General features: G+C 44.6%; 1 protein-coding gene across 1 annotated transcript; it reads left to right on the top strand.

Moving 5' to 3' along the window:
- Positions 1 to 27,377: 27,377 nt before the first annotated feature.
- On the top strand, positions 27,378 to 105,963 carry SLC12A4 (solute carrier family 12 member 4). Its single transcript, XM_044270166.1, has 24 exons — positions 27,378 to 27,619; positions 41,211 to 41,305; positions 44,669 to 44,800; positions 47,984 to 48,130; positions 53,972 to 54,026; positions 54,881 to 55,011; positions 55,694 to 55,935; positions 66,991 to 67,205; positions 70,667 to 70,831; positions 72,057 to 72,155; positions 72,877 to 72,934; positions 74,210 to 74,384; positions 78,310 to 78,428; positions 80,838 to 80,936; positions 82,016 to 82,135; positions 84,658 to 84,762; positions 89,190 to 89,358; positions 90,455 to 90,650; positions 91,068 to 91,237; positions 92,971 to 93,102; positions 93,960 to 94,067; positions 100,714 to 100,898; positions 101,733 to 101,866; positions 104,603 to 105,963. The coding sequence occupies exons 1-24, from the start codon at positions 27,484 to 27,486 to the stop codon at positions 104,692 to 104,694; spliced, it is 3,279 nt and encodes a 1,092-aa protein (XP_044126101.1). The 5' UTR covers positions 27,378 to 27,483; the 3' UTR covers positions 104,695 to 105,963.
- Positions 105,964 to 117,171: the final 11,208 nt, after the last annotated feature.

Raw genomic sequence — 117,171 nt, 5'->3', positions numbered from 1 at the left:
CCCGGGTATACGGAGTCGACGTGGCTCTTGACACCCTCGTGACAGATATATTTATATTATTATTATTTAACAGATTACTGCACTTCTTTCGGAATTGCGACAAAAATACACTCAACATTCAAACATGGAATGCTTCCCTCACAATCCAGCTAGAAGAGGAAACGAACATAGAGTTTGATGAAGAGCCGGAGGATACCCGAGTTGGAAACACCAATTGGTGTACATGTTCAAGATGTCATATAATGCCAACTTTTGTTGAGTCCATCTGTTGCCAAGAAATCCAAAATGCTGAACCCTTCATTTTGGACTGTTGATGTATAACACTTCATGAGTATTTTAATTTATACTGCCAACGAGAAGACCTTTTGAATATCAATTTACGTGCCCTTGGACAAGTTCGGACACCAACTGCGGATAGAGATCTCAACCGGTAATTTGTTCATCGAATAGAATTATTCTAGTTGTAAATAGTTTGCATATTGTATCTGTCGGACGCCAGTGCCATGGCCATAAAAATTCCGGGCCACAGGGCATGGGCACATAGAGTTTGGAAGCCGCAAGGGAATCTAAGCCCCATTCTGTGATCCCTCCATACCGCCCGAAAAAAAAAAAAAAGAGTGTTTTTTCGTTGAGCAAGTTTGGAACTGAACCTCTGAAAGCAATCTGTAGTGCTTCTCAATTTTTCCTTCCATCCATCCGTTCTGCATATATGAATTTAGGTAGACATTGAAATGAATCGGTTTGCATATGAGATGCAGAAGGAGTACTGACCCATGCCCTTTATATTGGGGATCCTCAAATGCAGTCCACAATATGGCCAGGGGAACCTTACACCCATGTGAAGCCGCCCTAAGGGGAATAATAAAATGAGCAGAGGATATCCCTTTGTCACAGTCACATTCTTGGTTATAAATAGATGATGGGATAGATCTCTGTACTGAACCCTGATATATTTATAAATAAAAATTAGATCTCCCCTCAGTCGTCTTTTTTCTTCATTTTTTCAACCTTAAATTTGATAATCTTTCAAGCAGGGCCGGTGCAAGGATCTTTTACGCACTAGGCAAAATAATAGTTTGCCCCCCCCTCCCCCATGTGACATAACAATGCACCACCCATATGATCTGCCATATTAAAGGGCTCCTGCAGCTTATTTAAACTGATGATCTATCCTCTGGATAGATCATCAGCATCTGATCGGCGGGGGTCTGACTCCCGGGACCCCCGCAGATCAGCTGTTTGAGAAGGCAGCGGCGCTGGCAGTAGCACCACAGCCTTCTCTCTGTTTACCGCAGGCCCAGTGATGTCATGACTTGTATCACTGGCCTGTGTGGAGCAAAACTTGTGGAGCTTTAGTTTCCTGTACCCGGGCAGACTGACAGGAAGTGCACACTGTGTGCACACTTGATGTCGGTCCGGCCGGGTACAGGAGACAGATCCACTCATGGACGCGCCAGACGGGGCAGTGCTGCAGCCGCCTGAGGCTCTATATAGAGCGCTTGGGCGGCTGCAGCATGAGGGGTGGCCAAAGCTCCTAGCGGCGCCCCTTCCCAAGGGGCGCTCTATGCGGCTGCCTAGTCAGCCTATAGGACGCACTGTCCCTGCTTTCAGGGCACTGCAGATTCACCATTCCCATTATTAATTTAGTTGCCCTCCTCTGAACCCTCTCCAGCTCTGCTATGTCTGCCTTGTTCACAGGAGCCCAGAACTGTACACAGTACTCCATGTGTGGTCTGAATAGCGATTTGTAAAGTTGTAAGATTATGTTCACATCAAGGTCTGCTATTAAATATTAATAATAATAATGTTTTGCTAATTTTTTAATGGGATACGGCGTAAGACAGCATACCGTTTTTTCAAAACTTGGGTACATGGATACCTTGGTGTTGGAAACCGCAAACCTATACCCTCTTGTGTAGTCTATCTTATCCGAAATACCTTTCCAGATCCAGAGGACCAGTACTTGGGTTTCAAAGAAAGTTCAGATTACCCTGCAGAGTTTTTAGCTTTGGAATAAATACATTTTTAAAGATAAAAATGTGAATGTTCAAAGTCTATTGTGACGGCTTTTATACTTTTTCTGTTTAGAAACAGTAAACGTTACTCATAGAATGTTTTATTAGAATGTTATTTTGTTTTGGCTGTGGCATGCATGACAAATAAAAAAATATATAGTTGTTATTGGTGTTACAGACAATGGGGGTATATTGCTAGAATATGCCCCCATTGTCTGTTATGTTATGGTCCCACCAGTGGTACGCGCACCTATATCGAGAACATGGCCACTTTAAGTGAATGAGACCGCACTCCGCATGTGCGACCCAGGCTCCAATTCACCTATATGTAGCCAATGGCAATAGGCGAGTAAACGCGCTCGGCTATTGTCGGCTGTCTCCTAGGAAAGTGAAGGAGGGTGGCCGTGCATGCGCAGTACGCCCTCCTTCACTTACGGGCCACTTTCTCGATATAGGTGTGCGTACCAGCGGTGGTACCTGAAACTAACAGACAATGGGGGCATATCCTAGCAATATGACCCCATTGTCTGAAATGGGAATAACCATTTAATATTTACATTTTATACACATTTCGTATTCAAATTCTTGGATTTTTTAAATCTTGAATTCAATATTATTAAACAGATGTGTGAACAAACAACAGAGAATATTTGTCAAAAGAAACTTGTATTTAATTTACATATTTTGAAAAATAAAAATTATTTAACAATGTAGTTTTTTTTGTAAACAAAATTTAAGACAATAGCAAGACAATAGCGATAACTTAACAAATATTCACTAAACACATTTTATTATGAATAATTTATATAGAATAGTAAAAGTAATAATAAATAATCAAATTAAAGTATATAAAAAAATTCCTCTGCTTGAAATACACAGAGATATCTATCAGGAAATTGGAAGATGATGGTATTCTTTTATAAATTTTTGTACTTGATTCTAATTTCTTAAGATAATTTTTTATAGTTTCAAAAAACATATATAACAGTTGAACTAAACAGTGGTACAAATGAAAATTATTTTTGTTTTCTTCTTCTTGTAGTCATATTTATTATTACTTTAATAATATAGGATCTTTTGAAATTAGGATTTAAAAATTCCTCTTGTCCAAATGAGTCTTAGTTTTTTTTATATCCTCCTTGTTGGGTCTCTCCATGTTACTAATATTAGGAGGAAGTGAAGGAGCTCTTGAAGTCCAGTCTGAATCCAATTTTCCATTAGCAATTTTGAGAACATCATTGCACAATTTCTCCAGATACTTTACGGACATTTTCTCATGCTATCCAACGGGTATTGCCTTTTGGTAACACAATGTTGGTTCTGCGTGTGCCTAAAGGCTCCGTTTTTTTCTTCTCAACAGTTACAACTGCCTGTGTTCTACCGACGTTGTTATTATGTGTTAAGACGGCCAATTTAGTCCGCGCTTCCATACCGTCAATGGAGAAGTGTATCCTCTTTGTGCGATACTTTAATGCAAGGTTATGGAAATTCTCTAAAGCCCCTGTATGGCAGTTGTGTACCAGATGTTGAAGATCATTCGCTAGTTGCCGGCTATTTACAATCTTTTGAATCTGGAGATAAGGTGGTTTATCTTTTTGTAGCCAAAAAATTTTGTCATCATTTTCAACAACAATTTCGCCATGTGAACATTCGGAATACAACTCTCCATCCCACTGGTGTTGATCAATTAGATGGTGTAATAGCGATAGCCATTTTTCTTTCAAAAGTTCAGTGTTGTCATCGCAAGTTTGTATGCTCCACCAAAAATGCCTGATTATTTTTGGAATCCAAGGTGTTATCTCCTTACATAACTTTAATCTGCTTGCAGAAGTAAGCTTCTTTTTGAGTGACTTGGCATAATGCCATACATCAAACTGGTGTTTGATATTGGTAAATTCCTGTCTCATTTTATTTCTGATTCCCACATGCCGATCAGATGCAAATATTTTTATATTAGAATTTTTCATTTAGTAGTCGATCGAGAACAATCCCGAAGCCATGCTTCTCCATAGCAACAGATGAAGAACATTGAGTTCTTTGCACGACTTCAAAGTCTACTATTTTCAGAGTGACGGTGTCCATCATTGTGTACGCACAATATTTTGCATTATGTCCAGGGCTATCACACTGCCCGTCGCCTGCAATGCACAAATCTTTATGCAGAATTTCTTCTTTAATAGATTTTTTCTCAAGTTGCCAGGCCAAATCAATTGCAGGGAAAGGAAACTTACTTTGGTAACGGTAAAAACTTTTTTCGGAAATACTCAACAGGCCAAATATATTAAAAAGTTCTTTTACCTTATGAAAGTTCAGTCCACTAAACAAGATTGCAGCAGCGAGAAGTAAATTGCCCGCACCGTAATTAAAAATTTTTGGTTGGTTTTCAAAAACTTAAAATTTGTGACCGTTACCACAAGTTGCATTCACTGACATATAGGTTCCTTCAATATTCTTTTTAAAACTTTTAATAAGAAATGGACAGTCAACATCAAATTGACATTTTACCTTATACAAGAGATTGTCCAGGCATCATTCAAAAACTACAAGTTTATTTTCCAACACCAATTCTTTTTCTTCTGTAAAGTTGACCCATGGTGTTTGTTGTTTTTGAATATTTGAAAATGTATTGAATGAATTTAAGGTTTCGTTATCGTTAGATGTCAAGCTTTGATCATGTGGAATGTAAGTTTCATCCTTTTTCAAATTGTCTAACTCTTCTTCGGTAACACTAATGGATAAATTCATTAAATCATCTTCTATTGTTTTTTGTTGTGTATCTTGGAGAAGTATTTCAAAGTCTTCAGTCACTGGATCGATCTCATTAGGAAAAAATTATTTTTCCAAATTTAGCCTTTTCCTTAAAGGAAATGCAACTTCTTCTGTATGGTATTTTCTGGATAAATTTTTTATGGATTGTGGAGTAGAAGAAGTTATGGGTAACCTGAAAACCCTATTAGTCAAGTTTGGATTGGAGACAGTAGTGCATTCATACTCCTCCTTGAATGTGATGATACAATTACTGAAAGTGTAGTTGGTCTGTGTACTAGCATCTTTAAATTTACTCGACACTTGTGTGTCTTCATTAATTAAATCTTCCACTACTGTACTCGATTCAGAAGGTTCATTCAAAGCTAACACTTTTTTGCAGTCTCTCCTTCTTTTATACTGTTTTTTTTTTTTAAAGGATTCTGATATTATGCTTCCACCATCTTCAATTATTGGAAAAATTGTTGGTAAAGCATCTTTTTTAAGATATTTTTGGTGGTTAATCACTTCGTAGCAATCGGGTGTAAAATGACAAGAGCAGATTCCAATTTGTCCTTTTTCCTACCCTCAAGTATTTTGGTAACCATGCTGTTAATATCGTTGAATTTTTGTCTAGTCTGCTCTAGCCATGTTTGAATTCTTTGAAAATCAGGAGGAAAACGATGAAGAATAATGTTTTCACTTTGTCCTTTGCGACCTGTTTTGCTGAAACATTCATTTACAATGCAGGACGGCATTTTCTTGACTATACAAATCACACTATCCTAGGATAAAACAAAATTTTTTAAAAAAATATTATTTTAGTTTATAGGCTATTGTATAATAAATAAACATAAGTGACATCAATTAGAAGGCATCATTTTTCTCATACCTGTTAGTCAATGCGCCTCCAATGTTGACCAGGTTTACTATGTTGATTTTCATGCAATGCAAGATCACAGATGTTCTATGAAATCTGCAGATTGACGTACTTTATTGAGGTTGGATATAAGTTTATCTGATATTGATGACCTATACAGAATAAAATGGATATATAATTGGTATAACTCCTTCATCAGACACTAACATTCACTTCTCTCAATAAACTTACCTTTTACTGTTTTATTTTCATCCCCGAATAAAAATGGACTACTAAAGTACTAGTAGTTGTTTCCTAAAAACATTATAATGATAAAAAAAATTAGTTCTATTTGGTACATACATAATGTCAGAAATATAAGAATTTAATATAATGTACTTTGCTGTAATTCAAAAATTAAATTTGCAATCAGGAAATTGTATAATTGCTATATAGGTGCACATCTATAAATAATTTATATTGTTGCCTAACATCTGTGACTGACAGCAGTGGTGGTGAAACATCTGACTGACAGCAGTGTTGGCGTAATATATCTGGGTATGACAGCAGTGGTGGCGTAACATCTGACTGACAGCAGTGGTGGCGTAACATCTGTGACTGACAGCAGTGGTGGTGAAACATCTGACTGACAGCAGTGGTGGCGTAATATCTGTGACTGACAGCAGTGGTGGTGAAACATCTGACTGACAGCAGTGGTGGTGCAACATCTGCGACTGACAGCAGTGGTGGTGAAACATCTGACTGACAGCAGTGGTGGCGTAACATCTGACTGACAGCAGTGGTGGCGTAACATCTGGGTATGACAGCAGTGGTGGCGTAATATCTGGGTATGACAGCAGTGGTGGCGTAAGATTTGTGACTGACAGCAGTGGTGGTGAAACATCTGACTGACAGCAGTGGTGGTGACACATAAGGGAGGGGGTGCCTGCATTTGGGGGTGGGGGGGTGGAGAGGCCAAATGAGGTATGCTGCGTTTGAAAGGGGACACATATGTTGGTTCCAGCATTTGGGGGGGGGGCAATTGTGTGTGTGTTCCTGCCATGGAGGGGGTCACATATTGGGGGAGGAGGTCCTGACTATGATGGGTGTCCAGGCTTTGAGGAGGGCATAGATGGTGGAGGGGCATACATACAGATGGACTGAGTGTGGCAGACCGAGCTGCTCACATAACATTCTTTTCTTATTTTTATAAACTACTTTTTGCTCAATGGAAATGTATAAATCCAATAAAGCTTTACTTAATATAATAATACCTCATCTGCCCCAACAAATACTGATTTGTTTCCAGGAGGGAGGGTGGGGAAAGAAATCGCTGGCCGGCCTCACTGTGGCCGGCAGGCAGGCTGGAGAAAGCGTAGGGTGCAGCAGCGATCGGCTATCCTCTGCGCTTCCTCCCAGGCTGACTGAGGGAAGAGCGAGCATCGGACGACACTGGGCTCGGCGCATGCCCAGTGACGAGGATGAAGCTCCTGCCCTCAGTCTCCTGCTGATCGCACAGGCGCAGCCCTCAGTGGGTACTGCGCCTGTGCGAGAGTTCGTTCGGCGCGAGGGAGGGGGAGGAGAGGGAGGAGAGGCTGTGGCAGGCTGGGGGCGGTTAGACAGTGCAAGGAAGGCGGGCTGGGCACTGTAAGAGGGGCGTTACTGGGCTCACTAAGGGGAACAAACGCCCCTCTGGGCACCTTCAGGGCTAATTTGCATAACCATAAAAGTCGATTTTCTCATAAACTACTGGACGGATTACAAGATAGAAGAGCAAAGCCTATTCAAGGTAAGCTGTGCTGCATGACTGCTTTAAAATCCCTTTAACCTTTTATTCCCATACGGTATGTACCTCTCACAATGAGATTTTAGGATGTTTTTAAAGATATCCCATTTTGTGGCTGTATTTTTATTTGTGAGGACTTTGTCCCAGTTAGTTAGGCCTATGGCCTCTTAGTTGGCTAAATTTAGTTTTTTTGAAGTTTGGTACTTTTGTTCCTCCCTGAAGAAACACTGTTTTGAATGATAATTGGAAGGTTATTACTTTGTGGTCACCATTTCCCAGGTGTCCCCCAACCTGCACATCTGTTGCTCTGTCAGGCCTATTGGTTAATACTAAGTCCAGTATGGCCGTCCCTCTAGTCGGGTCCTGAACCAGTTGGGAAAGGTAAATATCTTTGGTTATTGCCAAGAACCTGTTTCCTTTATGAGATGTACAGCTTTCAGTTTCCCAGTCTATATCTGGTTAGTTGAAGTCCCCCATAATAACCACCTCATTATGATCTGCCGCCTCATCTATCTCATTTATTAGTAGATTTTCTGTGGACTCTGGTATATTAGGTGGTTTATAATAAACTCCTATTAGTAATTTATTATTGTTTTTGCCTCCATGTATTTCTACCCACAGTGACTCCACGTGTTCGTGTCCCTCACTTATATCTTCTCGGGCTGTGGGCTTTAGACCGGACTTTACATAAAGGCAGCCCCCTCTCCGGTTTTGGCGATCCTTTATAAACAGACTGTAACCCTGTACATTATCTGCCCAGTCATAGCTATCATCCAGCCATGTCTCATTTATTCCCACTATGTCATAGTCCTCCTCACTAGAGTTGAGCGAACACCTGGATGTTCGGGTTCGAGAAGTTCGGCCGAACATCCCGGAAATGTTCGGGTTCGGGATCCGAACCCGATCCGAACTTCGTCCCGAACCCGAACCCCATTGAAGTCAATGGGGACCCGAACTTTTCGGCACTAAAAAGGCTGTAAAACAGCCCAGGAAAGAGCTAGAGGGCTGCAAAAGGCAGCAACATGTAGGTAAATCCCCTGCAAACAAATGTGGATAGGGAAATGAATTAAAATAAAAATTAAATAAATAAAAATTAACCAAAATCAATTGGAGAGAGGTTCCATAGCAGAGAATCTGGCTTCCCGTCACCCACCACTGGAACAGTCCATTCTCAGATATTTAGGCCCCGGCACCCAGGCAGAGGAGAGAGGTCCCGTAACAGAGAATCTGTCTTCATGTCAGCAGAGAATTAGTCTGCATGTCATAGCAGAGAATCAGGCTTCACGTCAGCCACCACTGCAACAGTCCATTGGCATATATTTAGGCCCAGCACCCAGGCAGAGGAGGGAGGTCCCGTAACAGAGAATCTGTCTTCATGTCAGCAGAGAATTAGTCTGCATGTCATAGCAGAGAATGAGGCTTCACGTCAGCCACCACTGCAACAGTCCATTGGCATATATTTAGGCCCAGCACCCAGGCAGAGGAGAGAGGTCCCGTAACAGAGAATCTGTCTTCATGTCAGCAGAGAATCAGTCTGCATGTCATAGCAGAGAATGAGGCTTCACGTCAGCCACCACTGCAACAGTCCATTGGCATATATTTAGGCCCAGCACCCAGGCAGAGGAGGGAGGTCCCGTAACAGAGAATCTGTCTTCATGTCAGCAGAGAATTAGTCTGCATGTCATAGCAGAGAATGAGGCTTCACGTCAGCCACCACTGCAACAGTCCATTGGCATATATTTAGGCCCAGCACCCAGGCAGAGGAGGGAGGTCCCGTAACAGAGAATCTGTCTTCATGTCAGCAGAGAATTAGTCTGCATGTCATAGCAGAGAATGAGGCTTCACGTCAGCCACCACTGCAACAGTCCATTGGCATATATTTAGGCCCAGCACACACACAGGCAGAGGAGAGAGGTCCCGTAACAGAGAATCTGGCTTCATGTCAGCAGAGAATCAGTCTGCATGTCATAGCAGAGAATGAGGCTTCACGTCAGCCACCACTGCAACAGTCCATTGGCATATATTTAGGCCCAGCACACACACAGGCAGAGGAGAGAGGTCCCGTAACAGAGAATCTGTCTTCATGTCAGCAGAGAATCAGTCTGCATGTCATAGCAGAGAATGAGGCTTCACGTCAGCCACCACTGCAACAGTCCATTGGCATATATTTAGGCCCAGCACCCAGGCAGAGGAGGGAGGTCCCGTAACAGAGAATCTGTCTTCATGTCAGCAGAGAATTAGTCTGCATGTCATAGCAGAGAATGAGGCTTCACGTCAGCCACCACTGCAACAGTCCATTGGCATATATTTAGGCCCAGCACACACACAGGCAGAGGAGAGAGGTCCCGTAACAGAGAATCTGGCTTCATGTCAGCAGAGAATCAGTCTGCATGTCATAGCAGAGAATGAGGCTTCACGTCACCCACCACTGCAACAGTCCATTGGCATATATTTAGGCCCAGCACACACACAGGCAGAGGAGAGAGGTCCCGTAACAGAGAATCTGGCTTCATGTCAGCAGAGAATCAGTCTGCATGTCATAGCAGAGAATGAGGCTTCACGTCAGCCACCACTGCAACAGTCCATTGGCATATATTTAGGCCCAGCACACACACAGGCAGAGGAGAGAGGTCCCGTAACAGAGAATCTGTCTTCATGTCAGCAGAGAATCAGTCTGCATGTCATAGCAGAGAATGAGGCTTCACGTCAGCCACCACTGCAACAGTCCATTGGCATATATTTAGGCCCAGCACCCAGGCAGAGGAGGGAGGTCCCGTAACAGAGAATCTGTCTTCATGTCAGCAGAGAATTAGTCTGCATGTCATAGCAGAGAATGAGGCTTCACGTCAGCCACCACTGCAACAGTCCATTGGCATATATTTAGGCCCAGCACACACACAGGCAAAGGAGAGAGGTCCCGTAACAGAGAATCTGGCTTCATGTCAGCAGAGAATCAGTCTGCATGTCATAGCAGAGAATGAGGCTTCACGTCAGCCACCACTGCAACAGTCCATTGGCATATATTTAGGCCCAGCACACACACAGGCAGAGGAGAGAGGTCCCGTAACAGAGAATCTGTCTTCATGTCAGCAGAGAATCAGTCTGCATGTCATAGCAGAGAATCAGGCTTCACGTCAGCCACCACTGCAACAGTCCATTGTCATAAATTTAGGCCCAGCACCCAGGCAGAGGAGAGAGGTCCCGTAACAGACAATCTGGCTTCATGTCAGCAGAGAATTAGTCTGCATGTCATAGCAGAGAATGAGGCTTCACGTCAGCCACCACTGCAACAGTCCATTGGCATATATTTAGGCCTAGCACACAGGCAGAGGAGAGAGGTCCCGTAACAGACAATCTGGCTTCATGTCAGCAGAGAATCAGTCTGCATGTCATAGCAGAGAATGAGGCTTCACGTCACCCACCACTGCAACAGTCCATTGGCATATATTTAGGCCTAGCACACAGGCAGAGCAGAGAGGTCCCGTAACAGACGATCTGGCTTCATGTCAGCAGAGAATCAGTCTGCATGTCATAGCAGAGAATGAGGCTTCACGTCACCCACCACTGCAACAGTCCATTGGCATATATTTAGGCCTAGCACACAGGCAGAGCAGAGAGGTCCCGTAACAGACGATCTGGCTTCATGTCAGCAGAGAATCAGTCTGCATGTCATAGCAGAGAATGAGGCTTCACGTCACCCACCACTGCAACAGTCCATTGGCATATATTTAGGCCTAGCACACAGGCAGAGCAGAGAGGTCCCGTAACAGACGATCTGGCTTCATGTCAGCAGAGAATCAGTCTGCATGTCATAGCAGAGAATGAGGCTTCACGTCACCCACCACTGCAACAGTCCATTGGCATATATTTAGGCCTAGCACACAGGCAGAGCAGAGAGGTCCCGTAACAGACAATCTGGCTTCATGTCAGCAGAGAATCAGTCTGCATGTCATAGCAGAGAATCAGGCTTCACGTCAGCCACCACTGCAACAGTCCATTGTCATAAATTTAGGCCCAGCACCCAGGCAGAGGAGAGAGGTCCCGTAACAGACAATCTGGCTTCATGTCAGCAGAGAATTAGTCTGCATGTCATAGCAGAGAATCAGGCTTCATGTCAGCCACCACTGCAACAGTCCATTGGCATATATTTAGGCCTAGCACACAGGCAGAGGAGAGGTTCATTCAACTTTGGGTAGCCTCGCAATATAATGGTAAAATGAAAATAAAAATAGGATTGAATGAGGAAGTGCCCTGGAGTCCAATAATATATGGTTATGGGGAGGTAGTTAATGTCTAATCTGGACAAGGGACGGACAGGTCCTGTGGGATCCATGCCTGGTTCATTTTTATGAACGTCAGCTTGTCCACATTGGCTGTAGACAGGCGGCTGCGTTTGTCTGTAATGACGCCCCCTGCCGTGCTGAATACACGTTCAGACAAAACGCTGGCTGCCGGGCAGGCCAGCACCTCCAAGGCATAAAAGGCTAGCTCTGGCCACGTGGACAATTTAGAGACCCAGAAGTTGAATGGGGCCGAACCATCAGTCAGTACGTGGAGGGGTGTGCACACGTACTGTTCCACCATGTTAGTGAAATGTTGCCTCCTGCTAACACGTTGCGTATCAGGTGGTGGTGCAGTTAGCTGTGGCGTGTTGACAAAAGTTTTCCACATCTCTGCCATGCTAACCCTGCCCTCAGAGGAGCTGGCCGTGACACAGCTGCCTTGGCGACCTCTTGCTCCTCCTCTGCCTTGGCCTTGGGCTTCCACTTGTTCCCCTGTGACATTTGGGAATGCTCTCAGTAGCGCGTCTACCAACGTGCGCTTGTACTCGCGCATCTTCCTATCACGCTCCAGTGCAGGAAGTAAGGTGGGCACATTGTCTTTGTAGCGTGGATCCAGCAGGGTGGCAACCCAGTAGTCCGCACAGGTTAAAATGTGGGCAACTCTGCTGTCGTTGCGCAGGCACTGCAGCATGTAGTCGCTCATGTGTGCCAGGCTGCCCAGGGGTAAGGACAAGCTGTCCTCTGTGGGAGGCGTATCGTCATCGTCCTGCCTTTCCCCCCAGCCACGCACCAGTGATGGACCCGAGCTGCGTTGGGTGCCACCCCGCTGTGACCATGCTTCATCCTCATCCTCCTCCACCTCCTCCTCATCCTCGTCCTCCTCGTCCTCCAGTAGTGGGCCCTGGCTGGCCACATTTGTACCTGGCCTCTGCTGTTGCCAAAAACCTCCCTCTGAGTCACTTCGAAGAGACTGGCCTGAAAGTGCTAAAAATGACCCCTCTTCCTCCTCCTCCTCCTCCTCCTCCTGGGCCACCTCCTCTTCCATCATCGCCCTAAGTGTTTTCTCAAGGAGACATAGAAGTGGTATTGTAACGCTGATAACGGTGTCATCGCCACTGGCCATGTTGGTGGAGTACTCGAAACAGCGCAACAGGGCACACAGGTCTCGCATGGAGGCCCAGTCATTGGTGGTGAAGTGGTGCTGTTCTGTAGTGCGACTGACCCGTGCGTGCTGCAGCTGAAACTCCACTATGGCCTGCTGCTGCTCGCACAGTCTGTCCAGCATGTGCAAGGTGGAGTTCCACCTGGTGGGCACGTCGCATATGAGGCGGTGAGCGGGAAGGCCGAAGTTACGCTGTAGCGCAGACAGGCGAGCAGCAGCAGGATGTGAACGCCGGAAGCGCGAACAGACGGCCCGCACTTTATGCAGCAGCTCTGACATGTCGGGGTAGTTGTGAATGAACTTCTGCACCACCAAATTCAGCACATGCGCCAAGCAAGGGATGTGCGTCAAATTGGCTAGTCCCAGAGCTGCAACGAGATTTCGCCCATTATCACACACCACCAGGCCGGGCTTGAGGCTCACCGGCAGCAACCACTCGTCGGTCTGTTGTTCAATACCCCGCCACAACTCCTGTGCGGTGTGGGGCCTGTCCCCCAAACATATGAGTTTCAGAATGGCCTGCTGACGTTTACCCCGGGCTGTGCTGAAGTTGGTGGTGAAGGTGTGTGGCTGACTGGATGAGCAGGTGGAAGAAGAGGAGGAGGAAGCCGAGAAGGAGGAGGTGGCAACAGGAGGCAAAGAATGTTGCCCTGCGATCCTTGGCGGCGGAAGGACGTGCGCCAAACAGCTCTCCGCCTGGGGCCCAGCTGCCACTACATTTACCCAGTGTGCAGTTAGGGAGATATAGCGTCCCTGGCCGTGCTTACTGGTCCACGTATCTGTGGTTAGGTGGACCTTGCTACAGATGGCGTTGCGCAGTGCACACTTGATTTTATCGGATACTTGGTTGTGCAGGGAAGGCACGGCTCTCTTGGAGAAGTAGTGCCGGCTGGGAACAACATACTGTGGGACAGCAAGCGACATGAGCTGTTTGAAGCTGTCTGTGTCCACCAGCCTAAATGACAGCATTTCATAGGCCAGTAGTTTAGAAATGCTGGCATTCAGGGCCAGGGATCGAGGGTGGCTAGGTGGGAATTTACGCTTTCTATCAAATGTTTGTGAGATGGAGAGCTGAACGCTGGCGTGTGACATGGTTGAGACGCTTGGTGACGGAGGTGGTGGTGGTGGTGTTGGTGGTACATCCCCTGTTTGCTGGGCGGCAGGTGCCAACGTTCCTCCAGAGGCGGAGGAAGAGGCCGAGGCGGCAGCAGCAGAATAGGCCGAGGCGGCAGCAGCAGAAGAGGTAGCAGGGGGAGCCTGAGTGACTTCCTTGGTTTTAAGGTGTTTACTCCACTGCAGTTCATGCTTTGCATGCAGGTGCCTGGTCATGCAGGTTGTGCTCAGGTTCAGAACGTTAATGCCTCGCTTCAGGCTCTGATGGCACAGCGTGCAAACCACTCGGGTCTTGTCGTCAGCACATTGTTTGAAGAAGTGCCATGCCAGGGAACTCCTTGAAGCTGCCTTTGGGGTGCTCGGTCCCAGATGGCGGCGGTCAGTAGCAGGCGGAGTCTCTTGGCGGCGGGTGTTCTGCTTTTGCCCACTGCTCCCTCTTTTGCTACGCTGTTGGCTCGGTCTCACCACTGCCTCTTCCTCCGAACTGTGAAAGTCAGTGGCACGACCTTCATTCCATGTGGGGTCTAGGACCTCATCGTCCCCTGCATCGTCTTCCACCCAGTCTTGATCCCTGACCTCCTGTTCAGTCTGCACACTGCAGAAAGACGCAGCAGTTGGCACCTGTGTTTCGTCATCATCAGAGACATGCTGAGGTGGTATTCCCATGTCCTCATCATCAGGAAACATAAGTGGTTGTGCGTCAGTGCATTCTATGTCTTTCACCGCTGGGGAAGGGCTAGGTGGATGCCCTTGGGAAACCCTGCCAGCGGAGTCTTCAAACAGCATAAGAGACTGCTGCATAACTTGAGGCTGAGACAGTTTCCCTGGTATGCATGGGGGTGATGTGACAGACTGATGGGGTTGGTTTTCAGGCGCCATCTGTGCGCTTTCTGCAGAAGACTGGGTGGGAGATAATGTGAACGTGCTGGATCCACTGTCGGCCACCCAATTGACTAATGCCTGTACCTGCTCAGGCCTTACCATCCTTAGAACGGCATTGGGCCCCACCATATATCGCTGTAAATTCTGGCGGCTACTGGGACCTGAGGTAGTTGGTACACTAGGACGTGTGGCTGTGGCAGAACGGCCACGTCCTCTCCCAGCACCAGAGGGTCCACTAACACCACCACGACCATGTCCACGTCCGCGTCCCTTACTAGATGTTTTTCTCATTGTTATGGTTCACCACAACAACAAATATATTATTTGGCACAATGTATTGTATTCAAATTCAGCGGGATATAAATTTGAGGCCTAGTATTTAGGCGCTGGGTGACCGGTATGGATTTAGTGACAGAATTAGACTTGGAAATGCACAGAAGCGTGTGTGTGTGAAGTTATTCTGAATGACCCAATGTGCACCTTGAATATTATATACCCTTTTAGGGATAGATTTCAAATAGCTCTGATATAGCAGAAACCACTAAATTATGAAATTGCTAAATTGGGAATTGTATTTCAACCCAGAACAAAAAATGTGCTTTGACGGACACTAAATAACTTTCCCAGCCACAACAGGACAGCGTTAACGAGAGATTTAGCAGGATATAAATTTGAGGCCTAGTATTTAGGCGCTGGGTGACAGGTATGGGTTTAGTGACAGAATTAGACTTGGAAATACACAGTAGCGGGTGTGTGTGAAGTTATTCTGAATGACCCAATGTGCACCTTGAATATTATATACCCTTTTAGGGATAGATTTCAAATAACTCTGATATAGCAGAAACCACTAAATTATGAAATTGTTAAATTGGGAATTGTATTTAAACCCAGAACAAGAAATGTGCTTGAACGGACACTAAATAACTCGCCCAGCTACAGCACTAACGACAGATTTAGCTGGATATGAATTTGAGGCCTAGTATTTAGGCGCTGGGTGACAGGTATGGGTTTAGTGACAGAATTAGACTTGGAAATGCACAGTAGCGGGTGTGTGAAGTTATTCTGAATGTCCCTATGTGCACCTTCAATATGATCTACCCTTTTAGGGATAGATTTCAAATAGCTCTGATATAGCAGAAACCACTAAATTATGAAATTGCTAAATTGGGAATTGTATTTCAACCCAGAACAAGAAATGTGCTTGAACGGACACTAAATAACTCGCCCAGCTACAGCACTAACGACAGATTTAGCTGGATATGAATTTGAGGCCTAGTATTTAGGCGCTGGGTGACAGGTATGGGTTTAGTGACAGAATTAGACTTGGAAATGCACAGTAGCGGGTGTGTGAAGTTATTCTGAATGTCCCTATGTGCACCTTCAATATGATCTACCCTTTTAGGGATAGATTTCAAATAGCTCTGATATAGCAGAAACCACTAAATTATGAAATTGTTAAATTGGGAATTGTATTTAAACCCAGAACAAGAAATGTGCTTGAACGGACACTAAATAACTCGCCCAGCTACAGCACTAACGACAGATTTAGCTGGATATGAATTTGAGGCCTAGTATTTAGGCGCTGGGTGACAGGTATGGGTTTAGTGACAGAATTAGACTTGGAAATGCACAGTAGCGGGTGTGTGAAGTTATTCTGAATGTCCCTATGTGCACCTTCAATATGATCTACCCTTTTAGGGATAGATTTCAAATAGCTCTGATATAGCAGAAACCACTAAATTATGAAATTGCTAAATTGGGAATTGTATTTCAACCCAGAACAAGAAATGTGCTTGAACGGACACTAAATAACTCGCCCAGCTACAGCACTAACGACAGATTTAGCTGGATATGAATTTGAGGCCTAGTATTTAGGCGCTGGGTGACAGGTATGGGTTTAGTGACAGAATTAGACTTGGAAATGCACAGTAGCGGGTGTGTGAAGTTATTCTGAATGTCCCTATGTGCACCTTAAATATGATCTACCCTTTTAGGGATAGATTTCAAATAGCTCTGATATAGCAGAAACCACTAAATTATGAAATTGCTAAATTGGGAATTGTATTTCAACCCAGAACAAGAAATGTGCTTGAACGGACACTAAATAACTCGCCCAGCTACAGCACTAAGGACAGATTTAGCTGGATATAAATTTGAGGCCTAGTATTTAGGCGCTGGGTGACAGGTATGGGTTTAGTGACAGAATTAGACTTGGAAATACACAGTAGCGGGTGTGTGTGAAGTTATTCTGAATGACCCAATGTGCACCTTGAATATTATATACCCTTTTAGGGATAGATTTCAAATAGCTCTGATATAGCAGAAACCACTAAATTATGAAATTGCTAAATTGGGAATTGTATTTCAACCCAGAACAAAAAATGTGCTTTGACGGACACTAAATAACTTTCCCAGCCACAACAGGACAGCGTTAACGAGAGATTTAGCGGGATATAAATTTGAGGCCTAGTATTTAGGCGCTGCGTGACAGGTATGGGTTTAGTGACAGAATTAGACTTGGAAATACACAGTAGCGGGTGTGTGTGAAGTTATTCTGAATGACCCAATGTGCACCTTGAATATTATATACCCTTTTAGGGATAGATTTCAAATAGCTCTGATATAGCAGAAACCACTAAATTATGAAATTGCTAAATTGGGAATTGTATTTCAACCCAGAACAAAAAATGTGCTTTGACGGACACTAAATAACTTTCCCAGCCACAACAGGACAGCGTTAACGAGAGATTTAGCGGGATATAAATTTGAGGCCTAGTATTTAGGCGCTGCGTGACAGGTATGGGTTTAGTGACAGAATTAGACTTGGAAATACACAGTAGCGGGTGTGTGTGAAGTTATTCTGAATGACCCAATGTGCACCTTGAATATTATATACCCTTTTAGGGATAGATTTCAAATAGCTCTGATATAGCAGAAACCACTAAATTATGAAATTGCTAAATTGGGAATTGTATTTCAACCCAGAACAAGAAATGTGCTTGAACGGACACTAAATAACTCGCCCAGCTACAGCACTAACGACAGATTTAGCTGGATATGAATTTGAGGCCTAGTATTTAGGCGCTGGGTGACAGGTATGGGTTTAGTGACAGAATTAGACTTGGAAATGCACAGTAGCGGGTGTGTGAAGTTATTCTGAATGTCCCTATGTGCACCTTCAATATGATCTACCCTTTTAGGGATAGATTTCAAATAGCTCTGATATAGCAGAAACCACTAAATTATGAAATTGCTAAATTGGGAATTGTATTTCAACCCAGAACAAGAAATGTGCTTGAACGGACACTAAATAACTCGCCCAGCTACAGCACTAACGACAGATTTAGCTGGATATGAATTTGAGGCCTAGTATTTAGGCGCTGGGTGACAGGTATGGGTTTAGTGACAGAATTAGACTTGGAAATGCACAGTAGCGGGTGTGTGTGAAGTTATTCTGAATGACCCTATGTGCACCTTGAATATTATATACCCTTTTAGGGATAGATTTCAAATAGCTCTGATACAGCAGAAACCACTAAATTTTTAAATTGCTAAATTGGGAATTGTATTTCAACCCAGAACAAAAAATGTGCTTTGACGGACACTAAATAACTTTCCCAGCCACAACAGGACAGCGGTAACGAGAGATTTAGCGGGATATAAATTTGAGGCCTAGTATTTAGGCGCTGGGTGACCGGTATGGATTTACTGACAGAATTAGACTGGGATATGGCCAAAAAATAACCACACTATTGCTGGTTAAATGCACTTGGTGATGGGCGCAGCTTGCCCCTGATGTAGTATATGGCCAAAAAATGAACAGACTATTGCTGGTTAAATGCACTTGGTGTCACAGCTTGACCAACCACACTACTGAGGGTTAAATGCACTTGGTGACGGGCGCAGCTTGCCCCTGATGTAGTATATGGCCAAAAAATGAACAGACTATTGCTGGTTAAATGCACTTGGTGACGGGCGCAGCTTGCCCCTGATTTAGTATATGGCCAAAAAATGAACAGACTATTGCTGGTTAAATGCACTTGGTGTGATAGCTTGACCAACCACACTACTGAGGGTTAAATGCACTTGGTGACGGGCGCAGCTTGCCCCTGATGTAGTATATGGCCAAAAATAAACAGACTATTGCTGGTTAAATGCACTTGGTGTGACAGCTTCACCCTGATGTAGGCTTTAGCCAAAAAACAAACGCACCATTGAGGGTTAAATGCACTTGGTGACAGGTGCAGCTTGCCCCTGATGTAGTATATGGCCAAAAAATAAACAGACTATTGCTGGTTAAATGCACTTGGTGTGACAGCTTCACCCAGATGTAGGCTTTAGCCAAAAAACAACCACACCATTGAGGGTTAAATGCACTTGGTCGCAGCTTGTGCTGGCGCACCACAAGACACAAAATGGCCGCCGATCACCCCAGAAAAATGTGACTGACAAACGGTCTGGGCAGCCTAAAAACAGTGAGCAATTGAGGATCAGCAGCTCAATGATCCACAGCTGCAGATCGATCAGTTAATCAAGTCCTTTGGAGGAGTTAATCTGCCTAATCTCGCCCTACTGTCGCAGCCGCAACCTCTCCCTACGCTAATCAGAGCAGAGTGACGGGCGGCGCTATGTGACTCCAGCTTAAATAGAGGCTGGGTCACATGGTGCTCTGGCCAATCACAGCCATGCCAATAGTAGGCATGGCTGTGATGGCCTCTTGGGGCAAGTAGTATGACGCTTGTTGATTGGCTGCTTTGCAGCCTTTCAAAAAGCGCCAAGAAAGCGTCACAAAAGCGCGAAGAAAGCGACGAACACCGAACCCGAACCCGGACTTTTACGAAAATGTCCGGGTTCGGGTCCGTGTCACGGACACCCCAAAATTCGGTACGAACCCGAACTATACAGTTCGAGTTCGCTCATCCCTACTCCTCACACATCACTAATTCCAGTTCCCCAGTTTTATTAGTCAGGCTTCTGGCATTAGTATACAGGTCCTTCTAAAAAAAATTGTATATTGTGATAAAGTTCATTATTTTCTGTAATGTACTGATAAACATTAGACTTTCATATATTTTAGATTCATTACACACAACTGAAGTAGTTCAAGCCTTTTTATTGTTTTAATATTGATGATTTTGGCATACAGCTCATGAAAACCCAAAATTCCTATCTAAAAAAATTAGCATATCATGAAAAGGTTCTCTAAACGAGCTATTAACCTAATCATCTGAATCAACTAATTAACTCTAAACACCTGCAAAAGATTCCTGAGGCTTTTAAAAACTCCCAGCCTGGTTCATTACTCAAAACAGCAATCATGGGTAAGACTGCCGACCTGACTGCTGTCCAGAAGGCCATCATTGACACCCTCAAGCAAGAGGGTAAGACACAGAGAGAAATTTCTGAACGAATAGGCTGTTCCCAGAGTGCTGTATCAAGGCACCTCAGTGGGAAGTCTGTGGGAAGGAAGAAGTGTGGCAGAAAACGCTGCACAACGAGAAGAGGTGACCGGACCCTGAGGAAGATTGTGGAGAAGGACCGATTCCAGACCTTGGGGGACCTGCGGAAGCAGTGGACTGAGTCTGGAGTAGAAACATCCAGAGCCACCGTGTGCAGGAAATGGGCTACAGGTGCCGCATTCCCCAGGTCAAGCCACTTTTGAACCAGAAACAGCGGCAGAAGCGCCTGACCTGGGCTACAGAGAAGCAGCACTGGACTGTTGCATGTCATTCGGAAATCAAGGTGCCAGAGTCTGGAGGAAGACTGGGGAGAGGGAAATGCCAAAATGCCTGAAGTCCAGTGTCAAGTACCCACAGTCAGTGATGGTCTGGGGTGCCATGTCAGCTGCTGGTGTTGGTCCACTGTGTTTTATCAAGGGCAGGGTCAATGCAGCTAGCTATCAGGAGATTTTGGAGCACTTCATGCTTCCATCTGCTGAAAAGCTTTATGGAGATGAAGATATTATTTTCCAGCACGACCTGGCACCTGCTCACAGTGCCAAAACCACTGGTAAATGGTTTACTGACCATGGTATTACTGTGCTCAATTGGCCTGCCAACTCTCCTGACCTGAACCCCATAGAGAATCTGTGGGATATTGGGAAGAGAAAGTTGAGAGACGCAAGACCCAACACTCTGGATGAGCTTAAGGCCGCTATCGAAGCATCCTGGGCCTCCATAACACCTCAGCAGTGCCACAGGCTGATTGCCTCCATGCCACGCCGCATTGAAGCAGTCATTTCTGCAAAAGGATTCCCGACCAAGTATTGAGTGCAGAACTGAACATAATTATTTGAAGGTTGACTTTTTTTTGTATTAAAAACACTTTTCTTTTATTGGTCGGATGAAATATGCAAATTTTTTTAGATAGGAAATTTGGGTTTTCATGAGCTGTATGCCAAAATCATCAATATTAAAACAATAAAAGGCTTGAACTACTTCAGTTGTGTGTAATGAACCTAAAATATATGAAAGTCTAATGTTTATCAGTACATTACAGAAAATAATGAACTTTATCACAATATGCAAATTTTTTTAGAAGGACCTGTACAGACATTTGAGAGTTTTTTTGTTTTTTTTTGCCTTCCTCTGGATCAACTTGCAGGTTGGACAAATGTCTTTTTTCGGCCTTATGTACTATGTTACTATTAGGGATCGACCAATATAGATTTTTTAGAGCCGATACCGATAATCTGTGAACTTTCAGGCCGATAGCCGATAATTTATACCGATATTCTGTGAATTTTCATTTTTGAAAAAAAAAAATCCTACACAAATCTGCAGAAAATCTGCTGAAATCTTTGTTTTTCATTTATACTTAATATTTTGGTCCATGTGTGTTTTGCGGACCCACGGATCCGCAAAACACGGACATCGGCAATGTGCGTTCCGCATTTTGCAGACCGCACATCGCCGGCACTTAATAGAAAATGCCTAATCTTGTCCGGACAAGAATAGGACAAGAATAGGAAATGTTCTATTTTTTTCAGGAACGGAATTGCGGACCCATATAAATGAATGAGTCCGAAATTCCGTTCCGCAAAATGCGGAACAAAATTGCGGATGTGTGAATGGACCCTTAGGGACTAGAACCCTTGCCCTATTCACCCCGATAGAGCTCTATCAGGGTGAATAGGACCTCACACTCTCCTGTGCATAGTGCACACAGCAGCAGGGAGCCGACTATGGCAGTCAGGGCTTCAGTAGCATCCTGGCTGCCATGGTAACCGATCGGAGCCCCAGACTTACACTGCTTGGGCTCCGATGGGAACTGCCACTGAGGAGGAGGGGAGGGGACCCTGTGGCCACTGCCACCAATGATTAATACTGACCATAGACTGCCCAGCTCCTGAAGACGTACTCGGCGAAACATGTCGGGGGGCAGATTCTAAGTTATAGTATTAGCTCAGGTAGTGAGCATAATGGAATAAATACAGCTAACAGAGCAAATCAATAGAAGCATCCGTGGGAGCGCGCAGCCAGAGATGCTATTCAAGAGTGTATAGAATCTCAGCGAGACCGCCGCTCACCCTGAAAGTTCTAACATTAGGTTCTCATTGATATAGTAGATTTACGTATTAATGATAAACATTAAAGGTGAAGTTTTAACAATTAGTGTGGGGGAGGAAAATGCGGAATTCAGCTGTTGAAATACAGCTTAAGCCACACTTGGAATCTCCAAACGCTGCTCCTCCACAATAGGGTTCTTGTGAATATACCACCCTATAAGATTCATTATACTCTAAGTTTGGGACCAGAAGCAGAGATCATAGAATAGCAAAAAGGAAGCATTTCTCTATATTGCAGTAGCTGCTGATAGACAGTAGGTGGTGCAAAGTTAGACGGCTAACCTCTGGCACTCCAGCTGTGGTGAAACTACGACTCCCAGCATGCTCCATTAATTTCTATGGAGTTCTGAGAACAGCCAAGCAAGTGTGCATCTTGGGAGTCCTAGTTTTACCACAGCTGGAGTGCTGGTGGTTAGCTATCACAGGACTAGACAGTCTATAGATGCACCAGACGTATCCTCCAGCATCAGCCACTGTGAGAAATCTGCTGCCGTTTATGTCTCACTCAGTAAATGCGTGTTTCTCTTTACACCATCAGGCAATGTAAAATAGGTGAAGTATTACCGATTCAGTATATGGCCGTATCCATGAATCCTTAGAGCATGGTCACACAGTCAGGTTTCCTGATGCAGTTTTGGAATCCAAAATCAGTAGTGAAGTAAAAAAAGAGGAGAGGTTGTATCTGTCCTTTATACTTTCTCTTCTTTTATGATCTAGTCCTGATTTTGGCTTCATTAACGGGGCAACTAGCAAAAGTCTAAATCACTTCATCTAAAAAAAATCTGCCTGCATCCACCTGAAAAAAAGCTTTCAAATCATGAACACTAGGGGTCTCACTTTCAAAGTCCACTGCCTGGTGTCGGGAAAGATCCGTCCCTGGAAGAGTGGAAGACAGCTAAGAGAAAGTGGGAGCGTGTCAGGCTCAGGATCTCAGCTGGCTCTGTTAAAACAACTGCTCCTATACTGCTATGAGCTCAGAAGCTAAAAACTAACATAGTGGGAAGTAAGGGAAAGGACATCACAGCAATACAGTGGGGGCAGATTCCACAGAAGAGAGATGCCCCTGCTTGTGAGAGAAATGCATCTAGCTGTGTAGCTGAAGAGGGGAATAATTAGGATAAAAAAAACATTAGGAAAGCCCCAAAAGACCAGTTCCTTCACAGTTATGATTGTACAAAAAAGCACAGCCACTATGCAAACTTTTTTTTTTTAACTCAGGTATGCTTTAAAGAGGACTAGTAACCTCTCCTGACATGTCTGTTTTAGTATCTTGGAATCCTCTTGTAGTAACAATTCTTATGACTCTATGTTGTGTCATCCCATTATTACCCCTTGGGGTACAGCCACACAGTCAGGTTTCTGCATGTAGTTTTGGAAGCCAAAATCAGTAGTAGATGATAAAAGCAAAGTATAAAGGACAGATACGACTTCTCTTTTTTTAATTCACTCCTGATTTTGGCTTCTGCATCAGGAAACCTGACAGTGTGGTCGAACTCTTAGAGAAATTATGAATTAAAGGGGTTATTCACCCCCCCCCCCCCAAAGCCTCATATAGATTATACGTACCCCGTTCCCCAGCACCTGCGTTACTCCTGATCCCCGCGCGTCCGCCACTGATCCTGATCATCTGGTGACGGGGTAGCAGTTAATAGCAGGCCACGCCGGGGATGAGCCTCCCAGCGGGTATAAGTATAACCCCTTTAATCACTAGTCTAGGGCAGGGATAGCCAACCTGCGGCTCTCCAGCTGTTTTAAAACTACGATTCCCCCCATGCCCTGCTGTAGGTTGATAGCTGTAGGCAGTCTTTGCATGCTGGGAGTTGTAGTTTTGCAATAGCTGGAGAGCAGCAGATTGGCCATCCCTGGTCTAGGTGGATGTCACATGTTAGGAGTCTGTCCCTGCACAGTCTGACACCATCCAATCAGTGCTGCCAGTGTCAGACTGTGCAGGGACACCCCCTCAACTGGTAACACCCAGCTGGTTCTTCATTGCAAACTGCTAGTAATTCATTCATTATTTCTAGCAGGAATAATACAGGAATGCCTCAATATAGTCATAAGGATAGATGCTTCAGAATTGTTATTACAGGGAAGTTGCAAGTAGTTACTAAAATAAACATGTCAGGAGAGGTAACAGCTCCTTTTTAAAGGGATTTTCCAGTCTCTCAATATTGGCAACCTAGATCAACATCAGGCACTGCCACTGATCAGCTGTTTTCGGGAGCTACATGGAAATCAAAGAGTGGAGAGAGCTGGGAGCAGAAGGCTCCATACACAGTGTAGTGGCTGTGCCGGGGTACTGCAGCTTAGCTCCCATTCACAACTTCACATTTATGGTATATGCACGGTCTCTATGATTCACCGTCCCCATAATATTTAATAATAAATGAGAGGAGGCCACATGCTTTAGGGTAGGTTCACACACAGGTTTTTGTGGTCGTTTTTGAGCCAAAGCAAGAAGTGAATGGGTTGGAAGGAAAGACTTAGGCCTTTTTCACATGAGCCATGCGGAATGTATCGGAGTCTGTTCAATGCAAAACTGATGGTTTTGCATACAAGTTGAATCAGTTTTGTCTGTGACCGTGTTCAGTGTGTCTGTTAGGATTCAATCCATTTAAGGGCCCTTTCACACCTGCGTTATAGTCTTCCGGCATAGAGTTCCGTCGTCGGGGCTCTATGCCGGAAGAATACTGATCAGGATTATCCTAATGCATTCTGAATGGACAGTCCGTCCTTCAGGATGCATCAGGATGTCTTCCGTTCCGGAACGGAAAGTTTTTTGGCCGCAGCAAATAGCGCAGCATGCTGCGCTTTTTGCTCCGGCCAAAAATCCGGAACACTTGCCGCAAGGCCGGATCCGGAATGAATGCCCATTGAAAGGCATTGATCCGGATCCGGCCTTAAGCTAAACGTCGTTTCGGCGCATTGCCGGATGCGACGTTTAGCTTTTTCTCAATGCTTACCATGGCTGCCGGGACGCTAAAGTCCTGGCAGCCATGGTAAACTGTAGTGGGGAGCGGGGAGCAGCATACTTACCATCCGTGCGGTTCCCGGGGCGCTCCAGAGTGACGTCAGGGTGCCCCAGGCGCATGGATGACGTGATCGCATGGATCACATGATCCATGCGCATGGGGCGCTCTGACGTCATTCTGGAGCGCCCCGGGAGCCGCACGGATGGTAAGTATGCTGCTCCCCCGCTCCTACTATGGCAACCAGGACTTTAATAGCGTCCTGGCTGCCATAGTAACACTGAACGCATTTTGAAGACGGATCCGTCTTCAAATGCTTTCAGTTCACTTGCGTTTTTCCGGATCCGGCGTGTAATTCCGGCAAGTGGAGTACACGCCGGATCCGGACAACGCAAGTGTGAAAGAGGCCTTATACACACATGGCCCCTTGCAGACGAGCATGTCCGGATTAGGTCCGGATGCGTCCTGGTGCATTGCGGCAAACCCGCGCGAGTAGGTATCCAATTGCAGTCAGTTTTGACTGAGATTGCGTTCCGTTGTTCAGTTTTTATGGTACCCATAAAAATGTATCCAGTGATGCAGCATTTTCCGGAACACTTGGTACCGGATCCGGCATTAATACATCTCTATGGAAATCAATGCCGGATACGGCAATTGTTCCGGGATTTTGTCTGCAAAAAATACCGCACAATGCTGCAGTATTTTGTCCGGTCAAATACTGTACGAGGGACGGAACGGAAGCCATCCTGATGCATGCTGAACGGATTGCTTTCCATTCAGAATGCATTAGGACAAAACGGAAGCATTTTTTTTCCGGTACTGAGACCCTTTACCGGATTTCAATACCGGAAAAGAATAACGCTAGTGTGAAAGTACCCTGATGCACACGACCGCGTGCTGGCCGGGTCCGTGCTGCGGACCACAAATTGCGGTCTGCAATGCATGGGCACCGACCGTGGGGCAGCCGCATGCGGATCGTGGGACCCATTCACTTGAATGCACTACTTTTTTGCGGTGCGGAGGCACGGCCAGAAACACAGGTTCTGATCTGTGCTTTCGCACCGCATCTTCGGATTTGCGGACCCATTCAAGTGAATGGGTCTGCGTCCGTGAGATGGGGTACACACGGCCGGTAGCCCGTGTTTTGCGGACCCGGCGTATGCAGCCACGGCGGGGCAATGGTTGTGTGCATGAGCCCTTAGGCCCCCTGCAGACGAGCGTGTCTGGATTACGTCTGGATGCGTTCAGTGAAAACTGCGCGATTTTGCAAGCAAAGCCATTCAGTTTTGTTTGTAATAGCGTTCAAATTTTATCACGCAGGTGCAATGTAATTTACTGCGTTTTGCACACACGTGATAAAAAAACGGAATGTTTACAAACATCTCTTAGCAACCATCCGTGAAAATGGGGCTGCATGAAAATCGCATCCGCAAGCAAGTGCGGATGTGATTTTCATGCACCCCTATTCACTTCTATGGGGCCAGCGTTGTGTGAAAATCGCAGAATATAGAACATGATGCGGTTTTCACGCAATGCAAAAGTGATGCGTGAAAACCAACGCACAAGTACACAGCCCCATTTAAATGAATGGGTCTGGATTCCGTGCGGGCGTCATGCGTTCACCTCACGCATTGCACCCACGCGGAATTCTCGCTTGTGTGAAAGGGGCCTAACAGTTCAAAATAGTCAAAGAGGCTCCAAAACAGGTGCAATTCCAGTGGTAAATGTGACCAGAAAATGACTGTCCAAAACGGCATTTTTACACCTAAAACAGAGGTAGACACTATAATAAAGGGGAGTTTTCCTCTGAACTGTTCTGTCCCAACCATATAGGGAAATGCTGACATTAACTCTTTATTTTTTGATTGAACACACTCAACTCCAGGCAGTAAAACTCCTGACTGATCACTCCGGCAGATGCTGGGGGTTGTGGTAGCCACATTCCTGACAAGAAGTCGTTCACACACGGCGGCGGCGGGGAGGGGTCTGGGGAATATGGAGCTCTCTGGGAGGAAGTGAGGCGATGGGTTAGGAATTCATGTGGAGTTCAGCTCGGACGGCTCCGCTCAAGGCTGGAAAGTTTATGTGAGCCGCGGCGGAAAATGCCGCACTTCACCGTGGTGCCGGTCACCGAGCGGCCGCAGGACGACTACTGCTCCGTGGAGGGGTTCAACTACGTGGATTACACCGAGTCCCGGCGCCCGGCTCCCGACCTGTACGACACCGTTAGCTCCGATGGTGAGTACATGGCGGGGCGGATGTGTGTGGCAGTGAGCGCGGTGTGGCGGGGTGACAGCGGCTGCCGCTCCTTCATATATACTGGATGGCAGCCAGCTACAGACTGGGTGACGCACACACACACTATATATACAGTATACTCATGCACACATACACACTATATATACACGCATACATACACACTATATATACGCATACATGCACACAGTTTACATTGCATACACACGCAAGCATGCATACATACACACACTATATATACAGTATACTCACATGCATACATACACACTATATATATGCATACATACACACTATATATACACTGCATACATACACACACACTATATATTACTCATATGCATACATACACTATATATATATATATATATATTTTCCAGAAAAGTAGGCGGCACTCCAAGAAAGATGACAAGTGAACTTTATTCACCCAGGTGGTGCAACGTTTCGGTTCCTCACTAGAACCTTTTTCAAGCCTTGAAAAAGGTTCTAGTGAGGAACCGAAACGTTGCACCACCTGGGTGAATAAAGTTCACTTGTCATCTTTCTTGGAGTGCCGCCTACTTTTCTGGATTACACATTGGAGTAAGAAGCCTATTCCCCTGGAGACGTGCACCCTCTTTTTCTTTGATTTGTGTTCCAGTGCCGCCATTTTTCCTATGTATGTATGTATATATATATATATATATATATATATATATATATATATATATATATATATATATATATATATATATACATATATACATACACACACACACACTAGGGATCGACCGATATTGATTTTTTTTTGGGGCCGATACCGATAATTTGTGAACTTTCAGGCCGATAGCCGATAATTTATACCGATATTCTGGGAATTTTCATTTTTGAAAAAAAAATAAAAAATTCCCACATCTGCTGAAAATTAATGTTTATTGTTAGTGTATTTTTTTTGTTGTAAATTTTTCTTTTTCATTTATATTTAATATTTTGGTGTTTTTATTTTTATAACTTTTTTTTTTTTTTTTTTTAACTAACTTTTAGCCCCCTTAGGGACTAGAACCCTTGTCCTATTCACCCTGATAGAGATCTATCAGGGTGAATAGGAGCTCACACTGTCCCTGCTGCTCTGTGCTCTGTGCACACAGCAGCATGGAGCTTACCATGGCAGCCAGGGCTTCAATAGCGTCCTGGCTGCCATGGTAACCGATCGGAGCCCCAGCATTACACTGCTGGGGCTCCGATCGGAGGAGCAGGGGAGAGGGGATCCTGTGGGGGGGGGGGGGGGGGGGCTCAATGCGACTGGGGTGTGTATGTATGTATGTATATATGTGTGTGTGTATATATATATATATATATATATATATATATATATATATATATATATATATATATATATATACGCATACATGCACACAGTTTATATTGCATACACACGCATGCATACATACGCGCACGCATACATACGCACATGCACAGTATATATATATATATATATATATATTACACTCACTAGGGTTGTCACCATAACAACATTTTTATTCAATTTCAATACCATAATAAAGTATTGCGATACTCGATACCACGCGAAAAAAATAAAGCACCAAAAAAGCCGCATGCATTCCGCATTTTATGGAATGTCCAGCCCATAATCAAACAGTCCTATCCTATTTTTTTGGGGGGGGACAAGGTGACAATCGTTGATGGCATTACTTATTTATTATACTGCAATTTATTGTCCATGTACATTGTATTTCATGCACTTTGCACTTTAAATGTATGTACTGAATTTGGCTCCAATATCTTGTCCATGGTTGGCGAGGTCATCTATACATGTCCCCCACTGGGGTATTTTTTTTATTATCTAGCACCTCTTTGGCCTTATCCAATGTTTTTTCAATGCTGTACTCTGTCCAATTGTGATCCTTCCACCCTGTGTGTCATCCACCATTGTTTTGTATTGTCTGTCATTGTATTTTATTGGATTTTCCCTTTTCGGGAACCATAAGTTTATATATATTGTTAGTCGTGCTGTGCCTGTTCTCTCCTTTTGGTGTCGATACTTGGTATATAGGCCTAGTACGCATACTCACTTAGTGAGTTATTTACGATTGGTGTTTATCATACAGATTGTGTAGACATTAAATATGAGACATGTAGGCTCTACAGAAGGTGAGATCCTTGTAAAGTGGGGACACGGGGTGTTTTGGCTTTGTGCGAAGCCCATGATGTACCAAACTCAATTATGGAAATTTGTAAGGATACTTTCACACTTGCGTTTTTTCTTTTCCGGCATAGAGTTCCGTCACAGGGGCTCTATACCGGAAAAGAACTGATCAGTTTTATCCCCATGCATTCTGAATGGAGAGTTAGGGCTCTTTCACACCTGCGTTCTTGTCTTCCGGCAGAGAGTTCCGTCGTCGGGGCTCTATGCCGGAAGAATCCTGATCAGTTTTATCCTAATGCATTCTGAATGGAGTGAAATCCGTTCAGGATGCATCAGGATGTCTTCAGTTCCGGAACGGAACGTTTTTTGGCCGGAGAAAATACCGCAGCATGCTGCGCTTTTTGCTCCGGCCAAAAATCCTGAAGACTTGCCGCAAGGCCGGATCCGGAATTAATACCCATTGAAAGGCATTGATCCGGATCCGGCCTTAAGCTAAACGTCGTTTCGGCGCATTGCAGGATCCGACGTTTAGCTTTTTCTCAATGGTTACTATGGCTGCCGGGACGCTAAAGTCCTGGCAGCCATGGTAAAGTGTAGCGGGGAGCGGGGGAGCAGCATACTTACCATCCGTGCGGCTCCCGGGGCGCTCCAGAGTGACGTCAGGGCGCCCCAGGCGCATGGATGACGTGATCGCATGGCACGTCATCCATGCGCATGGGGCGCTCTGACGTCATTCTGGAGCGCCCCGGGAGCCGCACGGACTGTAAGTATACCGCTCCCCGCTCCTACTATGGCAACCAGGACTTTAATAGCGTCCTGGCTGCCATAGTAACACTGAAAGCATTTTGAAGTCGGATCCGTCTTCAAATGCTTTCAGTACACTTGCGTTTTTCCGGATCCAGCGTGTAATTCCGGCAAGTGGAGTACACGCCGTATCCGGACAATGCAAGTGTGAAAGAGCCCTAATCCGTTCAGGATGTCTTCAGTTCAGTCGTTTTGACTGATCAGGCAAAAGAGAAAACCGCAGCATGCTACGTTCTTCTCTCCGGCGAAAAGAACTGAAGACTTGCCTGAATGCCGGCATTTTTTCCCATAGGAATGTATTAGCGCCAGATCCGGCATTCAGAATACCAGAATGCCGGATCCGTCGTTCCGGCCTGCGCATGCGCAGACCGGTAAAAATGTGAAAAAATGTACAAGACGGATCCGTCGGTCCGCATGACAAGCAGAGAGACGGATCCGTCCTTGCAATGCATTTGTGGGATGGATCGGCATCCGGATCCGTCTCACAAATGTTTTCAGTCAGGGGCGGATCCGGCGGGCAGTTCCAACGACGGAACTGCCCGCCGGATCACACTGCCGCAAGTGTAAAAGTAGCCTAACATGTAAGTCTTAACAAGAATGATTTAGGCTGGGTTCAGACCTGAGCGTTCTGAAACGAGCGCTCTGTATGCGCGATTGTACGGGCGTTTACAATCGCGCATACAGAGACAGGCGTGCACACATTGTCGCGCGTTCCCGAATATCTATGTGCGGGAACGCGCGACAAACGCCCAAAAAAAAGCTCAAGCACTTGTTTGAGCGTCAGGCGTTTTACAGCGCGATCGTACGCGCTGTAAAACGCCCAGGTGAGAACTATTCCCATAGGGAATCATTGGTTCTTGCCTGTTGTGCGTTTTACAGCGCGTAGGAACGCGCTGTAAAACGCTCAGGTGTGAACCCAGCCTTAGAGCCTATGATACATTCACTTGAACTCCTATGTAGAGCCAGGCATGCCTCTAGGCCTCCTGCTGTGAGTGGAGCCTCAATGTCAGGCCCTGCATGAATTTCCATGGGATCGAGTCTCTTGTGTATGTGAGGAACTGGGCATACCTAGCTGAACAGTTAAAGCGGTGTTGGCATCTGAAAGGCAGATCGTCGGGCAGATCATCACTAACAAGCGTTCGTAGGAGTGCTCGTTAGCGTTGATCTGCCTGTGTACTAGTGCCGCTGATTGCCCAATGAATGAGCGTTTGCTATTGCAATTTTTAGTGGGCTTAAAAATCATCTAATTGTGGTCTACTGCTTGAAACAATAATTTTGTACAGGGACGAGCAATGACATTAGGGATTGTTCTTCTGCATACTGTGGAGGAGATTGCTGCATGTAATAGCAGCGGTCTCCTCCACGGACGAGCAGGCGATGGTCGGGAAGAAACACTCATTTGCTGGTCTAATACCAGCCTTACGAAGACCTTGTGGAGCTGAAGGGGCCTCTGTTACTATCTACAGTTCCAAGAAAAAGTTTGTGAACCCTTTGAAATGATATGGATTTCTGCACATTGGTCATAAAATGTGATCTGATCTTCATCTAAGTCACAACAATAGACAATCACAGTCTGCTTAACCTAATAACACACAAAGAATTAAATGTTAGCATGTTTTTATTGAACACACCATGTAAACATTCACAGTGCAGGTGGCAAAAGTATGTGAACCCCTAGACTAATGACATCTCCAAGAGCTAATTGGAGTGAGGTGTCAGCCAACTGGAGTGCAATCAATGAGATGAGATTGGAGGTGTTGGTTACAGCTGTCCTGCCCTAGAAAAAACACACACCAGTTCTGGGTTTGCTTTTCACAAGAAACATTGCCTGATGTGAATGATGCCTAACACAAAAGAGCTCTCAGAAGACCTACGATTAAGAATTGTTGACTTGCATAAAGGAAAGGGTTATAAAAGTATCTCCAAAAGCCTTGCTGTTCATCAGTCCACGGTAAGACAAATTGTCTATAAATGGAGAAAGTTCAGCACTGCTGCTACTCTCCCTAGGAGTGGCCGTCCTGTAAAGATGACTGCAAGAGCACAGCGCAGACTGCTCAATGAGGTGAAGAAGAATCCTAGAGTGTCATCTAAAGACTTACAAAAGTCTCTGGCATATGCTAACATCCCTGTTAGTAAATCTACAATACGTAAAACACTAAACAAGAATGGATTTCATGGGAGGACACCACAGAGGAAGCCACTGTTGTCCCAAAAAAAATTGCTGCACGTTTACAGTTTTCACAAGAGCACCTGGATGTTCCACAGCAGTACTGGCAAAGTATTCTGTGGACAGATGAAACCAAAGTTGAGTTGTTTGGAAGAAACACACAGCACTATGTGTGGAGAAAACGAGGCACAGCACACCAACTTCAAAACCTCATCCCAACTGTGAGGTATGGTGGTGGGGGCATCATGGGTTGGGGCTGCTTTGCTGCGTCAGGGCCTGGACGGATTGCTATCATCGAAGGAAAGATGAATTCCCAAGTTTATCAAGACATTTTGCAGGAGAACTTAAAGCCATCTGTCCACCAGCTGAAGCTCAACAGAAGATGGGTGTTGCAACAGGACAACGACACAAAGCATAGAAGTAAATCGACAACAGAATGGCTTAAACAGAAGTAAAAACGCCTTCTGGAGTGGCCCAGTCAGAGTCCTGACCTCAACCCGATTGAGATGCTGTGACAGGACCTCAAGAATATTGCTGAACTGAAACAGTTCTGTAAAGAGGAATGGTCAAGAATGGTTGTGCACGTCTGACCTGCAACTACAGGAAACGTTTGGTTGAAGTTATTGCTGCCATAAGAGGTTCAACAAGTTATTAAATCCAAGGGTTCACATACTTTTTCCACCTGCACTGTGAATGTTTACATGGTGTGTTCAATAAAAACATGGTAACATTTAATTCTTTGTATGTTATTAGTTTAAGCAGACTGTGATTGTCTATTGTTGTGACTTAGGCCTCATGCACACGACCGTTGTGTGCACCCGTGGCCGTTGTTCCATTTTTTTCTGTGATTTTCTGCGGGCCCATTGACTTTCAATGGGTCCGTTGAAAACTCGGAAAATGCACTGTTTGTCATCCGCCTCCGTGATCCGTGTATCCTGTCCTATTTTTTTTTTTTGACGGACAACGGTTCACGGACCCGTTCAAGTCAATGGGTCCGTGAAAAAACACGGATGCACACAAGATTGGCATCCGTGTCCGTAGGCTACTTTCATACAAACGGATCCGAAGATCCGTCTGCATAAAAGCTTTTTCAGAGCTTAGTTTTCACTTCGTGAAAACTCATATCCGACAGTATATTCTAACACAGAGGCGTTCCCATAGTGATGGGGACGCTTCAAGTTAGAATATACTACGAACTGTGTACATGACTGCCCCCTGCTGCCTGGCAGCACCCGATCTCTTACAGGGGGCTGTGATCCGCACAATTAACCCCTCAGGTGCCGCACCCCCTCCCTCCCCAGTTTTAATTTCATTGGTGGCCAGTGCGGCCCCCCTCCCTCCCTTTATTGTATTATCATTGGTGGCCAGTTTGCGGCCCCCCCCCCCCCCCGATCATTGGTGGCAGCGGAGAGTTCCGATCGGAGTCCCAGTTTAATCGCTGGGGCTCCGATCGGTAACCATGGCAACCAGGATGCTACTGCAGTCCTGGTTGCCATGGTCACAGCAATTTTAGAAGCATCATAATTACCTGCTGCACTGTCTGTGACCGGCCGGGCGCTCCTCCTACTGGTAAGTGACAGATAATTAAGCAATGCACCGCACAGACCTGTCACTTACCAGCACAGTCACAGACAGTGCAGCAGGTAATTATGATGCTTCCAATATTGCTAAGTAACCATGGCAACCAGGACTGCAGTAGCGTCCTGGTTGCCATGGTTACCGATCGGAGCCCCAGCGATTAAACTGGGACTCCGAACGGAACTCTCCACTGCCACCAATGATCGGGGGGGGGGGGGGGAGGCTGCACACTGGCCACCAATGATATTAATACAATAGAGGGAGGGAGGGGGGGCCGGGGGGGGCCGCACACTGGCCACCAATGATAATGCAATAAAGGGAGGGAGGGGAGCCGCACTGGCCACCAATGATATTAATACACTAGAGGGAGGGGGGTCCCTCACACTGGCCACCAATGATATTCAAACTGGGGAGGGAGGGGGGGGTCTGCCCCCTGCTGCCTGGCAGCCCCTAATCTCTTACAGGGGGCTATGATACGCACAATTAACCCCTCAGGTGCGGTACCTGAGGGGTTAATTGTGCAGATCACCGCCCCCTGTAAGAGATCGGGTGCTGCCAGGCAGCAGGGGGCAGTCATGTACACAGTTCGTAGTATATTCTAACTTGAAGCGTCCCCATCACTATGGGAACGCCTCTGTGTTAGAATATACTGTCGGATATGAGTTTTCACGATGTAACTCAAATCCCATGGTATATTCTAACATAGAGGCGTTCCCATGGTGATGGGGACCCTTCAAGTTTAAATAGAACATCGGATTGGAGAAAAATCCGATCCGATGGTATAATCGGGACTCCTGACTTTACATTGAAAATCAATGGGGACGGATCCGTTTGCAATTGCACCATATTGTGTCAACGTCAAACGGATCCGTCCCCATTGACTTGCATTGTCGGATCCGTTTGGCTCCGCACGGCCAGGCGGACACCAAAACGACTTTTTCCTTCATGTCCGTGTATCCTCCAAAAATCAAGGAAGACCCACGGAAGGAAAAACGGACACAGATCACGGAACTACGGAACCCGTTTTTGCGGATCACATTTTATGACCAATTTGTGCAGAAATCCATATCATTCCAAAGGGTTCACATACTTTTTTTCTTGCAACTGTACATATACAAGACTCTGTACAATAAGGGATATGACATCACTCATAAAATCACATGACCGAATGTATGCTACAAAACAGGACTTATATTTATCACACCCGTAAAAATTGTTGGGTTTAGCTGACCCAAATTTTTTTATTTATTTTTTTGAAACCCTGCTGGTCTGAGCTCCAACTACATAAGCAGTTAAACAGTTATCTGTATGGCCACAAACAGAAGTATTGTTTTACCCAATCTATTACTCATTGTTGTTTTATGTAGACGCGACAGCAGAGATTTGCCCCAGGCGCATTCATTTCCACTCAGCTCTTACACAGGGTGCGTTCTTGTGTATCTCACCAGAGATCCTCTTCACGCTGCTTTACACCCTTCTTTAAGGGATAGCACACGTGATGCATAATTTCGCCTAATAGTAAGGCCTCATTCACTTCTTAGTGCCTGTTTTGACGTCTTTGTTTTAATCCGTCAAAATGTCCGTAGAGGATCCATGTTTGGTCCCTGTTAGTGTTGAGGGAAGCGAGCTTCGGATGCTTCAACTGAAATCGCTTCGTTCGAAACTTCGGAATAATACTGTACGGAGATTCGTCTCTGAAGTTAGGTATTCGCCGAAGTTAGGTATTTACGAAGTCGGTCGTGACTTTGTTGAATAACTTTGGTAATTGATTTTTAAAGTGGAAAACTGCTTTAAAACTTGAAATCGAACTCTGCTTCAGTACCAACTGTTACCTCGGAACCAAAGCAGAGTTCGGTTTAAAGTTTTAAAGCAGTTTTCCACTTTAAAAATCAATTACCAAAGTAATTCAACAGTCACGATTGACTTTGTAAATACCTAACTTCGGCTCTTCAGAGCCCATACATTCTAATACTGTAAGGAAACTAATCTCTGTACAGTATTGTTTTGAACAAAGTGACTTCGGATTAAAGGGTTTCTGCAGTTCTTTTAAACTGATGATCTATCCTCTGGATACATCATTGGCATCTAATCGACGGGGGTCCGACAGCCGGGACACCCGCCAATCAGCTGTTTGAGAAGGCAGCGGCGCTGGCAGTAGCTCTGCTGCCTTCTTGCTGTTTACCGCAGGCCCAGTGACGTCACGACTAGTATCACTGGCCTGGGCGTGGCTAAGCTCTATTCAAATGAACGGGGCTTACTTAGCCCAGGCCAGTAATACTAGTCGTGACGTCACTGGGCCTGCGGTAAACGGCGAGAAGGCCACTGCGCTACTGCCAGCGCCACTGCCTTCTCAAACAGCTGATCGGCAGGGGTCTCGGGTGTCTGACCCCTGCCGATCAGATGCTGATGATTTATATAGAGGAATAGGAACTGTGGAACCCCTTTAAGCATCCGAAGCTCGCTTTGCTCAACTCTAGTCCCTGTGTCCATTTTTTGGTCATCCGTATTCCACGGACACTGCTAGGCTGCAGATGAATTTCCAGAGCATCTCCTACCAGTGCTCAGTGAAAAACAGACCAAACATGAACACCACCTGTGTCGTTGATAGGTAATCAATAGTAAAAAGCGAACAACTCCTTTAAACCTGTATTATTCTGGCAGAAAGATCACGATTTGCCGGCGGCAAACCACTTTACAGCATGGGGTCCAGCAATGGTATAACGACTGCTCCTCTCCATGCTGTGGAGGAGATCACTGTATGTAATAGCAGCAGTCTCCTCCGCTGACTTTTAGGCGATTGCCGGGAAGGAACGCTTCCCTCCGCCTGCAGAATGGGCTGATGTAATACAGCCTTTAATCCACATCCAGATTTCCATTAAAAATGGTCAGGAAAGAAAACCTTCCCCAAAAACACATGGGGAAAAAAACCTAATGTGGATTTCGCATCAGGTCTTTTTTCGGCTCACAAATACTCTGTGTGAGCCTACCCTAAAGCTTACTTTAGCTACTCCTTTAATTTAAAAGTACCTTTTAGGTTTTGTATATTCCTCAATATGTTGATGAAATAACCATTTATTATCCCGCGTCCAGCGTGTGCATTTATAATTTGGATTATTTGCTACTTGAACCTGATGACTATTATTACCTGTGCCTGAATTAGATTGATGTTGCCCACAAAATAGTGTGACAGTCCTTTGACCCCCCCCCCCCCACCAGCCCTACTTAAAGACAACCTTGGCTTTAGTACAGAAAGCCTTTTGCTAATTCCAGATTAATTCACTTGGCTGTTGCTCCAACGTAAGAGCATCCGGAGAGGCGTCGCACTGAAGAGGTCAAACGTTATTCCTTGCTATTGCTGGTAAAGAATTGCGCTGCCCTACCCCGAGGATGGGAGACTCCTGCCTTAGTGGGCAGAAGGGTAAGGTCCGTGGAGTTATCCGTATGGGGGGGGGGGGGGACTGATAATTTTTGACTCTTTTTTTCTTTAGCCTAGCATAACTCTTTTACTCCACTGTTTTCTAGTTTGTCTACTTAACCCATGTGTTTCCACAAATGTAATTTGCAATGTGGAACCCACGACCAACGAAAAAGTTCTGGGTTACAAGCTTATTACTGAGTAGGGATAAATTATTAGCATTCTGTTGTGTATAGTTGAATAAGATTTTACCCAACTAGGTATCCATACATGATTAACTATATTTTATACTATATTACATCCTCAGATTACTTGTGGCACTGCTTGAATAAAATACATTACCAAATGTATATGTAGATGCAGACTAAGTGGAATTAGACCTGATACCCCCCTTTAAAGAGGTTTTTCAGGAATATATCATTTCTAACAGGTGCTGACAGCCTGCCTCCCACACTGAAAGGATCATATTTACTCCCCTCCGCTCCAGTCCTCCGGCATGGTGATGGCCACCTGATTCGCTTCAGTGATAATGTGTCCAAAGGAGACGCGTAACTGCTGAAGCCAGTGGTTGATGTGTCTCTTGTGACCATGTCCATGGCGGGGAGGAAGAAAACAAACCCCCGGACTGGATGAAGGAATAGCGGGAGCCAGCACAGAGGACCAGAACAGGTAAGGGCTAATTTAAACGACCGTATGAATGGGTCCGCATCTGTTCCACAATTTTGCGTAACGGGTGCAGACCTATTCATTTCGGTGGGGCCGCAAAAGATGCAGACAGACAGTGTGCTGTCTGCATCTGTAGTTCCGCAAGAAAGATAGAGCATGTCTTATTCTTATCCGCAATCTTGGAAAAGAATAGTAATTTCTATCATAGTGTCAGCCATATGCATCCCGCAAAACACTACGGCCTTCTGAATGAGCCCTAAGTATGGCCCTTTCAATAGGGGAGGCAGGCTGCCAACACCTGTTAGAAATTGTGTATTCCTGGAGAACCCCTTGATGGTTTTATTTTTAATCACCGCATTTCAAAAACTGTAGTTTATTTTTTATTTTTCTGTCAATATAACCATCTGAGGGCTTGGAATTTTTATTAACATTTTGGGGTACATCAGGGGAATTGTATAACTTTGAAAATTGTTGAAATTGTGAGGTTCTCTGAAAAGCTGTTTGTTTGTTTTTTCTTTAAATTTTCTGACGACAAGCTTTGTGAGGGCTCATTTTTGTGGGGTGAGCTGTAGTTTTTCTTGTTACCATTTTGGGGTACACAGAACCTTTTTGACCATTTTTATTAGTTTTTTGGGAGGCATGGTAATACAAATTTACACAGTACAGACCAAAAGTTTGGACACCTTCTCATTCAAAGAGTTTTCTTTATTTTCATGACTATGAAAATTGTAGATAAACACAGAAGGCATCAAAACTATGAATTAACACGTGGAATTATATACATAACAAAAAAGTGTGAAACAACTGAAAATATGTCATAGTCTAGGTTCTTCAAAGTAGCCACCTTTTTGCTTTGAGAACTGCTTTGCACACTCTTGGCATTCTCTTGATGAGCTTCAAGAGGTAGTCACCTGAAATGGTTTTCACTTCACAGCTGTGCCCTGTCAGGTTTAATAAGTGGGATTTCTTGCCTTATAAATGGGGTTGGGACCATCAGTTGCGTTGTGGAGAAGTCAGGTGGATACACAGCTGATAGTCCTACTGAATAGACTGTTAGAATTTGTATTATGGCAAGAAAAAATTGGGAAAACTTTGAAAGTGTCCCCAAGTGCAGTCACAAAAACCATCAAGCGCTACAAAGAAACTGGCTCACATGCGGACTGCCCCAGGAAAGGAAGACCAAGAGTCACCTCTGCTGCGGAGGATAAGTTCATCCGAGTCACCAGCCTCAGAAATCGCAGGTTAACAGCAGCTCAGATTAGAGACCAGGTCAATGCCACACAGAGTTCTAGCAGCAGACACATCTCTAGAACAACTGTTAAGAGGAGACTGTGTGAATCAGGCCTTCATGGTAGAATATCTGCTAGGAAACCACTGCTAAGGACAGGCAACAAGCAGAAGAGACTTGTTTGGGCTAAAGAACACAAGGCATGGACATTAGACCAGTGGAAATCTGTGCTTTGGTCTGATGAGTCCAAATTTGAGATCTTTGGTTCCAACCACTGTGTCTTTGTGCGACGCAGAAAAGATGAACGGATGGACTCTACATGCCTGGTTCCCACCGTGAAGCATGGAGGAGGAGGTGTGATGGTGTGGGGGTGCTTTGCTGGTGACACTGTTGGGGATTTATTCAAAATTGAAGGCATACTGAACCAGCATGGCAACCACCGGACCTGAACCCAATCGAGATGGTTTGGGGTGAGCTGGACCACAGAGTGAAGGCAAAAGGGCCAACAAGTGCTAAGCATCTCTGGGAACTCCTTCAAGACTGTTGGAAGACCATTTCAGGTGACTACCTCTTGAAGCTCATCAAGAGAATGCCAAGAGTGTGCAAAGCAGTAATCATATTTTCAGTTGTTTCCACATGTGTTCATAGTTTTGATGCCTTCAGTGTGAATCTACAATTTTCATAGTCATGAAAATAAAGAAAACTCTTTGAATGAGAAGGTGTGTCCAAACTTTTGGTCTGTACTGTGTGTGTGTGTGTGTGTGTATATATATACACAGCATTCACTTTTTGATAAAGTAGGAGCTGTGAGGGGGTTGTGTAGCTCTGATGCATCTTACTGTATTCCTATATAGTGGGTTATGTTGCAGACTCCTATCAGAGGTGTACGATAGGAGTCCTCCTTACCTACATCTCCGACAAAAGGCCTGACCGCCGTATGAACAAGAACTGTGAGAAACAAGACACTGTAAGACCTCATTCACACAAGCGAGTTTTCCGTTCTGATGCAATGCATCCGGACTGAATCCTGACCCATTCATTTCAACGGGTCTGTGCACATGAACGTTATTTTTTACACATCATCTGTGCATTTAGAAAAAATGGCAGTATGTTGTATGTTTTTCACGCAGCCCTGGCTCCATAGAAGTGAATGGGACTTGTATGAAAAACGGAAGGCATCCAGATGCAATGCGTTTTTCACTGATGGTTGCTGGAATATTTGTTTTTCACACGCATGAAGAACACATAAAAAACGTATTGTATCTGAAACACTGAACACAGTCACAGACAAAACTAATTGAACTTGTGTGCAAAACCATCACTTTTTCCCTGAACAGATCCCGACACAATCCGTATAACTCATGTTAAAGATCCCTGAAGGTGCCAGCACACCTTCAATAGCTTGTACAACCAATACCCAGTTCCACAATGTACATGCATACCTGGCCAAGCATGCATGTCGTCTTAATATGGAGGGGGAGGTAAGCCACTGCCAAACACCCCTTGCAGTAGGCATATATTATGTTAGAAGATATATTCCATTAGAACATTTTGTCTTTTTGTTTTTTTTAGGTCATGGGAGCGTCAAAGAGAGTAGTCCATTTCTCAAAAGCTCTGAGTCGCAGAAAGGAATTGAATTCTACGACAGGAACTTGGCTTTATTTGAGGTAAGACTACATGGGCACACAGGTTTATGTTTTGCAACTCTGTTTTAAGGGGTTGACCCATCTGGGACATTGGTGGCATATGGCTAGGATGATATGCTATCAATGTCAGGTAGGTGCTGGTCCTACAGAATGTGGCCCCTGAAGTGATGGAGAGCACATTATACATGTACATTGTGCTCTCCATCCACTTCTGTGGGACTGACAGACGATACACTGGCACAGCTATTTCCGTTTTTGGAACTTCCATAGCGGTGAATGGAGGGAGATCGTGCTTGAGCAGTGTACTCTTTTTCACTTCGGGGGGCCAGTTCTGGAGATAGGAGCAGGTCACAGGGGGAAGACCCGCACCTGTCTGACATTGATCTTCAATCTTTAAGATGGGAATAGCTCTTTACAGGCAATGGACACCTTAGGGGCAATTTTTTATTATTTACATTTTACTCATACTCATTTTTTATTTTTATTTTTTCTCAATTTTTTTTTATTGATTTTTATTAAAAAATTTCTGCAGTTTGAGATATAGGGGTTTAAAATCCATCTGTTTACAGAGTATCTCTCCTCAGTCCTGTCAGTTGACAGCTCATGTAAAGCCTTATCTCTGATCTCCCTCATATTCTTATCAGTTTGATAAGAGTTTAGCTATGAGTGTTTATGAGGTCAGGAGATCAGAGATAAGGCTTCACATAAGTCATCAGCTTACAGGACTGAGAACTAAAACTCTCCAGTATCTCAAAAACAGCTGACCTTTTTTAACAAAGACCAATTGAAAAAAAGATTTGTAGCCCAAAATAAGTAAAATGCTATCCTAAAAGCATGCCCCAAAGGTGTCCATAGCCTTTAAGTGTAGGAGCAAAAGCAGGCTAAGTCCAGGAGAATGCATTTTCTAGTAACTGAATGCTGTGATGCGCAGCATTGAGATTGGATATAGATCGCATGATCAGACCTTCCCCTGGATGGTTATGCATTATTGGCTGTTAGGGACGACGGGCAAGCCTGTTCTTAGAGGCTGGTCTGAAATCATGGTTTGACTGACCAATAAGACAGGGTTGATAAAGCCCATGTAAGAGCTGCATTCCCATGCTATAACCCCGAGACCCTTGTTCTTTTTGCTGCAGCAGAGGTGAGTGTTGGGCCCATTGTAATTGAGTTTTTAATTACCAAGCGGCCATGTCTCTCAAAACCTTAGTGTGAATGTGAGCCAAAACTGTATTTCTACCTAACTGATTAGCAAACAAAAGACATTGAAGTACAGGAACGTTCTGCTCGCATTCTTGCCATTAGAGGATATAGCCACTGTCTATTTTGTTGCTCTTTTCTACTCTATTATTTAGTGTTCATGGAGGAAATGGTCTTGTGTGATACTGTCATTTCCACCATTGGGGTATTTGAACCTTATTAGGGACCACGTGACAAGTCTATTTGTGTAGTGATATAATAAAAGTACACGGTCGAGTCACATTATTCTGACCACTTCCTGCTTTCTACGTCGGCAGCGCGTAGCTCATGAAGGAAGTCCCCTGTGGTGAGCTGGCTTGGTGGGTATATAAGGGGTGAGATAGGCTGTCTGCTCACATATCCCTTGGTGGTGCCATGGGGAAAAACTGGCGATTTATCAGAGTTGCAAAAAGGGATGATTATTGGCTTTCGGGGCAAAGGGTGGCGGTATATCTAAACCTGCGCCGTTTGTGAACTGTTCACGTGTTGCTGTGGTGAAAGTGTATGGTGAGTGGACAAATAGCACCATTGTGAATAAGTGACATGGAAACTGCGGAGCACCACGTGCCATTGATGTGAAAGGTGACCGTTGGCAATGAAGGTGCTCAAGGGTGGACCAGTGCCCTACAGTGGAGCAACTTACTGCCAAAAAGTACCGGGGGCTACCAGACTTGTCTAAAATGACAGTTCAGTGAACCTTACTGTGTATGGGGCTCTGAAGCAGATGGATGGTCACTGCACCTCTGCTAATGAAGTTGCATCAGCACAAAAGGCTTAAATTTTCACGGCAGTATCGGAATTGGACCTCCGCTGATTAGCAGAGGGTTGTCTTCTCCTATGAGTCACGTTTTCCACTTTATCGAATGGATGGACGTTGGCGTGTCAGGCGAGAAACATCAGAGAATAAACACTCTGCAACCACTGCTAGAAGAACACAAGCTGGTGGTGGCTGCGTTATAGTCTGGGAAATGCTTTCCTGACATTCTCTGGGCCACTCATCCATGTGGAAAGTGCTGTCAACCGATCTGGGTATGAATCCATCCTTGCAGTTCAGACACCAATACATGCTGATTTGTCTTCCCTGGGGCGGATGGGATCTTCCAATAAGACAATGCGTCATGTCACACGACTAGAAATGTCTGATGTTGGTTGGAAGAGCATGACCAAGGCTTCCAAGTACTACCCTGGCCCCCTTATTCCCCAGACTTGAACCCAGCTGAGCATCGGTGGAACCATCTCGATTGTTGCATTAACTCTATGGATCCTCCCCACGCTCCCTCCAGCAGCTGTGGGATGCACTGCAGTCAGCATGGCTCCACATACCTGTGACCACCTACCAAGACCTTACTGAGTCAGTCCCAGCCCATCTAGCCACAGTCCATGCTGCACATGGCGGTTACTCTGGATATTAGCTGCTGGTCAGAATATTGGGACTCGACTGTGTATATTGTCTGTTACATGGAGGTAGTCATTTTTTGCATACATGCTGTCTCAGAGCTGAACCCAGACATACCCATATTTTCACCCAGGCAGCCCCCCTGATGTTAGCATTGGAGCATTTTATGCTCCGATGCTCTCCATTGCCTTGTGCTGGATCGCGCAGGGCAAGGGCTCTTTAATTTACAATAACACACTGCCGGGCGAAGGCTTCTTCCCAGCAGTGGGTTCTGTGACTTTACCAGCTCTGATGGTCTGTCTTTAGCACTGCCCTAGCCATTTTACTGGCTAGGGCAGCGCTAAAGCCCGCCCATCAGTGCCGGTGACGTCACCGGGCTCACTGCTGGGCGGAAGCCTCCACCTGGCAGCCCTCTGGAGAGCCCGGTTCGTCACCGAAACTCCAGAAAATGCCTTTGGCCTGCGCAATTTAGTGCAGGGCAAAGGAGAGCATCTGAGCCTGAACTGCTCCGATGCTCAAGTCAGGGGGGCTGCCTGGGTGAAAATGAGGATATGTCCTGGTTCAGCCTTCCAGGTATTATAAATGGTGCTTGTTGCACGCCACAGCTATTGAAGTTTGAAGACTTTTGTCTGTGCACCTTCTTTTTTATAAGTTAAAATATGTTCTTTAATATTTGTAAGATGCCCAACATTAAAGTGTAACTAATTAAGACATACAAAATTTTAATTAAATTTTTAATATTTTTTTTGTAGGAAGAACTGGACATTCGACCTAAAGTTTCTTCCCTTCTTAGCCGCCTTGTTAACTACACAAACCTCCCGCAGGGAGCAAAGGAGCATGAAGAGGCTGAAAGTGGAGAAGGGGTTCGTAAGAAAGTCTTCAAGGTAAAGGCTTTGATGCTCGATTGATTCATAACCTGAAGCCTAACAAACTAATTTGTGCTGTATGTAAAGATACGAAAAAGTCCTATAAGGCAGGAGGGTGCAGAATATTAAAGGGGTTGTCTCACTTCAGTAAATGGCATTTATCATGTAGATAAAGTTAAAAGGGTTTTCGGAGATAATTTACGGATGACCTATCCTCTGCATATGAGTGTGCTGGGGTAGCCTGCGGCTCATGAATTTGCCAGTCTTGCAGTGTGCTGCTACTAAATAAAAGTTCAGCCAAACTACACAATGGGCGAGATTTATCACAACTACTGCAAAGGGAAACTGGCTTAGTTGCCCATATCAACCAATTCGGATTCCAACCACTCCAATCAAAAATGAAAGGATCAATCTGATTCTGGTTGCACCAGTTTTGATAGATCTCCCCAATGTTTTCACATAAATGACACGCACCATACTTCCCTGCTTCCTTCTTGGTGCTCCAGTCCCTGCTTGTCAACATCATCTGGCGTGGAGGTGTCACGTGTGGCACTGCAACCAATGACTGGTCGCAGTGTCCCCCAAGTGGTATGTGACATGGACATGTCATCGCTGCAGCAGCACATGTGACCTCCATCCATTCCATAAGTTGACAAGCAGGAACGGGAGCACCGTGAATGGAAGGAGCCAAGCAGATATGTTTCCTAATATATTAAGGGATTGTCATATCGGACATCATATAGTATATGACAATCTCTATCTAACAAAGCTAGAACCAGCCCTGCACCTCACATGGGTCCAGAGATCTCCCCATTCATTGCTCTCCTAGATTTATATCAAGCTGAAAGCTCAAGGGGAGTGTCTTTTCTGCTGCAGCTTAGGGGGGGTGTCCATGCTCTCCCTATCGCAGCTTAGGGGGGTTTCCATGCTCTCCCTATCGCAGCTTAGGGGGGGTGTCCATGCTCTCCCTATCGCAGCTTAGGGGGGGTGTCCATGCTCTCCCTATCGCAGCTTAGGGGGGGTGTCCATGCTCTCCCTATCGCAGCTTAGGGGGGGGTGTCCATGCTCTCCCTATCGCAGCTTAGGGGGGGGTGTCCATGCTCTCCCTATCGCAGCTTAGGGGGGGTGTCCATGCTCTCCCTATCGCAGCTTAGGGGGGGTGTCCATGCTCTCCCTATCGCAGCTTAGGGGGGGTGTCCATGCTCTCCCTATCGCAGCTTAGGGGGGGTGTCCATGCTCTCCCTATCGCAGCTTAGGGGGGGTGTCCATGCTCTCCCTATCGCAGCTTAGGGGGGGTGTCCATGCTCTCCCTATCGCAGCTTAGGGGGGGGTGTCCATGCTCTCCCTATCGCAGCTTAGGGGGGGGGGTGTCCATGCTCTCCCTATCGCAGCTTAGGGGGGTGTCTCCATGCTCTCCCTATCGCAGCTTAGGGGGGGGGTGTCTCCATGCTCTCCCTATCGCAGCTTAGGGGGGGGGTGTCCATGCTCTCCCTATCGCAGCTTAGGTGGGGGGTGTCCATGCTCTCCCTATCGCAGCTTAGGGGGGGGGGTGTCCATGCTCTCCCTATCGCAGCTTAGGGGGGGGGGGGTCCATGCTCTGCCTATCGCAGCTCATGAGGCAGATGAAGGATAAAACTGAGCATGTGCGGCCATCTCAGTGAGCAGGACAAAGAAATAAACAACAAACAGCAGGTGGCGCTATAAATATACATTTTATTAAATATCTCAGTGACTATGCAATTTTTTTTATTACATGCAATTACAAAAGTATTCAGATCCAGGTGCTGGTTTGAAAACTGTAGAATATTTTTGGTATTCTGTAGTATGCAGTATGTAGTAGTAGTAGTATGCAGCAGCAGTATGTAGTAGTAGTATTCCCCTGATGTTTTTGTATGTTTAGCTAAAAGGGGATGAGTTAAAGCATATCATAATTACAACTTATCTAGCCAGCGGGAGGATGCACCCCACTCCCCAGTGTGTATCTGGCCACAGTATAGCATTCAGGAGCTGCTGCCAGAGAGCCACAGTTTAAATATAACCCTGTTTTAACTCTATTTGTGCATCTTTAAATCCTGGACAGCTGGCATTTCCTGAGGATTAGTCAGAGCGTCTAATCTTGTATATTTTATAATTGGCCATCTCAAAGCAGCACAAGATCATGTACGGCAGCCATGATTCCATTATTGTAATTTTAATCTTAATCTTTGAACGGGAAAAAAAAGTGCTTTTGAAAAATTGTTTGGGTCCTTGTATCTGGTATGTATGCCTATAATGTGTATAGAAGAATTCATGGTATTTAACCCCTTAGTGACCACTCACATTTTTTCAAAATTGCATTTCAAAAGCTATAACTAACTTTTTTTTGTTCATCAATGTACCTTTTATAAAGCTTTATTTTTTGCAGGACAAGTTACAGTTTTTAATGCACCATTTTGGGTACATATAATCATTGATTAACACCAGCTATCTGTCTTAAACCCCCTTAGTTTACTACAGTAAAAAGGCGTATTGGTGGTCACTAAGGGGTTTTTAAAGGGATTCTCTCTCCTCTAACGCTGGTGGCTTATTGTAGGGACCCCCAAAGTGAATGGATGCCAGCTGCGCATGCATAGTTCACTGTCAACAGTTGGAGCCGTGGGGTTAGGCGGCTGCAGTTGGAGCCGTGGGGTTAGGCGGCTGCAGTTGGAGCCGTGGGGTTAGGCGGCTGCAGTTGGAGCCGTGGGGTTAGGCGGCTGCAGTTGGAGCCGTGGGGTTAGGCGGCTGCAGTTGGAGCCGTGGGGTTAGGCGGCTGCAGTTGGAGCCGTGGGGTTAGGCGGCTGCAGTTGGAGCCGTGGGGTTAGGCGGCTGCAGTTGGTTATGTCTCTTGGTAGGAAAAGGGGGCTATAAGTTAGCGGCTTTCCAGAGACCACTTGTTTATAACTTCCAGCTTACATGACGAGAGAATGAAGAGACTGTAAGGTACTGTATACACTGTGCTATTGTATGGGAGCATTGATAGGGTAATGTGTGGCACTATATGGTTACTGTGTGGCTGCATTACTTGCAGTGATGGATAACACCATATGCTGAAACACTTTTTAAACAGAGAAATGGGGTTTGCCCTTTTCGTCTGAGCAAATTTCCCTATGTAGGTCAGTTATGTTATCTTTCTTTCTCTATCTCCATTTATCCTGTGTTTTATACCTCTGTTTTTTCTTGCAGTCTCCCAGTATGGGCACGCTGATGGGGGTCTACCTTCCATGCATGCAAAATATCTTAGGCGTGATCCTGTTTCTCCGACTGACATGGATAGTGGGCACTGCTGGAGTTTTCCAAACCCTTCTCATTGTACTGATCTGCTGTTGCTGTGTGAGTGGATTCTAGCTATATACATATCTTTTCTGTTAAAAGAATAAGAAAATGAAACCTTTAGTGTTATAATGAGCAAATCTTATGTTTGGCTGAAAATGAGCATTGAAGTGTTGCACTCATGAGGCAGCGACACTTCACAGGCACCTTGTAGGTGAATGCATCTGAGGGAAAGTTTGCTGTAGCTCTTAGACAATCCAACATTCCTTCTGAAGAGAACATCTGGATGGTCCTTCAGGAGTAGCACTAGCTTGGCCTGACGCTCCTCAGGTGAGTATTTACCAAGCACTGTTGCAGTACATCATATTCAGGACTGTAGGGATAGCTAAGAGCACCTTGCTTAAGCTGTGCACATGGTACCATGTACTCCTTATTTTTGAAGGGGTTGTCCAAGTAATTTTTATTGATTACCTATCCTCAGGATAGGTAATCAATATCAGTTCGGCGGCGGTCCGACACCGGGCACCCACACTGATTTGCTGTTTGAAGAGACGATGCGCACGCTGTGCTATCGCTGGCTTCCCTGCATTGTTTACCTGCTCGCTGTCGCATCCGCAGCGGTCAGCAGGTGTAATTACACCTGAGCCTTCCCATTCATTTCAATGGGGCAGCTGATTTCTATACACTTATATTCCTGTACACTTGTGATTTAAATAAATAGCATTTCCAAATTTTTATGTAAAATCAAGGGCACTTAAAGGGCTTCTGTCAGCAGATTTGTACATATGACACTGGCTGACCTGTTACATGTGCGCTTGGCAGCTGAAGGCATCTGTGTTGGTCCCGTGTTCATATGTGTCCGCATTGCGGAGAAAAATTATGTTTTATTATATGCAAATGAGCCTCTAGGAGCAATGGGGGCATTGCCGTTACTCCTATAGGCTCAGCTCTCTCTGCAACTGACATACCCCCTGCACCTTGATTGACAGGACCAGGTAGTGAAAACGTCATCACGCTTGGTCCTGTCAATCAAAAGTGGAGAGGGCGCGGCAGTGAAAGGAGCAGCCCTAGGTCCGGGCACATATGAACATGCAAACTTTGCTGATGGAGAGTTTTGTGACCAGACTTGTTTATCAAACTCCTTACACCAGGCATCCTCAAACTGCGGCCCTCCAGCTGTTGCAAAACTACAACTCCCAGCATGCCCGAACAGCCTACAGGTATCGGCCTACAGCAGGGCATTGTGGGAGATGTAGTCTTACAACAGCTGGAGGGCCGCAGTTTGAGGATGCCTGCCTTACACTGTACTTCTGCTGCTCCCCCATGCGCAGCGTTTTACAATGATGGGTGCTGATGGGTCTGGTCCCATGAGCTCTATTTCTAGACAAGAGCTCTGTGCAGTCCATGGGATGTCTTGCAACAAACTAAGAGATTGGCGTAGAACTTTTAATATGCATATATTTGTAATATGCATAGCATCTCATATGTTTATACGTTTGTTAAAATAAATTAAAGGGAACCTGTCATGTTAAACATGGTGTCTGAGCTGAAGGTAACATGGTATAGAGCAGGAGGAGCTGAGCAGATTGGTCTATGGATTAGTGGGGAAAGAGTCTGTATAATTAGCATTTCATACATTTAAAGGGGATGTCCAGCCATATATACTGATGACCTATCCTCCGGAGCTCATCATGGGATAATTTACTTTATTTTATGCACTTATATAGCTCTACTATATTCCGCAGCGCTTTACAGACATTAGCATCAAGCTGTCCCCAATGGGGCTCACAATCTAATTTATGGTAGTATAATGTGACAGATGCCAAAATGGTGTACATCCAAGTAACGTTGGCGTGATATCCGTGCAGAGGCCCATGGTGTGATAGCAGGGCAATGGACAGCAAAGGTGCATGCAGCAGGGTAGGGCATTCCAGAGAACTGGTGCAGCTCGGGAGAAGTCTTGGAAATGAGAGTGATGGGTTCATATTATGGTGAATGTCATTGCTGAACGGAGAGCATGGGTAGGATGGTAGACAGAGATAAGCGAAGAGGCGGGGAGAGGGGGGGGGGGGTGCAGCACTGTGTACAGATTTTTAATAAGTATAATAGCATAGTGACACCCTGGCTATCTATGAGACGGGTGAAGACTGTGATACAGGATCTTTGATACATGTGCCCTGTGTCATGCTGAGATATAGAGTATGCACTCCCAAATATATAAGATGAATTGACACCCACATAACATACAGTATGAACTGTCCCCTGTACAAGTGAGACAGGTCTTTTACCCAAACTATCTTCATCTCTGGTACATGAAACGCTGCATCGCCGGGCACTGTCTACACCCAGCTAAGTGCACCATGGAGGCTTTCCTCATACCTCTCCAGTGGTTTTAATGCTGGGAAATGACGCTGTGTTTGGTCAGTTTAGGCAGAGTTACAGGTTCTCAGCATAAATTTCTAATCGATGAAGTCTTCTGGAGTATGAGATTTTCTCCAAAGACCTGTGTCGCACCTAGAGCACTGAAGACTGGGAGTTTTGATACACTTAACAGGGTTTCTGCCACCTGTGCCAGGAGGTTTTAATCTTTGTACAGTCGTGGCCAAAAGTTTTGAGAATTACATAAATATTGGAAATTGGAAAAGTTGCTGCTTAAGTCTTTATAATAGCAATTTGCATTTACTCCAGAATGTTATGAAGAGTGATCAGATGAATTGCATAGTCCTTCTTTGCCATGAAAATTAACTTAATCCCCAAAAAATATTTCCACTGCATTTCATTGCTGTCATTAAAGGACCTGCTGAGATCATTTCAGTAATCGTCTTGTTAACTCAGGTGAGAATGTTGACGAGCACAAGGCTGGAGATCATTATGTCAGGCTGATTGGGTTAAAATGGCAGACTTGACCTGTTAAAAGGAGGGAGACGCTTGAAATCATTGTTCTTCCATTGTTAACTATGGTGACCTGCAAAGAAACGCGTGCAGACATCATTGCGTTGCATAAAAATGGCTTCACAGGCAAGGATATTGTGGCTCAATCAACAATTTATAGGATCATCAAGAATTTCAAGGAAAGAGGTTCAATTCTGTTAAGAAGGCTTCAGGGCGTCCAAGAAAGTCCAGCAAGCGCCAGGATCGTCTTCTAAAGAGGATTCAGCTGCGGGATCGGAGTGCCACCAGTGCAGAGCTTGCTCAGGAATGGCAGCAGGCAGGTGTGAGTGCATCTGCACGCACAGTGAGGCGAAGACTTTTGGAAGATGGCCTGGTGTCAAGAAGGGCAGCAAAAAAGCCACTTCTCTCTAAAAAAAAAAAAAAACATCAGGGACAGATTGATCTTCTGCAGAAAATATGGTGAATGGACTGCTGAGGACTGGGGCAAAGTCATATTATCCGATGAAGCCTCTTTCCGATTGTTTGGGGCATCAGGAAAAAGGCTTGTCCGGAGAAGAAAAGGTGAGTGCTACCATCAGTCCTGTGTCATGCCAACAGTAAAGCATCCTGAGACCATTCATGTGTGAGGTTGCTTCTCCTCCAAGTGAGTGGGCTCACTCACAATTTTGCCCAAAAACACAGCCATGAGTAAAGAATGGTACCAAAACACCCTCCAACAGCAACTTCTTCCAACAATCCAACAACAGTTTGTTGAAGAACAATGCATTTTCCAGCACGATGGCGCACCGTGCCACAAGGCAAAAGTGATAACTAAGTGGCTCGGGGACCAAAACGTTGACATTTTGGGTCCATGGCCTGGAAACTCCACAGATCATAATCCCATTGAGAACTTGTGGTCAATCCTCAAGAGGCGGGTGGTCAAACAAAAACCCACTAATTCTGACAAACTCCAAGAAGTGATTTATGAAAGAATGGGTTGCTATCAGTCAGGAATTGGCCCAGAAGTTGATTGAGAGCATGCCCAGTCGAATTGCAGAGGTCCTGAAAAAGAAGGGCCAACACTGCAAATACTGACTCTTTGCATAAATGTCATGTAATTGTCGATAAAAGCCTTTGAAACGTATAAAGTGCATGTAATTATATTTCACTACATCACAGAAACAACTGAAACAAAGATCTAAAAGCAGTTTAGCAGCAAACTTTGTGAAAACTAATATTTGTGTCATTCTCAAAACTTTTGGTCACGGCTGTACTATTTGGGAGGCGAGTTGGCAGAGTCAAAAACCGAGCACACCCGGAAGAAGACCAGGTCAAGTGTATGTCTTTATGTGTAGCAGACAGTGATGGCAAGTTCGCAGTGTTTGCCAGCGAACACATGTGGGCTGCCATCTTGACTCACAAGGTCTGGCGATTCACAGGTAAGCCCTTACCTGTACCTGTGCCGCCAGCCGGTCTGAAACAAATGTGGTCACCGGGAGCAGGCGGTTCCAAGAAAAGGCCGATTAAGGCCCCTGGCGTCTGTTCTCGGAACTGCCTGCTCCCGGTGACCGCATTTGATTTCAGACTGGCTGGCGGCACAGGTAAGGACTTACCTGTGCATCGCCGGACTTGTGAGTCAAGATGGCAGCCCGCATGTGTTCGTTGGCGAACACTGTGAACTGGCCATCACTGGTAGCAGAATCAGAAAGTCCTGTAGAGGAAGAGATTGGGAGATGGGGTTTGCTTTGGGGATGTTAGCCCCTTAAAGATAAGAACTGAGCTATAATGAGTGTTTATAATGTCAGAGATAAGGAGCCTGTCAGCTCCTGGTCTGATGGAAAATCCAAAGGGTGCTACTAGAACATGTCAGCTCTGTAAAGAATAAAGGACGCCATATTTTTACTAAAGACAAATAAAAAAATATATATTTTTAGCTCAAAATGAGTACAATGCAATAATTTAAAAAAATATCCCCAAAGGTGTACATAGCCTTTAAGTTGCAGCTTTTCATTTGTTTTGTTTTTTTGTTCTCATTTTTTCTTGCTGCCTTTAATTTAAGCCACAGGCTTAACTATAGTTAATGGAAGGATTCTCTCGGACTAAAAATCTGAATAGTATTCTTCACATGCATACTGTACGGTATCTATAGATACATCTCTTTATCAATCATTTGGCTCATCGCTGTTAATGACGCAGGGTAAGCTTTTGCAACCACTTTAGTTAGCAATATACCATCACTTGCTATGTCTGGACTGCCCTTTGTGATTATTTTTTGGTCGGCCAATTGGCGATTGCGATATGGCGATTTATTGCGATTGCTTTGGTGATATATTGTGCAGGCCTAGCCTTCAGTAAGGGTACAGAGGGGGGGGGGGGGGGGGTAACCAGTTGGGGGTGTGTACTTGTTACCAGCCCCTTTGTACCCTTACTGCAGACTGCTAGCAATTCATTCATAACTTGCATAAAAATAATAAAGGAACGGTAGATTATAGAGCCATAAGAATAGATAGTATGCCATCAGGTATTCAATAGAAAGCAATGTTTCACATGCATAGGCTTAAAAAAAAAAAAAAAACATTGTCCAACATTTACTAATGTGTGTACACCTAGATTTTGCTGTAAATTGCACCCAAAATTGAGCATGTTGGCTCTTATAGGTATAGACAGTGGCATGACTTACCAGACATAGGGGTGTGGTCCAAGATGCCCAGTTTAGCTTGAAAATTGCTCTAAAATTCTATCGCAGAGTAAGGTGAGGGGAAGATTTATCAAAACTGGTGCAACGTAGAACTGGCTTAGTTGCCCATAGCAACCAATCAGATTCCACCTTTCATTTTTGACAGCTCCTTTGGAAAATGAAAGGTGAAATCTGATTGGTTGCTATGGGCAACTAAGCTAGTTTTCCTTCACACCAGTTTTGATAAATCTCCCCCAGTGTATGTATTGGCAAAAATTGTGTTCTTTTTAATGTTTTTTATTTGCATCCCTGGTAAACGTCCCACTTTAATTTTATTTTAATTTTTCATGCAGACTTTACTCACAGCTATATCAATGAGTGCCATCGCTACCAATGGTGTTGTACCAGGTAAATACAGGTTTATGTATCAATAAAAATGTTCACCTTTTGCAGGTCTAGACTCCATTTTAGGGCTCATGTACACAACTGTATTGTCCATTTTTACACTGACACACTCCATTTCTATGAGTGTGCAAAAAAAAACTAAAATGTCGAGCACAGGGATGTCCTATTCTTGTCCGCATTGTCGCCAAGAAGAGTAGTTTCCGTTGATGGGGAAAATAACGGCCTTTTTTGGACCTTCAGGAATGAACTTCTATAACTTTTTGCTCTGTGCAAAACGCGTTGGCCATGGGGGCACCTGGTGGTGGGCACCCAGCTGTTTATTCATATTGCGTCCAGGGTGTGAGCCTGTATCTTTTCACTTGTGTGTCCACTGTAGGTCGGTAGCTTGTTCTTGACTGCCTTTTATATATTCTATGTATGTATTGTATTTGCTTGGTTCTTTCTGCTTCAATTTCTAAATGGTATTGGCTGTCCTGACAATTTTTTGCCACCAGGTGTCCCATTTTTGGGTTGTGTGGATTGGTTTTAGACCCTATTCTGCCAACCCGGAATTGTAACGGTGCATTCACAGTTGCATTTGCGTCACTAATTGGCACAAGATTGTCAGGGCCCTGGGGGAGTTCTCCGGCCCTACTAGTCAAGTAGGGGGAGTGACAGCTCCTCATAGGTGAAGAACTCTCGTTGATGATATTAATCAATTGGCTCATCGCTGTAATGACGCAGGGTAAGCTTTTGCAACCACTTTAGTTAGCAATATACCATCACTTGCTATGTCTGAACTGCCCTTTGTGAACATGTTTGTATGCTGTAAATTTTTTTAATTTTATTTTTTGAATGTATCTTTTTTTTATTTGCAGCTGGTGGTTCATATTTTATGATATCGAGATCCCTTGGCCCAGAGTTTGGTGGAGCGGTTGGCCTCTGTTTTTATTTAGGTACCACTTTTGCGGGGGCAATGTACATTCTTGGTGCAATTGAGATTCTTCTGGTAAGAAAAAATTATAATTTTATTTTATATAGAGATACATTCTTATGGAGTAGCATGACATTCCATATTATGGGGATTTTTGAGAAAAATAAGGTACAGTAAACGTTGGCACTTAGCGCCGCTGATGTTAACCTGGAAACAGTTGTTCAGTTAGAGGTGCAGATTTTGACCCAGAACCATAGGTGGATCCAGCATAAGTATAAGGCGTCATGCACACGACCGTTACCCGGCTGAGCTTGTATTGCGGCCTGCAAATAGTGAATGGGTCCTCAATCTGGAGTGCTTCCGTGTGGTTTCTCTCCGTGCCTCCGCACTGCAAAAAAAATAGAGCATGTTCAATTTTTTTTGCGGTGCGGACGGATCCATTGCGGCAGCCACACTGGTATTGCCTGTGCATTGGGGACCGCAAATTGTGGTCCACAATGCACGGAACAGCCATGTGCATGAGGCCTAAGGGTAATGTCACGCATAGTGGCAGCAGCACACGTCTGGTTTTGGGTCAGAAACTTGCTTCAAAATATGCCACAAAAAGCTGCACCAAAACTCTCACAAAAACTACATGTGAGTTTCCCGCTTAAAGGGGTTGTCCGCCTTTTTCTTACTGATGCTTAGTAGGTGTGTGAGTTTGAGTTTTGTCTGCAAGGATGATGAGACTTTTCAGGTAATATTTCTCTCTTTTTAGGTGTACATTGTTCCTTCAGCTGCCATATTTCATTCCAGTAACTCCCATGAAGATTCAAGTTCCAACTTGAACAATATGCGGGTCTACGGGACGATCTTCCTTACACTGATGGCAGTTGTTGTATTTGTCGGAGTGAAATATGTCAACAAATTTGCCTCTCTGTTTCTGGCCTGTGTGCTCCTCTCCATTTTATCCATCTACGCAGGAAGCATCAAGTCTATTTTTGAACCACCTTTGTTTCCGTAAGTAAATAAGTATTCACTTCTACAGTTTACATGGCTGACATTGCATACTCACTTAGATTTGTCTTAGAGGTGTGAGGACCCATTCACACGACCGTATATTTAATTAAAAATACATTTCACAATTTTGCGGAACAGATGCGGACCCATTCATTTCAATTGAGCCGCAAAAGATGCGGACAGCACACCATGTGCTGTCCGCATCTGTAATTGCGTTCCACCGCCCTACAAAAAAGATAAATGCTTATTCTTGTGGACAAGAATAGGCATTTCTATCATAGGGCTGACCAATCTGTCTTGCAAAATGCGGAACGCACATGGCCGGTATCTGTGTTTTTCAGACCGCAATAACAGATACGGTCATCTGAATGAGCCCTAAGGCTTTGGAGAGACCAGAGTAAAGGGACTCCTACTGAATTTTTTATGGGCAAGTTCACATCACCTTTCAGCTTTCCGTTCTGATCAGAAAAAAGGAAAAGCCCCCCAAAAAACTGATCCGTTATTTTGAACATCACATCCTGCGTGCAGGTATTTTTCTCCCTTCAAAAATAACCGGTCTCAGAAAAAGTAGCACAAGTGCATTAGTAAGTTGCAGAGCCTAGCAGGGGTAGCACAGAGAAAGGGAGTTCTCCCACTTAAAAATCATGGAGGGGTCTGAAATTCACATTGTAGGTGCATTCCCACTCAGAGACAAAATAAAAAATAAATTCAGGAAATCACATTGTATGAATTATTTTTTTTTTTATAATTTGTCTTGCACTGCTGAACATAAGTATTTGAACACCTGAGAAAATCAGTGTTAATATTTGGTACAAAATCTTTTGTTTTCAATTACAGAGGTCAAACGTTTTAAAGCACCTTTCAGACGAGCGAGTTTCACGCATCAGTCTGGCAGCGTGAGTATGTGGCAGCTCCCGTCCGTACCTCCCAGCACTAACAGGGTCGCAGAGCATGATATTGATGTATGATGCTATGTAACCCTTACAGTTCTGGAATGTATTGTATAACATTGACCACATTATGTCAGTGTTATACAATACATTCCAGAACTTTAAGGGTTACATAGCATCATAAATCAATATCGTGCTGTGCGACTTGGTGAGTGCTGGGATGTCAGGACGGGAGCTGCTGCATACTCGCGCTTCAAGTCTGATGCGTGGAACTCGCTCGTCTAAAATGGGCCTAAGGCCTCTGTCAATGTTTTGGTGAGTGATTTGTATCAGTGATTGTAAGCCAGAACCAGATGCGGGTCAGAAAAACACGAGCAAATCTTTCCCGTATACCTTATCTCTGTGTAAGCTCCATTCCTGCTATTGGCTCACAATCACTGATGGGAATCCCTGAGCAAACACTAAAAGTGACCATACACATTACACTAAAGTTGATTTTCAACCAAAATGATAATTTCTCATCCTGATCATTGGGGTACACGGGCTTGACCATGGGTATAGCTGCTGCCACTAGGAGGCGTACACTAAGCACAAAAGTGTGAGCTCCTCCCTTCAGCTAAAACCTTCCTACAGGGACTAAGCTAAAGCAGTTTTTAGTTTAGTGTCCGTAGGAGGCAGACATCCCTGCTTTTGCTGGTCTGCTGTTTTTTTCTTTTTCTTTTTTTCCTTTTTTCTTATTAGCTGGGCTACAGGAAGCCTTCTGCTACCTGTGTTCCCACCCAGGAGACGGGAGATCAGAGGGTCTCCAAACCCGCTGCTCCTTCCCAGGCTCCAGAAGACGAGGAGGACCAGAGGTTCCCAAATCCTCTGTATCCCACCAGCCTTCGGGTCACCATGCGGTAAGCCCACTACCCCCTCTTTCACATGTAGCGGTCCTCCCAAAGGGGCAGCACACCGACGATGGTGAGCCAGCTGGAGCTGGGGAGGGGCAGAAATCACCAGACGCCCCCCCCCCCCCCCCAGCTGCAACCGCCGCCACTTGGTTTGTTACGGACTGACCCCCCCCATAATTGCCAGACCCCTCTCACCTGCATCGCTTACCTGTCTGGGATCGCGGGGAGGGATTTTCTGCTTTGGGCCTGGAGACCCTTCTCCTCCTAGCGGCACCAGCCATTCCCCACCGGGCCCCTGCTTAATCAAGGCGCCGGCCTCCCTGTGGCCTACCCTTCAGCTGGATCCCCAAGCCACCATAACGAACGTCTAGGTGGAGCAGAGTACCTCGCAGAGGAGGACTTTCTTACCTGGTCGTGCACCCCTTCATCCAGGGGAACTGTTGGGCTGGACAACGCCATTTTCTTTGTAGCTCCCTGGAGGCTGCAATTCAATGGTGGGGGCGGGGCATGAACTCTTTCCTTGCTCCTCTGTCCCTCCCCTATCGTGACGCGAATTCTTTACGCTTCTTTCTTCTTCCACGCCTACCTTCTGCTTCAGGGGGATACCTTCGGCCGTGCTGCATTGAGGGACACAGGCCAGGTAAGCTACTTCCCCCCGCTTCCTACAGGGTCTGGCCTACTCCCCTCATCCTCCTATCTGTCACTGCACAGTATTCACCATGTCCGAGCCCTGAACCCAGGCCCCAAAACAGGCAGCGACTTTTGTGTGCCATTTTGCCTGCTCTTCTTGTCGCTCCAAATTCCAGCGTGGTCAGTTAGATCCCCTCTGCTCTTCGTGCTCTACTCCACTGCCAAGTGGCTTTGACTCTGACCTCTTCGCCCCTCCTGCCCAGCCCATAGCTGCTCCCTGGCGCAGATGGTACAGGAAGTTTCTCATTCCAACAAAGCCATTGTGGAAATACTGGGGCGTTTGGCCACACGGCCACCTCCTGACCAGTCAGACTCTGGGGACTACTCTGCTAATCCCCATCATGGCCGTCCTGCAAAACAGACCAGACCACCCTCTTCTCGAAGGGTGTCTGCTTCCCCTGTTTTTTTGTCTCACCGCCACCTCCCAGGGAGTCTCGCTCTGATATGTCCTCCTTAGAAGAGGCTGCTCTGAGGAAAGGTTGTCAGATGCTGACTTTGTCTCACCTGAGGAACAGTCTTCCAAACTGTCTGCTATGGTAGACAATCTCATTGCAGCGGTTATGGAAACCTTACAGGTTGAAGACCCTGCGCCCTCATCTGCTGGCTCTAGTTTTTCCTTTAGGCGGTCCCGTCGCTTACCAAAATGTTTTCCCAACCACCCGGATTTTGATTCCTCCCTTTTCAAGGAGTGGAACTTCCCTGACAGGTGTTTTGCCTTGCCAAAATGCTTAGCCGTCTTATATCCCTTTCCAGAGGATTTAACGAAAAAGTGGTCGTCCTCTCCTATCGTTAACCCTCTGGTATCCCGCCTGGATAAGCATACCACCTTGCCTATGGCGGACGGGGCTTCCTTTTTGGACCACAGGGATAACATTTTTTAATCTTTTGCCAAATCTTCATTTGAAGCAGTTGGCATTGCTCTGCGCCCTGTTTTTGCCTCTACATGGGTTAGCAAGGCTATGACCGAGTGGGCAAACAAACAACGTCAGTGCCTCACCTCTGGGGACTCCTTGGAGGACCTTTCGGATATTGCACTGTAGCTTTCCCACGCCAGTGCTTACATTTGTGAAGGGGCGTATTTTCACATTTATTTATGCCCAAGGGGCGTTTTTTCTCATACCTGTGCCCAGCCGCGCCTCAACTGTCGTTTCCTACTGCCGCCCAGCTCATTGTTATTCACTGCGCTGGGCGGCTCTTACATTCCCCGATCCTGTCAGTTCCCGCCCATGCCCGATGGACACTTATGGGCATCGGCCTCAATCGGACCATCTGCGCATGCGCCAGCACCCTCCCAAGCCTGTAATTGAATGCGCCTGCGTCCGATCTCTCCTCCAAGGCACTTATATCCAGCGCTTCAGAGCGCTGATGTCATCAGAAATTCAGATGGTTAATGCGCCTGCGCCGTCCAAGAAATTCTTCTCTCGGGTGACAGGATCGGGAAATGTAAGAGCCGCCCAGCGCAGTGAATAATAATGAGCTGGGGGGCGCTAGGAATCGACAGTTGAGGCGCGGCTGGGCACAAAGGTATGAGAAAAAACGCCCCTTGGGCATAAAGAAATGTGATTGACAGATGAATATAAAGTTGTTTTTACATGGTTTACAATGCGGACAGGGGGTACTCTTATATCATTGGAATACACTTTAATAGATCTATGACTGCATAGGAATAACTAAATATGTTTATAGGGTCTGTCAGTGTCCCTTTAAGGTCTGTACATTTAACTGCATGGCTGATGAAGCCACCGTATTAAGGGCTCTGGGTTTCTCGGATGCTGTAGTCCAGACCATGATTCCTGCCAGAAAGCCGTCGTCCTCCCGGATCTACCACCGGACCTGGAATTCCTATTTTACTTGGTGTGAACGTCACCAGCTGTCTCCCATTCTTTTGTCGTTGCCACGACTCTTGTTTTTCCTTCAGTTGGGCATGGACTTGGGGCTGGCTCTCAGTTCCCCTCAAAGGGTAGGTTTCGGCTCTTTCCATTCTATTTCAGTGAAACTTGGCTGTGCTTTCTGCGGTTCACACCTTTTTGCAGGGGGTTGCACATGCTGCGCCCCCTTACAGTTCTCCGTTGAATCCTTGGGACCTTAATCTGGTGCTCAGCACTCTCCAATATTCACCGTTTGAGCATTTGCAGCAGGTATCCCTTTGCTTCCTGTCCTTCAAGGTGGCCTTTTTGATGGCAATCACTTCCATCCGTAGGGTGTCGAACTCGCGTCTCATTCCTGTCGGTCATCCTTGGTGATCTTCCATCAGGATAAAGTAGTCCTTCGCCCTGTTCAGTCCTTTTGTGTCGGCATTCCATCTCAATGAAGAGGTCATTCTATCTTCCTTTTGTCCTGCCCCATCTCATCCTCCTGAGCAGTTGCTCCACACTCTGGATTTGGTACGAGCCGTTCGCATCTATCTGTCTCGGACGTCATCTTTCCAACAGACGGATTCACTGTTCCTCATTCCAGAGGGACTGAGACGAAGGCTGGCTGCGTCCAAAGCTTCCATTTCCCGATGGATTCGTTTAGCCATTGTGGAAGCATACCACATCAGTGACCGGGCCCCATCCTTCCGAGGTTACTGCTCATTCTGCTCGGGCAGTAGGGGCCTCTTGGGCAGTGCATCATGGGGCTTCGGCCCTTCAGGTATGCAAGGAGGCTACCTGGTTGTCTTTGCACACCTTTTCCAAATTTTACAGAGTACACACCTTTGCGTCTTCTGACGCTTCTCTGGGGCGTAGAATTTTGCAGACGGCGGTTCTCTGGCCGGAGAGCTTCTTCGTTTATGACCCACCCTTGGGACTGCTCTTTAACGTCCCATGGTCATGGTCAATGATACGGATGAGATTAGAAACTAGAATTTTTGTACTTACTGTAAAATCTGTTTCTCTTCCGTTCATTGGGGGACACAGCTCCCACCTAGTCTCTCTTTTCACAGGCCTATTTGTGGCCTGCATGGTTCTGGGTTTGCACATTGTTTGGTTTTGCTGTTTTTTTCCTCTTGCTTCTCATACTGCTTTTGCACAAACTGTTTTAGCTTAGTCCCTGTAGAAAGGTTATAGCTGAAGGGAGGAGCTCAGCTTTGTGCTTATTGTCCGCCTACTAGTGGCAGCAGCTATACCCATAGTCAAGCCCGTGTCCCCCAATGATACGGATAAGAAACTGATTTTACAGTAAGTATAAAAATCTAGTTTTGTGGGGTGAAATTTTACAACAAATGTTGGTTTTAGCTGACAGATGACAGACCATTATGATCAGAAAATAATTCCAGTACAGTGCAGGATTTACTTTTCTTTTCTGCATTTAGTTTGGGAGCAGGCCTAGATGAAATTACTGTATCTCTCAAACTATTAAATGTGCTTGTAGGTTATTATTTTTAATTAGTTTGGTAGTCAGGGTGGCACAGAATGAAGTAATTTAGCTTTTGATTGCAAGGGAGGAGCAGATTTATTTATTTTTTCCTCATTTTAGTTTGAATTCACTTCTGGCTTCAGCTAAAAAATGATTCCAGTCCAAAGGAGTTGCCCAAAGATTAAATATTCCCATTCTGTTAGATCATGCAGAACACAACAATTTTCAGTTTGAAATAATAAAATACATATTGCAGCTGTGTCTTCATTGCTTTTTATGCCTGTTTTTTTAATTTTCTTTTCTTTTAGAACATCCACCTTATGTCTAGTGCTGGTGGACACTGATGTCCTGTAGTTCAGTTTCCCACCTGGATTTTCTTACAAACATGCAGTGGAGCAATTTCTGCTATTGTGCAGCTCATCCTTCAAGAGTCCGCACAGTATAAGTAGCTTTTCCTTGCCAGCACTGAACATATGAAATGGACATTCTGGGAGGAATGCACATGCTCTCCCTATCATTGCTTAGGGGGTGTGTCCATGCTCACCCTATCACAGCTCAGGAGGCAGTTGAAGGATGAAACTGAGCATGTGCGGCCATCTCAGTGAGCAGGTCAAAGAAATAAGAAAAAAATAACTGCAGGTTGCCGCATACAGATACATTTTATTGAATAACTCAGTCGCTATACTAACTTTTTAATTACATGCAATTACAAAAATATTCAGAACCAGGTGCTGGTTTGAAAACTGTAAAATATTTTTCGGGGAACAACCCCTTTAACCACCTCCGGACCGCCTAACGCGCCGATGCGTCCGGAAGGTGGTTGCTTTTCTCCTCCTGGACGCATCGGCGCGTCATCTCGCGAGACGCGAGATTTCCTGTGAACGCGCGCACACAGGCGCGCGCGCTCACAGGAACGGAAGGTAAGCGAGTGGATCTCCAGCCTGCCAGCGGCGATCGCTCGCTGGCAGGCTGGAGATCCGAATTTTTTAACCCCTAACAGGTATATTAGACGCTGTTTTCATAACAGCGTCTAATATACCTCCTACCTGGTCCTCTGGTGGTCCCTTTTGTTAGGATCGACCACCAGAGGACTCAGGTAGGTCAGTACAGTCCCACCAAACACCACACCACACTACACTACACTACACCCCCCCCCCCCGGTCACTTATTAACCCCTTATAAACCCCTGATCACCCCATATAAACTCCCTGATCACCCCCCTGTCATTGATCACCGCCCTGTCATTGATCACCCCCCTGTCAGGCTCCGTTCAGACGTCCGCATGATTTTTACGGATCCGATCCGTAAAAATCATGCGGACGTCTGAATGGAGCCTTACAGGGGGGTGATCAATGACAGGCGGGTGATCACCCATATACACTCCCTGATCACCCCCTGTCATTGATCACCGCCCTGTCAGGCTCCATTCAGACGTCCGCATGATTTTTACGGATCCGATCCATGTATCCATGGATCCGTAAAAATCATGCGGACGTCTGAATGGAGCCTTACAGGGGGGTGATCACCCATATACACTCCCTGATCACCCCCTGTCATTGATCACCGCCCTGTCAGGCTCCATTCAGACGTCCGCATGATTTTTACGGATCCGATCCATGTATCCATGGATCCGTAAAAATCATGCGGACGTCTGAATGGAGCCTTACAGGGGGGGTGATCAGTGACAGGGGGGTGATCACCCTGATTACCCTGATCACCCCCTGTCATTGATAACCCCCCTGTAAGGCTCCATTCAGACGTCCGCATGCGTTCTGTGGATCCGATCCATGTATCCATGGATCCGTAAAAATCATGCGGACGTCTGAATGGAGCCTTACAGGGGGGGTGATCAGTGACAGGGGGGTGATCACCCTGATTACCCTGATCACCCCCTGTCATTGATAACCCCCCTGTAAGGCTCCATTCAGACGTCCGCATGCGTTCTGTGGATCCGATCCATGTATCCATGGATCCGTAAAAATCATGCGGACGTCTGAATGGAGCCTTACAGGGGGGGTGATCAGTGACAGGGGGGTGATCACCCTGATTACCCTGATCACCCCCTGTCATTGATAACCCCCCTGTAAGGCTCCATTCAGACGTCCGCATGCGTTCTGTGGATCCGATCCATGTATCCATGGATCCGTAAAAAATCATGCGGACGTCTGAATGGAGCCTTACAGGGGGGGTGATCAGTGACAGGGGGGTGATCACCCTGATTACCCTGATCACCCCCTGTCATTGATAACCCCCCTGTAAGGCTCCATTCAGACGTCCGCATGCGTTCTGTGGATCCGATCCATGTATCCATGGATCCGTAAAAATCATGCGGACGTCTGAATGGAGCCTTACAGGGGGGGTGATCAGTGACAGGGGGGTGATCACCCTGATTACCCTGATCACCCCCTGTCATTGATAACCCCCCTGTAAGGCTCCATTCAGACGTCCGCATGCGTTCTGTGGATCCGATCCATGTATCCATGGATCCGTAAAAAATCATGCGGATGTCTGAATGGAGCCTTACAGGGGGGGTGATCAATGACAGGGGGGTGATCAGGGAGTCTATATGGGTGATCACCCCCCTGTCATTGATCACTCCCCCCCTGGTAAGGCTCCATTCAGCCATTTTTTTTGGCACAAGTTAGCGGAAATTTTTTGTTTGTTTTTGTTTTTTCTTACCAAGTCTCATATTCCACTAACTTGTGTCAAAAAATAAAATCTCACATGAACTCACCATACCCCTCACGGAATCCAAATGCGTAAACATTTTTAGACATTTATATTCCAGACTTCTCACGCTTTAGGGCCCCTAAAAAGCCAGGGCAGTATAAATACCCCACATGTGACCCCATTTCGGAAAGAAGACACCCCAAGGTATTCCGTGAGGGGCATATTGAGTCCATGAAAGATTGAAATTTTTGTCCTAAGTTAGCGGAAAGTGAGACTTTGTGAGAAAAAAAACAAAAAAAATCAATATCCGCTAACTTATGCAAAAAAAAAAAAATTCTAGGAACTCGCCAGGCCCCTCATTGGATACCTTGGGGTGTCTTCTTTCCAAAGTGGGGTCACATGTGGGGTATTTATACTGCCCTGGCTTTTTAGGGGCCCGAAAGTGTGAGAAGAAGTCTGGGATCCAAATGTCTAAAAATGCCCTCCTAAAAGGAATTTGGGCCCCTTTGCGCATCTAGGCTGCAAAAAAGTGTGACACATCTGGTATCGCCGTACTCAGGAGAAGTTGGGCAATGTGTTTTGGGGTGTCATTTTACATATACCCATGCTGGGTGAGAGAAATATCTTGGTCAAATGCCAACTTTGTATAAAAAAAATGGGAAAAGTTGTCTTTTGCCAAGATATTTCTCTCACCCAGCATGGGTATATGTAAAATGACCCCCCAAAACACATTCCCCAACTTCTCCTGAGTACGGCGATACCAGATGTGTGACACTTTTTTGCAGCCAAGGTGGGCAAAGGGGCACCTTTCAGATTTCGCAGGCCATTTTTTGCACATTTTGATTTCAAGGTACTTCTTACACATTTGGGCCCCTAAATTGCCAGGGCAGTATAACTACGCCACAAGTGACCCCATTTTGGAAAGAAGACACCCCAAGGTATTCCGTGGGGGGCACGGCGAGTTCCTAGAATTTTTTATTTTTTGTCACAATTTAGCGGAAAATGATGATTTTTCTTTTTTTTTTCTTTTTTCCTTACAAAGTCTCATATTCCACTAACTTGCGACAAAAAATAAAAAATTCTAGGAACTCGCCGTGCCCCTCACGGAATACCTTGGGGTGTCTTCTTTCCAAAATGGGGTCACTTGTGGCGTAGTTATACTGCCCTGGCAATTTAGGGGCCCAAATGTGTGAGAAGAACTTTGCAATCAAAATGTGTAAAAAATGCCCTGCAAAATCCGAAAGGTGCACTTTGGAATATGTGCCCCTTTGCCCACCTTGGCAGCAAAAAAGTGTGACACATCTGGTATCGCCGTACTCAGGAGAAGTTGGGCAATGTGTTTTGGGGTGTCATTTTACATATACCCATGCTGGGTGAGAAAAATATCTTGGTCAAATGCCAACTTTGTATAAAAAAATTGGAAAAGTTGTCTTTTGCCAAGATATTTCTCTCACCCAGCATGGGTATATGTAAAATGACACCCCAAAACACATTCCCCAACTTCTCCTGAGTACGGCGATACCAGATGTGTGACACTTTTTTGATGCCAAGGTGGGCAAAGGGGCACATATTCCAAAGTGCACCTTTCGGATTTCACCGGTCATTTTTTACAGATTTTGATTGCAAAGTACTTCTCACACATTTGGGCCCCTAAATTGCCAGGGCAGTATAACTACGCCACAAGTGACCCCATTTTGGAAAGAAGACACCCCATGGTATTCCGTGAGGGGCACGGCGAGTTCCTAGAATTTTTTATTTTTTGTCGCAAGTTAGTGGAATATGAGACTTTGTAAGGAAAAAAGAGAAAAAAAAAAATCATCATCATTTTCCGCTAACTTGTGACAAAAAATAAAAAGTTCTATGAACTCACTATGCCCATCAGCGAATACCTTAGGGTGTCTACTTTCCGAAATGGGGTCATTTGTGGGGTTTTTCTACTGTTTGGGCATTGTAGAACCTCAGGAAACATGACAGGTGCTCAGAAAATCAGAGCCGTTTCAAAAAGCGGAAATTCACATTTTTGTACCATAGTTTGTAAATGCTATAACTTTTACCCAAACCATTTTTTTTTTGCCCAAACATTTTTTTTTTATCAAAGACATGTAGAACTATAAATTTAGCGAAAAATTTATATATGGATGTCGTTTTTTTTGCAAAATTTCACAGCTGAAAGTGAAAAATGTCATTTTTTTGCAAAAAAATCGTTACATTTTGATTAATAACAAAAAAAGTAAAAATGTCAGCAGCAATAAAATACCACCAAATGAAAGCTCCATTAGTGAGAAGAAAAGGAGGTAAAATTCATTTGGGTGGTAAGTTGCATGACCGAGCGATAAACGGTGAAAGTAGTGTAGTGCCGAAGTGTAAAAAGTGGCCTGGTCATGAAGGGGGTTTCACCTAGCGGGGCTGAAGTGGTTAATTACTTACTAGGTGTTTTAGGTTAAACTAGTTGTTTTTAAGGTGCCTTTTCAAATTTGTGATGCGGCAAATTTTATGTTTTTCTGTTGTGTTTTTATAATTCATTATACATTATTTTTCAAATGATATGAATTCTAAGACTTTTCTCTTTTTAGAATTTGTATGCTGGGCAACCGAACTCTTGCTAGAGACCAGTTTGATTTATGTGCCAAGTCCATTAACGTAGATAATGTGACAGTACCAAGCAAATTGTCCGAATTATTCTGTGGGTCTTCAAATTTTTCCAGTGGCTCATGTGATGAGTATTTTCTTAATAACAATGTCAGTGAAATCTCTGGTATTCCAGGAGCAGCCAGTGGCATTTTGTCAGGTATCGATAATACATTTATTAATGTTTTATTTGTACACATTTTCTTTGTAATGCTTTGATTTCAAACTTAGAGGACATGTCACCACAAAATGCAATCTTTAGGTGGCATGTTATAGAGCAGGAGGAGCTGAGCAGGTTGGTATAAAATTTTATGGGAAAGGATTTAGTATAACTTGCAATTTTAGAAATTTTATATCTGCTTTTTCTAAACATAAAGGGGTTGTCCAGGCTTTTTCTATTGATGACCTATCCTCAGGATAGGTCATCAATATCAGATCGGCAGGGTCCGACACCCAACACCCCCACGGATCAGCTGTATGAGGACGTGCCATCTCCCTTCTCTCTTCCTGTCGGCTGCTGTTGTCCTATAGACATAAAGCGGAGAGCCGAAAGGGAGAAGGGAGACTGCGTGTGCCGTCTCCTCATACAGCTGATCGTGGGGGTGTTGGGTGTTAGACCCCGGTCGATCTGATATTGATGACCTTTCCTGAGGATAGGTCATCAATAATAAAAGCTCAGACAACCCTTTAACACCACCCCCGTGTCAGTGACTAACAGCTTTCTCTGTATACACACTTACTTGCACAGAAACTTGCATTATAGCGAGACTCCTATCAAACTGATAAGAATATACGGTAGCTAAAATTTGTGTTTGAGGATGGGAGATCAGAGATAAGTCTTCACAAGCGCCATTAGCTAACAGGACTGCGAAGCGATACTCTGACAGACAGATTTATTTTTTTAATTTATTTTTTAAACCCTGAATCTTAAAAACAGCTGAAAATTTATAATTAAGACTAGAGATGAGCGAATTTCATATTCTGAAAATTCGTTCACACTTCATTTGGTGGTAAAAGGTGAATTGCGTTATGGATTCCGTTACCAAGGACCCTAACGCAATTCTATGAAAGAATGCCTTTAGAGGCATTCCGTTATTCATTCCATCATAATAGAAGTCTATGGGCTTCAAAACGGATCCGTCCCTTTTCCATTTCGCAGGGGAGTTAATGCTGTTTCCATACAGCACTAAAATTTATTAGGTCCATGGAGCCAAACTTTATCTTGGTCGAAGTTGCGCGAGACTTCGGTGAATTACTATGGTATTCCAATCTGTGTATTTAAAAACATTTTAAAAAATGGAGTACGAAGTGGGTTTTGGTACTGGCTGGTACCATAGTAATTCCCTGAAGTCTTGTGCAACTTTGGGAGATACGATGGTACAGAACTGGATAGACAAGTTGCCTGCTTTAGGTACAGAAAACAAAAAGATCTCCCCTCAACCCTCACTTTATTTATGTGATAGGGTGTTAACATGAAGGGGAGAGTTTATAGGAACAGCCTGGGACTTCTGATGTCACTTGGAGCTTTTCCATCATGGGCTGACTGGGGACTTAAAGTGGCCCTGGAAAAAAACCTAAATGGCCCGATTTTGTAGGTGGTTCCAAATTGACAGAAGTAGGCAGGACCAAGAGAAGTTAGCGGGTCAAGCAATAGTGCAGCACAATATCACTGTCCTGAGGATGGTGATACAGTTGAATTCATGAGGTCACGCACAGCCGCCAGCCAGGTGTATAAGTTCCTTATGCTCCTAGCATTAAATTAATGTTGAGATCATCAAATCGTCATGTACCCAAGGGGCCATGAGGAGGGCTCAGGTGGCCCTCTGGGCATCAGCCCACCATTTTGCGGGCTGTAAACGGTGTTATAGTAGCAGCAAAGTGTACACATTTTTACCAAATTTTAAGAACGTTCAAAATGTAAATTTCTTTTTTTTTTTCTGCAGATTTCACCTTTTACAAATGATAGGTTCAAATCTTGCAGCAAATCCCCAATAAACAGGGGTGGACTGGGAACTTAGGGAGTCATTTACTATGCTGAAATATGGTTAAATTAGGCGTATTGCAGGCGCAGATGGTGCAACGTTTAGTTGCACCGCAGGTCCAAAATTGTGGGCGTGGCGGGCACAGGCCGGCAGGCCCGTTTCATTCACAAGTTTCTATGCCTTTTTTAGGCATAGATAAAGGTCTAAATGTAAGACAGCTCAGAAGCTGTCTTACATTTGGAACTGGCACTGGATGCTTTGAAGTTATGTAGAGGCCGGTGCCTTTTCATTACTTCGGCGGATCCCGCACAGGGCCTTTATTAAGACCAGCGTCTAAAACACCGGTCTTAATAAATGTGCCCCTTTTTAAAGTGGCCCTGGAAAAGAAAAAACTAAGTCGCCCAAATTGACAGAAGGTGGGGAATGTGGGGCAACAAAAGTTGTCGGGGTCAGCGATGCAAAATACTGTCCCATTAGAACCATATACCACAGTGCAGCACAATATATTGCCCCAAAATCTTTCCCTCTGTGGTGGCCACCAATAGATGCCACTTTCTGTGTTCCTCCTCCAGTTGTCTGTGAGATATGGAACAGGGGGCTTAAGAGGTGAGTTGTGGGCCACAGCAGTCAAACTCTGGAGGGCATGTGCGGTTGCTGGTAGGGTACATAAGTGCCTGATTCTTACAGCGTTAATTACCACTGAGACTTCATTATGTATCCAGCCAGCAGCATAAAGCAGGGCTTAGGAAGCCTCCTGGGCATCGACCCACTGGGAAATTTCCCTGTAAGGCCTATGGCTATACGCAATATACGGGAGGTCTGACTTTTGCGATGTGAGAGCTACTTTTTGTAGAGTCTCAGCAAAGGGCTAATACTGGATCCATACTTTGCAGTACCCCTCAGAGCATTGTCTGCCAGTGGGCACACACAAATATGCAAGCTACATGTACTCTCTAATCACATAAGCTGGTCAATGATGTGCCCTTCACCACCACCAAAAATGTGACTATGCCTGCCATAGATGTTTCCCCATCAGTGGCTTCTGTCCCTGTAAACTTATTTCGAACTGTAGAGCTGTTCCATTTCCATTTTTAAAGTCTGAGTCGGGACGTATTTTGAGTTCCATCCCAGTTTTCAGATGTTTACTTCCATGGTAGGAATTTTTACATTTTTGACAAATATGCGTTAGGTAAACCTGGACTAGTCATCAATATTGTATCATGGAAAAACATTTCAACTCCAGGTTTAAAAGTAAAGATAAAAGCAGTACTATATAAATATAGTTGGGCACAAACGAGTAGGGGAAACATGATTGGCAAAAGTCATAAATAGGAGAGTTAAAGATGCAATGAAAGATAAATCGCTTTTATTACTTGTCAATGTGGCATCATTAGGGGTATATTCACACAACGCGGTTGTGTTGCCCGACTGTGAATTGAATGGTAAAAACTACATTACTGTGAATATCCAGTTAATTGCACCAAAAAATTGGTGAATGCACCCTTATTTATGTCCTAAAACTCCTATTTGCTGTGATTGAGACAATTGCTTAGGGCTACATTCTATTTTCACATTTCCTCTATTTCCTTGGTAATGTAGACAATTATTTTACCATGCTGTATTTTATTGAAACTTGCAGCCAACCTGTGGAGCGCTTACCTAGAAAAGGGAAACATCCTTGAAAAAGCAAACATCCGTTCTCAAGATACAGTGGGATCTAAGAGTAAGCTTCACCTGTATGTCTTGGCGGACATCACCACTTCATTTACGGTTCTTGTTGGCATCTTTTTCCCATCTGTGACCGGTAAGAAGTTCTCATTTGTACTACCGTATATTATTTTAACTCTCAGCACCTGCTGGTTTAAAGTAACACTAAACCAAAAAATGGATGATACAAGTATCAGTGTAGCTGACCAGGCAGGAGGGTTTTACCACAACTAGAAGGGAAATCATACATTTAATGTGTGTAGCAGCACGTGAGCACACCTATGGCAGCATTTACACTAGACCAGGCATGGCCAACCTGCGGCTCTCCAGCTGTTCTAAAACTACAACTCCCACCATGCCCTGCTGTAGGCAGTCTGGGCATGCTGGGAGTTGTAGTTTTGCAACAGCTGGAGAGCCTCAGGTTGGCCATCACTGCACTAGACTGTGAACTGACCAGTGGCTGAGTTTACTCTAGGCTGGGGAATTACTGCCCTGCAATAGCGTTAACAATAAACTGTAGACTGGTGCCATAGTTTAGGCTGGATTGACTGGCGACAGCATTAATGCCTCATTCACATGTCGGTGTTTCTGTCAGTGATTTCCATTAGTGATTGGCCTCCTGCACACGGCCGTTGTTTTGGTCCGCATCCGAGCCATAGTTTTGGCTGCTCGGATGTGGACCCATTCACTTCAATGGGGCTGCAAAAGATGCGGACAGCACTCCGTGTGCTGCCCGCATCCGTTGCTCCGTTCCATGGTCCGCAAAAAAATTAAAGGCTGTCCGTGCCGTTCCACAAATTGCGGAACGCACACAGACTCCATCCATGTTTTGCGGATCTGCGGTTTGCGGGCCGCAAAACACACAACGGCCGTGTGCATGAGGCCATTTTGAGCCAAAACCAGGGTCGGCTCTAAACACAGAACAGGTGCAGATCTTTCCCTTATACCTTTTATGTCTGTGGAGGCTCCAATCCTGGTTTTGGTTCACAATCACTGATGAAAATCGCAGATCAAACACTGATGTGTGAATTAGGCTTTAGACTGTGGACTGTTCGGCGGCTGCGTCTCGACTGCGGACTGACGTACTCATAGGGGAAGATGTATGAAATGGTCTAATAGAAAATCTTTCTTGCCCCTAGCAACAAATAATAAAACAGCTTTTTTTTATTTTTTTAACATCTCTATTTAAAATGAACGCTGTGCTGTGATTGGCTGTTATGGGCATGAAAGACAGCTGTTTTTTTCACAGATTTGATAAATCTCCCCAGTTGTATTTTCTGATGGTGACACATAAGCTGATTCTTTTTTGATGTCTTGTCCAGGAATCATGGCTGGGAGTAATCGATCTGGAGACCTTCGAGATGCTCAGAAGTCGATTCCTGTTGGCACCATTTTGGCTATAATCACTACTTCATTGATCTGTATCCTACTGTAATTTGCAGAGCCATACTGAATTATACAGTGTTATAACTTAAAGGGATTGCCCTGTTAAGAAAACCGATTGCCATACACATCTTACGTCCTTAGGATAGGTCATCAATATCTGATCGGTGATAAGTTCAACTCCAGGCACCCCCACTGCTCAGCTGTTTGAGGAGGCACCAGCACTCCAGTGAGTAGTCTCCTCTGTACTTGGTATTGCAGCCCAGACTCATGAACCGCGCCTAGGCCACATGACCGATAAACGTGACATCAGTGGCTTAGGAAGAGGCTGCAATGTGCAGTCTCTTGAAACAGCTGATCGGCAGTGGTGTCGGGAGTCGGACCTACACCAATCGGATACTGATGACGATAGGACATCAATATCCTAGTCCCAGGAAACCTCTTCATAGAGAGAAGTCCTCTGTTCAGGATCCTTATTTCTTGGCAAGAACTGGAGGACCTCTCTTGCATTACACAGACAACCCAGTGATTTGAAGGGGCACCGTGTAATGCTTCATGTTCCCTGTGGCGGTGCAGATTACAGCTGGTTGCCGGGGGTTGAATTTAAAATCCTATTTCACGGTGAGAAAGGGAATGGAGAAGTGGTAGAGGACACTCATTGCCGCTACATTTAAAATCTGTGTGACTGCCGAAAACAGCTGAACACAACACAGTGTTAGACTTTGTATCCAGTCTATTTACCTTGACATTAATGCTTAGATTTCAGCACTGTAATCCTTTTTGGAGCATGTATCGAAGGAGTAGTTTTAAGAGATAAGTAAGTTTAAGTCTTATCCAATTATTATTTTTTTGTGTGTTTTTAAAGGGAATGTGATCTATTGTTTAAATCACTTTTTAATGTATTTTTAAAGAATTTTTCATGTTTTTAATTTCACATGTCAATATCTATATTTAAACAAAAAACATAAAATCCTGCAGTTTTCACACTGGCCACTAGGCCTTATAATAGTCGCCACTTCTTGATCTGTACAGATCACTTTACTGCAGTTATCTGCTTATCTGTCACTCTAATCCTGCCTATAATGATATCACCTCTGTGTATAGATAAGACAGGCTCCACTATTATAAGCATCTATATCTATAAGCAGAAAATAACAAATTAGAAAAAAAGATGTGTTAATATCTGGTTTTAACTGGCAGAAAAAAATTGGGGTAACACATTTCATTTAAGTACTAAAAGAAACAATAAATCCAGCCTCAAATCCTTCAAGTGACTACTGGGCGTAACAATATGAAGAAAAGTGTCACATTTGTCCAATGTCCCAAAGATATTAATATATACTGTATGTTGCACTCTACCGGTGTCCATGATGTGAAGAAGGGTACAGCAGTCCGCTTTTACCTCTAATTCCATGAATAGTTGTCAATCCCTTCTGGTCATTAGTGATTCTAAACACACTCGTACAGGAGATCTTTCAAATCAATTATTCAGTGAGAAACTTACAAAGGGACATAAGAAAACCCTTCTTCTGGAAGAAGCTGGTCCTGGCGAAGCTCGAGTAGGCTGTTCTTAATTTTGAATGCCATTTAGACTTTTATTGATTACTTTATGTGATTTTTCAACATATGTTTGTATGATTTAAACCCTTTTACGAGGCTTTCTGACTGTTTGGAGGCTTTATTGAACTACAGTATGTCCAGTTGTACAGTTCTCACTGAATATGCATAGTTTGCGAGATCTTCTTGGCCCAGTGAGTTTCAAGCAGTTAACGATCATTGTCAGATGCCAATCCTGGAACTGGAGAAGAGGGGGTCAACTATACCCTTCTTTACAATCTTGGACCGCCGTTGTTTTCTTGTATTTCTGTTCCGCTTTCTAATATTATGTATTTTCCTTACATTTTAGAGTTTGTGACTAAACTAAAAATGCAATGCCTGCCTCTGATATCTAATTTCATAACTTTTTGGGATGATGCAAGAGCAGTTATGGAAAATGACTTCTATGCACATTTAGTACTACATGTTAGAGTGCGCAATACTTGAATTTTCAAGCCTTTTCTCCAGTTTATTTTTGGCAATTACTTCTTAATAGGTTTGGTGAAGCAGTAAACAAGAACTTGGTAGTAGGGACCCTGTCGTGGCCTTCTCCGTGGGTTATAGTCATAGGATCATTCTTTTCTACTTGTGGAGCTGGACTACAAAGTCTGACTGGAGCCCCGCGGTTATTGCAAGCTATTGCCAAGGACAATATAATTCCATTCCTGCGAGTGAGTGATTGAACCTTAAATGATTGCACTTTAGTCGTATTTAGTTATGCATTTTAGACATAATGAACATCTATCCTTAGTAAATAGTGGGTATACTGTATGCAAATGGTTTTCCTACGAATACAGGGAAACTGATATTATTGCTATCCTCAGGATAGGTCATCAATATCAGATCAGCGGGGGGCCAACTCCTGGCACCGCATCCGATCATCTGTTTAAAGAGAATGCAGCGCTTGTGCAATCGCTGACTTCTCTTCACTGTTAACCTGCTCGCCATCGCAACTGCAGCAGTGGGCAGGTGTAATTACAACTCCTGCTGTCCCCATTCACTTCAATGGGAATGCTCTGTCCCATTCACTTGAACAGGAAGAAGCTGTCCCATAGAAGTTAATGGGACGACTGAGATGTAATTACACTTGCTCACTGGCGCAGTTGCGACGGCAAGCAGGGAAACAGTGAAGAGAAGGCAGTGCTTGTACAAGCGATGTAGCTCTCCAATCAGCTGACTGGAAGGGTGCTGGGAGTCAGACCCTCGCTGATCCGATATTGGTGACCTATCTTGAGGATAGATAATGAATATATAAAAAAGGCAGACAACCCCTTTTTAAGAGGACCTTTCGCCAGTCCTGACTGGTAGTGTAGGGCATACTGATGACATGTGATATCGCTCATTTTATTTTTTTTCTATGCACTGCTCCGTTCCCGCGGTGTGCTCACAGTCTCCTGGACTGTGATGTTCTCTGCTGCGATTGGCCTGCACATAGCCAGGGTGAAGGAGTGGGAAACCAGAACGGGGGGAACGGAGCAGGGCATAAAAAAATAAAAAGCCATACACTGCCAGGTATCGGTGAAAGGTCCTTTTTAATGTTAGATGTTGGAAACATCTGTACATGGAATGATACAAATGGAGAGAGAGAAAATCTTGGTTAAAGAGGTTTCCAGGATTATAGAAAAAAAGGGTCTGCTTTTTTTTTCCTGTTTCACTTGACAAATGTGACCTGCATGGGGCCAAATTGTAATGCAAAGATCCAGCTCATGGACACACACGGTGCTAACCTTTTTTTATTTTCTCTAAGGCTGGAAAACCTCTGTAATGGCATTCTGTTTCTTTTTCCTGGAATTGGACTTAGAATATGCTTTGTTTGATAGCTGCAGCAGATGTTGTTATAAAAGAGCAACCTTTGCTACTGTACACATAGTAAAAATACCAAAATTGGAATTCAAAAGAGCTAAAAGATAAACACATAAAACAATGAAACCATGCAAGACTTGCTAGACCGGAAAAATATGCACCTAAAAGGCTTGTGAATTTCCGCCATGTACTAATACATTTTCCTGGCTATGGTTTTCCCTGGCACAGTCAGCTTTTTGCCTGGGGTGCCAGGAGCTTCGACTGCAGCGATCAGACAACCTGTTTAAAAAGATCCCCCTCACCATGAAGTGCAGTCTGCCGGCAGCATGTTGTAGAACAGGAGGAGCTGAGCTACTTTCTTTTTTTTTGTGGGAAAAGATTCAGTAAAATTGTAACATGTATTTAAATATCGGCTTTTGCTGACTTCAGTTGTACACAGGGGCCATCTTATTAGTGATTAATAGCATTCTCTGTGTAAGTGTGTACAGAGATGGCTGTTATTTACTGATAGTTGTACATGGGGGATGTCTTATCAGTGACTTAGAGAATTGTCTGTGTAAGTATGTATTTATAGCCGTCAGTCACTGATAGGGTGGTCTTAAGTTCAGAAATAGCAGAGATTTAAATGTAGAAATTGCATTTCACTGAATCTTTCCGACATAACTATATATCGTTCCGCTCAGCTCCTCCTGCTGCATAACATGCTGCCTGCAGATTACGCAGGGGATTATGCTCTATGCTTGACTCGGATCTGAAAAACTACAAGCGTTTCTGTCCACTGTGAGAAGACCTGTCAAAGTTGAGGGTTAAAATATGTGCAGATGTTGTGAAACCTTGATTGGGAAAAGGAAACTGACAAAAAACTTACACTAGAAGTCCGATAATAAGGTGTGAAATTTGAGATATTTAGTAAAAATAGAAAGCCATATATTTGCTGTACCATATCTACAAACACTTTACCACTAATGGCTGTGGTTTTGCAAAGCAGTCTTTGACTGCGTTTTTTTTTCTTCTTAGACTTGCATTTCATGATAAAATTAACTATTTTGCTTCAGTTTTTTTTTAATACAAAACACACATAAGGGACATGTATGAGCAGTCAGACATGCTCATTTATAATGAGCTCTCTAGGTAGCAGATAGCAGAACAGGGCAACTGAAAGGTACTTTATTTGGGCAGCTTTACCTGCAGAAACTGTGAGCATAAATAAGCATTCCAAAAACGCTGAAAATGGTCGTAAAACTGCACGCTCCTGTGGTTTTCAGCCGAGGCGTGGCTCTACCTTTAAAGTGAATGTGTCATTAGAAAATCACCTTTTGTTTAAATTTTTATGTTTAAAAATATTTTTTTAAAGAATTTTTGGTTAATTTCTAATTTTGATTACACACGGAGAGTTTGGATATAATAATATGTATTTATTAAACACATAGAACAATCTATTCCGACATATTATAATGCATAACTAAAATCTCTAAAATACATAGATACGTGAGTATAAAAATATAAAATATAATATAAAATAAAAATAAAAAATAAAAAATAAAAATAAAAATTCCTTATTATGACCTATGGGTCAGAGTCTTTTGAGACAAAAGAGCTTCACGTGCTCGGCGTAATAAATTGTTGCTGCAAAGTCAGTAAAATAAATTCACTATCAGTAGTAGAAAAGATTAGATGAATCGCAGTTGTTTTACTCACTGTTTCAACACTGCTGATTTGATTGTAACACTGGTGGCGTCCCACGAGTGATACTATTCTTAATAAGTTGCGGTGTAATAGGAATTTCCACCGAGTCTATGTGAATATCAGGTCCGGGATCTTCAGTGATATATGAAGCTGTGCTGTCGCAGAAGCCGCTCAGTGGTATCTTTATGCTGCGCTATTTATTTTGTATCACGCAAGCTATAGAGTCACCAGATGCGCTTCTCATGAATTACCGACAGATATCCAGCTTTCTTTTAAGAAAATATATTCTCACCGATCCCTTGGCTGTTGGTTCCTTTTCTTTAAGCGCTTAAATCTTCTGATTCTGTGTCTTATTTCATGGGATTTACCATACGCGTTTCAGAGTGCTCCGACTCCTTCCTCAGTGGCTCAGCTCCTTGTAGGAGCACCCATACCATTTTTTGACTAGTAGGTGAGCCCTCTCTAACCTATATTCTTTTAATTTCTAATTTTGCATGTTTATTTATGTTTTTAGAAAATCTTAAAATCCTGCAGTTTTCACACTGGCCACTAAGCCTAATAATAGGCGCCACTTCTTGGTCTGTACAGATCAGTTTTCAGCAGTCATTTCCTTATCATTGCAAGCAAGATTACAATGACAAATAGCATCTCTATATATAGATAACATGGGATCCACCAATCACTATAGGTGATATCACAGCTAGTCTGCTCTCTCCTGCACAGGTCACAGAGCATGCTTAGAAAAAATAATAGGTGACACATTTCCTAAGTCATCAATATTCTTGTTTAATGCATTCTTGTTGTCACAGCCAGAATGGAATAGCGTTAGATAGTTGGGCAGATCATCGCTAGCAAGCGCTCGTTTACACACCAAGATCTGCTGCCCACAAACCATGGTTTTTTTTTTGTCCGCGCCAATTCTTTTACCCAATGAAGTGTTTGATTGTTGATCAGGTGATCGGTGGCACCTTGACCTGGGCCAGTTATTGGGAACAAGCATTTGTACAAATGTCCATTCCCGATAACAGACCCATGGAAAGAGACCTTTGCAGTGGGATTATCTCATGTGCGGTAGGAGTATAAATTGCGTAATTTGACTTTTGACAGGTATTTGGACACGGCAAAGTAAATGGTGAACCAACGTGGGCACTTCTTCTGACTGCCTTAATTGCTGAAATGGGAATCCTGATTGCCTCCTTGGACATGGTAGCGCCAATATTATCAATGTAAGAATGTGTATGTGTTAAATAAGATTTAAAATGTTTGGAAAGACAAATCTAGCAATGCTGTCATATGGCACATCTCATTGAGATCTCAAAATGGTATCTGTGGTTTTTATATAGGAATGCTGTCAAACTGGCCAAATTGACTTAAGGCACGTAAGCCTCATAGTGGGGGTTTACACTTCTGTTAGGCCTCATGCACACCATCGTATGTTTGGTCCGCATCAGATCCCCTTTTTCTTGTGCCTCAAATGCGGACCCATTAATTTCAATGAGGATGCAAAAGATTTGGACATCACAGGTGGGTCTGTTCCGCGGTCCCGCAAAGAAGATAGAACATGTCCTGTTCTTGTCCGTTTTGCGGACAAGGATAAGACATTTGTACAGGAATAAAAAAAATAATAATTGCATGCACACGTCTGGGATCTGTGTTTTGCGGATCCGCGATTTGCGGATGGCAAAACAGATACAGTTGTGTGCATGAGCCCTTAGCCAGAGGACAAGAGCTGCTCTGTCAGTGCATCCGTTTGTGTAATACAACATTTTGATAGGAACATTTGACATTCTGCGGAAGATTTACTAATAATCTTTCACTTTGCACTAAAGTACAGGTCACAGTTGTAATTTTAGACCGCTATACAGTACTATTTTGCTGCATGGGCCTTCATAGATTTGGAATTTTGATAAATCCTATGCTAGAATTCTGTTCGTGCCCTAACACTTTTTGTCTGCGCCAAAAATGTTTCTGGGTTTCAGAACTGTGATATTTTTGCCAATAACTGAGGAGACAGAGGGGAAATGGATTGGTAAAATTGTCCAATAGTATTGTCTACAGCAGGGGTAGGCAACCTCCGGCACTCCAGCTGTTGTGAAACTACAACTCCCAGCATGCATACTTGCTCTGCTCTTCTAAGAACTCTCATAGAAATGAATGGAGCATGCTGGGAATTGTAGTTTCACAACAGCTGGAGTGCCGCAGGTTGCTGATCCCTGGTCTACAGTGTAAACTGGACTAGAGAGTCTTAAAGTGCACCAGATTCATCACAGTGGCTGATGCCGGCTGATAAACCTGGCGCATATGTGGACTGTCAAGTCTAACTTTATGCCATCTATAACTTGGCTGGCTTGTTTGTTTGTTTTTGTTATGCATTTTAAGCCACACCCCTTTTCCATGAAGCCACACCTCATTTCACTAAAGTCACTCCATGTTGGAAGAGGCGTAAAAAGGTTAGAAAAGTGTGTAAAACACTTGAGAAATGTGGTGCAAAGATGCAAGTTGCACCAAAAAACGGGCACATTTTCACTCCTATCTGCCCCAGCGTGTCATTAGCTTTATTTCTGCTGTCGCGATGGAAAACTGTATGGATTTAAAAGAGGACATTTACCAATGTTTTACGCTAAAGTCTCAAATTATGGCACACACGCAGTAATATGCGACTTTTAGAGGTTCTTGCCACTTTTCAAGAGTGGCGAGGAAAGGGGTTGGGGCTTCGTTAGGTTCTGGTGCAGACTTCAGCTATAACTCGCGTAGACTTCAGTTTCTAGGGCATGGGCTGGCAGAGGTGCGATTAATTTGTTAAAAGCGCCTCACTCCCACACGGAGGGATCAAGACTGGCGTATGGGTCGTGATAAATGTCCCTCATCCAGTTTAGAAGGGTATTCGAACATACAAAGAACCACACACAGGACAGAAATGTGTGAAAAGAAAGAACATGTTTTATTGTAGCAGTTCATTAAAAACACATATATTTAACCCCTTAATAGCTGCTATCTGTCCTGAGCGGGTACTATGTCACACATAATGAGGGCTACACCCATTATGATGTCTTGGGCACTAGTATCTATGATATTGCAGTGGGAGCACTGTTGTATTGCACAGCCTGTGTTGGGATTGGAGCGATCTGTCATCGTCCATAGTGGTCCGTCATCTTTTTCCTTTGTTAATACTTCATGCACATGCCAGAGGTCCACAGTGGCAGGTTTTAGGTCTTTAGGACTCCTACCTCAAAAGAATGTCAGAACTCCAGGGGGTAATGGTTTACCATAGAGATACTATAAGGCTGTGCTGCGTGAATATACGTGCAGAACATATGGTCCTGATATACCAAGCCTTATGCATACCTTTTATATATAGGTGATTGTTGTAAATATTCATTCATTATGTGGCAGAAATTGGCACTGGACTGGACTAAGGCCAGTAGGACATGACACTGCTAGATGGCGGCCGTCTTCATTCTCACGGCACATTTTTCATTGACATGGTAGCAGTTGGCATCACATAAATGTATGCTGGCATGGTAAATAATTAGCATGATGATGTGGCAAAGGGTTAAACTTTGCCTCTTTATTGTTCATATTGCTGCCTTTTCTTTATAGAATATACAGTAATATGATTATTCTTTTGGTTTTAGGTTCTTCTTGATGTGCTACTTATTTGTAAATTTGGCGTGTGCTGTGCAGACTCTGCTGAGAACACCGAACTGGAGGCCGAGATTTAAATATTACCATTGGTGAGAAGTTTATGCAGAATTGGAAGAATTTTATTGGAATGTTTATCCTCTGCTAGGACGGTTGTTAGTTGTGTATTATGTTTTGTGTTTACTAGTTGGGATTTTAACTTGACAGATTACAACAGTTGTCTAATTGAAGCCCGAAGTTCGTCACCAAAGTCTTGTGAGACTTGGGACGTAATAAATTTTGCCTCTGCGCAGCGCATGCATTTTAATGCCGTACACAGACAGGTCTCCGTACAGCATTACAACAAAGTTGGAGAACTAATTGACTCTGAAACGCGATTCGCTCACCCCTAATACTAATACATCCAGATTTGTAAAAATAAAACTCCCTAGATATACAGTGTTTCCCCGAAAATAAAACATACCCATAAAATAAGTTGTAGCAGGATTTCTAAGTATTAGCGCAATATAAGCCATACCCCAAAAATAAGACATAGTGATAGGCGTGGCTAAGCGTACCGGCGCGGAGCGGTAAAGAAGACAGGCAGCCCTTCTCATCTGACCCATCGTGACAGCTGCTATCTCGGAGGTGACCCTAGAGGTGCGGGCAGCCCTATTAACAAGGTCGGCTGCCCCCGTCAGGTCCCAGCCCTTCTGTGTGTGCTGCAAGCTGAGGCATAGAGGGAGACGAGGAAAGAAAGTCTCCTCCGTGAAGTGAGGAGCAGGAAGTTCTACTTTAGGTATTGTGTGTCCTCGGGGGGGGGGGGAGAATAAAGCTGTGGCTGCCGTTTTACTCAGCACTGTGGGTCTCTCTCCCCCAGCACCAACCAGCAACAGTCTGTGGGTCTCTCTCAGCCCACACAAATTCCAGTAAAGCTGCTGCTCCCCAACACTGACCAGCAAGTCTGTGGGTCTCTCACCCCCCACAAACACCAGGGGAGGTTGTTGTACCATACTTAATAAAAATAAGCCATAGTGTATCTTCTTGAATAAAAATAAATATAATACAGTGTCTTGTTTTCGGGGTAGTTATTCGTTTCCTGGCACATTAGCTGTTGCCGCCTCTACTACATACTGTACAGCGCTTTTTGTGATTTCTGAACAGTATTTTGTCGTCTTTTTACTATTCATAGGGCTCTGTCTTTCTTGGGAATGAGCATCTGCTTGGCCCTGATGTTTATATCCTCTTGGTATTATGCTCTTGTGGCTATGCTGATTGCTGGAATGATATACAAGTATATAGAATACCAGGGGTAAGTTTTAATTTCTGAATGTTTTACCTTTTAAAATTTCCTAGAGCTGTCCTTACATTTCAGAAGTGTCCATTAAACGAGATAAATGTATGTAACAGGCTAGCCGTAGAGGTGAGCAGATCCTTTTCATTTTTCAGAAATTTGAGGCTATTCCAAATCTGAATATTTGGTTATTTGATTTGGCCAATTTCTCAAAATGGCATTTCTCAGATTAGAAGGCAGGAAAGATGGAGGAGGATCACTTGACCCCAGGCGGGGTGTGTGTGTGTGTATACACACAGCCAGGTTTTTACCCCCAAAAAGTAAAACTTTTTCAGACCATATTTAAAAGGGTTCTGCAGTTTTTTTAAACTGATGATCTATCCTCTGGATAGATCATCAGCATCTGATTGGTGGGGGTCAGACACCCGGGATCAGCTGTTTGAGAAGGCAGCGGCGCTCCAGCAGCGCCACGGCCTTCTCACTGTTTACCGCAGACCGAGTGATGTCACGACTAGTATCACTGGCCTGGGTGCGGCTAAGCTCCATTCAAGTGAACAGAGCTTAGCCCCGGCCAGGCCAGTGATACTAGTCGTGACGTCACTGGGCCTGCTGTAAACAGCGAGAAGGCCGCGCTGCTGCCTTCTCAAACAGCTGATCGGCGGGGGCGTCCAGAGGATAGATCATCAGTTTAAAATAACTGTAGAACCCCTTTAAGCATAAAAAAATCCTACAATGCAGTTCGCTTTTAAACAGGCTGTTTATCGCCAGCCATAGCTATGTATGTCACTGTCACTTTAAGATTACTTACGCTGGCTTGGCGTTAAAGAGCTTGAAATGAGTTATATACAGTGTTAGGAGACCCCAAAGTGTCATCCACAACTTTTCAGGACAATTGGAGGACTTTCGATTCGAGTCAATTTGTGACCCTAATCGAATTGGCCGACTGATTCAGCTTCCGAATCTAATCCAAATTGAATTTGAACAGATTCGCTCATCAGTAATTAGTGCAGGTCACATCTGCTGTGGTCCTAACAGAAGCTACTAATGGTGTTGGACTACACGACTCCCATGTATAACAATGCTGCTTACTGCTTGTATATTCTTATTAGTACCCTGAGCTATACACCGTATATTATATATAAATTATGATAAATTTCGATCTACTACTTTGACATTAAAAAGCTTCTCACAAAGTCACTACAGAGATTTACATGGATTGTCCATTGTTTGAAAAGTCTCAAAGGTCCTAAGGAAGGAGTGCGGTCACGAGTGTTTGTGGGTAGATGAATTGACCAGGGCTGCTTTATCTTGGTCTAATGTCAAAATGTTGCATTTGTATGTCTTTTGAGGGATAAGGCTACATTCACACAAACAGGAAAATTGGCCGTGTAATAGTCGTTTAAGTAACGGCCGTAATACAACCATTTTTAGAATCCAGTGAAGTCAGTGGGGATATTCACATGGCCTTTTCTTACAGCCAATAAATAGCGTCCCTCGGAAAAAGAAGTTTGTTTTAATGGCTGTTTTTACAGGGCCAAACCCCTTTAGTGGCAATGAAAAATGGGTACAAAGGGCCTTTCATGGGTTAAAATAAAAAATACTCATTACGCTGGGAGCGCAGGTCATTTCCTGCTGCATCCAGTGAGGAGCAAGTGTCCCCGTGCGTTCAAGTTGGATCAGATGAGCATTTTTATTTTTTTCACACAAGCAGAAAGGGGCTAAAGGTGGCATTATTAATACTGGGGGCTACTAATGGCGGCATTATTAATACTGGGGGCTACTAATAGCGGCATTATTAATACTTGGGGGTCACGAATGGCGGCATTATTAATATTGGGGGCCACGAATGGCGGCATTATTAATATTGGGGGCCACTAATGGCGGCATTATTAATACTGGGGGCCACTAATGGCGGCATTATTAATACTGGGGGCCACTAATGGCGGCATTATTAATACTGGGGGCCACTAATGGCGGCATTATTAATACTGGGGGCCACTAATGGCGGCATTATTAATACTGGGGGCCACTAATGGCGGCATTATTAATACTGGGGGCCACTAATGGCGGCATTATTAATACTGGGGGCCACTAATGGCGGCATTATTAATACTGGGGGCCACTAATGGCGGCATTATTAATACTGGGGGGCCACGAATGGCGGCATTATTAATACTGGGGGGTCACGAATGGCGGCATTATTAATACTGGGGGGTCACGAATGGCGGCATCATTAATACTGGGGGTCACGAATGGCAGCATTATTAATACTGGGGGTCACTAATGGCGGCATTATTAATACTGGGGGCTACTAATGGCGGCATTATTAATACTGGGGGCTACTAATGGCGGCATTATTAATACTGGGGGCTACTAATGGCAGCATTATTAATACTGGGGGCCACTAATTGCAGTATAGAGGCCACTAATGGCGGTCTTAATACTGGGGGCTACTAATGATGGCATTATTAATTATGGTTGTCGCTATTTCTTTCTTCCTTCCTATTAAAATGTTTTAATGCTGTTGATTTAATGGACAGAGCTGAGAAAGAATGGGGCGATGGAATTCGAGGACTCTCCCTCAGTGCTGCTAGATATGCCTTGCTGAGACTGGAAGAAGGACCCCCTCACACTAAGAACTGGAGGTAGTCCATTATTTCTGTTTAATGGTATATTTGTATGCAAATTTGGTATTTTCATCTTCTGATGCCATATTCAGTATTTAGAGAGTAAGAAAGATTGGAAATATAATCAAAGTGCACCATAGGATGAGGATGATGTAGAGCACAATAGCTACACCACTCACTACTATTAAGCTGCTATCTGGCACTTGATATCCTATACTGTACTTTTTTCATTATTTTTTTTTTTCTCAAAGTACATTTTTCAGTTATACAAGTTATACAAAGTACTTGCTGATATGGAACTGGTATGGAACTTTTTTATTTGAATTCCCCCTCTCCCCACCCAGCGCCCCCACAGGCCCCTGTGTATGGTTAATGTTGTATGTGTAGAGCATATAGCATTCGCCAAAACCACATCAGAGATCTGGTCTACAGGGCTGCCAAGAGTCTGACCTCCTCCGCTGGTAATTTTATACAGGAATTACTATCCTGATGATTACCCTTTAAATCTAACCTGTTTAGGACCACACTCCATATATGCACGTTCCTGGGGGTTCCTGCTCCAGTAGCATGTCCCCTGTTCCAGTAGCATGTCCCCTGATTCGAGACAGTCAGGGACCCTGAGATGAATAAAAAAATGAAAAAAAGAAAGGGATCCGCTCACCACTGTCCCCTCAGGGTAGGTGCTCAAGTCCAAAATTGAGACACCCCTCAAAGCTAAGTTGAATTAATATAGTATAAAGGACTGGCACTCATATATGGAATATGACCATGATTTATTGGGAATACAAGAAATAAAAATAGAAATAAAATTCAGCCGGTCTATGTACAGTCTCATTAAAATACAATCAGATATAAAAACTCCTAGGATAATATATGGTGTAGGAGCCGATGGCACTCTGCTCAATCTGTATAAATCTTGTCTTGGACTGACAAAAGTGCCGTCGGTTTCCACCACCCTAAAATGGTATTCCTCTCAAAATAACCATGTATCGTCCCACAGACAGCAACTGATTAAACCCCGTGGGTTTCTGTGCGTCAAAATGTCCCGTATCCACGGACTCCAGAATGGCTGGGTAATCAGTGCTCTCTTTAAAACAATGTATCCATCTCCGCAACAGCTGTTGCAAACAAATAGCCAAACAGTCCACTTTCAGTGAGGCAAAATGTCTATATCCGCAATGACTTCTCACTGTTGCAAACGGATAATCTACTGTCTGTAATAGCCAGCGGAATAAGTCCTTACTGAAAAGGGTGACAGTACGATCGTTGTATGGTATTACACGCAAGTACGCTGTCGTTTGTAATGCTGATTGTTAGATAGGTTGGCTTTTTCATAGAAGGATATTGTACTTCTTGTATATTTCCCCACAGGTGTGGGCTTACCTCCGCCTGCGCTCTATTTGGTGGAGCTGATAATTTGGTCTTTCTTTCCGCTCTGTATCCCGGCGTCCCGGCTGCGGTATTGGTATTCCTTGTGTTAATCACCGCTACTTCTCACGTGATGTTCCTGTGTGAGGTATGCGGCTACGTTACTTCCGAGCGCTAGCGGGGTGACGTATTAGATCCTTTCAGGGAACGTATTAAGGAAATCCTTCTCATCATGGAAAAGTGCACTTTACTCCAAAGACGATTCGGGGTATCTAGTCCAGGATTATTGCCAGGATTTTTCACCATACAGCGATCGTACGGTCACCCTTTTCAGTAAGGACTTATTCCGCTGGCTATTACAGACAGTAGATTATCCGTTTGCAACAGTGAGGAGTCATTGCGGATATAGACATTTTGCCTCACTGAAAGTGGACTGTTTGGCTATTTGTTTGCAACAGCTGTTGCGGAGATGGATACATTGTTTTAAAGAGAGCACTGATTACCCGGCCATTCTGGAGTCCGTGGATACGGGACATTTTGACGCACAGAAACACACGGGGTTTAATCAGTTGCTGTCTGTGGGACGATACATGGTTATTTTGAGAGGAATACCATTTTAGGGTGGTGGAAACCGACGGCACTTTTGTCAGTCCAAGACAAGATTTATACAGATTGAGCAGAGTGCCATCGGCTCCTACACCGTATATTATCCTAGGAGTTTTTATATCCGATTGTGTTTATGATTGTATTTTAATGAGACTGTACATTGACAGGCTGAATTTTATTTCTATTTTTATTTCTTGTATTCCCAATAAATCATGGTCATATTCCATATGAGTGCCAGTCCTTTATACTATATGAATAAAAAAATGCTGTTTATAACCAATTCTGTCCTCTCTTTTGCAATTTTCATGGCTCTTTCGCGGCATTGCCACTGATCACCGGCTCTCTCCCTGCAGTGACTGAAGTCACCATGGCGGATACTTTTTCTGCCAATGGGACTCGGTCAGGTTAAATAAAGTGTTTTGTATTCACCCAGAATAACATTTTAGTCGTCTTAGTCTTCAGACAGTGACTGTGCAATTCTTAGAGGATATGCATCTTTGCAATCGGATACATGAACATAAACTACACAAAAATCAGTATGAACATAAAGAGCACAATGCAGCGCTTAGACTGGGCCACCGTCAAAAGGCGCATTCCCTTTAAAGGCTTAAAGTCTCAGCTAACCCCTTTAATGTGTCATGATGGACACTGCGATCTTCATGAGACAACGCCTTTAAAGGAAATGTGTCGCCAACATTTTTTTTCTACCATTTAAAACCAGATAGGAGTATAACTTTTTTTTTCGAAACTCTTCATTTCCTGATTGCAGATTTGTTTATTCTATTTCCTGAACATGATTATGGGGAGCGGCCATCTTGCCTGATCATTTAGAAATGGTCAGGAGGGGACCTCATTGACTTCTATGGGAGAGTTTTCTAGGCATGATCTGTGACCTGTGCAAAGTTCATTGTACAAGGAGAGAATAGATAAGCTCTGACAATCACCTATTGTGAATAGTGGGTCCTTTCTTATCTATGCACAGAGGTGATATTACTACAGGCAGGATTAAAATAACAGATAAGCAGGTAACTGCAGTAAAGTGATCTGTTCAGACCAAGAAGTGGTGCCTATTATTAGGCTTAGTGGACAGTGGGAAAACTGCAGGATTTTATGTTTTTTGTTTAAGTATAGATATTGACATGGGAAATTAAAAATAACATCATAAAAATTCCTTCAAAATATGTTAAGCATAAAAATGTGATTTAAATAGTAAGTCATTTTCTGGTGACCCAATACCTTTTAATAATCAGTATGTCTGTTGTATCCTTCAGCTAGTTAGGCCAATGACGCACATTCTGCTCTCGCCCCAGCACTCTCATTGATACCAGCCTTTTGTATGGAACAAAATCATACACCTTTAAAAACCATAGGTCTTCGGCAGCCTCGCCAAGGTCCTGTTTAAAAATGCTGATCACATTAGTTTGACAGAACGTACTACATTTCCCATCTTGAATTGCTGACCTTGCTAGCCCTGCCCCCCATTGTGCAGTTTGTATTGCCCTCCCCACCGCTGAGCGCCTCATGTTAGTTCCCATTTATAGCCGCCTATAACTCCTAGTGCAGCAACTGAGCATGAAACTAAGGCTACTTTCACACTCGCGTTTTGGCTTTCCGTTATTGAGATCCGTTCAAGGCTCTCACAAGCGGCCCAAAACGGATCAGTTTTGCCCTAATGCATTGTGAATGGAAAAGGATCCGCTCAGAATGCATCAGTTTGCCTCCGTTCAGTCACCATTCCACTCTGGAGGCGGACACCAAAACGCTGCCTGCAGCATTTTGCTGTCCGCGTGACGAAACTGAGCCAAACCTTTTATCTGGCACAATAGAAAACGGATCCGTCCCCCATTGACTTTCAATAGAGTTCATGACGGATTCGTCTTCGCTATGTTACAGATAATACAAACTGATCCGTTCATGACGGGTGCATGCGGTTGTATTATTGTAATGGATCAGTTTTTACAGATCCATGACGGATCTGCCCAAAATGCGAGTCTGAAAGTAGCCTAAACTATAGGCTCCAGCTCTAGAGAGCGATCTCTCACCCTCTCCAAAACTAGCAGTGGATCCAGCAAAGAATAAGATATAACTAGAGCATTTATACCTTTTCTATTTCTTGAATCCACAACAGATGAAAAATACCGAAGTAATAAAGGAATGCGTCCTAAAGTGTATTAATTATTCCTGCTCTTAGATATTGAGGACTTGTTTCATGACCGTTCTGACATTGTCTCCTACATTACTTTATACTTTATCTCAAAAAAATTCCTTTCACTTAATGTTTGAGATTGTAACCTAAAATAATTGTAGACTTTATTGTACTTTGAAGTTCCTGACATTGTGTAGGAGATCACTACCATGAATATATATATATATATATATATATATATATATATATATATGAGGACAGAAGGTCATGTCATGTTCACTCATCCTGTCTATTCATTGTGCTGGCTTATGTTGATATCTTTTAGGCCTCAGCTGTTGGTTTTACTAAAATTGGATGAGGATTTACATGTTAAATATCCACGTCTGCTCACGTTTGCCTCTCAGCTGAAAGCTGGAAAGGGATTAACCATTGTTGGTACCACAGTACAGGGTAACTTCTTGGACAGCTATGGAGAAGTACAAGCTGCTGAACAGGTAGGAATCTGGAAAAATGTAAGCCGATCCATGGTGGCAGATGTGTATCAACATTCTACTGAGAGTTTGCATTTTTTTTTCTAAGAGGACCTTTAATCAGTTTAGCCATAGTCTAATTATGGTCTTACATTATAGGGCAGCCCCCACTGATGCCATGCGAAACCTGCGTGTCTCCGCCTAGTATTACCGAGTCGGCTCATTATAATATAAGGCACCAAAATCAACGAGGCCAAGAGCCATGGCATCAGTGGGGGCCGCCCTATAAGGTAAGACCATAATTAGACTATGGCTAAACTGATGAAAGGTCCTCTTTAAAGTCAGGAGTAGTTGCAAAAAAAGAAAAGTATGTTACCATTAAACATTTCCTGTATTTAGGCTGCACTCCTGATAAAATAAGTGCAAAATACTGACCAAATGTTAAAAGGGTTTCATGGGTCTACTGATGACCTTCTGGATAACTAAATGCTAGTTTTAGAATAGCTTGATACAGAAAATGGTGATGTAATCGAAAAATGCTAACTAAAAAACTTTGAGGGTCATTTATGATGCTGAAATATGCCTATATTAGGCGTATTACAAGTGCAGACTGTGGTGCATCGGCCAGTTGCCCCACAATCTGTGACTTATCCCTGCTCACGCCAGGTCTAAAAAAAAGTGGCAGTTGCGTGGGCGGGGAAGGCAACGGGCCAGGAGGCCCGTCTCCTTTACCATTTTCTACGCCTATAAAGGTCTAAGTGTGAGACGGCAAGTACATTTAGAAGCGGCGGTGGATCCTCTTCATAACTCAGGCGGATCCACCACCAGCTTACAGGTTTATACAGACCGCCGTCTAAAACACCGGTCTTAATAAATGTGCCCCTAAATTTGCAATCACTGGGTACGGATCTACCTTCTGATTTACCAATATAAGGTCAGCTTTAAATCTTGAGTGGACTTCTTCTATAACTTTGCACTGTGCACCCAATACTAATGGTAGACTAGACGCACCTACCAGTTCTTACCAGTAACTTGTTATTTCCATGTTATACATTTTGAGTTAGTACTGTACTGAAGACTCTTCATCATTCATTAGCAAATGTTTTTTTTATCATTTTAGACCATAAAAAATATGATGGAGATAGAGAAAGTGAAGGGTTTCTGCCAAGTTATTGTCTCCAATAAAATTCGAGAAGGAATTTCACATTTGATCCAGTTAAGTGGACTTGGAGGAATGAAGCACAACACAGTAATGCTGGGGTGGCCTTATGGCTGGAGACAAAGTGAAGATCCACGTTCATGGAAAACCTTTATTGGCAAGTTTTTATCATTTTGCCTTGATAATTCTCTAACTTGTTCAAATGGGTTGTCCAGTCTTTTCTAACGGATGGCCTAAGTGGTGTCTACTTCGGGCAATGGAACTGCACCTGACCGACTGATCAATGGTGGTGCAAGGTGTCGGACCACCACCACCCCACCAATCAGCTATTGAGGGCCTATCCTGAGTTTAGGCCATGACTTAGAAAAGACTGGACAACCCCAATAAAGGGGCATGGCATATGTATATTGTTATTTGTGGTGGTCTGTAGCGAGGGGCCCTTGCCAATCTAGAGATTAAGAGGACCGCCATCAACCGAGCAGGGAACAGTTACACCACATATGACCACCTCTAGTGGTGGGAAATGCTGTTAATGTGATATTTCAATCACTTTGGCTTTTTTTTCCTAATACAGACACTGTACGGTGCACAACTGCAGCTCATTTAGCACTGATGGTCCCTAAAAACATCCCCTTCTATCCCAGCAACCATGAACGTTATCTAGAAGGAAATATTGATGTGTGGTGGATTGTGCATGATGGTGGGATGCTGATGCTGCTGCCATTCCTGCTAAGACAACATAAGGTATTACTTTTATCTATACCATGTATAACACCATATTTTTGTGCAATGCACATATCACGTTTTAAAATATGGAAAATTGTCACATGCCAGGAGTAATGTTAGATTTTCATTCATTTACATTACTTGTGGTACACTCAGTAATCCTCGGTCACTCTAAGCTTGTGCCCAAAGTTGTCCAAAAAAGTGATGTAGTCAAAAATGGGGGAAAAAATTGTGTGGGGTAAAATAAAATAAATAAAAGGTGCCATTGTTTTGGGGAATATGCTAAGAATGACGAGAACCTTAATACGTACAGTTATGGCAGAACCAAGTTTATTATTTTTTTTTTAAGCAAATTTTTTTATTGCAATATTTTGACATCTATAACTTTCATATTTCCATTTGCAGAGTTTTTTTTGGGGGGGGTGGGGGGGCAAGCTGTAGTTTTTATTGGTACAATTTTAAAGTACATATTCATATTTTATTCAGTTTTGTTCAGGGATAAGTTGACCCAAAAAAGATGATATGGCAATTTTTACATTATGGTAATCCCCGCTGAGGATAAATACTGCTATATTGTAATAGTTTGCTCATTTCTGGATGCGGCAGTACCATGTAAAAACATATGTAAACATTTTATTTATTTATGTTCAAGAACATTTTTAATTTTTTATTTTTTTTTGTAGAGTGGGTGCCATAGCTGCTGGGTGGCTGTTTTACACAGCAGACACCAGGACCTAATGTCTGCGATTGGTAATAAAGCCAGTCGCAGACGTTTAACCCCTCAGATGCTGTGGTCAAATGTGACTCTTTTTTTATCTGAGATGCTTTTTCCAGGGAAGGATGCGCTCCTGGGGCCGGCAAGGTTCCCCCACACTGCAATTGGGGGAGCCGTTGGTTGATCTTAATACCCTGGGTCTCGCTGAAGAAACCCAAGGTATTAGAGCTGTAGTTTCTATTAATGGCCTCATAATCTGCTGTGTAGATTAACAGCAGAATATAAAAAATGCAATCTAAAGATTGCATTTTCAAGACCACTAGGAGGGGCTTAAAAGGTAAAAAAAAAAAAAAAATTATATAAAAATTCTACTCATCCTCTTTTCCCTGTAATAAAAATGAACAATAAAAAAAGTCATTAGAATCGCCAAGCTCCAAAATGCCCAAACTATTAAAATATAAATGTATTTATCCCTTATGGTGAACGCCGTACAAAAAAAAAAAATCAAAATGGCCATTTTGAAGCCCTTGCAAAAAAATAAATAATGAAAAGTGAACAAAAAGTCATATACACTCCAAAATGGTATGACTGAAAACTACAAATCTCAGTGCAAATGAGACCTCACTCAGCCCCATAGATGCAAATATAAAAAAGGTTACGGGTTCTGAATGTGGTGATGAAAAGAAAGAAAAAAGTATTAAAACACAAGAAAAACTGGTATCGCTGACTAACAAGTAATTTTTACCACATCAGAGAACACTTTTTAAAAACAAATTAGTGGTGGAATTGTGTATTTTTTTTCCCAGCTTCCCACTACATCATATGCAATATTAAAAGTAGAACTTGTCCCTGAAAGAACAAGCCGTCATACAGGCTATGTTAACCGGAAAAAAAAATAAAAAATCTTGGCAGGGAATGAAAAACGAAAAAATACAAAAAAGGAAAATTGCAGCTTCAGGAAAGGGTTAAGTGTAATTGCCTCAGCTTCTTTGTGATTGCATGCATGATGAGAAAATGTTTTCTATCTGTTTGGCAGGTTTGGAAAAAGTGCAGAATGAGAATTTTTACTGTAGCACAAATGGATGACAACAGTATCCAAATGAAGAAGGACCTTGCAACTTTCCTTTATCATCTGAGAATAGAAGCTGAGGTAGAAGTAGTTGAGATGGTAAGACGATGAAAGGTTTTGTTCTTCAGCTACATTTAAGTGTGTTACTGTATATGACTTTAAAGGCTATCTACACTTTTGGAGACAATTTTATGATTGCATTTTACACATTTTTGGTTTAAAATCATATTTTCAATTGGCCTTTATTTCAAATATTGATCTGTTCTGTCACAAAGAGTTAACAGTTTTTCACTGGTACTTTTACTTTGTGCTGGTCCTCTAAGATCTCTAAACTATCTAGAGGTCATAAACACTTATTTAAGCAATTTTTTTTTATTAGTAAGATAAGAACTGAGCTATAATGAGTGTTTATAATGTCAGAGAGCAGAGATAAGGAGTCCGTCAGCTCCCCAACTGACGGAAAAGAGAGATAATCCAGAGGCTGCTTCTAGTGCATCTCAGCTCTATACAGAAAAAAGTGCTCTGTATTTTTAATAAATACCAATGGAAAAAAGGATTTTTAGCTCAAAATGAGTACAATGCAATAATTAAAAATTTGCCCCAAAAGATGTACATCGCCTTTAAGATTTGACATTAGTATTGCATGTATTTTTCTACACATTTCATTTATGAGCAGCTGCTTACAGAACATTTGAGAACGCCAAAAGAAAAGCCTCTTTACAAGAGGATGTGCTCGTCCATGGAAAAATTCTCAGCACATTATTTATTATTATTTTTAACTTTTTATCATGAAGCATAAATAATGTTGACTTTATTTGGGTTAATATGATTACGGTGATACCAAATATGTATAGTTCTTTTTATGTTTCACTACTTTTGAAATGGTAGGTCATCGATATCAAAGTTCTGGAACACCTCTTTAAAAAGCTTAATTATTCAAAACTTGTGTGTTTCAGCACAATAGTGATATTTCTGCTTACACGTACGAAAGAACTCTAATGATGGAACAGCGCTCTCAGATGCTTAAACAAATTCGCTTGACCAAGACAGAGCGAGATCGGGAGGTAGGTTTCACTGCTACCTAACTTTCCGCGTATAATACATAGGGTATGTAAGGTGTGTGATACAAACTCCTCTTTTTATATAATTTATTGTAAATTCACATAATTTGAATATAAGAACATTATAGGAGATGTACTATCCAAAGGAGCTAGTTTTGTTAATACCCTATTAAAGGGCTACTGTTCGGGATCGGGACCTTCTTCTAATAACTGTAGCCAAGAGCCACTTGGCATAACAGTGTAGAGTAAATAACCCCAGCTGTAACACCCCATCTCTGGGAGTTTCACAGACTATTTATTGCACCCTCTAAAATCCCTGGTGTTCCGCTGGATTGTGTTGGGTGTTATTCAGGGTGTTATTTCTTACACAACATTCATAGATTTATTGAAGAATGTATTGTTGGTAACATATTGTTTAAAAAGAATTCCAGCAGCCCCGTAGAGAATGAATGGAGCATCAGGGCGCATGCTCGGCATGCTGCGCCATGAGGACGAGAGCATGGGACCCCCGTTCTCAAGATCAGTGGGGTTGCCGCCCATCAGTTAGGTATTCCTTACTATAATGTGCTGCCTGCAGACTGCACTGCATTTTCATAGGGACAGGTTCACTTTAATAACATTGGCTTTATGATTGGGTTGTTTTGCTGCCGCAGAATAAATTTAAACTTATAACACTTCTATTTTTGAAAGCATTCTTATTTTGCAGCATTTTTTCCACACCTTTTACAAGTCTTTTGCACAGTACGATAGATGGATAGCAATTGTCTGAAACTCAATTTTACAAATTTTTGTTGACGTGCGTTTCTTTTTCTCGCCCAGTTGCCTTGGGGGACACAGAAACCTTGGGTATAGCTCATCTCCCTAGGAGGCGTGACACTAAGTTTAAACTGTTAAGCCCCTCCTCCACAGCTAAACCCTCAGCCTGGAGAGAGAGACTGCCAGTTTTTGCTTAGTGTCCAAGGAGGCAAGACACTCCCTGCTCTGCAGGGCTGTTTTCTCCTTGTTTAAAATTTAGATTTTTACTTTTTCTTTTCTTTTTGTTCCAGATCATCAGGGACAACACAGACGCACTTGACCTCTCTGTTTCTCCCGGGGTCGAGCTGCGCCAGTGCCGGTCATCCGCACTGCTGCCTCCCCCACAGAAGGCAAGGTGGACCAGGGCAGCCCAGCTCCCCTGCATCCCGCCAGCGCATGGGTCGCCCGCACGCCAAGTCCCTCTTCCAGCGCCCTGCCACTACGGTGCCAGTAGCTGAAGGGGCGACCCTGCTGGAACGGACCGAGGGTGAAGACGACTGTGGTGAGAGAGTGGCTTCTCCAGCCCTACGTCCCCTCCCTCCCCGGTCTCCTGCGTGACTGACCCCCATACTGGTAGCCTATCCGAGCAGAGTGGCTATTGGGTGGCCCTGCTGGACCTAGGTGGTCCCTGGGGTGCCGCAAGGCGGCAATCTGCTCCCTCTCCTCCCCTCCATAGCTCATACCGCTGATTGCAGGAAAGAGGGGGCGCTTACCGGTGCGGACGGCATGGGTCCTGGGCGCTGCAAAATTTAGTCCAGGCTTCGCGGCCTGCTGGGCCGCACCATCTGGTGCTCCTTCCCGGGCTCTGACTCTTCCGGGCCGCGGGGTGGGCTCCCGCGGCCTGCATTGCATGTGCGAGCTATGCTCCACCTGGGCGCCCGGCCGACCATCGGTCCGGTTGGCCGGACGCCGCAAATTTGGGCCCAGGCATCGCGGCCTGCTGGGCCGCACCTCCGCGCTCCTCTCGGGTCCCTGGTTCTTCCGGCCGCGGGGTGGGCTCCCGCAGCCGGCATCGGCTAGAGCTGTGCTCCAGCAGGCCCCGGCCGGCCGTCGGTGCATTCCGGCCGGCCGTCGGTGCATTCCGGCCGGCCGGGCGCTGCATGGTCTGTTCAGGCTTGCGGCCTGCTGGCACAATTCCGGCGCTCGGGGTGGCACTCGCGACCGGTACGAGGGCTCCCGCGGCCGGCTTAGGCCCGGCCGGTACTTTTAATACTTGCAGCCCGGGCAGCCGGGCGACGCTAAACTTTAGGCCCCGGCTTCACGGCCTACTAGGCCGCAAAATTCAGGCCTCTGGGAAAGGGGGGGGGGCGGGAACTCTCCAAGCGCGAATTCTTCCCGCCTGGAGGTTCCCCCCACCCCCAGGGGTTCGCAGCTCCGCCCCCCCCAGGCCAGATGCCTGTTAACCCTTTGGGTACTGGCCGGCTCTTGCAGGCCTGTACGGCCTGTGCCCCTGTATGGTGGCCGCCCTTTCTGCCTCAGGGGGAGGCTGTGATATTAATAACTAAAAAAAATAAAAAAATTTTTTATAATTTTGTTTAAATAACTGGACCTGTGGGCTGCGCAGGACGCGGTAGCCTCATCATTCAGTACTGCTGTTGTTTGCATGCTGTCTGTCTTTAGGCGGTATGTCGTGCTCCCCGGCTGCGGCGCTGGCCAGGGCATGTTCCCCCTCCCAGGCGTTTTCTTGCTCTCTCCTGGGATACGGCGCTGGCCAAGTGCATGCAGATTTTTTTCTGGCCAGAATTCGTCGCCCACCTTAGTTCTGGTGGCTGCAGGTGCATGACCCTCCTTCCTAGGCGGAATACTGCACTCTCCCTGGCTGTGGCCTGGTCTCGTGCATGTCCCCCCTTTTCTAGGTGGACTGCTGCACTCTCACCGGATGCGGTGTTGGCCATACGCACGACCCCCTTCCACAGGCGGGACGTTGCATTCACTGGGTTCGCTGCCGGCTATGTGCATGAACCCTTCCATGGGCGGAATACTGCACTCACCGGATACGGTGCTGGCCATGTGCATAAACCCCTTTTATTAGGAGGTATACTGCGCTTTCCCCGGTTACGGTGCCGGCCATGTGCGCGTTCCCCTTCCATAGGTGGAACACTGGATTCGCTGCCGGCCATGTGCATGAAGCCTTCCATAGGCGGAATACTGCTCTCTCACCGGATACGGTGCCGGCCTTGTGCGTGTACCCCTTTCTTAGGAGGTACACTGCACTCTCACTGGATCCGTTGCAGGCCATGTGCATAAACACCCCCCCCCCCCCCCTTCCGTGGGCAGTGTGCCGCACTCTCGCTGGATTCGCTGCCGGCCATGGACATGTCTCCTTTCCTCAGGCGATACGTACACTCTCACTGACGGTGCTTGTTCTCTTGACAGTACGTTGCTGGCCTGTACATGGCCCCATCCACGGCGGCGCTCTCACTGGATGCGATGCTGGCCATGTGCATGACCCCCATTTCTGGGCGGAATACTGCACTCACTGGATGCATTGCCGGTTCTGAGCATGCCTTCTCACTTGGGTGGAATGCTTGCACTCCCATTGGATACGGTGCTGGTCTTGTGCATGGTCACCCCTTATTCCATGGGCGGCATTTTGCACGCTCACGCGATCCACGACTGTCCTTGTTTATGTTGTGCTGGACTGGTACACGTCCCCTTTCATTGGCGGAGTGGTGCACTCTCACGAAATTCGGTGTTGGGTGGATTTTTGCACAATCGCTTGATGATGGTAACCCTGTGCATGCCCCCTTTCACTAAGTGGACCTTCCTGCGTTCTGCTGGATATGTGCGGCCATGGCCATGGCCCCCTTCTGGGCGGAATATGGTATGTCCTACTTTTCCGAAGTGGGTACTGGCCTTGGCATCCTCCCCTTTTTTTGGGCAGGTCTCTGCACTCTTGCCGACTGCAGTGTTGCCAGGTACATTTCCCCCCTTTTTCTGGGCGGACTGTTTGCGTTCCATCGCATGCCGTACTAGTCTTGTGCATGACTACCTTTCAGGTTGCACTTGCACTTCCGTTGTTACGGTTGGACTCTGGCTGATCCTTCTCTGAGTGACTATTTTTTGCAGTGAGCGGACTTTCTTGTGCGCTCTGTCCATTGTTTGGGCTGTGTATGCTTTCTCCTCCCATAGGTGAGTTGGCCTTCTCACTGCTTACGGGGCTACTCGTACGTATGCCTCCCTTTCTCCTGAGATATGTTTTTTCTCTTGAGATACGATGCTTGCAGCAAGCCTTGCACTATTCTCTAAAGGGCTCATTCGGTCCACCTGTGTGAGCCTAAGGTGGTGTTCAACAAACAGCAGATGAATGCCCAATGTATTAAAAGGTATATACCTTATATATAAGTAGACGGGCTCTACTTGTTCGCTACTGCACCGAGCTGGGTGGTGCTCATTCCTTTCGTTGGCCTTCCGCCCGGGGTGTGTTCGTGGTCCTTAGATGCGTACCCATTCGTCCTCCCACGGCGTTGTTTCCCTGCGCTAGTGGTCACATGGTCTAGAGTGCTGTCTGCAGGGCCCCTCAAATTCTACGTGGGCTCTGGCGGGACTACGGTTCCCTCGCCTACTACCATTTCCTCCCCTTCGGATGCGGTGTGGTATGAGTCCTTCCGGTTGGCACCCTCTGCGCTTCAGTCTGATCTATTATCGGGTTCGGGACGCTCTTCTCGGGAAGGTCACCCATCTTCTCTTGGGTAATCGCTTACCCAGGTCCGGTGGACCTCCACCTTGGTGCGAGACGGTGTACAGGGCGTCTCGGTGTAGCGGGGTTTTGCTCTTGAGCTGTCCTGTGGCTTCCCTGTTGGCCATCCCTCCTTCGATTGGAGGGTGTTCTGCCGGCCTCTGGCTCGATTGCCTTTTCTCGCCGGCTCTGTTTGGCTCCCGCTCAGTACAGATCACTCTGATGTGGCTTTTGTGTATCGGCCACGCTTCAGAGGCTGTTCTTTCACTGCCCTCCCCTCTGGGGAGAGCATGGTTGTTCATGTAGATGGTTCCAGTGTTCCTTTTGGCCTCGTACTGTCTCCCTTGCTCACGCTGGCTGTGCTAGCTGTGTGCCTATTTACCGGGTCTACCGCATTCTGTCCTCCCGTTGGGTGCTGATTGCGTTTTTTTCCATTCTGGGCAATGGTTCTACTAGGGACTTACCTCCTCGGTAGCTTGGGAGGACTACCATTCGGGCAAGATTGTCCTTAGATCTCCCACACCGGGGCTGTGGAACGTCTTCCTGTGGTGACTACGTCGGCATGGACTTAGCCTGTTTTGTCCTGGCGGTTGCTGGACGGATCCTTCGGTTCCTTCCGTCTGTCCTTCTGCTCCCCCACTCCGGGTGGATGCAGGGCAACGTTGCTTGGGGGCCGACGGGACCAGTTTTGCCGTGTTACTGGTCTGCGCCTGATCTCATTGGGTTTTCACCCGCTTGCCTGGGCGACCCTAGCGGGCTCGCTGGTGTTCGCTCCTGGCCGTGTTTTCGTTCAGGATCTGTTGTGGGACTTAGGGTTTTTACCGGGGGTTCTGTGGGACGCTGGGCGTTTCCCCCACTCTGCCTTTCTCTCTCCATGGTTCTGTCTTCTCCAGTCCGACCTGGACCTGGGACTGGGACCGGGACCCTGTTGCTTGGAGTGTCAAGTGTCGGCGCTGTCCTTCCTCTTTCGGTGTTCCCCAGCCCTCTGGGCCTTCTTCCATGGAGCGACTCTTGGGTTCCTTTTGTACTGCCCTCCGGTACCGCCCTGGGATCTACATGCTGGGTTCTTGGCGCTCCTGTCTTTCCTTTGGAGCCGTTACAGTAGTTCTCTCTACTCCTTCTGTCCTGTGCGGTTGTGTTTCCGTAGCCATCGTGTCTGACGGGTGCCTGAGTGGCGGCTCTTCTTGTTCCGAGCCTTATTTCTTTTCCCAGGACAGGGCTGTTCTCCATCCCGTCTCTTCCTTCCTTTCGGAGGTGGTGTTTGTCTTTCAGTTCAGCGAGGCATTCGTCCTCCCCTTCCCACTCCTGGGAACGGACGCTTCAACGTTTGGACCTTGCATTTTTCCTTGGAGATCTCCGAATCTTGTCAATGTTCGATCTCTTGTGTTTCCGGAAGGTCCGCGCAAAGGGTTGCGGCCTCCAGGGTGGCTTCCTCCGCTTTCTCAGAGTGACTGTTGGTGTGATTACTGCACCAAGGGCAGGGTTCTGCTTTTGGTGTCACTGTTTGTTTCACCAGAGCGGTCGGTGCCCCCTGGGCCGGAGGCATTGGGCTTCGGCCATGCATTTGTGCAAGGCGGTCACTGATCTTCCTTTCACGTCTTGCCGAGCTACAGGGTGCATACTCGGGCTTCAGCGGATGCTGTCTTGGGCCGCCTGGTCTGCAGGTGGCGGGTTTCTTGATGCCTTCGGGTGCCTCGCCTTGGTGCTATGGTCCCTCCCCTCTTGGACTGCTATTGAACGTCCCAAGGTCTTCTGTGTCCCCCAAGGAAACTGGGCGAGAAAACGAGATTTTTGTATAACTTACCAGTAAAATCTCTTTCTCGCTCTTTCCTTGGGGGACACAGCACCCACCCATTCTTTGTTTTTCTCTACACGGTTTCCAAGTTTGTTTTACCCGTTGGGTAGTTGGCTTGTTGGTTCCACTTGTTGGGCTTTGCCTTTTCTCACTACTTGGACACGCAACTGGCAGTCTCTCTCTCCAGGCTGAGGGTATAGCTGTGGAGGAGGGGCTTAACAGTTTAAACTTAGTGTCACGCCTCCTAGGGAGATGAGCTATACCCAAGGTCTTCTGTGTCCCCCAAGGAAAGAGCGAGAAAGAGATTTTACTGGTAAGTTATACAAAAATCTCGTTTTTTGTAGCACAAATATTTGTACTTTTCTCTCCAAATGTCTTAGGCACAGATAATAAAGGATAGACATTCTATTATTCGCTTGGATAGCTTGTGTTCCGAAGATGAAGAGGAGATTGAGGTGGTGCCGGAGAACATTCACATGACTTGGACAAAAGAGAAACGCAGTGCTGAGAAGCGAGGGAAAAATCATTCATCAGAACATTTCAGGGATCTTTTTGACATAAAACCGTACGTTGGCCAAAGAGTGGATGCTGCGCTTGCTTTTTAAAAGGGGATGTATGACGAGGAAAATCATTCCACTGAATTTCCCCTATCTACTGGATCTACTAAGGCTTGTTTCACTTTGCTGTTTACCGATCCGGCAGGCTGTTTTAGCCGGGAACAGCCTGCCGGAATGCCGTTCTGCCCAATAAACTATAATGCTATAATGGGGTCCGGCGGAGATCTGGATAAAACCCAACATTCTCTGCCGGAGCAGCCTGCTTGGAAGGCTGTACCGACAGTGTGAAACAAGCCTAAGATAAACCTATTCTCCACATATTCAATATCTATCAATTAATCAATCATTTAAGTATACTAAATATATTCCCTATCTTAATTCTATATAAGGCTGTGTTCACATCACCTTTTTATAGCACGTGTAATGTATAAACATGACATACACGTTAAATGGATGCAGTGGCATCTGTCACCATAAGCTTCCACTGTAAAAAAAAAAAAATATATATATATATATATAATTCTTATACGTGTTTTTTTATTTTTTGCTGGACTCTAAGGGATGGAAAAATGTAGTGTACTATACTTTTTATTCCTTTTTTCCCCTAATGTATATATTTTAAACAGGAGACAAAAATGTTATATGAACAGCCACTTAAATGTACGCGGTGCCGTTTTTTGTAATCTTTATGTTCCACATTACTTTCTATCTTGTATATATATTCTGCTTTCTTTTTATTTCTGCTTCAAGGGAATGGAAAATACTGTAAGTGATTTGTGATTACACCCCAACCCCAGCATTTAAGCTTACAGAATACTAAAATATATAGTTTTATCTTTCAGCAACCAGTCCAATGTTCGTAGGATGCACACTGCGGTGAAACTGAATGAAGTTATAGTCACAAAATCACATGATGCCAAATTAGTACTACTCAACATGCCAGGTCCACCTAAAAATACAGATGGGGATGAAAACTGTATCCTTTTTATATACCGTACATTAATTTAACAGTACAAAAATCATTATTTTTACTGGACATCTGTAATGTTACTGGCTGTCCTCTGCTTCCAGTTTATACTTGAGGTGCAATTCCTTATGCTCAAACATATAAACCAACCACAGAATTTATCTTAAAATAAGGACCTACCAGCCTGTCACAGCTGTGTCATGGTCTTGTTGTTGTGTGTCATGACACATTAGCCTTGCATGCTGGTTGCCAGGGGCAACGCGTCATGGTGCAGCATGTTTGTGCTTTCCTCCTTCTTCTGGTTCTTTCCCTGTTTGGTGCTGGAGAGGTTAACTTTCTGGATAGGTGTGTTCTGGGTGTGGCCTCATGACTCTTCTTAATCTGGTGCTGTGAGCGAGAGGTCAGTAGGTCTCCAGCCTTGGTGTGTGTGCTGGAGCTATGCTACTGCCCTGGATATTCCATCCTGCCAGTGTGAGGGCCACCTAGTTAGACATTGAGGTCTTCTGATGTCATCCTTATGTATTTTCCCCTTCCTTCCCTTGTATATGTTTGGTGAGTGTTTATGTACAGGGTGTGTTATGTCTAGTGTTGTGTTACATGTTTGGTGTGTTATCCAGCATGGTTGCTAGACATGCCCCTGTCTGTCTGTGCCTTTGGTGAGAGGGCCCCTGGGTTCCCTGGAGGGGGAACCACAAGTCAGTGAGCAGCTCTGCCTAGGGCGGCCATGCATTCTGTCCGCATGGGAGTCCAGGTAGTCTTGGTGCTGGTGTTCCACCCTGTTGCTGCAGAATGGAAGTGCTTGTTGTTCTGGTGTGTTGTCGTATCACCTGCCGACCCAGTTGCTGCTCACTGTATTCCCTTACCTTTTGCTGCTTGGCCTGTGAGACTCCTGTTCATCCGCGTTCTGGAGGAACCGGTCGTCTCTAGCTCCTAACCTTTATTCAGGGATCATCAGGGCGATATGGGGTCCGAGGTTCCTTTGTATGAGCCCATCTGCCATCTGGGTCGGCTCATACGGTTAGGAGTTAGGTCCCATATTAGGGTGACTTAGGAGGTGACCTGCTCCCTTTTCCTGGTGTCCAGGCCTAGTTGCTTCCCCTTTTTCCCACGCTATACAGTGGGGAGTTTTACCCCACTCCCCACCGTGACACAGGCGCAGCATGGACACTGGACTGTGGACGGACTGACTGCAGCATGGACACTGGACTGTGGACGGACTGACTGCAGCATGGACACTGGACTGTGGACGGACTGACTGCAGCATGGACACTTGACTGTGGACGGACTGACTGCAGCATGGACACTGGACTGTGGACGGACTGACTGCAGCATGGACACTGGACTGTGGACGGACTGACTGCAGCATGGACACTGGACTGTGGACGGACTGACTGCAGCATGGACACTGGACTGTGGACGGACTGACTGCAGCATGGACACTGGACTGTGGACGGACTGACTGCAGCATGGACACTGGACTGTGGACGGACTGACTGCAGCATGGACACTGGACTGTGGACGGACTGACTGCAGCATGGACACTGGACTGTGGACGGACTGACTGCAGCATGGACACTGGACTGTGGACGGACTGACTGCAGCATGGACACTGGACTGTGGACGGACTGACTGCAGCATGGACACTGGACTGTGGACGGACTGACTGCAGCATGGACACTGGACTGTGGACGGACTGACTGCAGCATGGACACTGGACTGTGGACGGACTGACTGCAGCATGGACACTGGACTGTGGACGGACTGACTGCAGCATGGACACTGGACTGTGGACGGACTGACTGCAGCATGGACACTGGACTGTGGACGGACTGACTGCAGCATGGACACTGGACTGTGGACGGACTGACTGCAGCATGGACACTGGACTGTGGACGGACTGACTGCAGCATGGACACTGGACTGTGGACGGACTGACTGCAGCATGGACACTGGACTGTGGACGGACTGACTGCAGCATGGACACTGGACTGTGGACGGACTGACTGCAGCATGGACACTGGACTGTGGACGGACTGACTGCAGCATGGACACTGGACTGTGGACGGACTGACTGCAGCATGGACACTGGACTGTGGACGGACTGACTGCAGCATGGACACTGGACTGTGGACGGACTGACTGCAGCATGGACACTGGACTGTGGACGGACTGACTGCAGCATGGACACTGGACTGTGGACGGACTGACTGCAGCATGGACACTGGACTGTGGACGGACTGACTGCAGCATGGACACTGGACTGTGGACGGACTGACTGCAGCATGGACACTGGACTGTGGACGGACTGACTGCAGCATGGACTGTGGACTGTGGACTGACTGATCCAGGTGCTGGTTTTAAAACAGTAGGATGTTTTTCGTGGGACAACCCCTTTAAGACTTTTAAATTCAAAATTTAAAATTTCCATGGAAAAAAAAATTCAGGAGGATTTTTTTTCCCAATTCTCTCAACCTCTTGATCACAAGGCAACAAGGAATTTTGTTTTTAATACATTTTATTCCATCAAAACACATAATATATCCCCACACGTATCTTGACACATAGAATAAAAATATTTATATATAAATTTTAAGGGTAAATGCTTTAAAAAAAAAAAGATGGAAATAGCAGTGTCAGAATTCCTCCATACTAAAGAATTTGTATCAATTAAAGGCTATATACTGTATGTCTGAAAATGAAACCAAAAATATTTCCTGTTTGTCAATCCTTATAGTTAATCTGTAGATATGGAGTTCCTCGAGGTATTAACAGAAGGTCTGGAAAGAGTGCTGCTGGTTCGCGGAGGAGGCCGAGAGGTTATCACCATCTATTCCTGATACTGGACCAATCACACCTTTTTGTGCCTTTTGATCAAACGTTTCGGAAGCAAAAAAAGCACTTCAGGAATCTTAAAATTTCTATTTAAACATTTTCCGATGTGTTTACACAGTCTGAATGATTCTTCATCCAAAGCTGTATATGATTACTGTTTACTTGAATAGATGACAGGCTAAGACCTGGTTTACACTGCCGGCAGAGAACAACCTGCTGGAGCTCTCTGGATCATATTGCTTGATGTTACTGGAATGTCCAACAGCCCCGTTGATTATAATGGGGTCCAATGGAGACCTGCTGCTACCTTGTAAAGCCGTATTTGTCTGGCCGAATCCTAGCATATTTGCTGGTTAGCAGCCAGACCCCATTATAGTCAATGGGGCCAGCCGGCATTCCAGTAACATCTGGCGATGCCAGATCCAGAGAGCTCCAGCAGGCTGTTGTCTGCCAGTAGCGTGAAACAATTGTAGCTAGAATTATTTGGTTGGAGGCAATATTGTTTCAATAGCGTGGCATACAATAGTAGATACGCAATGCACTGCTGAAAATTGTTAGCACTTTAATAGCTTTTACGATGTTCACAAAAGTGGAATAGACTGTATTTAAAGCTTACCCCAAAAAATATTGGCAGAATTATGAAAACTTTTTTTTTTTTCATAGCACTTATTCAATATAAAAATCAATTAGAGGCCCAGAACGGATAGTCCATGCTTTTATTTTCAGAATAGACCAAAAAAAATAAAAAACTTAAGTATTACTGAAGTATATTACAAAACTCTTTAGCTGGGCTGCACGACATTTAGTAAAAACCTAATTGGGTGTATACTTTAAATGCTACATAAATTAAGAATTATATTGAGACCGTATAAATGATCAGCTCCTCAAGCGCCTGACTGCTATAGTCTGTATGTGAGATTAATAAAGTGCCACTGTCATTAAATAAGAGAGGCGATGTACCCGCTTTACAGCCCATGAAGCTTAGGGCATATACTCTCCTTTTGCCACGCTTCTGGAAAGGTCATATGTTGAACACCTCAGGTGGAGCAGCTTACAAGGTGGTTGGACAGTGAATGCTCTCATGCACTTTTAGGCTACATTTACATGACTGTTTTGCGGTCTGCAGATAGTGGATCTACAGAACATGGATGCCAGCCGTGTGCATTCCGCATTTTGCTGACTGCACATGACTGGCGCTATATAGAAAATGCCTATTTTTTTCTGCGATTGCGGACAAGAATAGGACATGCTCTATATTTTTGTGATGCCATGGAACGGAACAACGGATGCACGAACACACGGTATGCTGTCTGCATATTTTGCTGCTCCATTGAAATGAATAGGTCCGCACCCGTTCCGCAAAAATTCATACAGTCATGTGAATGTACCCTTAAGTGTGTGTGTGTGTGTGTGTGTGTGTTCTCTTGTGAACTCCAGTTTGATTTCTATATAGAATCTATATGACTGGAAATACATATTTTGCGATACTAATTACATACTTGATGCGATATAGCATGTTCACACTGTACACATGTTCTGAAAAGATTTGAGAAATGAAAACCGAGCTCAGAGAAGCCATCATGTATCTGAAGGCTATTAAGTGCTATCATTCAAGATTAGTACAAGGCAAGTAAAGCTAAATTTGTGTAGGTTATCCCTTGCGACCTACGTCTGTTTCTGGCTGCTCCAATGGTAACACCTGTTAGTAGAAACTGATGCAGTATTGAAAAGAAGTAGTATCTGATTAATTCTATTAATTCTCTTTAATTTCTATTAATGCTTAAGCTGTATTTTGGGTCCAAAAATGTTATTTCAGTGTTCATCCAGATTATGTGTAGATTACATTTTTTGCCCAGTTTTCCATTCTGCCTTTTATTAGAAATGTTTTTCAGTGTTTTTTACTGGTGCCAATTTTAAGTATAAGATTTAAATAAAGGTTTATGTATTTTGTTCATTCTAAGAAAAGTTTGACGTTATACACTTCATATGTATTAATGTGTAGTGTAGAGAATAGAGAAATTTTCAAAGCAAAGAAAAAATAATAATATGTAGCACATTTATTAAGACCGACGCTTTAGACACCGGCCTTAATAAGACCCTGCGCTGGCGGTGGATTGCCGAAGTTATGTGAAGGCACCGGCCTCTGCATAATTTCGGCGTATCCACTGTCGATTCTAAATGTAAGACAGCTTCCTTGCTGTCTTACATTTTGACTATTTTCTACTCCTAGACCAGGCGTAGAAAATTATGAATGAAACGCACCAGCTCCTTCCCCGCCCGCACCATGCCCACTTTTTTAGACTTGGCATGAGCGGGGAATAAGTTGAAGATTCTGCCGTACCATGGTGTGCGACAGAATCTGCGCCAGATAAACACCACAAAAGTGGCGTATATCTGGTCATAAATGACCCCCTATGTTTGCACTAGGCTTTTTCTGCAATTATTTTTTGGAATTTCTCAGAAAGCAACATGCCCATCACTTCCTTATAATTGTCACATGTTAATGGAAATGATTAAAGAAATGAGAAGAAAAATTGTCAAGTTGACAAGCACTGGTCCATTGTCCTGACCTAAAGAGATATTCCACTTACGGTATGTTAAGTTATTCCCTAACCACAGCTATGTTCGAAACTCCCATAGAAATGAATGGAGCGTCTGCACACATGCCAGACCTGCCTCTCTGTTCACTTTGGGGGGGGGTCCACTGGGTCTGGGGGCCTCGTGATTGGTGGGGGTTCTAATGGTATGACTTAGTAGTATCCCTGATCCTGTGGATCAGGGATAACTTAACATAACCAGAATACCCCTTTAAGGGACCTATGGCAGATGCCCCATCCTTAAATTATTATTGAGAACACCGGTTTGCTACGGCATTTTAATTAAACTTCTATTTTTTTGCCTTTGTCAGTACAGTTTCTAAATATTTTTTACGTGTTCAATTTATCTTAAATCTATGGTTTCATTTTTGTTGTTTTGTTAGACATGAGTTGTGTATTTTGCTATGTAATAATATAAAATAAATTGTTGCATTTTTATTACTTTTTTCATGGAATATTTAAAAACATCCACTTTTCAAGAAAACCACACACTGTTTGGTTTAACATACTGTAGCTAATCATTTTCACAAGGTTACATAAAGTCAAACAAGTATTGTGTGGTTATACGACATGTAAGGCTACGTTTCAGCTTGCATATTTGTAGAGTGCTGCTACATACACTACTCACAAAAAGTTAGGGATATTTGGCTTGTGGCAAAAATTTCAGGATGGACCTAAAATTTATTTTAACCTTTACAGGTGAACTTAATGTGACCTTCTCTGAACTTTTGAATGCACATGGCCAACTGTTCAATCATTTAGTACTTTTTGCACAACTTGCTGTTCTCTAACAAGGAGCTTAACGGCAAAATTTACAATGTGTTTGATCCATGAATCGGCCAATAAATTTCCTGGTTCAATTCGAATTGGTATTTAAACAGTCGTCCTCATCATGCTGGTTACATTTTGACATAATGAGACCAAGACAACACCTAACAATTGATCAACAGTACCTTGCCATTGCGAGGATTCAAGCAGAATGTTCCCAGACAGAAGTGGCCACTGAGCTTAGAGTGTCAGTGTCATCAGCAGGTTGCAACAGAGATACAGAGAGACTGGAAGAGTCTCATAAAAGCACATCCCACACTGATGACTGCTTCATTGTGAACAATAGACAAGAAAAAGAGAAAAAACACAGCGCCTCATGTGTGGTATCGCCTTATAAACAATATAATATTAGGTGCGTAATTTGCTTACCAGATGCTGTTGTGAGGAGTCACAACAGCTATAGATGCCTTAGCTGGTATCTATCCCCACCAGCTTCAGGGGATGCCGTACTGCTGCCTGGGCCTCTTCCTGTCTCGGTAGTTCCAGGAAAATTGGTATGCAGGTAATCATAAAAGTAGGAGACCACTATCCGGCGCTGCAGGCATATAGGTCAGTCCTTAGGTTTTGTAATCATTTTTTATTAAAGTCAACGCGTGTCAAGGGCGGAGTGCCCCCTTCGTCAAGACAATTTACAGAATACAAACTCACTTGTGATTGAAACATTTAAAACACTGTTTTGGCGGGTTAATCAGAGGGAGGTACAAAGGTAGAGACGGGCGTGTTTAGTATAATGAGGGTCCTAGATAGCTTTCAATTACGTCAATTAGAAGAAGATACTAGGAGAGATGCACACTTGTATCTAATGTGTTACCTAAAAGAATATATTGTAGTATAAAATATGTGGGCTACAGTTGCGCTAGACTGAGCGATACATGTGGCTGCTTCATCCATATTCTAAACTGATACATTTAATAGTCCATTTCATATCACTAAAATATGCGCCTTCTTGCGCTGGTATCTCCACAGCACACGGAGTTCTCCTACACAGAGCCAGAGCCATTTCCAGCTCTATGCTCTCTGTGTGCAGCGATCCTCCGTGTCAGTTGCTCTGTAGGATACTGCCTGTCTCGATCTTGTGAAACACCAGCACTGCCCGATCTCTGGACTGGAGTAATACAATCCACATCGTCATGCTGTGCAGCGCTGGTGTTATCCTGTTCCCTGCATCAGCTAGTGTAGTGGCCCTGCGGGACTCTCGTTTCACAGGAAATAGGGTGATTCCTGTGTGTTCCCTTATTTGGACGCCTGGTCCCGATGTCCATCTAGTTGTCATATAGGCTGCTGGTATATAGCGGGGGTGAGTGTGAAATTGCAGTTGAAACTAGAATCAAAGTTCTTGGCCAGTCTGAGCCAAAGGGATTAGGATATTGTTATTATTGTTATTATTATTATCGAGCTCCGATTGTCTTTCAGAAGATACTATAAGCTGTGTCTTGCCATAGTAAAACTATATATATATATATATATATATATATATATATATATATATATATATATATATATATATATATATATTGGGATTACACCCATAATTCTCATTGCATTCTTGTATACTATGATAAAAATAAATCTCCATCTAGTTAGCTATTTTTAGCGTAGTTTAAAAATGGATGGGCTCATAGGGGGCAAAGTTGATAGGGGTAATTGGATAGATATATAGGACATATATAAAAAAATATACATATATATAAAAAAAATGACACATCAAGTTACACAGAATTAAACAGAGTAAAATCACATAAAATGAGGTAGATGTGCGTGCGGATGGATATATGTAATGGAGGTGTTTTGGTATATATTTAATATTCTCTAACATTGTTCTGCTAGTCCTAATTTTCTATGGGCTGTTGTTATAGAGGGATTATACAGGCATATACACGTGTGTGTGTGTGTGTGTGTGTGTGTGTGTGTATATATATATATATATGTGTGTATATATATATATATATATATATTATACACACACACACATATATATATACACATACACACACAGGATTGTGTGTCATTGCCTGTCGAATATGTATTGTTGGTCATTATGTAGTCCTTATTTTATATATGTATTATTTTTGTTATCTCAAAAAAGTCTCACTGATTTCATTCATAGAATAGTCTCGCTGATTTTGTTCAAACCTCGTGGGCTCAGTGTATCTAGTTGGTACATCCAATATACTTCCCTCTTCTGTAATGCACTCCGCCCTTGAAACGCGTTGACTTTAATAAAAAATTATTACAAAACGTGATCACTTTAAACTGTGATCTTTTTTCTTCCCCCGTTCCTTTTGCAGTCCCTGCCCAGTGTTGGCTGCACCCAGGCTTACACTCCTTTAATGTTTGGAGTGTTTATGTATTTATGTCCTGGATGCTATCACCATTATAGGTGCCCCACTGGGCTGATACTGCCCTACAATTGTGTATGGGGGGATACTAGTCCCTTATTGGTTTGGAGCTTACTCTGTTTTTATACAAATTATTTGTAACACCGTAGTGTTCCCATTATGTGCTGTTTTTGTATATGTTTTAACTGATATACCATTCAATGTTTTTGGATATCCAATAAAGGAAATAATTAATTAAAATTGCTCTCTGTGTGGCTGCTCCTTGAGCTTTGTAGGCGATAAAACGTAAGGACTGACCTATATGCCTGCAGCGCCGGATAGTGGTCTCCTACTTTTATGATTATCTGCATCATTGTGAACAATGCCCTACAGACCCGGAAGATGAATGCCCCACAACTCGAAGTACATTTGAGAGACACCCAAGTGTCACATCAGACCATTTGAAACTGCATCATCATGGTCTGCGTGCTAGATGACCTGCAAGGTTACGTGACCACACCACTAGGCAATTTTGGGTCATTGTCTTGCATGGGCCAGGGAGCATCTACGCTGGCGAGGGACCAGTGGGTCTCAGTGCTGTCCACTGAGGAAAGTCGATTCACTCTGAGCAGAAATTATGGCCGCCAAAAATGTTGGAGACGTCAGGGAGAGCTCTGTGCATCAGCCACTGGTGAGCCTTTAGTGGTGGTGGTGTTACAGTGTGGGAAAGTGTGTCTAGTCAATACAGAACTGACTTACTTTTTCTAAATGGTACAATGACCAGAAGCCCATAATACTTGAATAACCTCATTAATCCTTGTGCCTCTGCAAAAAGCCCAGGCCTAATTTCATCTTTATGGACGACAATGCGCCAGCTTGTCAAGGTTGCATTATTAGGGAACGGCAGCTGGAGACTGGGATACCTCAAATGGAGTGGCCTGCACTTTCTCCAGATATGAATCCCATTCATAAGTTATGGGATTAGCTGAGTCTCTGTGTAGAGGCCTGTAACTCAGAACCTCAATGACCTGAGGGCTGCCCATCAAGAAGAGTGGGATGCCATGCCTCAGCAGACAATAAGTCGACATGTGAATAGCATGAGAGGTCGTTGTCAAGCTGTAATTGATGCTTAAAGGGAACCTGTCACCGGTATTTTGTGTATAGAGCTGAGGACATGGGTTGCTAGATGGCCGCTAGCACATCCGCAATACCCAGTCCCCATAGCTCTGTGTGCTTTTATTGTGTAAAAAACCCGATTTGATACATATGCAAATTTGCCTGAGATGAGTCCTGTCCCTGACTCACAGACTGCCCGATCCCCTGAGGACGCCATATCCATGGCGAAACATGTCGGGGGGCAGCGTTTGAGATTTTAGATCACAGTGGACCTATCATAAGGGTGATAGCTATTGAACAGCAAGATCACATAGTAGCTAGTGACTGCGTTGCCAATAGAAAGCAGCACAGTGAGGGATGATGCTGTAATGAGAACGTACTGAATAAATCCAAGTGATAGGACAGGTAGAAGGCAGTTACCGCAGCACTATCACCAACATAATAAATCTGTGCCAATAGGCACTAATACTGAACGGCCTGCTGACAATGTTGCAAATAACTGTTGCTAAATAGTGGACATTAATATCCATTCCAGCATATAAGAGGCAAACAGTCAGCTGGAAATAGTCACAGTTGTCAATACCAAACGGCCGTCAGTAGATTAATATATATCAAGTGTAATATCATTCAGGCCCACTGGTGAGAGTTTTAAACTTATAATTTAAGTAGGTCATTGTTAGTTTTCATAGTTTATTAAATTTAACAAATAAAAGTTAATTTTTACTACAAAATAAGATTACAAAATAAATAAGTGCACGTCAAGAGTAGGCAATCTGTAGTCTATTGACTAAATGTAAAATACACTGTCCCTGACTCATCTCACATACAGGACTCATCTCAGGTTAATTTGCATATGTATCAAATAGTTTTTTTTGACACAATAAAAGCACAGAGAGCTATGGGGACTGGGTATTGCAGATGTGCTAGCGGCCGTCTAGCAGCCCATGTCCTCAGCTCTATACCCAAAGTCCAGGTGACAGGTTCCCTTTAAGGACACATGACAAGTTTTTGAGACATTAACATTTTTGTGGGGGTACACCCACCACTGTTCTTGGCTTTTGGTTTAATAAATTGATATGGGGAACTCACTGAGGGGTAGAGGTGTATCATCTAGGGGCAATTTTTTAGGCAAGGTGTCTCCCATTTCAACTTATATGTTCAGGGAAAGGAAGGATCCCCAAGTATGTGCCAATATCACCTGCATCAACCGTAGTGTCATCTGATGAGCTACAAGTTTTAACCCTATCAGTTAGAAGACTTACGGAAGCAGAAATTAACATTCTCAAAAAGGGCCTTTCGTTGGTCCCGACCCATGCCTTTAATCTATTCGGGTGGGTCAAAGACCTCAATCTCTTTGTGAGAAAACTCAAGTGGAAAAAGTTTGTGTCACGATAAACGTCAATGTGCAGAATTGGGTATTGACATTACCGATATGGTAGATATGAGGAATCTAGCTGAGCCTTTAGGTGAAAATATAAAAATCCCAGGCGATGGACCCTTCACATCTATAAAGAATCGCTCTGAATTGAACCCTCGCAATGGTGACACCACTCCAATGGATATTTAAAAAAAAAATTGATTGACCTGTCACAGTTGGAGGGCTCAAATTGTAAAAACAACATCACAAAAAGCGAATTGGTGGGTTTGCTGTCACTTGAGCAGGATACCTCGATAGCGATTAAGGCGGCAGATAAGGGGAGCAACAGTGTAGTTTTGGGTCATGAGCAGTATCTCAAGATGTGTTTGGACATATTTAAAAATAGGGACTGCTATGAAGTATTACCGGGCCATCCCACGGACCAATACATACTTGAGCTTAAAAATCTCTTTATTCCGGCCCTGACACGTAACTTGATTGATAAGATCGAATACCAGGCCCTTTTACCTATATACCCACAATTCGCATGCTTTTACAGTTTACCCAAAATACATAAGGGTTTACATCCTTTAAAAGGCAGACCTATTGTTTCGGGTACGAATAGCCTTACACAACAAATCGGCAACTACGTTGACGTTATACACAGACCCTTCGTTCTGTCCCTGCCTTCATATTTGAGGGATTCTATGGAAATTGTCAACAAGCTGGATGGCCTCCACATCGAGGGCAATACACTACTTTCCAGTCTTGACGTGGAGGTCCTCTGCAGCTCTTTTCCCCATGAGGATGGTATAGGGGCAGTGCGGCACTTCTTACAACAAAGAGGGACAGAATTTTTTTACCCACAATTAGTTTGTCCTCAACCTGTTAAGGTTCATTCTTCACAATGTATTCCTGTTCAATCGCCGCTTCTACCACCAGCTCAGGGGCGTGGCCATGGGGAGTCTTTGCGCGCTGTCGTATGCCAACCTGTAGCTGGGCTGGTGGGAGAAATACATGGTTTTTGGGGATGACTTTGTGGCATGGTCCTCCCACATCGCGATGTGGCTTTGCTACATCGATGGTGTTTTGATTCTCTTGACAGGGACAGCAGAGGAATTCAGTGACTTTGTCAAGGCTTTGAACATCAATTGATGCGGCCTATTTTTCACCTAGGATATTAACCCCATTCAGATTATCTTTCTTGACCTTACCATTATGAAAACTCAGTATGGCACCATTCATACCAGCTTGTTTTGCAAAAAAAACAGCAACCAATAGCTTGTTGCGCTTGGATAATTGCCACCCTCTCCCCCTCAAGAGAGTGATACCGAAAGGGCAATATCTCCGGGGTCGCTGTAATTGCTCTTCTCTGTCAGATTTTAAGATTAAAGATTGAGATCTTGGGGGGCGTGGCCAGCCATGGAAGAGTGAAGATGTGCTCTCTGAGAGCTCCGCCACACTCCTGCAGAAATCCGCAGCCATCCTGATGGGGAAATCGGTAAAAAAGGGTAGAGCCCGTCCATCGGCTCCCCTGGCTTCATCCCAAGGAGACCTGCCTCTTCTTTTCGCCAGACAATCGGCCGCTCTGTCTCCAGCCTGCCAAGACCGCCGCACAGGCCTACAAGATGGCCCCGCCGCGCCGCTGCTGCACTCACCGTCTGAGCGCCCGGACACCCTGGCGAGCCTGACCCGGTCCTCATGCCGTCGGCGATCCTCCTCGGTGCCTCCACTCCCTCTCTCCTCGCCGGCGACAGGTAACGGCGGGTCCCGGAGCTCGTCTCCCCGCCCGCTCATGATGCCCCAGGCGTCCTCCCCACCTGCCACCCGAGACTTTGGATCGAGGACCCCCGCCGGAAGCTCAGGCCCGGCTGCAGGGCCGCAAACAAAGCCGTCTGCTACAGTGTCTACTCTCCAAGATGCGGTTCATTCCCATAGCGAACAACTCAACGCGCTTCATTACCACCTAGATGATATTGAGAACCGCAACCGGCGCAATAATGTGCGGATCTGTGGCCTCTCTGAAATCTGTCACGACACCTGATCTCATGCCCACTGTGGTCGGGCTGTTCAATAAAATCCTGGGACGACCGCCGGGCACCCACATTGAAATTGATTGAGTACACAGAGCTCTCAGACCTTCCAATCCAGATAGCTCTAAGCCGAGAGATGTTATCTGCAGAGTTCACTTCTATGCTCTTAAAGAACGGATCTTGAACTACACACGTCAGTTGTCGCCTCTGTCCTACGAGGGTTCCTCCCTGCAACTACTACAGGACCTCTCTCGACACACTCTTGCACAGAGGGCTGCGCTCCGACCCTTACTGGATCTCCTGAGGGAACGCGAAATCCCCTACAGATGGGGCTATCCATTCGCCCCTTTTTGCTGGACCCAGGAAACAAGCAGTGGTTCTGCATAGCCCGGAGGACTTGCCGGACTTTTTGTTGGCTCTGGACTTGCCGCCTGTCAATTTTGGCCCTTGGCCCACCATACTGAATCCTAAACCCGCCCAACTGGGTGGTCCCCGTTCACCTGAGCCCAACAGATCTGGACTACCTATAGCGTCCACACTGCCCCCACCTGAGCAAAGAAGACGGCATCCTATGAACCGTCGCCAAAGATCCTCAGCTGACTGGGACACTTGAACGCCCCTTTGGAGCCCCGTGCTCGCTTTTCATCGGCACCAATAATGCTTAACCTTGTTTCCTCCTTCTGTTTTAGGAACTGTAGTTAAATTGTTTTGCAGGTGGGCCGTCATTGAAGACATCACACTGGTCGGGCCGTCTGACTGACTGCCCCAGGCGGCTTTTGTTGCTTTTATGGTCTTGGACACTTTTGTTCCACGTTTAGCCATGTTCGCTTCTCTCTTCTGGACCCCGTCTGGATGGCGGGACTCATTATTGGCTCATTGTTTTTTATGTCAGGAAATGTGGCTGGTTTGCTCTTCCTAAGCTGTCACCTTTCCCACGTAGTTTGAGGCACCCCCTGGGGAATCTCAGCTCCCTAGCGACTGCCTCCTTTGGTCTCTTGTACCCTGATAGTTAACTCCCTTTTTCTTTTCTCCTACTGTTTGTCGATTCTTCTTCCCCTCCTTGTCCTTATCCCTAGTGTTCTTTCCTTGTGTGTTCCCCTCCCTCCTGTCACAGGTATGACGTCACTCAAGCTGGCATCGTTCAATGTGAAGGGCTTCAACTCCCCAGAAAAGATTTCCACTGACAAAGGGCCCATATGTTTCCAGGAGACTCACTTCAAACACGGTAAGGCTCCTGCCATTCGTAATAAATATTACACCTCCTGGCACTTTGCAGGTAATCTAGACACTAAGTCAAAAGGTGTCGCCATAGCGATACATAAATCTCTCCCTCACCATGTACTGGGCTGTGTAATTGACCCCGGAGCTCGTTATATTATTCTCACGCTTCTGATAGGAGGCCAGGAATTCACCATTATTAACGCCTATGCCCCAAACCAAAATCAGGTTGCATTCCTAATTGACTTAGTTGACAAGGCCCTGCCCCTAATCCGCGGAACGGTCATTTTTAGCGGGGACTTTAATCTCACTTTTGACCCCACGCTTGATAACTCCTCGGGACGGGCAACCCTTTCCTATACAGCTATTAAAAAAGTGAAAAGAGCATTGTTGCAGCTACAACTACTTGACCTGTGGCGTTTGCAACATCCCTCGGACAAAGACTACACATTTTTTTCGGCTCCGCACTCTTCTTATAGTAGAATAGACCACATTTGAATCCAGCAACCCGCCCTGTCATGGTTGGACTCCACTTCCATTGGCAACATTTTGTGGTCTGACCATGCCCCGGTGTATTGCTCCCTCACCCTCCCGTTCTTAACTAAAAGTGAATGGACTGCTGAGGACTGGGGCAAAGTCATATTCTCCGATGAAGCCTCTTTCCGATTGTTTGGGGCATCAGGAAAAAGGCTTGTCCGGAGAAGAAAAGGTGAGCGCTACCATCAGTCCTGTGTCATGCCAACAGTAAAGCATCCTGAGACTATTCATGTGTGGGGTTGCTTTTCATCCAAGGGAGTGGGCTCAATCACAATTTTGCCCAAAAACACAGCCATGAATAAAGAATGGTACCAAAAAACGCTCCAACAGCAACTTCTTCCAACAAACCAACAACATTTTGGTAAAGAACAATACATTTTCCAGCACGATGGAGCACTGTGCCATAAGGCAAAAGTGATAACTAAGTGGCTCGGGGACCAAAACGTTGACATTTTGGGTCCATGGCCTGGAAACTCCC

This window comes from Bufo gargarizans, chromosome 10 (genome assembly GCF_014858855.1).
Source record: "Bufo gargarizans isolate SCDJY-AF-19 chromosome 10, ASM1485885v1, whole genome shotgun sequence".
Classification (NCBI taxonomy): Eukaryota; Metazoa; Chordata; class Amphibia; order Anura; family Bufonidae; genus Bufo; species Bufo gargarizans.
Note: the sequence above shows the minus strand (reverse complement) of the source record. Positions and strands in the feature narration are given on the sequence as shown.

Coding starts and splice junctions, on each gene's coding strand:
- SLC12A4 (XM_044270166.1), top strand. CDS start 27,484: ATGCCGCACTTCACCGTGGTGCCGGTCACCGAGCGGCCGCAGGACGAC. Junction 89,359..90,454: donor AAGTACAAGCTGCTGAACAG/GTAGGAATCTGG, acceptor TTATCATTTTAG/ACCATAAAAAATATGATGGA. Junction 101,867..104,602: donor TACAGATGGGGATGAAAACT/GTATCCTTTTTA, acceptor GTTAATCTGTAG/ATATGGAGTTCCTCGAGGTA.